General features: G+C 38.2%; 3 pseudogenes; all 3 read left to right on the top strand.

Annotated features, from left to right (window-relative positions):
• Nucleotides 1–20,368: 20,368 nt before the first annotated feature.
• Nucleotides 20,369–21,230, top strand: LOC111165877 (small ribosomal subunit protein uS2 pseudogene; annotated as a pseudogene).
• Nucleotides 21,231–29,198: 7,968 nt separating this feature from the next.
• LOC149747891 (small ribosomal subunit protein eS12 pseudogene) lies at nucleotides 29,199–91,494 on the top strand (annotated as a pseudogene).
• Nucleotides 91,495–91,602: 108 nt separating this feature from the next.
• On the top strand, nucleotides 91,603–100,993 carry LOC111165871 (ADP-ribosylhydrolase ARH3 pseudogene; annotated as a pseudogene).
• The last annotated feature ends 43,186 nt before the right edge of the window (nucleotides 100,994–144,179 follow it).

Raw genomic sequence — 144,179 nt, forward strand, 5'->3', positions numbered from 1 at the left:
TAATTCTGGGCTCTGTGTAAAAAGAAAGTATGTTTCTATAATATCTACATGATTACCTCTCAAACTTAGTTTATTGCTAAATGATACAAAGTTTAGGGAATTAAAACAAATGATTACAGTCTTCTACTTAATAACACAAGTGATATTCTTTAATACTGTCATCTAAAGTAATCATTAATGATTATTGTGGTAAATTACTTTCTAGAGTTAGTAGTATCATTACTGGTTGTGTTATTTTCTAGAAGTAACTGTGACCTGACCAAAATGTGGCCTTGCTACTTTCTTGCTGTGTTTCTGGAGAAGATGCTCTGTCTTACCCAGAGAGAATTGGGCTGGGAGTTTAGGCCTGAAGTGATTGGGTCTCCCATTGCAGACTCTGCTTGCAGTTAGAATCTGAACTTTTCAGTTGGAAGGACCTGAAAAATGATCTCATTTGGTTCCCTCATTTTCCGGCTGAGAAGACAGAGCCTCCACACCCCAGGATATGCTCCAAGCAGACTTGGACATGTGGGTAAACTGATTATAGAATTTGTCATTTTGTTGAAGATTAAAATATCCTATATTTAATATATGTGGAAGGAATATACTTTGTAAATTGATACGGGTGTATTGGTGAAGAATATCAGGGATGAGGACTTAAACGTACTATGAGTCCAGAAGCACTTTTTTTTTTTTTTGCGTTACGCGGGCCTCTCACAGCCGCGGCCCCTCCCGCTGCGGAGCACAGGCTCCGGACGCGCAGGCCCAGCGGCCATGGCTCACGGGCCCAGCCGCTCCGCGGCACGTGGGATCCTCCCGGACCGCACTGGGGCACGAACTCACACCCCCTGCATCGGCAGGCGGACCCCCAACCACTGCGCCACCAGGGAAGCCCCAGAAACACTTTTTAGTGCATGAAAAATAAGCTAACAAGGGCAATTTATTGGCTTCCACAAGAGGTGTGTACAGATGTGGAAGAATGTTTATACAAAGCCAAAATACACAAGCATCATCTCCCACAGGTCATTTGCATTGTGCACTTTGAGTTTGTGCAGTGTTTTCCTGATCTGTACTTGTCCCATTAATTTAGGCCACCAACAGTGATGTAGAGCGATGAAGTCTCCAGAACTAGGGATCTACCACGGAACCCTTGTTGGGCCCCTAATACACAGGTGAACTAGCAGATCCGAGGATGTGTCTTTAAAGAGAAGGGAAGACAAGGGGAGGCATTTGTCCATAAGAGCGTGATTTGAAGAAAACCTGTCTCAAAGTGAATAATGAGTGTATTTTACAAAAGATTGCAGCTAGTTCTTTGCCTTGCCATTAAAGTTAATAAATTAATGTTAATTTTCAGAAGCAGTTATAAATAACTTTAAAGGAGTATCGTTATCTATAGTTGGTTGGTAGGGGAATTGGCCTTAAAAATAATCCTGGATTAGGTATCCATTCTATAGTGTTGGCAGAGAAGAAGAACCTGCTTCTTAAAGATCTCTTTAAGATGAATGAGCATAAGATGCAGATTCTCTTCCTAGACTACAGTGCAGTTCCTGTCCACAAAAATCTGGGGAGACAATTGCATTAACACGCCAATGTTGCTGATTTATAGTTGATTCCGAGAGCAGAAGAAAAACTACTTTTTGGAGATACGGAATTCTGGTGGATATGTTTTCAGATTCTGAAATTTAGAGATGAAAAGAACCTTTTGAAAACTTCCTTTATTTTCTTGTATGTGTGCTTCGGTAAAATTCCAAAGGAAGACTAATTTCTGTTGTTAGCTTTTGTCTTCCACTTGCTTTTTAAAAAAAAAAATTAACCAAATTTATTTTTGGCTGTGTTGGGTCTTCGTTGGTGTGTGCGGGCTTTCTCTAGTTGCTGTGAGCGGGGGCTACTCTTAATTGTTGTGCCCAGGCTTCTCATTGTGGTGGCTTCTCGTTGCAGAGCACAGGCTCTAGGGCTCGCGGGCTTCAGTAGTTCTGGCTCGCGGGCTCTAGAGCGTGGGCTCAGTAGTTGTGCACGGGCTTAGTTGCTCTGCGGCATGTGGGATCTTCCCGGACCAGGGCTCGAATCCATGTCCCCTGCATTGGCAGGCGGATTCTTAACCACTGCGCCAACAGGGAAGCCCTTACTTGCTTCTTTTTGAGTGTTTCTAAATTTGGACTCATTGGAGAGAAATCAATTTCCTGAGAATTCTTTAGCTAATATTAAAATTTAACATATATGATTGTTATTTTTAATGTTTTAAAATGTTTCAATGTTTTAAAATATTTTATTGTACAAAATAGATCATTACAATTTAGGTAATATGAAAACTATTCAGAAAAGTCAACTACCACTTTAATGTTTATTATAAAGACTTCAGAACTTCTCTGGAATAGCTTCTATCTAAAACAAACCAAATTTAAAATTACTGTGGCATTGCCATCTTGATTAAAATTGGTTTTAATTTACTGGCTTAAAAAAACCTTTATAATAAAGAGTGAACAATCTCTAGTTGTTAGTTTTATCCAACACCACTTTGCGTTCCTTTTGAGCGTCATTTCAGTACATTCTGTGCAGTGAACAGGAGAGGGCAGCATAACCTCAGCTGTTGGAAAAGCAGTGCAAACCAGTCTTTCTGAACAGAGAAGGCTGGGAGCTGATGAAGAGCAGAGTTATAGCAGCAGGTGCTGCAGTGTGTCTATCAAGCAGGATACACAGGAAACAAATGTGAAGTAAAACTGTTTAATGCCTCTGAATGCTGCGGAGTTGTACGCGTATTTTCCAGAGTAATAGCCCCTTCCCTTGTAAAAATGAAATGGGTCAGATGTTGAGATTTTTATGGGATTTAGAAAGCTGTACATGCCTAACAAAGAAGTTGGCTCTACAGCTGTGGGTTTTCTGATCTCTATTTTTTTTTATGGAGTAGTAATTTTCTAATAATACTAGACACACATCTTATTTCTTCTCAAATTTCTGAACGAATTTTAATAATAATAAGTAACCAGATCTCAGGTCAGTAAAAGTACATATATGCACCTGAACTGCTACTGTCTGTTTTGTTGTAGTATTAGTGCAGGAGAGAAAAGGTTAGATTGGTAAATCCATGGATCTCAAGGTCTTAAGACCTCAGCTTCTGTTTAACATCCAGTTTGGTACCTCTCCTTGAGGAGGCAGCTTCCAGGGAATACAAACCTGCAGTGTGCAACCTGGATATATTTTGCTGGAATATGTGTATATGTGTGTGTGTGTGTGTGTATGTAAATTACGTATGTGTATAAAGAACTTGTATTCTTTCTTAGCTTCCTTCAGGAAATTTAACCAGCTATTGGAAAAGTTCCTGGAGAATCAACATGTATTGGCTTTAAGAAAAAAGGAGAAAATGAAGGCCTAAATATGAAAGTTTTCTTGCTGCTTATGTTAGGTCTTTACCCTGGTGAGAAAAGAAAAGATTCAAAGGATTATTTTAAATTGACGAGTTGCATTCCAGCCTCAACTTTCACTTAAAAATTCTATATTCTTAGAAATCTCATTTAGGAGATAATTTCCAAAAATCTGACCTCTAAAATATGGATCTCTGTTGCTCATTTTCATTAACTTTTGAGCTTTAATTTCCTCATGTCTGTATATAATCTGCTTTGGGCAATGCTTGCTGTTTCTTTCCACACCCCACCAATTTGAGAAAGCAACCCTTTTGTAATGGCATAAATTTGACTTTTGTGCACTGAACAGAACATTTTTAATATGCTCACTTTCCATTAAAATCCTTGGTTAACAAATGCATAATACATCACTTATGGATTCAGCAGAGATCCAAATGTGAACCTGAAATTTCATCTACCGCTTGGTGGCTTATATCCCTGGCAGGGTTACTACATCAGAAATAATGACTTGAGTGTGAATTTGAATGAATGAAAACCATAGATGTTGAATCACAATGCAGTCAGAGGTTTATCCTGGCCTCCATACATAGTAGGGAGGGAATATCTAATTTTAAAACCCATTTCACCTTTTTTCAGTATGCTAGGTCTCATTAAATAATTGTGAACAAAGACACTGGTACTAATTTTCATCCCTTTTGACATACTAAGGACTTCAAAATGGGATTTGACAGGTTTTTGGTGTCTGTAGGGCCAACAGCTGGGCATCAGATTGGTTACTATAGGTTGTTATAGTGTCTATACCAATCCCCTTGAAAAGGGGATGGCAGTGGTGCACACATGTGCACACACACACACACACATACACATGTTGTAGTGGTTGTTCAGCCCACACTGGCTTTATAGTTGGGTAAGTGGGTGGGATCCTTGGGTGTGAATCCTGGCTTTGCCAGTTAGTGATTATGAGACCCTAGAAAAGTCATTTAGCTTATTTATTTATTTTTGAACTTATTTATTTATTTTTGGCTGTGTTGGGTCTTCGTTGCTGTGTGCGGGCTTTCTCTAGTTGCGGTGAGTGGGGGCTACTCTTTGTTGAGGTGCACAGGCTTCTCATTGCGTTTGGCTTCTTGTTGCGGAGCACAGGCTCTAGGCACACAGGCTTCAGTAGCTGTGGCACGTGGGTTCAGTAGTAGTGGCTTGTGGGCTCTAGAGCACAGGCTCAGTAGTCGTGGTGCACGGGCTTAGTTGCTCCGTGGCATATGGGCTCTTCCTGGACCAGGGCTTGAACCCGTGTCGCCTGCATTGGAAGGCGGATTCTTAACCACTGCGCCACCAGGGAAGCCCTATTTAGCTTATTTAAATCCCAATTCTTTTTCTCTAAAATAGGAATACTACTACCGTCTTAGCGTTTTCTTGTTTTTGTGAAGATTAACTGAGATAATGTGTAAAGTGCTTAGCCCACTGTCCAGAACGTAAACGATGGTGGTTATTATGGTGATAGAATTAGCACAGCAGATTTAAATACATATAGCAAGTATAATCAGACTACTTTTTCCTTCCAAATCCCTAACCTACATAAAGATAGTTTAAGATCTGTTAAAAACTCAGGTATCCCCTAAGGAATAGGTTATAACTTTTTGTTACACAGTGCTTGAGACAATATATTTGTGTAACCTCAGAAAAGTTTTATAAGTAGCTTTTATAGGCCATGGACTTTATTAGGGTCCCAATCCTACGGGATTCGTCGAAGCTGGTCTAAAGATTATTTAGAAAGATTATAGAAAACTGTTCTGCCCAGTGGGAGTTTATGTCTGTTCAGACCCCTGTTCTTGGCTTCAGCTCTCAACTGTGGCTTTGTGCCTCCATAGATAGCATGTTCATTTAAGAGCATTGGTTGTGGCCATTTGGAGCTTTTATCCTGAACAGTATTTCCCAAACAGGAAACTTTTGCACTATGCTAACATACTCTATGTTTAACACAATGTGTTCATTTTAATTCTATTAGAAGAATCTCTTTGTTGTTGTATTTACCTAAGAAACAAAATGAGTTTAAGTATTTTGAAAATCCAGGTCTTTTTACTTGAAAGCTCTTTGATTTTGGGTCCTTTGTGCTTTCTTTCAATTACAATTTAGGTCTTTGAGCAATGAGGTCAGATAATCATTCTTTCCCTGCCCTTCATTCTGGTTGCCCATTTGCACTGCCCATGTTAGCTTATAGATTGCATACTTGAGTTTCTTGAAGGTAGGAAACACTCTTCTTATGTGCTTTCCCTAATGCCTAATAAGATGTTTTGTTCAAATGGTGCTTAAAAAATGAGGATGTGAATATGAACTGTATATTTTGTGTATTAGGAATGTGAGCACCGCCAAGGATCCTGGAAAGATGACAACTGAATACTATGATAGGGAATATGTATGGTACAGATTAACAAACACAGTCTTTAATTTCAGCTAATTTAGAAAAGAAATTAAACAGCTACTTTACATATTGAGTAGATAACATGTTACTCCAAGAGGTGATATGGGCTGAAAAGAGTAAGTTTGGTTAAGTGTAGAGGCAAGATGTAGAAGGAATAGTTGAGGGAAGCTGTGGGTTTTAAGAAATCTGAACTTTAAAGCTAATGTGAGCTGCTGCCATCTTATGGCATTTCTGCCAAGATTGAGTCATTCTATTAAACTGGCAGGACCCTGGCTTTGACAGTAGGACAGTTCTTATATTTTTAGGAATCAAAAAGAAGGTATGTTATAATTGTTTTGTTCTTGTCCCCAGCACCCTTCATTCTCACCTAGCAAAACCCCAACCCTGGATAATACAATACTTCTGGTCCATCCCTGCACCCACATAGCTAAACACCATCACAGAACAGCACACAACCAAACCAACTAGTTTCATGTTGAATATGGATGCAGGTAGGAGGTTAGAAATTGTGGTGGCAACTTGGTGTAATTCTTCCTGATTGTTTCTGTTTTCTCTCATTGAAATAAGAAAGCAAAGTTACCAGCTAGAATCAGCATAAGGGGAGGCGGTGATGAAGATTTGAGGTAAGAGGAGAGTGAATGGGCAAAGCATGTGATCCCACATCCCCTTCAGATACTGTCCCCATTTCTCAATTCCCATTTACAGCGAAACTACCCACAAGAGTTGTCTATGCTCTCCATCTTCAGTACTGCTTCCACAGTTCATCTTAAAACCACTCTAATCAGGTAGTCACTCAAAATTCCCCTGAAACGTCTCTTGTCAAGGTCACTGGTGAATTACATGCTGCTAATTGTCAATTCTCAGTCCTTAACTTTTTCTCAGTAACATTTGACAGTTGACCACTCCCTCCTCTGAAGTACTTTCTGGTCTTCTGTTTTTTGCTACTTCATTGGCTCTTCCTTCTTGGTCTGCATTACTAATTCTTCATTGTGTCTCTGACCCAGTCTTGGAGAACTCAGCTTTCATTCCCTGGATCTCTTCTTATCCACCCACTCTCTTGGTGATCTCATCCATATAGATGTGGAGGGCTTCCAATTTATGTCTCGGTCACAGACCTTTCCCTTGAACTCCAAAAGCATTTACCCAACTGCTCACTTGACATCTCTACTTGGATATGTAACAGGCTTCTTTAACCAAACTTCTGATATTTCCTCAAAAACCTTACTCTGCTCCTGATTCCTCCCCATTGCAGGAAATCACAACTTTATCCTCTTAATTGCTCAGGATAAAAACTTGGGAGTCAAGCTTGCCTCCTCTCTCTCCTGTATATTCCACATTGAGTTCTGTCAGAATATCCTGTTGTTTTTACCTTCAAGATACAGTCAGCATGTGGTCATCTCTTACCCCTTCACATAGAAAATAGAGCAGCCAGATGTCACATGGTCCAAATCCATGCTGATCATCACAAAGGTAGGAACATGAATTAGGATACATTTTGGAGAAGTTGATAGACCGATGTTGCCTTTTTCTCAATATCAAGCTCCAGCCAGTCAAATGTTCACAGAAAGGTGATGATAATAACTCACTTTTTCTATTTCTTTGGCATCTACACTCTCCAACCTTAATATCTCCTTCATTGTTACATTTATTTAGCATGTCCTATGATTGCATGATATTGATTTGTAAATAGGATTAACAAACAGACCACCACCAGTTCACCTGTGTCAAAATAGCTCTAAAGGAGAAGCCATCTGCGGAGGATAAATGAGAGGCACTTACATGGCCAGAGGAACCTAAAATAAACAGAAGGAAAAAAAAAACGTGAGATGCTGCAGAACTTGGGAAGCAATTTTATATCAGTTCTACAAAGAGGGAAATTCAGGAGAAAATCTCATATTCACCTGTGTTGGGGACAGCAGCAGGCTGGGCACTTAGGGGATCAGTAGGTATAGTTTTTCAAGTATGTGTGTATTGGTCTTGTGTTTGTATTTGCGAGTATGCACAGTGCTCATAGACTGGCCATAAAGAACAAATGGTTTTTTATTATGGGACTTTCCTGGTGGTCCAGTGATTTAAGACTCTTGGCTTCCACTGCAGGGGGCACGGGTTCAATCCCTGGTTGGGGAACTGAGATCTCGTATGCCATAAATAAGTACAAAAATATTTTAAAAATTTAAAAGAACAAATTGTTCTTTATTATAATTTTAACTTAGTACAGCACCTAACAAAGGGGTTTGCATATTAAAAATGCAAGCACTAGTTGAATGAATAAAAATCTACTGAAAAATGAGCATAAACTACAGCATGTTAATAAATTAACACTTGTTCTCAGTGTAATGTTTTGCTTATTTGACTGATTGCTGTCTTGATTGAATCTGTTAATTGAAAATAGTCAATTAATAGTCAACAATTTGACCTATCCAAGAGATACATTGAGATACATATCTGTTTTCTTAGCTAAAAGTTAATTGCTGTGATTTCAAACACCTTTTGGATCTATCCCTAAAGAAGTTAAAAATCTATTCATTTGTTAATCATTAATAATACAGCCATTGCGACTTAGGTGTATAAATATACAAACTAGATGCTCATGTTGTCAAGTTACTGCTTATTTATAATTTGGATCCTGAGTTTCCTTGGCCACTTCTAACCTGAGCAAAAGTATAGATGACAGAGCAGTGAAAATCCAATGCCTCTATTGGATGAACGAGTAAAAGATGTGTCTCCAAATGGAGGATCAATAACATCATTTTATGTATTTTTGAATTGGCACGTTAAAGAATTGTTTTAAACTGAATTGTTAGAACTTTATCATTGCCTCTGTGGTTGCTCCAAAAGCTGATTTTGTGCCGTCTGAAGTCACTAGGTAAGAGGAAAATGAAAAAATGTATTTCATGTTAGATTCATACGTAAATTGAGTGCAGTTGTAGGCTTCAGAAGAAACACTTGGCTCCTATAGAATTTTTTACATGGTGTATAATAAAAGTCTGCAGTATGATACCTCACACATCCCCATTAACCTCTGACACGGAATTTGTTCTATTCTGATTGTTTTTTCATTGATACAAGTGTTTGGTGAGGACTTAAGGAGCTTTCCTTCACAAATGTTTTGTTTGATATACAGCATTTTTGGCTGTGATAGTCCTGGTTAGAATACTTTACTGTTGAAATCTTAAAAAAAAAAAAAAAAATTAGTTAAGTTCCCAGAGGATAATGCGCATCAGTTCTATGTTAAGCTCTTTGTTCAGATTTATGATTTCAGCCTCCAGAATGTGTTTTCACTAACATTATAGCGTGATAGATGAAAAAGTGTGTGCACAGCTTAAAACATTCGGAAATGCTTCTATAAGTTACTTTTATGCTGGGCAGTTTACTTTTTCCATAAAGGTATTTATTCCATACTCTACTGTTGCACAGGTTTCTGAAAGGTGAACATGAATTCCGTAGAAATTCTATTTTTGGACTTAGAACCTGGAGTTGTGTGGTAGACAGTTTTTACTCTTGTCTAATTGAATTGTCCAGCTTTTCCCCTTCTTGCTTACACAGGCATCAGTTTTATTTGTTTTTTCTTGAATATTTATGTGTGCTTCCTTCACTTACAGTACAAAAACCTCCCAGTTAAAGGGTTAAGTGTCATATTCATCCTTCATTTTTCATGCTGTTTCATTCTCCTTTTTGACTTTTCTAATCACCTTCTTTCCTCCATCACTTAGTAGTTGTGAACTATCAAAGTATAGTACCATCACCAAGACAGCGTACATCGCTAAGATGAATACCGCTTTACACCCCGGATCTGTTCTTCCCAGTGTGGCTGCCGGTAGCCCTAGGTGGCTGTTGAGCACTTGCAGTGGGGCTGGTCCAAACTGAGATGTGCTGAGTGTAAAACACACACTGGATTTCAAAGACTTAGTACAAATAAAAAGGACGTAAAATATCTTATTAATAATTTTTATGTTGATTACATGTTGAAATATTTTGAGCTTATTGATTTAAATAAAATGTCTTAAGAAGTTTTCTTTTTTAAATGAAGCTACTAGAAAATCCTTTGGAAAATGTAGCTACCAGAAAATGTGGCTTGCATTATATTTAGGTTAGACAGTACTGCTCAACATCAATTTTTCTCAAACCTGGTTACCCATCAGAAGCATCTAGGAAACTTAAAAAAACCCCACAGTTTCCTGGGTCCTACCCCAGACCTACGATTTCCAAATACTGGACATGGGTCTTAGGAATCTGTACTTTTAGAAAGCTCTCCTGACAGTTTTGAGGATGCCAGTTAGTAGAGCAGCGCTTGTAAACTTCTATTCCAAATGCCCCTCTTTGGCTACCTCAGGGCAACACTTCTTGGCCTGGACCTCATGTATTACAGGAAATCCTATTTTATGTGACTGAATATGGTGTGGGTAAATCACAAAAACAAGCCCCTACCTACTTGCTGAAGTAGTTCCCTTTCCCTAATGTATTTAAATTTAGAACTCTGAAAAGCGGCTTAGTGAGTAAGGGTACTTGAATAATGCTATATCTAAGTCAGTTGGGACCAGCAATGGTCATTTACTTTTCGTTTTTCTTTTTTTGTTTTTAAGACTTTTACTTTTTTAAGAGTGGTTTTAGGTACACAGCAAAACTGAGAGGAAGGGACATAAATATCCCATATACTCCCTGCCCGCACACATGCATTGCGTCCCCCGCTTTCAGCATCCCTCACCAGAGTGATGCATTTGTTACAATTAATTGATGAACCTATAGTGACACATCATCATCACCCAAAGTCCATAGTTTACCTTAGAGTTCACTCTTGGTGTTGTATTGTTTGCTTTCAAAAATAGCAACTGGGTAGGAGGGGAATGATATATTCACACACCAAACATTTTAACTTAGAAAATATGTACAGACATTCCATTGTCATCTTTTGATGTAGGGCCAGAGTGTTTTCTTGACATACTGGTCTGCTGATTAGAGCTCTCCAGTATCTTTCATAAGCAACATCCAAAATGCCTTCTTTACAATTTCCACTTGTATTTCTTTAAAATGTAGAATGATCTTAAATATACATATGAGGCAATCTACGTGCAGTACTTTCTAGATTATTGTGATCTTTTCCCCTAACCTTCTGTAGTTTTGTCACTTAATTCGGCAGAAATTGTTTTTCTACTTATCTTTCCAAAGCATTTCACTTAGCTTCCACAGAGATAACAACTCTTTGTTTTTGCTCTTAGGCTTTATAAGTTTACATAATATTTATTAAATTACAAAATTCCAATAACTATTACAATGGTCACAATCAAGTTTGGCAATAAGTTTATGTGGCTTTTGTTAAGCATAAAACTCAGTGTACAGGTTTCCGAGATGTAGGTTGCTGTTGAGAGCATTCAGAGTGCTGTGGGCATCAGTCTGTATGCTTAACAGAAGGAATGGATAGTATGGTGAATTAATCTGGCAAATCAGTTAATGGAAGGTCATTGAGAGAAGTTCTATTATGAAAACAGTGGTATTAATAATAGTAATAGTAACTGATATTTATTGAACATTTACTATGTGCCAGACATAAACACATATATATATTATCATACCTCACTTTAACTCACAAACATCCTTTGAGGCATGATTTATAATTGGCCTCCTTTTACGCTGGAGGGAATTGAGACTTGCAGAGGTTAAGTCACTTAAGGTCATACAACTTTCAGTTTGGAGATAAAATTCAAACCCAAGTCAGCCTGATCCCAGAGTCAGGGACCAACTTTTAGCTTCAAAAGCCTAACCTTGGTGAGAGGGTTCATGCTGTCCCTTTCTGGAGATCTCACTTGGCCTGACATTGATCTATAGGACTGGATCAAGGGCAGAGACTCTGCAAAGCAAGCAGTCACCATAACAAATAACTTGCATGTGTGTCTTAGATCAGAGGACAACTCTATAAACCTTTTTTAGAATATGATGAAGCATCATGTAATTAATATATCTAATGTCTTAAACCAATGAGTAGATTTGGGTATTTTGAAGCAAATTTTGCTGAGAATATTATTTGAGCTAGAGCCCAGGCTTCAAGGAGATAAATTCTTATCCTCATTTCTGGACACTCTATCCTGGGATCCCAAAACCAGGTATTTATCATGCTGTCTCCTTCGTGGTGCTTTTCTTTGGTGTGATAAATGTGGCTTCCTGGAAAGGCTGCTTTATGCCAGCCTTGAGGCAGAACACTTTTAGCTCAAAGAAAAATAAACTGGCTTCAGAAAAAAAAAATCATTGTCAACCTTTTAATCCTTCCTTTTCCATCTTCTTTTTCCTGACTGTGGTACCATGCATAGTTCAGTCTTCAGGGATCCATTGTTCATTTCTGGAAGAGCGTCAGGTGACCCACACGTGCACTTTGAGTGCCTTTTACATGCTTTGTCACACCCATATTTGTACGTGATAATTAATCATACATGGATCAGTCAGCTACAACACTGCCCCAGGTTATCTCTGCCCCCACCACCATTTTCCTCCCCCAGGACAGCAGGGTGGATAGCTTTGCCAAGGTGTCATTTGGTAATAAAAGAGTTTTCCAAGATGTTTTCTAGTGAGCTGTGGAGCACTTACAGCGGTCTGCACCTATTTTCTTGTCTTTGCAAGCGAGTAATAGCGTTTACTTTCTTTGAAGTATAATTATGCCCGAAGAAGTCACTCTATTAATTTGGTGGCTCTAGATTTTCTGAGACTTTACTTTTGAACCTGCCCCACTGGAAATCCGTTTTTCTAATGATAATTTTGATCTGACCAAAAAAAAAAAAAAAAAACCAAGCTGTGTAGCTTCTTTTTTGCACTGGCAAGAGTAATCAGAATTATTCTGTAAAGTTTTCAGTTCATAAAAACTTGCTAGGGAAGTGAGCAACTTTGTGCCTTAAACTCGGTTGGACATAGATTGGCTGTGCCGTGCCATTTGAAGTTAAAAATTTCTGAATGCCAGAAAATAAGCAGCTGCCACAAGTAGGTCCAAAGGGAATAAAAATACTGAAATTTCTCTTCTTTCAAGCCTGTCTCTGGGTGTCTGTGAGACAGTATTAAACATCAGTTTCATTTAATTTCAAAAACGTTAACTTTATGGTTAAATAGCCGTCACGATGAAAAGAAATTCTGTCATTGTTTTTCGCATTTCAGGGCTGCAAATCAAATTGAATATCAAGAGTGGATGGGAAGCTTGCACATAGCTTTGTAGATGGACAAACTCAAACAATTTGCAGAGGGCACCAGAATTTGGATAATGGCTCACATGTGTTTTGTAAAATAAATGCTGCTTGTGTAGTAGACCAGCAGCCCTCAAAACTGTGGTCCCTGAACCAGCGTATTAGCATCACCTTCATCTGAGGAAGGCAAATTCTCAAGCACCACCCAAATCTTCTTATAGCAAAAACCCTGGGGAATTCCCTGGCAGTCCAGTGGTTAGGACTCGGGTGCTTTTGCTGCCGGGGCCTGGTTCAATCCCCGGTGGGGGAACTAAGATCCCACAAGCTGTGCAGCGCAGCCAAAGAAAAAAAAAAACAACAAAAAACCTCTGGGGGTGGAGTCTAGTGATCTGAGTTTAAACAATCCCTCCAAGTGATTCTGTATACTAATGTTTGAGAACCACCGCTGTACACAATTATTTTGTTAGGAAGGAAATTTTGGCATCCTCTCTCCAAACTCGTCATTTAATAGGTAAAGATTTAGGCTCAGAGAAGTTACATAGTTCATCTAAGGTGGTGTTTCAAGTTGCAAGAAACAAAATCAAGCAACGATTTAGTTAATGGACATTTTGTGTGGTGTCACTGATACCAAGCCTTAGAATCTATTGTGTGGACTCTGGCATCTTTTCCACTGTCTCTGTTATTTCTAATACTTCTGACTAAAGAAGGACCTTCTCTCTTTCTACCTCATGGCTTCTGCTTACATCTTTTCTTGCCTAACTGCTTTTGCTTAATGCCTTTCCTTTCCATTGGTAGTTTTGTTTTGTTTTGTCTTGTTTCTCAGGTTCTGCATAGTTCACGGCCTGTATCCCACTCTGTGTATTACTATTTAAAGTCCCTAAGAGAGATGATCTGGTAGACATTATAGAGTTCTTCCATTAGGCAGAGCTCTAGTGCCAGACCATCTCATTCATTCATTCATTCATTCATTCATTCAACAACTGTTTACTGAGATTTTGTGTCTGTCATTATTCTGGACTTTGGAGACACAACAAAGAAGATAAACAAAATATTCAGGTCTCCACAGCTCTTAAATCTTAGTTGGGAGGCTGGACAGAAAATAGACAAAGGATAAATATTTACAAGTCCACAATCTTTTATCTGCAATTCTGAAATTCAAAAAGCTCTTCAAACTGAAAGGTATTTCCTAACTCGGTTGGCAGCAAAACCTGACCTGACTTGAACTCCTCTGGCAGCAGAACGTGACCTGGGGAAAGATGAAGCTATTTGTAGTCTTTGTTTATCCCTCTTGGTATGAATTCCCGTGAACCGCATTGAAGAAATGTTAATGTTTGCTTATGAGGAGCTGTCACGAAACTTGATGGGAGTATGCCATAAAGCCTTCCTAAAAATTCTAAAACAATTAAATTTGGAAGCATAGATGGTCCCAAAGATTTTGGGTAAGGGATACAGATCTGTGGTCAGGGTTGCTAAGCGCTATGAAGAAAAATTACAAGGGAAAAGGATGAGAGACAAACACGGAATGCTATGTAGATCATAAACATTAATGATTGCTGTTGCCCTCAGCATGCATCCAGCTCTGGGAGCGCTCACTAACGTGCAGGGAATGTAATCACCAGTACAAGACAGAGGGGCTTTTGCAAATAAGTTATGCAAAAAGAACATGCTAATTTTGAAACTTCTAATCCATTCCCACCAAGTAATTCCTTAAATACAGTGGAAAATATTATTAAAATTACGGCCTGATGTAGTAGGACATTAATGCTTTTAAAGCATGTAGAGTCCAAGGAGATGGATTTAAATGATGCCCTTCGATAGTGAGGGCATACATATGTTTAGATAAATGATGACTAAGTGGATTAATTAGTGACATGGAGAAGAGATTATAAAGAGCAAGGGAATTTGAATTATCCCTCTTTGTGTGTGGTCCAATCTAAGCAAATTTGTGACCCTTTTTTATATGCAGAAATAGCATATGGAAATCTCCTATGCAATGTTAGCGATAGCATCAGTCTTGCCAACTTCAAATGCTGTGCCACTGTTTAAAATTTTTTCTCATCTTACACTGCATGCAATACAGTCTCCACCTGCTAGGAAGTATTGTTACTAAGCTGTTATCAACATGTTTCAAAATATAAGTGCTGTTGACTCTATTGCCTTTCCTTATTATTTTATCTTAAGTGTATAAGTTGTAACAGTATCTAATGTGCACTGAACTGTATCATAAGCCCAGAATAAACTTAATGAATATTAAAGGATGGATATGCATCTTGTCATAGGCTGGATTTAAACTTTTAAGTGATTTCTGGCTTTTTAATCTCTAAAAATTTTAAATAAAAAGTTATGTTTGGCAAAGGATCATGCATTGAGATCTACAAAATCACAGTGCTGGGTGAAAAGTTAAGAATTTCTTCATCATCCCCCTTGGCACATGATCACACGATCTCTGCTTGGACGCTCGAAGTACTAATACTCAGCCACCTCTATTTATTTTTTACCACTTCGTTTTTGCTCTATGTGGAGTAAAATATATTAACAAAACTGCTCGGTTGTGTTTTCTGAAGTTACAGAGACTGGTCTGCTCTTCCAATTTTTGATATATATCACCATAGTCTATCATCATTTTTCTTTGCCAAGTTGTCACGAAAATTAGCTCGTGTAACATTTCTTCATAGCTCATGGTTTCTAAACTGATTGGTCTCCAGTAGACACTTATTTTGTATTGTCTATTTAAAGATGTAACACCCAGATCCAGGCATTTAGTGTTGTTCTGATCCACATAGAATAGAATGACACTAAAAGTTTCCTACCTCTGGAACCATACTGTTACTTCACAGTCCTGTTATATATTTTCTTATTTATGTTCTTACTCGGAGCTGTTGTCTTTGGCACTTGCCTGGCACCTTGCTTGGGCTGCTCTGTATCTTAGAGTTTTTTACATCCTATCCTACAGATTCATGCTTGTTGGTATAAGTGGTAGGCAGAAATCAGCCAATTTACTAGTACGTTGGTAGGTTGATGTGATGCTACACCCAGGAATAGTTCCAGATTAACTGGAAAAACTCTGATTACATTAATTGGAATTGTAAAAGCAGGATTTTCATTCTGTTTTAGATTTTGAGGCGTAACCCAGTAGTTAACCGTGCTGTTCACAGTATTCTCATTACTGTGTACCCTACATTTATTGATTTCGGAAAGTTGGTGGGGATCCATGTTCAATATATTAAGCCCTGAACTAACAAGTAATACCTTCAAGTAGTGTTGATGCATAAAAAGTTTTCCGAGAAAAAAAAAAAACACCTACCTTATCTTTGTATTTGTTTTCTAGAATTGACCATAAGGATGTTAGAGGGTCTTTTTTTTTTTTTTTAACTTATGTGGTTAGAAGAATGAGTTACAGTGTTGATTACAGATCTTCATTGCAGACCCTCAGTTTATGAGGTGAGAGAGTGATTTATAATGTTGACTATAGGTCAGATTGTCTTTGAGAAAGCTGTGCTTTCAACACCACAGGATTAAAAGGAAGAACCGAAAGGAAAAACAGTATATTAAAAACGACTCTCCTCCCAGCTCCTATTCTCAAACCCCACTCTCCCCAATATCCTGGTTTATAAACCAGTGGAAAATTGATGCTGGTGACTGATGGTCTTTGCCTCCATGTGCTGACTGCCTTCCCTACCGTTTTACTTTTCCCAAGCTTCTCCGTCTGTGCTTATAACTTTCACTCACTCTGGTTCTATCAGGATTATTAAACTGGCTGGGTCCTGCTTTGTGGTCTCTTCGAAAGGAAACTCATAGCTACAGCCAAAGACAATGGAGGAAATGTCACTTTCCCGGTTTTAGCACCACATTGCTAAGGGAGTTACACTGTGTCATGAAAAATGGGTTGGTTACCCGATTTCCAAGACCTCACTCATGGATGTAGCCCTCAGGAAATATCAATAAAGGCAAGAATCCAAGAAAGCCATATTCAACTCCCCGAAGGGAGTTATATTTTTAAGATAGTAAACTTTGAAATGTATTATGTATGATCCTTTTAATCATTATAACTGATTTCCTGATTATAGGGAGTGAAGTGGCCAAAAACGCAAATAAAAATACAGAAGATAATAGTTTGGAAAAACTGCCATTTAAGTATTCATACTGACTGGGTGTGGCAATAATGTGTACTGCATACTTTTTCATAAATTAATTAGACATTTATTTTAGGTTTTAAATGGTCTTACTTTTATTCCAACCTCTTCCCTCATCCTAGAGTTTTCAAATTGACAAAAACTTTCTTAATTGCATCTCTACCTAACGTGGATAATTTAGAAATTAGAAATTCTAATTCATCTGGTATAGAACCAAGTTACCAACATAAATGTGTTATTATTTTTCAGAAAAATTATTCTCCTGGGAAAAACCTATTGACAATGATAAACTGCCCAGATTTTATTCTTATAGTAGGTAATATAATCAGAAGATTTGGGGGAGTCAAGTCCTTAAGAAATGTAAAATATTTCTTTGGAGGAGTCTAATTATTGGCAAATTATAAGGATCTTCAAATGTGCCCCACTGTACAAATAGGCTGTATTTCCACTGAACTTGCCTAATGACCTTGTAAACTAAAAAATCCCCAGTCGAGTGGTTTTTCAGTGTCAGCAACACTAAGTAGATAAAACTTGAGTCACATAAGAACTCCTTAAGTGTGTATATGTTTTTCATTATAATGATTTGCTTTTTAAAAGGCATATCTGTATTAAATGTATATGTGGAACAGAATAGCCTTCTGGAAAGGGCTAACCAAATACTGAAGTGTAGGCCAGAGATGATCTTGAGGTGTGAACTCTGGGTGGTAGAGGACATTGCAGGAAAGGCCAATCACCAGAGGGCTAGAGTGGCGTTTGGAATTATTGTTGATTGTCCCTCCTACCAGTTTTTAGTTTCTCTGATTCATTAGGTAACAGAGTGAAACTTTTTATTTAGATCAGGGGATAAAAGATCTGTGGCAACTCAAACATGGGCTAGATGTCAGTTCATCTTTGCTGTATGAACAAGTAGCTCATTAAAAGCAGTGAACAGGATTATAATAGAAATGTGTGCTTTAGCATCAGACTAAAAATCTTGCAGCTATCGAAATGAATCCTTCCAGGTAGTCACCGTGTTACTTACAAGTCTTCCCTAGTCTTTTCATCCAGCTGGAATTTTCCACTTAGAACTCAACACTTTCTTTCTTCCTACTCCTGAAAGCAATGCAACCCATTCTTAAAACCAAAACCAAAAAAACAAACAAACAAACTTCTATAGTTTTGATACTTGCTTATGCCAGTGTAATGTACGAATTTTGTTTATTCCTAACATTCAAGTTCTCTATTTAGATCAGCTTTGCTCCTTTCCATCATTGCCTTAGATCCCAGTTCTGGGTGGCACAGGCACCAAAGCTTGGTGCAAGCAACAGTGAGGATTAGGGGTGGGCAGCGGTAGTGGGTAAGGGAGGCTCAGAAATGGGCCATTAGCCGGGAGCTAATAGACTCTCAGGTCAAAGTGACATTAAGGAAGTGAATCTTTTAACTCTTATGTCCCCAAATCTCCTCTCTTCCTAGTTGTTTCCCCACCCTGGGAGAGGGCCAGTTATGAGACCAAACCCAAACAGGGACAAGATAATATAGTAGTCCAGGTCCCCTCCAGCCATGGAAAACAATGGAAACTCAGAGGACTAAGATGGGAGCTGTCCAGGATTAAGGTGAGGGGTACTCAGTGTTAGAGGCAGAGCTGGATCCTTCAAGCATTTCTTTTGGAAACTGAGCTTGGAAAAAAAAAAAGAGAACAGGACCTAATCCCAAAGTTTTGTGACTTGGATAACAATGTGGGAACCATGAGGTATTTGGATGGGTAGGAAGGAATGTGGCTTCCCTGGGTAGCTGGAAGAACATACAATAACTTCTGAACATTGTCAAAACTCCTCATTCTGGTCCATGGTTAGTTCCTCTCCTTCCATGTCTCACTGCAACCCCAGAAGTCTACTAGATAATTCTTCTGTACACTGATTTCTGGATTTCTCCCTTGACATGGATGCCAAGATACTGATTTTTATTAAAAGAATTACAGTCAAGAAATACTGCCGTATTTTCCTCAAATACCTGAATAATTTTAAGGTAGCAAGAGGCCACCAAGAGAACGGTTTTAGTCTCATTACACGTTGAATTAGGGAAGGTAAGAAGGGTATGTATGCCCCCTCCCCAATTATTCGTAACTGAGGTCCTGTGTTGAACCTTTCTTTCAAAACTGCTGCAACACAAAAAAAGTGCTACCTCGCTTCATCCTCTTACCCATCTTACCTTCCCTAGGCCTTTGTCACCCTACCTGGATTTCTCCTCAATGGCTTCCCTGACTCCAGTTTTGCTACTCTCCAAGCCAAACTGCATTTCTGCTAGACAGGTAAATTTCCTAAACCTCTGTGATGACCTATATGGGAAAAGAATCTAAAAAAGAGTGGTTATATGTATATGTATAACTGATTCACTTTTCTCTACAGCAGAAACTAACATGACATTGTAAATTAGCTATACTCCAATAAAAATTTAAAAAAAATAATCTGGGTTTTGGGGAGTGACCATCATAGTGCTCCACCCTGGGAGAAGAAACCGACTTTATACATTTGGAGAAAGCAACTCAGTGTCTTGGTTTTGTGTGATGAATCTGCGTGACACAGCTAGTTTCATTACTGAGGCTTTGGGCTCCAGCTGGCTCCACTAACAGGCATTCTGAAAAGGTTTTTCTAAGAAATTAACTCCATGGAATATTGAGGCCTGTCACCTCTCTGTTGGTTCTAATCTTTCTGACATGATTTTACTTGCCAAGGGTATGCATGTCAGTTTTATATTCATCACTTTGGTTGAAAATGTTTGGAGCAGGAAAACCAATTCTATGGCTGGGGCTTTCTAGGTGCATGGATTTCAGTGGCCTCAGATGGTTGCCACACCATAATTCCTGTAAGCTCCCAAGCTTCTTGTCCTTGAAGTTCTTTAAAAGCAAGCCTCAAAACCCTAGGAGATAATGTAAGCAATTGGTCAGGCTTCTACTGTCCCCTCTTCTTGATCCTAAACTAAATTAGCGTGATCTCATTTATTCTCCAACTTTTTATTGACAGCCTATTATGTATCAGGTTTACCCCCATGGAGAACACAGGGTAGTGAGAAAGTCAAATAACCAGACTGACAATAAAATAAAGCCTCATACATACCAATGACAGGTGCAGTGTAGGTTAGGGCTCTGGAGCCAGACTGCATTTGAACTCTAGCTCTGCCACTTACTGGCTGTGTAATGTTGGCCAGGTAACTTAACATCTCTGTGTGTCAGTTTTGCTATTTGTAAATGAAAATAATAATAGCACCGCCTTTCCACACTACCCAGACAGGGGTCCACATGGCTTGTTCTGCATTCTCACTGTAACTTAAAGGGAAGCTCTCACAATGTCCAGAGCCCTTGATGTCCTGAAAATGAAGCAGCAGGATGTCCTCATTCCTTGCAGCAGGAACCTACTTAGGTGGCACCAACCTTGACTCCCGAATGGAACAGTACATCTACAAAAGGAAAAGTGATGGCATCTACATCATAAATCTGAAGAGGACCTGGGAGAAGCTTCTGTTGGCAGCTCGTGCCACTGTTGCCATTGAAAACCCAGCTGATGTCAGTGTCGTATCCTCCAGGAATGCTGGCCAGCGAGCTGGGCTGAAGTTTGCTGCTGTCACTGGAGCCACTCCTATTGCTGGCTGCTTCACTCCTGGAACCTTCACTAACCAGATCCAGGCAGCCTTCCGGGAGCCAAGACTTCTGGTGGTTACTGATCCCAGGGCTGCCCACTAGCCTCTCACAGAGGCCTCTTACGTTAACCTGCCTACCATTGCTCTGTGTAACACAGACTCTCCTCTGTGTTATGTGGACATTGCCGTCCTGTGCAACAACAAGGGAGCTCACTCAGTGGGTCTGATGTGGTGGATGCTTGCCCGGGAAGTTCTGCACGTGAGTGGCACCATCTCCCGTGAACACCCATGGGAGGTCATGCCTGATGTCTACTTCTACAGAGATCCTGAAGAGATTGAAAAGGAAGAGCAGGCGGCAGCTGAGAAGGCTGTGACCAAGGAGGAGTTTCAGGGTGAATGGGCTGCTCCAGCTCCTGAGTTCACTGCTACTCAGCCTGAGGCGGCGGACGGGTCCGAAGGTGTGCAGGTGCCCTCTGGGCCTATTCTGCAGTTCCCCACTGGAGACTGGAGTGCTCATCCCACCACTGGTCAGGCCACTGAATGGGTAGGAACAACCACTGAGTGGTCTTAAGCTGCTCTTCCACAAACTCAAAATGGAAACAGGTTGATGGAAAATAAACAGTTTCTAAAGAAAGAAAATAATAATAGCACCTAATTTATAGGATTATCTTGAAAGTTAATTGAAATGATGTAAGAAAAGTGCTTAGAACAATACCTGGCACAAAGGAAGTACTCAGTAAATATCAGCTAATATATTCCAGCCCAGAGGAAAGGTGGGGTGCAATGAAACAGAGCACGGGCCAGCCGATTATTGTTGCTACAGACTAGTACATATGAGAGTCTGATAGCCAGAGTCCACTTTGACTGGTCATGGCATCTGTCCTGATTGGTCAGTACGTCCATTTTTTTTTTTTGCGGTACGCCAGCCTCTCACTGTTGTGGCCTTTCCCGTTGCGGAGCACAGGCTCCGGACGCGCAGGCCCAGCGGCCATGGCTCATGGGCCCAGCCGCTCCGCGGCATGTGGGATCTTCCCGGACCGGGGCACGAACCCGTGTCCCCTGCATCGGCAGGCAGACTCTCAACCACTGCGCCACCAGGGAAGCCCAGTATGTCCATTTTGATTGGTGGGGAATTAATTGTGCTGTATGGGTTGTTTATTATTATTTATATCATCCCAGAGTCTAAATCATTGGTCCTGAAACATTAATACACACCAGAATAAGTGGAATGCTTGCTAAAAATGTGGTTTCTTGGACCCCAGCCCAGAGAGTTTGATTCAGTTAACATGGAGTGGACCCAGAAATATTTTATACAAGCACTGCAGGTCTGCTGTCTGAGAAACTCTGATTTGGAGGGTCAGGGAAGGTCATCTAGAAGAAGTAACATTTAAACCAAGATGTGAAATTCTAGTTCCTGTAGGCAAGGAGATGGAGAGAGCAGAATGGAGTAGGAGATTCTTCTTCTCAGAGGGAACATTGTGGGCAAAGGCACAGAAGTTAAGGGAGAGAGGTTCAGAACGGCTGCAGTATTGAGTACAAGGGTGGAAGCAATAGGAAAGGCTCTGGTCATAAAGGCGTTGTAAGCCATGGATTTTTATTTTATCTTTGGGATAACGAATAGGAAATCACATATTTTAAGGAAGGGTGACAGGATTGTATTCACACACCGGAAGAGCTCTGGTTTTGTGCAAAGAGGAGAAGTCCAGCAAGTCAGAGGCAGGAGGCCAGCCAGTGGGTTCGCTAGTGAAGACTGTTACCTTGACAGGTGGCCTGTCTTCTGTCCTCACTTTTGCACTTGGCACTCTCCCTGACTCCTTCCTCTCTCGACCCCCTGGACCTCTCTTGACTCGCTTAGCCACTCAGGTCTTATTGGCTTTCTTCACATCAGGTGTGGCCTCCCTGCTCCTGTCTCTGGCAAGAAAGATGCACTGGTCTCAGTGCCTGGTCACATGGGTGCCTGAGTAAGAAGAGAAAGAGGAGGGAGAGGGTGGAGGTGACTCTAATGTAAGATGTGAGAGGGCAGGTCATGTCCATCTCTTTGTGGCTACAGAAGTGGCAATGTGTAGCAATAGCGTCTAGGGGAGTAGTATATAGTAGGTGCTCAGCAAATACTTGCTGAAAGAGGGAGAGCTCTGCCTGCAACAGTGGACCCATCCGTAAATACCCGAGGGTAATTCTAACTGCTACAACCTTGTCATTGTCAATTAGGAGTCATTTTAATTCACCCGTTTGATCATACTTTCTTCTCTTTTTTTCTCCTTATTCTTTGCATATTTCCTAACAGGGAAAGGCGGTTGGACATCATTTTTTCATTAGTTAGTCAACCTCAAAATATTGTTATTTTAGCGATACATGTTATCCTGCTGTTGTATCTTTGGCTTTTTGGAATTACTTTGCCAAAGCAGAGAAAGTACAAATCCTAGAAACCTGTTACTCTCTAAACTCGCTTCATAAACCAATCCAGAGTCATTTTCCACAATGGGATTGAGAAAGAAAGAACAGTCAGCAAAGAAGCCTAGCACTTACTAGCTTACCCTTCAGATCTCATCCTTCAGCTAGCACTTTGGTGCAGGATCCCAGGAGGGCAAGAAGTAGAGAATGGGGGTTAAATAAACTTCAAAACTGCTATAATTTTCCAAGGACCATGCTTTGAAACCCTGGGATTAGTCCCTGGAAAATCATTTATTCAATTATTAAGACAAAGTTATGGATAATGCTTTTTCCTCCACCTGACTGGATATTTGCTAAAGCTGAGTTGTACCCATTGACAATAGGGATTAGGAGGCTTTCGCTATTAAGTGCCAACTGTGTGTTTAATTGTTACTGCAAGAAAAATAGAATTTACTGGTAAACTGTGCAGAATTTGAAACAAAGTACCCTTTTTACTTTTGTAGGAATGTGGATGCTAACCAAGTGTGTCCGCATGGTTTCAATTAAGTGAAGGAATGTTAAATGTAAAGCTAAATTGATGAAAATAACCAAACTTTCTGACAAACCTATAAATTGGAGTCTAGAACTCATTGCCCATACTGTATGGCAGCCAGAGAAACATTGCTAGATCATCAATTTTTACTTAATTTTTTGAGTTAGTTTATACTTGAAAAGAAAAAAGGAGTGCTAGGCAAGTAATTTAAATTCTTCCCAGCTATAAACAGAATATGCACATTGGATGTGGACTTTATTCTTCACTGTATGCAATTGAACTGATTGTTTATTCTTTTAGCAATTTCCTCAGAGAAATTTTCGGAAACCTAAGACAAAGTTTTCAGGGAACTTTCATGTCAACATTTTGGCAAATGATCTGGCAAAATGCTAGTCACTGGACTATTTTTCTAAACTCCTCCGACTGCTCCATAGCAATCCTTAGTCTTTTAAAATAATGTTTTAATTTTCCTTCCCTCAAATTTTTTTACTCCTTCAAGTTGCTGTCATGGTGAGATGACAGTGTTCTCAAAAAATTATGAGTTTGGAGAAAATTCTAAATTTCTTGCTGAAGAACAGGATAAAATTACACAGTCAGAATCTAACTCTGTGCACGTTTCTGCATATGTCAGAAATTTCTACTATAGAAATTTACCTCTGAATACGTCTTTTTATTTTGTGAGAAATGGCAGAAAAGAAACTGTTTAAACAAAAAAAAAATGTGGAGGCTAGGGCCATCATCTTTACTGTTGTGATCTTCGTGTGATGTGAAATGGGCTCTCCTCGCTGAATCATGGCCCGGGAACACTGTCCCCACATCTTGGTCCCCATCACCCTACAGATTCAGAGGCCTCCTGAGATCCTCTTGCTTAGAAAGTAGAACTGCCGCCAAATGTAGGGCGGAGTCTCTTGGTTTTCATGGCCCTGGCTCAGGTTCAGAGATTGCCAGATGGACCCTGTGTTCTAATTTGGTGCATTCCCAGCCAAGGGCCTATTCACAACCTATTTTATGCTGTAATTTTAACAATTTTTGTTTTTAATTAGATGATCATTCAGCACATGTTTTTTGTGACCACTCAATAAGTGTTATTTTTGCCAAATTACTTTTTGGGCACTGTCATGAAATGGCTCCTTTAAATGCTTTCAGATCAAGTTTTCAAACCTTTTTTTCAAACTCACCCAAAATTTTAAATCAGACATAATTAAATATATTACATATTTACATTAGACTCTATTTCAAATTTTCACTACCTATTTAAGTGACCTCCTGAGGGGGAAAATAAAGTAATCTTGTTTGAGAGTAGGTAACACAGTTTTCCCTAAATTTACCTTTGGATCTAGTTGTTTCTAACGGTTCTGACTTTACTCAATTAATATTGCTGCTACCACCCCATTAACTGTTATATTTAATATGTATTAAGATGCTCTATTGATAATAAAGTATTTGAGCATTTTATGTAATGATAACCATCCAAAAGTTGTATCATTTGCACATTTGACTAGCTTAAACCTCTAAGGTATTCATTCACATCACAGATAAAAATGTTGAGCATTTGAGTTCTGTGATGAGCCACTGAGCATCTCCCTCCAAGTTCAGCTGATCTGAAAATACTTATCGTGCATTCTCTGCTCAGCCTTGGGATGCAAAGATAAAGAATATTACATGGTCTCTGCCCTATTTAGAGTTCAATAGGGATGATAGTAATGCGCTGATTGATAAATATATTCCAGCCAGCTATGAATCCATTTAATGTTGTATTCCTTAGGTCACATTCCTGATTCTTTCAATTTATTAAGTGCCTTCTATATATCAGGCAATATGATAGGTCTTGGGAAAAAATAAAACATGGTCTGTGATCATTATTTCATCTATAAATTTATCCTGAAAGACTGTATCAAGGGTTTTGCTATAATCAATATCCACTGTGCCAGTTGATTTAGGATAGTTTCCACCATGTGGCTTTACTAAATTCGGATAGCCATAGCTTGTAGAGAGCAAGCCTAACTCTCAAGTTTAGGATGGTACCTGAAGCTTTCTGATACTCTGTCTCCTTAGACATCCCTTTGACTTCATCAAGCTCTTTTGTAGGTTTTATATTTTTCTTAATACTTTATTTTTAGAAAACTCCAGTGTATATTTGTATTTCTTTTTTTAATATATACATTTATTTATTTATTTAGTTTTGGCTGTGTTGGGTTCGCTGCTGTGCACGGGCTTTCTCTAGTTGCGGCGAGTGGGTCTACTCTTCGTTGTGGTGCGTGGGCTTCTTATTGTGGTGGCTTCTTGTTGCGGAGCACGGGCTCTAGTTACGCTGGCTTCAGTAGTCGTTGGCACGCAGGCTCAGCAGTTGTGGCTTGAGGGCTCTAGAGCACAAGCTCAGCAGTTGTGGCACATGGGCTTATTTGCTCTGCGGCACGTGGGTTCTTCCCGGACCAGGGCTCGAACCCGTGTCCCCTGCATTAGCAGGCGTATTCTTAACGACTGTGCCACCAGGGAAGTCCTGTATATTTGTATTTCTCATTCATCCTTTCTTCTCTAGTCTTTCAAAGCTCCCTGCTCTCCAGTTCTATCCAGGACTTCTCAATTTTCACACTAGTGTTCAACCTTAAGTCAATTTATCACCCATTCCAACATTAGTACTTTCAAGAGATATGTAAGGACATCTAATAAATGTGTTGGGCATGATATTTATCAGTTGTTGTACATTATCACTCTCATTATACATTTGCTTTAAATATACCTGAGATCACTTTTGTCTCTAGCCAAAAGAAGTTGTCATGTGTAATATGGGGTAAGAAACGTAACTCTTTACACCACAGAATCAAGGCCTGATAAATGCAAGATGATTATGAGGATGATGGGGCAGTGTATTTCAAAGAGGGGTTTTCAGGAAGGTCTTAATGTAACATTCTGCACTAAAGAAATACCATTAAGCCCACTTCATCCAATTTGCCCTTCAAGGCCCATTTAGAGTACTTATGAACCTTCCTATCACAGCATAAAATTTAATACAGTTTAGAAGGTTTTCCACTTGAGGGATGGTCAACCTTTTTATAATCCTTTAATTACAATTCTGTGCTGTCATTTTGGTGCAGAAGTGATAACATTCGGATCCAACAATCGTTTATTATTGAGGGCCTATTGAGTATAGGCTCTCTGATAGGCACTTTCATAATAAATTGTTATTCTCTATTTCAACAAGTATATTATCTTGAGAACTTATTATGTGTCAAGTTTGTGTACTATCTGGAAGATTAGATATTTTGTCTAAAATCTTGGGAGAATCCTGTTGAATGTAAAATGTGAAGTTAAAGCCTCTAAGAAAGTTCTTTGTGTTTATTTTACCAAAATAATTGTGTGAAAGTTTCTCATATTCCAGAATCTTAGATACAGAACAACAACAAAACAAAATGAGAAACTTTTATTATAGGAATATTGTTAATATTTTTATTTGATTTTCGCAACAGAATACAGAATAAAGCAAAGATTATGTATGAGAGGAAATATATACATTTTTCCTTTTTACATTTTTTCTTTTATTTTTGTCTTTTTTATGCTTGAAAGTCACAATAATGTACAATGAATATAAACATACAACATACTTAATAATTTTGTATTTTATATGAATTTTAATGTCAATATTCAAATTCAAACAATGGTTTGGATGAATCCAATATATATATGAATGACTCAATTTTGATCACCAGGAAACTTGTGTAACTCACTTTTTGGTGGATTCCCTTATATTCGCCTTTCAAAAGTGCTGACTTGTCAGTGTTGGTTAAATTCTAAAAAGAGATCAGCATGGAACTCAGAATAGGCTCAGAACTCAGATAAAAAACCTTGTTCCTAGTTCTAATTTAGGCTGTAACATTAGCCGTATTCTTTTGCTTCTCCATATTTAGCATTGGTAAATTTCTATTGAATAACAATCTATAGGGATTCACTAAAAATAATTTTAATTTTAAGAAATTTAAAATAATGATAATAAAAAACAACAACAGCAACATCAGTAATATTAGCTAATATTTATAAGGCTAATTGTTTTAAATATACCCTCTTTTTATCCTTAAAGCACTTTATGATTGTAGGTTATCAATATTATCTCCATTTTATAGCTGAAGAAACTGAGGTTTCAAGAGGTTAAATACCTGCCATGTTCTTAATGCATATTTTATTGAGCCTCCTTTGGATTTTTTCTCTCCATTTTATTTGTCTTGTATGAATATTACAGTGATAATAGGTATACCTAAAAATCTAAAACCAGTTCTCAACACCATTGTTTGAAAGGTTTTGTGTAAATATATGTGTGTGTGTGTGTATTCATAGAAATGCTTACCTAAATAGTGTATAAAATCTGATGTAACATATAAAAATACTAAAGAAATGCTAGACTTGAAATTTGAGACTAAAAATAATATTGTTCAATTGTTAGTAGCATCAAAGAAACATTTGAAAATAATATTATAGAAGGTTAAACAAATGGGAGAGGGGTTATAATCTCAGGCAGTTTTTGAGATTTAGTGAGAAACCAATAGGGTCCTTGGGACAACCTTTAGAAAATGCTTTTGCACAGGATGACCTCTTTTTTTTCCTTCAGGCTGTAACAAAGGGCATTTTGTTAATAGAGCAATTTATGTCAAATCCTTTTTTGAGCTCAGGAAGACCAGATTTTTGCTCCCAGGTTGTATTTCTCTCATCCTTCTAAGGCCAAGGTTTGAAAAAAATCTCTAAAAGCAAGATTCAATAAATACACGGGCTTGCTAGAAATATTTAGTCACTTGGTCTTGTGATTGCAGCAAATCATTCACTTGAGCAGAACCCAAAGGGCTTGTATTTCCCGTTATGGGAAATACAATCTGGGTAAGATGGAGAAGGTTCTTTAAGGGGAGAGGTTTGTGGGTCACTTCAAAGTTACGCATGCTTACCTAGGGTTCTCTCCTTGAGGAAACTCTGTTAGCATCAGCATCCATATTTCTGTTTTTAGTTTAGAATGCTCATTTCTCCTCCTCACTCAGCCCTCCCTTCCTGTTTTTTTTGTTGTTGTTGTTGTTTGTTTTTGTTTTTTTTTTTCTGATAGTTTTGCAGACTCAAAATGCCTCTCTCGGGACACAGTGCAGAGGTCTGGGATGTGATGCTGAACCACCAGCGGTGATTTAGAACAATCAAGACCCCCTGGATGTATTTTTATACTTTACCAGCAGTTTGATAACTAAGGACTATAAACTTTGAACGGTGATTCCAAGTCCCCGTAGACTGTCAGGCTTACAAGTCACCTTCCACACTATTTTATAGAGAATGACACTAGCTCCTGCTTTTTTTTAAAAAAGTAACTTCTGGTTCATTAGAAATATTGAAACATGATATGTTATAAATGTTGAAAAACTATGATGGTTGACAGTATTTTTATGTATAAATTCCTTTTTAGGATGGCCTTTCCTTATTTGTTACTTACAGTAGCAAATAATCAGCCCAAATAAGTTATTTGAATGTACATATCCATCACATAAAACCCATTAAAAAACTCATCATAGCTCTTTCCCTGCCGCCGTGGAGTTGCGCGGAGGCAGAGGCGTGGGTGCACTCAAGATTCAGCTCCACCTGTAACCCACCTCCATGGCCGAGGAAAGCATTGCTGCTGGGGGTGTAATGGACGTTAATACTGCTCTGGAAGAGGTGCTGAGCCCCGCTTTCATCCGCGATGGCCTAGCACATGCCCATCTCTGTGTGCTTGCATCCAACTGTGATGAGCCTATGTATGTCGAGTTGGTGGAGGCCCTTTGTGCTGAGCACCAAATCAACCTGATTAAGGTTGATGACAAGAAACTAGGGGAATGGGTAGGCCTCTGTAAAACTGACAGAGAGGGAAAACCCCATAAAGTGGTTGGTTGCAGTTGTGTGGTGGTTAAGGACTATGGCAAAGAGGCTCAGGCCAAGGATGTCACCGAGGAGTATGTCAAATGCAAGAAATGATCAAATAAACAAACTGGGCTCTTGTTCCTCAACAAACAAACACACATAAAAACTCGTCATATCCTTTTGGTATAGAGTGAGAATAGCTTTTCTCATGCAAAAAAAAAATGGATTCTATTTTGATTTTTAAAATTTAACAAACATTCACTGAGAATTGGCTAAATGCCTTGTACTCTGCTAAGTGCTGGAGAGTAAAAAACAACAGCTCCTGTAGTCAAGAAGTTTCCAGGCTAGAATATTTCATTTCCACAAAAGTAGTGCTATGCGATTAAGATTACATTAAATATTATAACCAAAAAAAGACAGTGATTTTCAAGATACGTTCTTAGTGGAACTACTGTTTAAACTGCAGTGTATTAATAGGCAATACTGCAAGGAAGTGTTCTGCAGTCAAGTAAGTTTGGAAAATGCTGATTAGGCAAATTTAAATCGGATTCTTTTTGTGCCCCTCCTCCAGGAGGCAGGGTGGTGATCAGCCTCCCCAATTTACCTGAGCTCAGAATTATTAAACACCTCCAGGAGCAGGGTCTTGTGGAAAACAATTTTTAACAATGAAATATTCATTTTTAATAACTTTAAAACTTTTGTTAAAGGACACTTGCTGAACCAGAAAGTTCCAAGTGACAGTTCTCAGGGGACTGAAAGATCTGCTGCGTGACAGTTTGCTTTCATAGTTGGAGAGCGCCCTGAGCTTGTCAACTTTTTACCTGACATGCTACTCCTCAGAAAATCCCAGCTCCTGCCTTGCCTTGTTTCCTCAGCCATCCCATAGTCCTCCGATGATAAGAGATGGGAAAAATAGAAAGGGAGTAACCAGGAACGTCACAGAGCGGTGGCAGGTGCACTGACACGAGGGCAAATTCCTTGGCTTGATTTGGAGAGCAGCTGGGTCAGGCATCACCCTATGAATCTCCTGGGGTAACTCAGCTCCATGACACTTTCATAAACCTGAGTATTTATTTTACCAAGTGAGATGTTTCTCTGAGGCTTTGTTTATATACAGGGATAGTGGAGGCAGCTGTGAGGGACGTGGCCAAGACATTCCAGGCACCACCCCTGGCCCCTTGGATTTTCCTTGAACACAGACGCCTGTTTTAGGGGAGATTTCTAGTGGTGCTTTATAGCTTTCAAAGTGCTTTTACATAGTTCATTGCATTTGATCCTTTTATCAACCCCCTGAATTAGCGTGGCAGGAATCCTTTCCACTTTAGAGATGAGCAATTTAGGTCTAGAGATGAAAGCACTTGCCTAGAGTTACATGCTAAGGAAATAACCAAATCAGCATTAGGACACAGGTGCACTGCTTCCCAAGAATCACCTTGAGATTTAGTAGGTCGATGATGTGGCCAGAGGTTCTGCCTTCCTAACAGTCTCCTAGGTGATTCTGATATGGCTGGTTCCTGCTAGACCATACTTTGAATAGCAAGGTTCTAACCTAATTGCCTTACATAAATAAAAATTAATTGAAAATGTATGGGCAATTTATTTCCAAAAAGCCATCTTACCAAGATGTCACTTGAGTAACTCTGACTCATGATGGCACTAGATGTGTCTCTGTGGTCACTTAGCTATGTTGCTCATTCTTTCAGCCATATCTGTCATTTCTTTGGCCAGGGATGCTCCTGCCGTATGCTTTGCATTGAACACTCTCTTTTCTATTTCATATTCTTTATTCACATCTGTCCATCTATCTCCCAAGTTTAAATAGTTCATCTCATCTTTCTACTAATTTGGATCCATCTAATTCATCAAAATTCAAAATATATCTTTACCAAGAATTTCCCCCAATTGAATTAAACCATCCAATCCATATCTCAGGGACTCAATTAATAAATCTCTACAAATATGATAGGTATTAAATTTTTTTGGTAGCCTATAATATATTCTATGTAATACACACATTTGTATAGAGTAATATTTACTATAAGGAAAGAATAGATTTTAAAAAATATATTTATTGGAGTATAATTGCTTTACAATGTTGTGTTAGTTTCTGCTGTATAACAAAGTGAATCCGCTGTACATATACATATATCCCCATATCCCCTCCCTCTTGCATCTCCCTCCTACCCTCCCTATCCCACCCCTCTAGAGGGGTCACAAAGCACCGAGCTGATCTCCCTGTGCTATGCGGCTGCTTCCCACTAGCTATCTCTTTTACATTTGGTAGTGTATATATGTCAATGCTACTCTCTCACTGCGTCCCAGCTTACAATTCCCCCTCCTTGTGTCCTCAAGTCCATTCTCTACATCTGCTTCTTTATTCCTGTCCTACCCCTAGGTTCATCAGAACCATTTTTCTTTAGATTCCATATATATGTGTTAGCATACAGTATTTGTTTTTCTTTTTCTGACTTACTTCACTCTGTATGACAGACTCTGTGTCCATCCACCTCACTACAAATAACTCAATTTCGTTTCTTTTTATGGCTAAGTAATTTTCCATTGTATATATGTGCCACATCTTCTTTATCCATTCATCTGTCGATGGACACTTAGGTTGATTCCATGTTCTGGCTGTTGTAAATAGTGCTGCAATGAGTATTGGGGTACATGTGTCTTTTTGAATTATGGTTTTCTCAGGGTATATGCCCAGCGGTGGGATTGCTGGGTCATATGATTGTTCTACTTTTAGTTTCTTAAGGAATTTCCATACTGTTCTCCATAGTGGCTGTATCAATTTACATTCCCATCAATAGCGCAAGAGGGTTCCCTTTTCTCCACACCGTCTCCAGCATTTATTGTTGGTAGATTTTTGGATGATGGCCATTCTGCCCAGTGTGAGGTGACACTTCATTGTGGTTTTGATTTGCATTTCTCTAATGATTAGTGATGTTGAGCATCCTTTCATCTGTTTTTTGGCAATCTGCATGTCTTTGGAGAAATGTCTGCTTAGGTCTTACGCCCATCTTTGGATTGGGTTGTTCGTTTTTTTTGAGTTTTGTTTAGTTTTTTTTTTTTTCAGGAGGATAATGTAGTAATATATTTCATAAGGCAGAAAAAAACACATTCCTTGACCCAAAAATTCCATTATTTTTAAGGAAGTAATCAGACAGTTATACAAATGACTTTTTATTCACACACACACACTGTATTTTATTTTTACAAGAGATGAATAGACTGACACCAAGCATTGTAAATGGAGGACCACAACAGAAGCAACAATGATTGCAATTACCAAACATGAAACACACTCATACTATGTCATAATATTGACATTCAGTCCAGTAATCCTCCACATTACCAGCTCCTTTACTTTGCAGTGAAAATTGATTTGTATATTTTTTGCCTCTGAGTCCTTGTGGGAATTTTTTTTTATTCAAACAGAAAGTCACAAAAATTATAATCATCCTCATCAGTTCACTCAGTGCCATGTAATTAATTTTTTTTTCATCTTGATCTTTTGTTAGCACTTTTATGAGTTCATCAGTTTTCCATTAGCGTTCTGAAAAGGCTTATTCATTCAGTTCAGCAGTGTAGTCAGTTACCAGAAACCTGTACTTGTCAGAGTCTTTTCCATGAATTCCTTGAAGATGAAACCCTTTTATAGGAACATTTTTGCAAAAGCATCAGAGTCCACCCAGAACTGTCTGTAAATGACAAAAGACTTAAAAATGACCACGGTAAAGATTTGATGACAGTTCGTAATAATGCAATTGACAAGGAAATTTAGTTATTTCTGAGATACACATTTTAGAGTAATAACTAGAATTATGACTTATAACATTATACCAAAACATATAAGATTTTTAGAAATTTCATGTAATGTCTGAAACGTTTATATTAACATATTTCCATACAAATAACCCAAAGAAAGTTTGCTATTAGTTGTTTTTTTGTTGTTGTTTGCTTGTTTATACTGCAGGTTCTTATTAGTCATCAATTTTATACACATCAGTGTATACATGTCAATCCCAATCGCCCAATTAAGCACACCACCATCCCCACCCCACCGCGGTTTTACCCCATTGGTGACCATATGCTTGTTCTCTACATCTGTGTCTCAACTTCTGCCCTGCAAACCGGTTCATCTGTACCATTTTTCTAGGTTCCACATACATGCATTAATATACGATATTTGTTTTTCTCTTTCTGACATATTTCGCTCTGTATAACAGTCTCTAGGTCCATCCACGTCTCAACAAATGACTCAATTTCGTTTCTTTTTATGGCTGAGCAATATTCCATTGTATATATGTACCACAACTTCTTTATCCATTCGTCTGTTGATGGGCATTTAGGTTGCTTCCATGACCTGGCTATTGTAAATAGTGCTGCAATGAACATTGGGGTGCATGTGTCTTTTTGAATTATGGTTTTCTCTGGGTATATGCCCAGTAGTGGGATTGCTGGATCATATGGTAATTCTATTTTTAGTTTTTTAAGGAACCTCCATACTGTTCTCCATAGTGACTGTATCAATTTACATTCCCACCAATAGTGCAAGAGGGTTCCCTTTTCTCCACACCCTCTCCAGCATTTGTTGTTTGTAGATTTTCTGATGATGCCCATTCTAACAGGTGTGAGGTGATACCTCATTGTAGTTTTGATTTGCATTTCTCTAATAATTAGTGATGTTGAGCAGCTTTTCATGTGCTTCTTGGCCATCTGTATGTCTTCTTTGGAGAAATGTCTATTTAGGTCTTCTGCCCATTTTTGGATTGGGTTGTTTGTTTCTTTAATATTGAGCTGCATGAGCTGTTTATATATTTTGGAGATTAATCCTTTGTCCATTGATTCATTTGCAAATATTTTCTCCCATTGTGAAGGTTGTCTTCTCGTCTTTTTTATGGTTTCCTTTGCTGTGCAAAAGCTTTTAAGTTGCATTAGGTCCCATTTGTTTATTTTTGTTTTAATTTGTATTTCTCTAGGAGGTGCTTCAAAAAGGATCTTGCTGTGATTTATGTCATAGAGTGTTCTTCCTATGTTTTCCTCTAAGGGCTTTATAGTGTCTGGCTTTATATTTAGGTCTTTAATCCATTTTGAGTTTATTTTTTGTGTATGGTGTTAGGAAGTGTTCTAATTTCATTCTTTTAATGTAGCTGTCCAGCTTTCCCAGCCTCACCTCTTGAAGAGGCTGTCTTTTCTCCATTGTATATTCTTGCCTCCTTTATCAAAGATAAGGTGACCATATGTACATGGGTTTATCTCTGGGCTTTCTATCCTGTTCCATTGATCTATATTTCTGGTTTTGTGCCAGTACCATACTGTCTTGATTACTGTAGTTTTGTAGTATAGTCTGAAGTCCGGGAGCCTGATTCCTCCAGCTCCGTTTTTCTTTCTCAAGATTGTGCTGGCTATTTGGGGTCTTTGGTGTTTCCATACAAACTAAAATTTTTTGTTCTAGTTCTGTGAAAAATGTCATTGGTGGTTTGATAGGGATTAAATTGAATCTGTAGATTGCTTTGGGTAATAGAGTCATTTTCACAATGTTAATTCTTTCAATCCAAGAACATGGTATATCTCTCCATCTGTTTGTACCATCTTTAATTTCTTTAATCAGTGTCTTATAGTTTTCTGCATGCAGGTCTTTTGTCTCCTTAGGTAGGTTTACTCCTAAGTATTTTATTCTTTTTGTTGTAGTGGTAAATGGGAATGTTTCCTTAATTTCTCTTTCAGAATTTTCATCATTAGTGTATAGGAATGCAAGAGATTTCTGTGCATTAATTTTGTATCCTGCTACTTTACCAAATTCATTTATTAGCTCTAGTAGTTTTCTGGTAGCATGTTTAGGATTCTCTATGTATACTATCATGTCATCTGCCAACAGTGACAGTTTTACTTCTTTTCTCATTTGGATTCCTTTTATTTTTTGTTCTTCTCTGATTGCTGTGGCTAAAACTTCCAAAACTATGTTGAATAATAGTGGTGAGAGTGAGCAACCTTGTCTTGTTCGTGATGTTAGAGAAAACGGTTTCAGTTTTTCACCATTGAAAACAATGTTGGCTCTGGGTTTGTCATATATGGCCTTTATTATGTTAAGGTAGGTTCCTTCTATGCCTACTTTCTGCAGGGTTTTTATCATAAATAGTGTTGAATTTTGTCAAAAGCTTTTTTTGCATCTATTGAGATTATCATATGGTTTTTATCCTTAAATTTGTTAATATGGTGTGTCACATTGATTGATTTTCGTATATTGAAGAATCCTTGCATTCCTGGGATAAACCTCACTTGATCATGGTGCATGATCCTTTTAATATGCTGTTGGATTCTGTTTTCTAATATTTTGTTGAGGATTTTTGCATCTATGTTCATCAGTGATATTGGCCTATAGTTTCTTTTATTTGTGACATCTTTGTCTGGTTTTGGTATCAGGGTGATGGTGGCTTCATAGATTGAGTTTGGGAGTGTTCCTCCCTCTGTAATATTTTGGAAGAGTTTGAGAAGGATAGGTGTTAGCTCTTTTCTAAATGTTTGATGGAATTCACATGTTAAGCCATCTGGTCCTGGACTTTTGTTTGTCTGAATATATATATATATATTTGTCAGAATATTTTTAATCACAGTTTCAGGTTCAGTGCTTGTGACTGGTCTGTTCATATTTTCTATTTCTTCCTGGTTCAGTCTTGGAAGCTTGTACCTTTCTCAGAATTTGTCCATTTCTTCTAGGTTGTCCATTTTATTGGCATATAGTTGCTTGTAGTAATCTCTCATGATCCTTTGTATTTCTGCAGTGTCAGTTGTTACTTCTGCTATTTCATTTCTAATTCTGTGGATTTGAATCTTCTCCCTTTTTTTCTTGATGAATCTGGCTAGTGGTTTATCAATTTTGTTAGTCTTGTCAAAGAACCAGATTTAGTTTTATTGATCTTTGCAGTTGTTTCCTTCATTTCTTTTTCATTTATTTCTGATCTGATCTTTATGATTTCTTTCCTTCTGCTAAATTTATTTTGTTGTTGTTGTTCTTCTTTCTCTAATTGCTTGAGGTGTAAGGTTAGGTTGTTTATTTGATATTTTTATTGTTCCTTGACGTAGGATTGTATTGCTATAAACTTCCCTCTTAGAGCTGCTTTTGCTGCATCCCATATGTTTTGGGTTGTCATGTTTTCATTGTCATTTGTTTCTAGGTATTTTTTGATTTCCTCTTTGAATTTTTCAGTGATCTCTTGGTTATTTAGTAGCCTCCATGTATTTCTATTTTTTACAGTTTTTTTTCCTGTAATTGATACCTAGTCTCATAGCATTGTGGTCAGAAAAGATGCTTGATATGATTTCAGTTTTCTTAAACTTACTGAGGCTTGTTTTGTGTCCCAAGATATGATTTATCTGGAGAAAGTTCCATGAGCACTTGAGAAGAAAGTGTATTCTATTGTTTTTGGATGGAATGTCCTATAAACATTAACTAAGTCCATCTTGTTTAATGTGTCATTTAAAGCTTGTGTTCCCTTATTTATTTTCATTTTGAATGATCTGTCCATTGGTGAAAGTGGGGTGTTAAAGTCCCCTACTATTATTGTGTTACTGTCGATTTCCCCTTTTGTGGCTGTGAGCATTTGCCTTATGTTTTGAGGTGTTCCTATGTTGGGTGCATAAATATTTACAATTGTTATATCCTCTGCTTGGATTGATCCCTTGATCACTATTTCTTTGTCTCTTTAATAGTCTTTATTTTAAAGTCTATTTTGTCTGATATGAGAATTGCTACTCTAGCTTTCTTTTGATTTCCATTTGCATGGAATATCTTTTTCCATCCCCTCACTTCCAATCTGTATGTGTCCCTAGGTCTGAAGTGGGTCTCCTGTAGACGGCATATATATGGGTCTTGTTTTTGTATTTATTCAGCCAGTCTATGTCTTTTGGTTGGAGCATTTAATCCATTCACATTTAAGGTAATTATCGATATGTATGTTCCTATTACAATTTTCTTAATTATTTTGGGTTTGTTTTTGTAGGTCCTTTTCATCTCTTGTGTTTCCCACTTAAAGAAGGTCCTTTAGCATTTGTTGTAAAGCTGGTTTGGTGGTGCTGAATTCTCTTAGCTTTTGCTTGTCTGTAAAGCTTTTGATTTCTCTGTCAAATCTGAATGAGATCCTTGCTGGGTAGAGTAATCTTGGTTGTAGGATTTTCCCTTTCATCACATTAAATATGTCCTGCCACTCCCTTCTGGCTTGCAGAGTTTCTGCTGAAAGATCAGCTGTTAACCTTATGGGGATTCCCTTGTATGTTATTTGCTGCTTTTCCCTTGCTGCTTTTAATAATTTTTCTTTGATTTGAATTTTTGATAGTTTGATTAATATGTGTCTTGGCATGTCTCTCCTTGGTTTTATCCTGTATGGGACCCTCTGTGCTTCCTGTATTTGACAGACTCTTTCCTTTCCCATATTAGGGAAGTTTTCAACTATAATCTCTTCAAATATATTCTCAGATACTTCCTTTTTCTCTTCTTCTTCTGTGACCCCCATTATTCAAATGTTGGTGCATTTAGTGTTGTCCCAGAGGTCTCTGAGACTGTCCTCAATTATTTTCATTCTTTTTTCTTTATTGTGCTCTGCGTCAGTTGTTTCCACTATTTTATCTTCCAGGTCACTTATCCTTTCTTCTGCCTCATCTATCCTTTATTCTGCTATTGCTTCCTTCTAGAGAATTTTTAATTTCATTTATTGTGTTGTTCATCATTGTTTGTTTGCTGTTTAGTTCCTCTAGGTCCTTGTTAAACATTTCTTGTATTTTCTGCATTGTATTTCCAGGATTTTGGATCATCTTTACTCTGAATTATTTTTCAGGTAGACTGCCTATTTCCTCTTCATTTGTTTGGTCTGGTAGGTTTTTACCTTCCTCCTTCATCTGCATATTTCTCTGTCTGCTCATTTTGTTTAACTTACTGTGTTTGGGGTCTCCTTTTTGCAGAGACAAAAAGACACCTTTTTGTTTTTGGTGTCTGCTCTCAGTGGGTGAGGTTGGTTCAGTGGCTTGTGTAAGCTTCCTGTTGGAAGGGACTGGTGCCTGTGTTCTGTTGGGTGGGGCTGGATCTTGTCTTTCTGGTGGGCAGGGCTGCATCCTGTGGTGTGTTTTTGGGTGTTTGTGAACTTAGTATGACTTTAGGCAGCCTTTCTGCTAATGGGTGTGGTTGTGCTTCTGTCTTGCAAGTTGTTTGGCATGGGGCATCCAGTAGTGGAGCTTGCTGGCCATTGGGTGGAGCTGGATCTTAGATTTGAGACTGAGATCTCTGGTAGAGCTCTTGCCGATTGATATTATGTGGGGCTGGGAGGTCTCTGGTTGTCCAATGTACTGAACTTGGCTCTCCCTCCTCAGAGGCTCAGGCCTGACACCCAGCCAGAGCACCAAGACCCTGCCAGCAACACAGCTTGGAAGAAAAGGAAGAAAAAAAAACTGAAACAGACAGAACCTGAAACCAAATGGTAAAAGCATAACTAAACAGACAAAACCACACAAAGAAACATATGCACACACACTCATAAAAAGAAGACAAACAAACAGCAACAACAAAAAATGAACCGTCAGAACCCTAGAAAAAATGGTAAAAGCAAACCTAAACAGACGAAATCACACAAAGAAACACATATACACACTCAGAAAAAAAGAAAAAAGAAAAATAAAGAAAGAAAGAAGACAGCAACCAAACCAATAAACAAAGCCACCAATGATAACAAACACTAAAAACGAAACTAAGATAAATATAAAAACCAGAAACAAATCAGACGCAGAAAGCAAATCCCAAGTCTCCAGTTGCTCCCAAAGTCCATTTCCTCAATTTTGGGAACATTTATTGTCTATTCAGGTATTCCACAGATGCGGGGTTCATCAAGTTGACTGTGTGGATTTAATCCGCTCCTCCTAAGGCTGCATGGAGAAGTTTATCTTTCTCTTCTTTATTCACACAGATCCTGGAGTTCATCTTTGGTTTTGGTCCCACCTCTGCTTGTAGGCCACCCTCAGGTGTCTGTTCCCTGCCCAGACAGGAGGGGGTTAAAGCTGCTGCTGATTAGGTTTCTCTTGCTCACTCAGGACTGGGAGAGGGAGGGGTACGTTAGTCATAATTGGAGTGTGGGCCAAGCTTTTGGCAGCTGAGGCTGGCGTGACACTGCAACAGCCTGAGGTGCTCCATGTGTTCTCCTGGGGAAGTTATCCCTGGATCACGGGACCCTGGCAGTGGTGGGCTGCACTGGCTCCCAGGGGGGTGTGGATAGTGACCTGTGCTTGCACACAGGATTCTTAGTGGCAGCGGCAGCAGTGTTAGCGTTTCATGCCTGTCTCTGGGGTCCGAGCTGATAGCCGTGGCTCGTGCCTCTCTCTGGAGCTCGCTTACGCAGTGCTCTGCCTTCTGTGGGTACACAGAGCAGGAATCACCTCTCCTCGGGCACCCAGAATCAATGGTCTCTTCCCTCTTCAGCAGGTCCAGACTTTTTCCCGGACTCCCTCCCAGCTAGCTGTGGCACACTAACCCCTTTCAGGCTGTGTTCACACAGCCAACCCCAGTCCTCTCCCTGGGATCTGACCTCCAAAGCCCGAGCCTCAGCTCCCAGCCCCGCCTGCCCCGGTGGGTGAGCAGACAAGTCTCTCGGGCTGGTGAGTGCTGGTCGGCACCAATTCTCTGTGCGGGAATCTCTCTGCTTTGCCCTCCGCACCCCTGTTGCTGTGCTCTCCTCCATGGCTCTGAGACTTCCCCCCGCCCCGCTGCCCACCCCCCGTCTCCACCACTGAAGGGCCTTCCTAGTGTGTGGAAACTTTTCCTCCTTCACAGCTCCCTCCCAGAGGTGCAGGTCCTGTCCCTATTCTTTTGCCTCTGTTTTTTCTTTTTTCTTTTGCCCTACCCAGGTGCGTGGGGATTTTCTTGCCTTTTGGGAAGTCTGAGGTCTTCTGCCAGCGTTCAGTAGGTGTTCTGTAGGAGTTGTTCCACATGTAGGTGTATTTTTGATGTATTTGTGGGGAGGAAGGTGATCTCCACGTCTTACTCCTCTGCCATCTTGAAGGTCTCTTGGAAAGAATAGATTTTTAACTGTAGTTCTCTTGTGGATACATTTTTTTCTAGGTAGGTGAAGTGTCTCGGAATTGTATCTTGATTTAGCAGATGTGTAAGGGGTACCATGGTACAGATAACAGTGTGAGGTAATGGTTTCTATCTGGCTTCTGGAATCACACAGGCTTGATTTGAATCCCAGAACGTCTATCTATGTGATCTGGGAAGTTTATCTAACTTCTTCTATACAACGAGAGTAAATGATAGTACTTATCTCTTAACATTAGATGTTTAATAAATGTTAGAACAACATTTTCTGTTTTACAGAGAATAATTGATGTATGCATGTTATTGTCATAATATGTTGAATTTCACTTTAATATCAATTTCATAAAATTGTACATGAGGATAAGGTGCTGAGTGAATAGATAAATGATTAATTGACAATTATATACCTTTGAGAGCTACAGTGTATGATCCTGGAGTCTTTGCTTTCTAAAGCTGTAAGATTTATTTTCTAATTTAAATAATTTAAGATTATTATGTATATTTAAAAATCCTCAAATAGAATTCTTGAGTTTTCAAAATAAATGTTTATTATTTTTTTTAATTTGGAAGGTTCTTGTTAAAAAATTCAAAACAAAAATAATCTGTGACCTTTGTAATTATCAAGTTTGTTTTCAGTAAGGTATGAAATATCAAAAGAGGTAACTCATTGTCATAGTAAATTATATAAAGCCTTTCAAAATAATTCCGAAACTTTTTTAGGGGTCAGAAATCTAGAGAGAGTTTGAATGTACACCATATAGTAGAGAAGGCGGGACAGGTTCTAGGGGGAAACCATGTCCTTTTTAACCAACAACATGTCTCTTAACATTCATGCATACATTACTACTTCATGCAACCATAGTGTAAACATGACAATATTTATTATTGAATACATTTCAAAAAATAGTGATGAAAAGTTGAGCAAGATTACTTATTCTTGATAAATTAAATTTATATTGTGTGAGAAAATTGGCAGTCTTCTTAACAAATAAACTTCTAAATTTCAGTAAGAGCAGTGTAGGAATAATTATAAAAATCATGTAATATATTGAGAGATTATAATCATAAAAGCATGTATATGGATGTGGATGAACTTTCCACTCTTCTAAGACCACCTTCTTCACTATATTGCCCTCTTTTTTTTGCAAGAACAAATTTCATCAATTCTTTGCTTTCTAATGAGTCATTCCTATCAACAGACAAACATGTTATTTCTTCAGTCTTAACCTGTTATGAAGAAAATCTTCCTCAGCCTCACTTTCTTTTTCAGGTTTTGCCCATTTTCTCTGCTTATAGAATAATTTCTCAAGAGTTGACTTGTTGCCTTTGATTCCTCTTTCCCCATGCCTCTTGAATCCACACTAATCAGCCTTTCACTCTTATCCTTTCACTCCACCAAAACAGCTCTGTTAAGGTCCCCAATGACCTCTACATTGTTGAATCCAATAGTAAATTCTCAGTCTTTATGTCATTCAGCCTCTCAGTAGCATTTAATGCACATGATCACTCCTGTGAAAAATGCTTTCTCCATGCCCCACACTGAACTCTTGATCTTTAAAACATGCTCCTCCCATAGTAAATGGCAACTCCATCTTTCCCATTACTTGGACCAAAATTCTTGGTGTCATCCTTGACTTCTTTCTTTCTCTTAAACCCCAAATCTGATCTGTTGTCCAATCCTATTGGCTCTATGATCAAAGTATATCCAGAAATCTGGGCACTTCTACTCTTGATGGAAGATACCATCATCTCCCACCTGGATTATTACAAATTTCCCAAATTGTCTCCCTCTTTCCACCCTGTCCTTTCCTATGGTCCATTCTCCATACAACAGCCAGGAATGCTTTCAAGAAGTTAAGACATATAATATCATTTCTTCATTCAAAATTCTCCAATGACTTACCACGTCATTCAGAGTAAAAGCTGATCTCCTCATGACGCCTATGAGTCCTGTATCATCTGGTGCCTGCTACTTCTGTAATCCTGACACCCCGATAGCTTTGATACACACGTGTCAGGGATATTGAACTTGTTGTGTCCTTTGCTTGGATCTCCTTGTGGCTCACTCTCTCAATTTCTTTAAGAGTTTGTTCAAATTTCACCTTTTCAATGAAGCTTTCCTTGACCTGCTTATTTAAAATTGTAAGTCCTAGCCCTTTATACTCCCAGCCCTCTTCCATGCTTTATTTTTCTTTACTGCACTTGCTACCAAATAACGAAATATATATTTTATGTAAATGCCATCAGAGTAGGGATTTTTTTCCATTGCTGTATCCCAGCACCTAGAACTTGTTCTGGCACATTATATGTATAATTTGATCCATTCATATATATGAATGGATCAAATTAAAAATAAATTCAGCCTAATTTGGTTTAATAAAATTACTTGCATTCACCTTACGTTGAACATCTGGAATTTTGTTCATATTGACTGTAGAGTATTTTAGATTCCAATCCAGTGATAATCCAATGATAAATTTCAAAGGTTGTTTAAGGGGCTTCCCTGGTGGTGCAGTGGTTGAGAGTCCGCCTGCCGATGCAGGGGGCATGGGTTCGTGCCCCGGTCCGGGAGGATCCCACGTGCCGCAGAGCAGCTGGACCCGTGAGCCATGGCAGCTGGGCCTGCACGTCCAGAGCCTGTGCTCCACAACGGGAGAGGCCACGACAGTGAGAGGCCCGTGTACCGCTAAAAATAATAATAAATAAATAAATAAAATATACTTGGGAGGTATGGTTGGTAACTTTAAAAAAAAAAAAGGTTGTTTAAGTATTTTAAGAAATATTGGTTTCAATGAGAACATTACTTTATGGGAAGTATTCTACATTTGTAGTAAATGCATCAAGGAACTAGTGTATGTGAGAAGGCCCTGGCATGGATTATCAGTGATTATCAGCTTCTCAACAGTGTTCGCCTGGCTGTAAATATGGTTCTTTCCATAGTCAATGATTTAATGAGAACACTGTAGTCAAATGGAAAGAGCCTGAGATTTTAAGAAGCCTAAGCTACCCCTCATCTGTTGTGTGACCCTGGGTGAATTATTTAACCTCATTGGGTCTAAAAAAATGGTAACAACAGCAGGTTAATTGTGATGATTAAATGAAGTCTAAAAAATTCTTTGAGAGCAGGGACTTTGTTTTGTTCACTGTTATATTCTCAGTAAGTATGACATGTGAACAGTGTGTATCCAGTATATATTCAATAAAATAAATACTTGTTGAATGAATGAATAATGTGTGTAAAATACATAGACCAGTCCATGGCACAGTGTAGGCACTCAATAAATGGTATCTATATGATAGATATTAGCAAATTAACTACATATCTTTAATTACACAGAACACTTGGACATTTAAGGACATATAGTAGATTCTAGCTGACTTTAATTGTTGTTTTTTATTGGATAGAATTGAAGATGTTTGATTGAGTTTATAAATCAGAATTTTAAATGTAGAGTTAGAAAGTATTTTTATTTGCTTTTCCCTTGATGACAAGAACCATTCAACACTGAAACTATAGCTGTGGTTAAAATAGAAGCTGCAATACATTTTTGTTAACAGTAATGTCAAAATACAATTTCCTTTGGTTTTTCTATGAATTTGATGGTAGAACTACAAGTTAATGGTCCTGATGCTTTTAACTGAGTTGATAACCCACGGTCTCCTCACATAGTGCTACCACAGCAGAATCCAGATATAGCAGTTATCCAGTTACAACACCTTGTAGACAGATCTTTGCTCATGTGTTCAATGGTTACCAGCACAGTGTTGGCCATATATACCTCTAGACACAGAAGAGTTAACAGCAGAGGAATTGGAATTGAAATATCTAAATTCTAGTCACAGAGCTACAGTAAGTAAACATATGATGTTAAATTATTTGACTCAGTTCCTGATCTATTAAAGGTGGATAAAAAGTACATGCTTTATCCATATTTTAATGTAATTTAGAAAGGACAAGTACTTATTTACCCAGGGTTGCTTTGGTTTCAAGCAACATCTAAAGCTTGTTTAAATAAAGGGAGAGTTTTAATAAGATAACAGGCATATCTCATGAAACCAAAGATGAGATGTGTCACTAAGGTGTGAATGAGGTTTTGGAACAGAGAACTAGAAAGCCCTCAGAAACCATAGCTCCTTAATCAACTGCCTCTTCTCTGCACCGCTTGTGTTCTTTATGTTGCTTTGTGTTTCTAATTCATTTTCTCGGTTTTCCCCATAGATTGGCTCTATTGTTTGGCTCTTTATCACACCAAGTCTTCAGTTGGTAGTCTTAGCCACTAATCTAGCAACTTGACAAGTAGAGTGCCCTCAGAAAATCAATTCAGTCTCTCTGTGTTTTACAGCAAATTCCCAGAAAAGAGAATCTCAGAGACCTTGCTTGGATTAGGTGTCCTCTCTGGTCCAATCAGCCATGGCTCAGGTTTGGGTTACATTTCTTGCTGCTCATTCAGTGGGTTCTGAGGGAACTATGGGTAGACTGTTTAAAAGAGTGTCAGTGTGCAAACAAAATGATTAGCTTTTCCAGTTCATGTCTAAACTTAATTGGAGATTAAAATTAAATATATGAAAATTTTAAATTGATCATCTGTGTGTTTTTCCCAGTATATTGACACTTGATGTAAAACATTTCTATTGTCAAGAAAATTGACTTGATTATCTATGATCTGAAAAGGTTAATTTACTCAGAGAAGTGTCTAATTTACAAGTATGGAGTGATAAAGTCGGGGGGGGCAGTGTTCAGAGTGCTTCATTTGAGGTTTTAACACCACAACTTCCTTCTCCCAACACCTCAGTGACACCCACTCACTTAACTTTCAACTCGTTTTTTCTGATATTAAAGAGAATATGAAACAGCAAACTAGCAAACAAAAAACTCTGGGAAATATTTAGATCCTTATAAAAACACAGGAAGAAAGAGCTTGCTGGAAATGTTTTCAAAAAGTTATATCTCTGGGGTATATGATCTATCTCAAATAATTTGTTTTTATTTCATTTTATGTAAACATATATATACACACTCACACTGCCAAATTAATATTGACTGGAATCCAGTGTGTTTTTGGTTACCTGAGTACTCTGGAAAGTCTCTTTTCAAAGATTTCTAAATGAACTTTACTCATATCTCACTGCATATGTGGCTATAGAGAAAAGTTTGGGGCATATGGAATAGTATAAAAAATAGAAAAAAGCCAGAGATAATCACACTACTTATAGGCACCAATTGTTCATATTTTATCATACTTCAGTATTTTTTTCAATATTTTTTATGAATTATTTTCAGACTGCTTATATGCCTTGGTACCCTGTTTTTTCCACTTACTATTTTATTATGTGATGCTTCTGTGTCATTAAATGCTTCATAAACATCTTTAATAGTGTCATAATGTTCTGCCAAATGGATGTGCCCTGTACTAAAAAGTTTTGTTTACCTTTACGCTAACAGTGGACATTCAGGTTGTTTTCTATTTTACTTTATTAGAACTGCCATATGTGACAATTTTTTAGCATACAGTTTCCCAATTTTTGTTATTACTATAAGGAAAATTGCCAGAAAAGAATTGATTGATCAAAGTTTATACACTTTTTTCATGCTTCTGAAACCATTTCCGAATTTCTTTCCAGACTCTCTGTACCATTTTACAAATTCATCAAAAATGAAAAGATGTCTTTCCTTGTACCCTTGTAGTATAAAGTATAATCATTAGAAACAAAACAAATAAAAAAACAAAACAACCCTCTGCTACTTTTATAGGGAAAAATAGTATTCTGTTTTCTTTGACAACGGGAGAGGCCACAACAGTGAGAGGCCCGTGTACCACAAAAAAACAAACAAAAAAAACCAACCAAACAAACAAAAAAACCCAAACAAACAAACACAAAGAATAAGGATATTTTTCAGCATAACTAGCTACTAACTACTACTAACATACTACTAATTAAGACAATTAGCAATTCTGTAATATCTAATGTCCATTTCATATTTGAATTTTCCCTCTTATCTCGCCAATAAACCTTTTATATTCTTTTATTTTTTATCCAAAATCCAATCAAATTTCATATATTGTTTCTGTCATATGTCTCTTTAGTTTATTAAATACTTTAAAAAAATTTAAGAAAGTCTTTTCCTAAAAAGAGATTAAACAGGTTTCACCTATATATTCTACTAGTTTTTTAATTCTTTTTTTTTAACAACAAATTTTCATATCCGATTGGAATTTATTTGGGTTACGGTGACTGCTGAATATCTCAGATTATTTTTTCTTTCTAAATAGCTTATTTTCTCCTAGCAAAATTTATAAATATTTCTTGAACTTCTCACTTATTTCTAAAATCGTATTTCTAAGATCTTAGCATTTATTAAGTTCATATACATATTAACTAGAATCTGTTTCAGATAATTTCTCTGCTCCATTGATCTTGTACCAGATCCATATGAATTTAACAATTGTAGATTTGTAACGGATTTTAATATATGATGACTCTAATCATCAGTGTTCTCATTTTCCATTGGCTTTAAAAAGTTATTACGTAAGTTTTGTTTCTTAAATAAGTGTTAGGATCCTTTTTCATTTCTTCCTCCATTGTATAAAGAATACCACATTGATATTTTCATTGAGATTCTAGTAATCCTTTAGAATTATCTTTTATTATTATTATCATTTATTTTATTTTTTTTTTGCGGTACGCGGGCCTCTCACTGCTGCGGCCTCTCCCGTTGCGGAGCACAGGCTCCGGACGCGCAGGCTCAGCGGCCATGGCTCACGGGCCCAGCCGCTCCGCGGCATGTGGGATCCTCCCGGACCGGGGCACGAGCCCGTGTCCCCTGCATCGGCAGGCGGACTCTCAACCACTGCGCCACCAGGGAAGCCCTAGAATTATCTTTTATTAAAGTTATATATTTCTCTTACTTGATAACTCTTGGTACTTATAGGAATGTTCATCTCTATATTAACACCACACAATGGCCCCAAAAGCTTAGGTGAATATGTATGGAATATTGCTTGAAATACATGTTGTTTACCCAGTCATAGATGTTCTAAATTCTAAGCCAAGATTAAGTCACAGAGGGCCACAGTTCTGTACAATATTTATTATTACCTCTCTCTTCTGCACAAATCCAGCCTCACTGTGCTTATGAAATTGTACTTTAGATGAGGCCATTAGCTTTGATTATTAAAAAGATGCCTCTATTAAATTTGTTGCTGTTTCAACATTAAGGATGCTGTTTGTGACATTATGTAGGGTTTTACTTGTGAGAATCTGTGGGAAACTTTTTTCTCTAGCCTCACTATAAGGAATGCTTTTCCCAAATAGATGCTGTGTTTTAATCTTATGGATACTGAATCTTATAGTTTACTATATTTGAATCTGTACTTTTGTTGTTTGAAATCATAGAGCCAAATTTGTGAACCCCATTCCTTCATTTATTCCTTCAGGTCCCCAATCATTAATGAATGATTTTTAAAAATTCCTAATTTCTTGACTTTTCTTCTATGAGTACATACTTGGATCCAAAGGGAGTTTCTGATACCTGTTTAAATTGCTGCTTTAATTGGTTTATTTGTGATTTTTTTGTCTTTCATTTTAACATATTGCACACTTACCTATAAACTGAAGGAATGGTTTCAGGGAGCAGTAAAAGAATGGAGAGAATACCCACTATGGTAATAATGAGCTTGAGTCTCATGTTTTAAAGAGACTGTAAGTTTCAGCTTTGCTCTGCCACTGGAGCAGGAGTGTTGTAAACACTTGAAAACGACTACATCCAGGCCTAAGCTGCCTTTGCTCCATTCATTCTATAAACCTTCGCTCACGCCCTTCAAAATATGAGAGAATTGACCTCATTACTATTGATAGAGATTTTACTTCCACAAAAGCTCAAGGCTCTTCGGGGGCTCTTAGTATTACAGCACAGATTGCAAAGATTTAAATTAGTGCATTGTTATATATTCCAAAATGTTCTTTTAAAGAATGAGTGTACCACAGTCCCTCTTCCCCAATTCAAGGAGGAGAAAGAGTTCTGATCCCATATTTAAACAGCTGCCTGAAAGGAAAAGATATTCTAGTCACACTGGGCAAAGTCTCCTGACATGTCACAGACCATTCTGCCTTCAGACAGAATAAGGTGATGACAAACTACACACATGTATCAGGAGAAAGGGCTGTATGCTCCTTTCCCCTTCCTGCAACTTTCTCTTTTGATGAATGGCTTTCTTTAAAAGCTAATATCCTCATTGTAATATAAGGTGCTATAAATATATGTATGTGAACATATGTACGTGTACCTCTTTTTCTCTTGGTATTTTGTAATAAGTCAAAAGTCATATTTATCGTGACCTCCCTTCATGTAGAACAAAGAACCTAGAAATTTTTTTTTAAACCATTGACTTGTGTACTTTATTTATTTATTTATTTATTGGCCATGTGGCTTGTGGGATTTTAGAGATTGAACCTGGGTCCTCAGCAGTGAGAGTGCGGAGTCCTGACCGCTGGACTGCCAGGGAATTCCCTAGGAAAAAAACATTTTATTTTGTTAATAAGTAGTATTGCTAGAGGAAATAAGATTACCTTTTCACAAGCTGAAGTAATAGGCTGATAAATTCAGGACCAGAGGTCGTGGAGACAAATGTTTGGTTTTATTCCTAAAAGGGCAGAATAGGGTTATCAAACCTCACACCATTGAGTAAGAGGTTAAGCCAATCCCTCTGAAGAGCTGGCAGACATTTTTCTTTTACACCTGGGGGTTAGGCCTCCATCTGGATTTTTTGTTCCTTGTGTGCTTTTTAGATTTTGTGTGTATGTAGCTAAGCTTTGAAGAAGTTCACTCAAAGTAATTATATCTCTGAAATTGTAGAGTGTTTTGGATTAAAGTCATAATTATTCAGTTGCCTAGTTTTTCTTCCAATAAAAATGGCAACCATCAAACTGATAAGACTCAAGAATTTCCAAAAAGCACTTGGCTGAACTATGTACTATTTGCAACTTTTAAATAAGGAAACCAATCATAGAAACATAAGAAGAAAGGTCTTTTTAGCAGACAAACTTTAGATATAGATGTTATTTTACTGTTTTGCTGTCAGTTTTGGGTTCCATAGCTAGGTCCTTGCTTTATTCTGAATAGGAATCGATATTTATTGGTTTAAGGTGATACTGTGTAGAAATTATGGATTCATTTCCTTGAAGAAACACCAAATATGAAGGGGTCAGGGTAGAATTTTCATTATACTTTATTATCAAAGAACTGTATTTTATACTCTTCAATAAAATTAAACTTTAACTTCATCATAGATTTTTCACACTAACAGCCAAGTGTTGTTGCCTTTGGTGATCTCTGTAATGCCTGTTTCTGCCTTGTGATTGTTACCACTGTTAGTGGGAATTCTCCTTTAGCCACATAGGGTACCTTATTGGATGACAACGCCAAATCTGGAAGTGCCTTCTATCCTTCAAAAAAAATGTGATGTGCATTTTGTACTTATTGAATGTTCTTGTAGCCCATATTTTTGAAAATGGGTAATATAAAAATAGTATATGAATCACTGATAGCTTTCTTTTCATTTTGATTGATTATCATATGTACATTTTTGATTTGTTTGATTATCATATGTACATTTGATTATCATATGTACATTTCCCCAAATCTTCTGGGTAGGCATTTGCTGTAATTTTCTGTGAGTCATTTCCACATATGTGTCCATCCTTGACAAAGCAAAAGAAAGAACAGTGGCCAGATTTTTCTGAGCCAGTATCTGACCTGATTTCTTTCTCCCAAGGAATTATCTATCAATCAGGCTTGATTTGTAAGACATGCTTTGTTGTTTGAAGCATAACTATTCACTACTTTTAATAGAAAAATACAGGAGCTGAAAAATGTTTTTTAAATAGAGCCAGACCATGTAACTTATGAACATAATCTTTTTATAAAATATTACAAAAATCCTTCCTTCCAACTTTCACATTCCAATTGAGCCTAATCACTTTGCAGGTTTTGATGATCCAGCAGGTATGAAGCACTATACATTAAATGCAGTGTTGACAAAGGAAATTCACTAGCAAGGGTTTCATTAACTGGGGATTAAGCTAAAACCCTTTCCCAGAATTGCCAATAAATGAGACTCTAATCTAAAATTTCACATTAAGTTTAGTACAACTAAAATGTGTGTGTGCACATATGTGTGTGTGCTTGCTGAATGAGTGTGTATATGAGTAAGGGCAAATCCTAAAATGAGCTTTTTCTTTAAATTTTTTAGTTGGCTGGAAGAGTACAAATTTTTCTGGTTATTTTGTAAGTATAAGGTACTAAGTGAGAAAAAGTTTTACAACTTAAAGCATACTCTGTAAATCTGTCCAGGCAGATGCAGAAATACATAATTGAGAGATTTGAAAGATGAGCTCTTTACTATATTATATGGATGGATTAGATCTGATTTGAAAAAATAGTTTTAATATTAATTTTATAGAATTCACTTTTTAAGAAGGATGTTTGTAAAGTTGATCCTGAAAATGCCATTCTGAAAGAATACTTTGCAATTTTTCTTGTATTTTCTATTATATTTGACTTGGTTGTAATTATTAAACTACCGTAAAGTTAGAATGAAGATGTCTCAGATCTTATTGATTTTTTCAATACTGATTTAAGTAAAGATTTTTGAGACAAAATTGGTTGTAATTGCACATATGAATGGAAACCTAATTTTATGATTAAATTACAATAGTTGGCTATTTATTAACTGTATTTTTTAGTTAAGGGTATGAGCTTTACCAATTGTGGGTCTGAATAATATGAGCTAATACTGAATCCAATGGATAATGGCTTATTGAATTCCAGTTTGTGCTGTTGTGATCTAATTTCAATCATGAAGGCTGTGATAAGTTTGGAGATGTTTATCAATAATCATCCTGAGAGCTTCAAATCAACTCCATGGACAATTTGGTTTAGTTTCCCTACTTTGAGGCTGGTACCTTTTATCCCATCTGTGCAAATGAGTCAAAAAAAACTTTGAGAAGTTAAGTGACTTGCTTTTGGCCTTGCATCTTGTTTATATATTGTAAATGGGGGACTAGAATGCAGGTAGGTTTCCCATCATCCTGTTTAGAGTTTCCCTCATTGCATCACACTGCATTTTAATTAATTTATTAATTTTCACTTAAAAAAGTGAACTAATTCCAAATATATCCAAAATTACAGAATAGTATAGAAACCTTCATATACTCAACATCCAGATTAAATAATTATCAACTCATAACCAGTCTTTTTTCCATCTACACCCCAATTTACTTTCCTTCTCCCATATTATTTTGAAGTAAACCCCAGATATTACATACAACACACACATGCACACATATACAAAAGATGAAATTTAAGTTTATACTGATGTTTCCACAGGACTACAGGATTTTATTCTCTCTGGTAAATGTGTATCTCTTTTCTCTCAGGCTGAAATTCCTGGTTCTCAAGAGTTTGTTAGAAGTAGAATATGATCTAATTTGCTAATGACTAATTTGCTTTTACATATTACCCACATAACAGCCTCAGAATATCAATACCAACAATATCACTGACAATATTATTGCTGAGAATTGTTTAATTTATTGTGTGTTTTTGTGTGTATGGGTCAGTGTGTGATTCTTTTTATCCTTGGGGTATAAATTATTTAATTTAATTCTTCAGTTACTTGGAGATGGCAATAAACCACTACAAAAATAAAATTAGGGCATGTTCAAGCATAGGAGAAAATTCTCTAGAGAGCGTCAGAAGTTTATATGGTTACAAAATTAAGCACAATGTGAGGAACTGTGTAGGTAATGAAAAGTAATTCCTTTATATTTTGCATTGGTCCGTTGTGGTGAAATCATAACCAGAACACCATGCATACTCCCTAGTTCTTTTCTTTTTTTTAATGTAAATTCATTAATATTATTTTTAATTAATGAATTGATGAATTAATTAATTTTTGGCTGCGTTGGGTCTTCGTTGCTGTGCGTGGGCTTTCTCTAGTTGTGGCAAGCGGGGGCTACTCTTTGTTGTGGTGCATGGGCTTCTCATTGCAGTGGCTTCTCTTGTTGTGGAGCACGGACTCTTGGCGCATGGGCTTCGGTAGCTGTGGAACATGGAATCAGTAGTTGTGGCTCGTGGGCTCTAGAGCACAGGCTCAGTAGTGTGGCACATGGGCTTAGGTGCTCTGCGGCATGTGGGATCTTCCTGGACCAGGGATCAAACCCATGTCTCCTGCATTGGCAGGCGGATTCTTAACCACTGCGCCACCAGGGAAGTCCCCTTAGTTCTTTTCTGGTGAGACAAATGAAACCATTACCAAAAATTTAAAAAGTATTCTTAGAGACTAGGAAAATACAAGTAGGCAGGACACTGGGGGCAAAAAAACACTGGAATTACTCAAAATGGAGAAGTGAATCTTAGGGGAATAATTGTGTCACAGTCCTCAAGTATGAAATATTTCCTTCTCCACTAAGAATAGAAAGCTGATGAAAATTAAAATCAACCAACATTTTTGAGTATTTTTATAAACCCCAAACAAGGGTTTCTCTTCTAAGGGAGGCAAGAATATATGAAACCTAGTTTCTGGTTTTAGAGTTAATGCTATAATAGACATTCTTGGGTTATCTTCCCAGTTCCTCTTCTCTGGCACATGGTCTCAAAGCAGGTGTCCCTGGACATAGCTCATTTGTTCAGAGGTGGATATATGGACCTAAGCTGGGGTAGTCATATTGTCTCTTTCAGGAAATATCAACTGAGACTAAAAGAGTTAGGTCTCCATCTGAATAAGTCTCTTAAACACAGGAGGTGTATAAGTCTGGTATGTATGGTGTGGTCATTTTTTGTTAGGTGGATAGAATTGCAACCAAAAGAAAAGAAGAATATAGAAGAAAGTAGGTGTACTGAGAGAAACAGTGAGAAGAGGTGGAAAGAGCAGTCCTCTGACTCCCAAGAGCCTCCCAGTTTCTACTTTGATTCCTTCTGGAGGCTTAGCTATATTTCTGCTATTGGATTCTGTGAGACACTCCTGCACACTCTATTTGTGGTTATCTGTTTATTTTATCCTTTCTTTACTCACAACAATATGTGAAGAACATGTTACAGCTAATATTCTAGGATTCACATGGAATTATGACCAAACTGATTATACTTTGCAATTGTACAGTAACTTGGTAGGACTTCTTGAATTCCCTGTGTTGGTGTTTCACACTTTTCACCCAACAAAGGATAAGAATGGATGCTAAGAAACAAAAGGCATGTTATCGTGCTGGGTATCTTCTGTTTGCTCTTCCAAATCTATTCCCTACCCTTCCTTCTCTCCCATAGTGCTGACCTGTATGGATTCTAAATAGACATCAATGTTCTTAACATTGTACAGTTTTTTTCCTTTCAGATTTCATTATTTTGTAAACTTTTCCTTCCCTCATTCCTTTGGCCCAGGATGGTAAGCTCTGTTTTACTGGACTGTCTTTGTTGGTTCCCCTATAGCGACACACTTGTAAACAGTATCAACTCTCCTTAAATTATGCTATGTCAAGTGTATCAGCAATTTCCTTGGGGACCCTAGCTAATGAAGATGGTGAGTAGTTTGGGATGTGTTGAATTGAGCTCTTGGAGATTTACATTGAGGGAAGTTCCAAAGAGAAGAGATGGGGAAAGGTCTGAACTGGTGACATACTTTTGGAAATCAGTAGCAGATAAGTAGAAGATGAGATCACCCATGTGGAGCACCAGGTGGAAGATAGAATACTGGGAACACAGACATTGATGGGGCAGGCGTAGAATGGGGATCTCACAACGGAGGGGGAAGATCCACAGGTATCACATTATTGAGAGAACCAGGAATGTGCAGCATAAGGGTAATAAATGGGGTGGAGGGTTTTAAAAAGGGCTGTCATTATCAGCATCTATATGTGGCAAACAGAGCTAGTAAGATGATAGTTTAAAAAAGAAAACTCTATTTTATGTGGCAATTGCAAAGTGAAGATTGTGGAAGAAATTGAAAAGTCAGTATAGACCCAGTAGAGTTGTGGAGACAGAAGCTAGATTGAAGATGGTTGAGGAAGGGGTGGGAACTACCCCTTCCTCAAAAATAATAAGGGCTAAATATAAATACTGAGTATAGAATTGGCTAATTTGAAAACCCCAATCAGACATTTAAACAATCACCTGTAGGTGGGGGAAGATACAGTCAAACTTGAACCATTTTACCTAGTTACTAAATTGTTAATATGGAATAACTTGGGCTATACCAGATTAAATATATGAGAGTCATTATTGATCAGATGAAAGAAGGTGAAAATGCATTTGAAGAACATATTACATGGTGACACTTACATACTACTCTTGTACAAAACTTTTGGAAATAAAATGACATTTAAATAAAGAGGAGGGAAATTTCCAAAATGTTTGAGTAGCAGATCCAGTCTGCTGCTGTATATAATTTGAAAAATCACACAATTTACTTGTTTATTGTATCTTCCTAGTTCTCAGTACAAGTTTCTCTTTTTAATGTTTGGTGGGAAAACAGAAGTATCTGAGTTTTTACTTTGACCTTTTTTCGATATAATCAGTGGAATCAAAACTCCTTGGGACCAAAAATACATAAAACAAGTGTACATGAACAGTACTTTAAAATGAACTCACGTTCATTAGAGTCATAGCCACCACTCTTATTTGTGTCAGATAGAAAGGTGAGATGGCTTAAAAAATAATAAACATTTTTTCTCTCAACAAAAACTCCATTTTCTACCTCAGATAAGGGTGGCCTCAAGTCATCAATAGCTGATCTGACAGAGTAAATCTCAAATTGCTGTCACGATAATCCTTCTTTGGTATGACAGACTGATCAGGAAAGAAATCACAAGCGTCTCAGAAATGAGCTTAGTTGGCGAACAATACTTTCATTATCATCTAATGAGGTGAATATAATCTCTTTTTTCTTTATACATTAAAATAAAGTATTTTTTAAGGAACAAGTATGTTTATCTGGATAAAATAAATGATCACCTAATTATCTTTAATAATTTTGAACCTGATAGGAATAATTTAAAATGAATACATTTTGTTTGTTCTTTCATTTATTTAAATTGCTTATGATCTCTGTATGAAATGTCATTAAATAAAATAATAGTCATGTGAAAGTCCAATAAGGCTTAATGTATAAGTCTACCAAACAAAGAAGTGTCATTGTTCAAATGTCTCTTGGGGTGAAAATGGAAAACAATTAAGTTTTAATGCCCAAGTTTGGTTCTCGTCCCTGATTTTGTACCTAATGATCATCCTACCTGCCCTCTAGAACCATGTTTTATATGACATTTCAGGGCTCCCATAATAATACCATGATTATTGACTAAATCACAGGTCTAGTTGTTGAGCTACGTCAAAAGGCTTGATCTGGAGACTAGAACTAAAAGGCTTTTTTTTTTTTTCCAATTACAAAAAGTCTTTATTTTAGTTGCTTATATTTGGACTTAATACTTTATTTAGTACATTTCATTTTGGTTGTCTCAACTCCAGACCTTTGACTAGCTCAAGAAATTATTCCAACTAGAGTTACAGAGGGACTGTTTCAGGTGGATTAAAATATGATACTTGTAATATATGTTAAATAGCTTATGAGACAACAGTATTTGATGCAATAAACAATTTTTAAAAAATATATGAGAAATGATTTAAATATGGATCAGATTTGAAAAGTACTATGTTAAAGCCTCAGAAACAAGTTTTTTTTTTTTAATTCTAGGATTTTAGAAAACTCTTCAATAGCAAGCAATTACAGAATATCAATTTTTCTGAGCAATTGATACAGGTAAAAATCCAAACGTACCAAAAAATGGTACCTAGATTTCCTTGCAGACCAATTCATGTTAAGTTTCAAATCTAGCAAGGAAGACCCAAGTGTGTTTTTTATTAAAGCTTAAACAACCAGCTAGTGTAATGTTCCTGAAGTTTCATCCATCATGCTACCAATTTCTTCATCCTAGAGAAACATTATATTCTCTTGTTATGTCTCAAAGACAAGAAATACATTCAAGAAGTTTTGCAAGTGACGAATAATTGAGAGAACAAAAGTCATAGGCAGCATTGTGCTTGCTAGAAGGTGTTCAGAAGGCAGGGCAGAGATTTCCAAAGCATTTTACTGTAGTATGAACCATGTCCAGTTGCTTTTAAGTGGTGAAATCTATGGACTTGCTTTTGCATTTCTCCTGGTCCTGCAGAATTCAGAGCTCATTTGACAGTTAGCAGTGGAAATATCCCCAGAAATCACCATGTTTTAGGTAAGGAAAACATGTCATTATGGAGAAGGTGTAACACAATCGTAGACAATTAAGACAAAGTTTCTGTGAGAAATGATAGCATCATGTGAGTTTTGTAAGAGAGCTCATTGCCCTCATATTGTTGGCAGATTAAGAGTAGTTGGGTGTTCCTTAAAAATGAGGAAATATTTGAAAATTAAAAATCAGACAAATGAGGTGACTTTTGCTACTGAAGAAATTACTCATTCTTAGTTCAGTGGAAGCAGGCTGCTATTCCAGACACATTCAAGAAAATTCACGTTTCCCACTGTTGCTGGCCCTGCTCTGGGTGTCTCATTATGTGAAGTAGAAAGTTGTGATCTCAATATTTTAAGACTGTACTACTCTGCCATTTTAACTCAGAAAAATAGTCTCGATAAGTAATTAATAAAAAGTAAAATGAAGACCAAGTCTGCACGCAATTCTTTTCCTAACCCAAATTTAGATGTACAAAATGGGATCAAAGGACATTTTTCTTAGAGAAATAACAGTTACAACATAATTTAAAAAAACCAAATACGCACAATGACTTAGGTAAAAATTGATATGGATAAAAATACCATAAATTAGCTAAATCTTCATTTATAATTTATATTGTAAAATTATTTTGAAAATAAGTTCAGTAAACAAAAAAATAACAAAAAATGGAATGGTTAACTGTGCCACTTTGAAAATTATCAGGGGATTAAACAGACAATAAATTTTGTAAAAAAAAATCAGTGTATATAAATATTGATCACTAAAGGTAAAATCCTAATTAGAACGCTTATTTTCATAAACATGGATTTAGATAGCACTCAGATACAATATGGTAGATCCAAATGACCATAAATTGTAATATTCTATATTTAATTTTATGAATTATTATTCACTTACTGATACAATTTAATGCTAGTTTAACAATTACTTGTGAGGATAAGACCAACCAGTTATTTCTGTGTTTCACCCAAAAAAGTTACATTCTGTAAGTCACTCTCATCCAGTTTTGATTTGGTGAAGCATCATGATCGTTTTTCATAATCATGGCATTCTGCCACTGTTTATTTTTAAAGACAAGAATAATTTATGCCTAATCAATAGTCTATTTTGCTAGAGCTCATAATAAATCCAAAGAGAATTTCTGCATTTATTTGAGTGTTTAATTCAGAAAAAAATGGAACTGTAAAATTTAATTCCAGCAGTCCAGGACAAGTCCCATGTTTAATAACTAAATTCTTACTAATAAGTCCGCTCAGTGTATAATATGTTGGACTAGGATTTATTTCAGTTGGCTTTTCACCATTTCCATGGTTATTCAGGCTTGAAAATTTAGTCATCTTTATTTTCTCTCCCTTATTTTTAATATCCTCTCTGTCATCAATCTCTTTATGTATGATTAATAGCTATTTTCCTCCCTTTTCTCACAGCCACAGTCAGCCTGGGTTACTGATTGAAGAACACTTCATGCCTGGATTACTCTGATTTGCCTGCATTTAGCCTTTTCTCACTGCTCACTATCGTTTATATTGATTCCTTTCAGCCTGGATTTCCTTTAAGTAACTAAAAATGACTCCTTTTATATCAGACTCAATCTTCTGGTTCTAGTATACAAAATGTCCAACATCTGGCTCATTTTGCCATCCGATATTCTCTTCTCCACTTAAGCAATCTTCTTTAATCAGATCACTGCTCTCGGAATTCTCATGCAGGTGTCACATCCTCATTTTGTTCACACACTGTCTACCTCTCTCCAACTAGAATTCCTCAATCTTTTAAAATTAATCAATTAAGTTATTTATTTTGGCTGCATTGGGTCTTCGTTGCTGCACGCAGGCTTTCTCTAGTTGCGGTGAGCGGGGGTTACTCTTCGTTGTGGTGCTTGGGCTTCTCATTGCAGTGGCTTCTCTTGTTGTGGAGCACAGGCTCTAGGCAAGCAGGCTTCAGTAGTTGTGATGCATGGGCTTAGTTGCTCCACAGCAAGTGGGATCTTCCCGGACCAGGGTTCGAACCCATGTCCCCTGCATTGGCAGGCAGATTCTTAACCACTCTGCCACCAGGGAAGTCCTAGAATTCCACATTTCTTGTTATTACCACTCTATTATTTCACGTCAACCCAGCTTTGAATACATATTTCAATTTCTACCTCCCCCTTAGAGTATTTTGTGGACAACCCCAACTTATGCTAAAACTCTGCATTCAATTGTCCCTCCACTACAGGATTAACCATGGAATTTTCTTGAATTGCTATTTTAAAATGAAATCTTTCTCCCCAGATTTTAAATTCCAAAAGGAAAGTTAACAATGCATCAGCCTATGCTGAGCAATGGAAATCATTAAGTCAGTGAGTAATAGATGGATTTGAAATGAGATAGTGAGACCTAAAGAATCAAAATGGCTTAAAGCATACTCTATCAGTAATACCAAATATATGCTATGGTCAGGTTTTACAGACCTTAAATTAATAAACAAAAGAAAGGACTTAAAATGGAAACTTAAAGTTCAGAGATTCACATTTTCCTTTGTAATTACATAATATACAACACAAATAATTTAAATTTAACATGGAAAAGTGTTATTCAATAAATATGGCTTTTTCTACAAAGAAATTTATTTTATAAGAAAGTAATTAGAATTTAGATCAAAAAAGGACTCCATAGATTCCATATATATGTGTTAGCATATAGTATTTGTTTTTCTCTTTCTGACTTACTTCACTCTGTATGACAGACTCTAGGTCCATTCACCTCACTACAAATAACTCAATTTCGTTTCTTTTTATGGCTGAGTAATATTTCATTGTATATATATGTGCCACATCTTCTTTATCCATTCATCTGTTGATGGACACTGAGGTTGCTTCCATGTCCTGGCTATTGTAAATAGAGCTGCAATGAACATTTTGGTACATGGCTCTTTTTGAATTAGGTGGGATAGGGAGGGTGGGAGGGAGGGAGATGCAAGAGGGAAGAGATATGGGAACACATGTATATGTATAACTGATTCACTTTGTTATAAAGTAGAAACTAACACACCATTGTAAAGCAATTATACTCCAATAAAGATGTTAAAAAAAAAAAAAAGGACTTCATACTGAGTTTAGGAACGCTACTACTTGATGTAAGTAAGGTTTTTACAAACAACAAACTTTTACAAAATTGTGTCAGTATAAAACTATCTGACAGTACTGTAGCTATTAATTTGCTTGAGAAGGTGAAAGTCATAAATTAGACTTAAAAGTGTTTCAGTTTCTTCATCAATTCTTTGAGAGACTAGGAAGAATAGATAAACTGAGCAAGATTTCTCTTAATTCTTATCTCCAATTGGATTTATTAAGATCAACCACTTATTTTCAGTGTTTCCTACAAAAAAATTTTCATCTCATATGGCAATTAAAGATACATTTATTGACAAGCATGAAGAACTACAATCCTGCAGCCTGTGGCATGAAAACCATATTCACAGAAAGATAGACAAAATGAAAAGGGAGAGGACTATGTACCAGATGAAGGAACAAGATAAAACCCCAGAAAAACAACTAAATGAAGTGGAGATACACAACCTTCCAGAAAAAGAATTCAGAATAATGATAGTGAAGATGATCCAGGACCTCGGAAAAAGAATGCAAGTAAAGATCAAGAAGATGCAAGAAATGTTTAACAAAGACCTAGAAAAATTAAAGAACAAAAAACAGAGATGAGCAATACAATAACTGAAACAAAAAATACACTAGAAGGAATCAATAGCAGAATAACTGAGGCAGAACAGATAAGTGACCTAGAAGACAGAATGATGGAAATCACTGCCATGGAACAGAATAAAGAAAAAAGAATGCAAAGAAAAGAAGACAGCTTAAGAGACCTCTGAGAAAACAATAAACACACCAACATTCACATTATAGGGGTCCCAGAAGGAGAAGAGAGAGAGAAAGGACCCAAGAAAATACTTGAAGAGATTATAGTCAAAAACTTCCCTAACATGGGAAAGGAAATAGCCACCTAAGTCCAGGAAGCACAGAGAGTCCCATACAGGATTAAACCAAGGAGAAACATGCCGAGACACATAGTAAACAAATTGACAAAAATTAAAGACAAATAAAAATTATTAAAAGCAACATGGGAAAAATGACAAATAACATACAAGGGAACTCCCATAAGGTTAACAGCTGCTTTCTCAGCAGAAACTCTACAAGCCAGAAGGGAATGGCACGATATATTTAAGGGGATGAAAGGGAAGAACCTACAGCCAAGATTACTCCACGAGGCAAGGATCGCTTTCAGATTTGACAGAGAAATCAAAAGCTTTACAGACAAGCAAAAGCTAAGAGAATTCAGCACCACAAAACCAAGAACAAACAAAACCCAAAGTTAGTAGAAGGAAAGAAATCGTAAGGATCAGAGCACATATAAATGAAATAGAAACAAAGATCAATAAAACTAAAAGCTGGTTCTTTGAGAAGATAAACAAAACTGATAAACCTTTAGCCAGATTCATCAAGAAAAAGAAGGAGAGGACTCAAATCAATAAAATTAGAAATGAAAAAGGAGAAGTTACAACAGACACCGCAGAAATAAAAAGCATAAGAGACTACTACAAGCAACTCTATGCCAATAAAATGGACAACTTGGAAGAAATGCACAAATTCTTAGAAAGCTATAACATTCCAAGACTGAACCAGGAAGAAATAGAAAATATGAACAGACCAATATGAACAGACCAATCGCAAGTAATGAAATTGAAACTGTAATTGAAAATCTTCAAAGCCTGAGCCTCAGCTCCCATCCCCCACCCACCCTGGTGGGTGAGCAGACAAGCCTCTCAGGCTGGTGAGTGCTGGTCGGCAGTGATCCTCTGTGTGGGAATCTCTCTACTTTGCCCTCTGCACCCCTGTCGCTGCGCTGTCTTCCGTGGCTCCGAAGCTTCCTCCCCACCCACTCCCTGTCTCCAACAGTGAAGGGGCTTCCTAGTGTGTGGAAACTTTTCCTCCTTCACAGCTCCATTCCAGAGGTGCAGGTCCCATCTGTACTCTTTTGTCTCTGTTTTTTCTTTTGCCCTACCTATGTACGTGGGGATTTTCTTGCCTTTCGGGAATTCTGAGATCTTCTGCCAGTGTTCAGTGGGTGTTCTGTAGGAGTTGTTCCACATGTAGATGTATTTTTGATGTATTTGTGGGGAGGAAGGTAATCTCCCCATCTTACTCCTCTGCCATCTTGTAGGTTCCCGCCACTACATACATTTTTGATCTGACCTTCTGCATGTGATGCAGAATGAAGAAAAGGTTCATCTGTGTTCACTAGAGAAAAGAAAAATCAAGAGACAGGAAGTTTGGATGAGTTTACAAACCTTAGCCTGCATGAGATGTCCTTTATCTATCTTTCCAACTTTTTCCATCACTGTTGGCAGCAGTATGTTTGCAGAATTCGTTTATTCAACTGTGTTTATTGGGTGCTTACTATTTGTTAACCCTCCATACACCATTAAGACACTTTCTAATGGTCATGTGATAATATTCAATTATTTCTAAGAAGTGTCAAAATTTTGACCTGTTACTCTCTGATTTAGCACTAATCTATTACCATTAAGTCCACTGAGCACAAATATGAAAAAACATTAGAAACAATAGTAGTATTATTGAACACTTGATAGTTTTAAACAAATATTATCATTGTTCTCTTATATAGCAATCGTAAGAACAAAATGCAGATTAATCTCTACTTATTATTCTTTCCTCAGTGGCGTATCAAAACCAGGGTGGTGGGTGCAGTCTGCTTTGAGGGAAGGCAGACAGGGCTGTGCTGCCCTTAGAAAATTTAAAAATAATAATACAACCAACTTTTAGTCAATCTGGTTTTTATTGTCACCACTTGCTAGCAATCCTAAATAAAGTTAGCTATAAAGTACTCCTCAAAAAAAATCTTTTGTCTAAATTTAAACAATTGATACGGTTACTGTTCAGTTGTAATTACATACATGTGTGAGCTTCAAATTAGCACATTTTAATTACTTATTCTTTGATAAACATAATTTTCTATGTAAAAGTTCATTTGGAAAACTTCCAGTTTTATAGTCCAGTCCCAAGACACAGAGACTCAGCGCTTTGTGACCGCCTGGAGGGGTGGGATAGGGAGGGTGGGAGGGAGGGAGACGCAAGAGGGAAGAGATATAGAAACATATGTATATGTATAACTGATTCACTTTGTTATAAAGCAGGAACTAACACACCATTGTAAAGCAATTATACCCCAATAAAGATGTAAAAAAAAAAAAAACACATTCATTTTTAGAGCAATTTCTTAAGGGTTCCAAATCCTTCTAGCTCAGTTTGGGCACAGTTTGTGTTCACAATTCCTGTGATACTATGTACTCTTGTTTTTAAAGCACTGGATTAGAAATAAATGATGAGAGGATGGTGATGGCTAAGAGGAAGAAATAGAACTTGAATTACTTTAATTCTGTCATTCTGTGTATTCACTTAGAGTTTTTATTTATATTTAAAAATTTCAACCTGTGGAAACATATGAAAGCCTCTAAACCTGATTCCAAAGAAACAAAAGCAGAACTGCAGTTTCTGGAATTTATTGTGAATTGGGATTTTTATGATTCTTTGTCACACTTACCCTTATGGTTAAGAATTTTCCCATTTGTATATTTGTTTCTTTATGTGAAAGACACTTTCCAAAGATAAAATTAATAAAATTGTTCTTTAATCAACTCCAAGCAAAGATAGATTAAAAAATCTAACTATGTTCCTTATGATTACTCAAAGGTCAATTCTGATACAATTATTTACAAGTTTACAGAAGTTAAGCTTCCAAAACAGAAAATGTGCTGTTTATTATTCACTATTGTAATTGACTAATATGCACTATTGTAATTGACTAATATTTTTCTTTTTCAAAAAAATACATTAGTTTATAAATATACAGTTAATGTATAAAAATTTTAATTCATTACATTTTCCCATATTTTGAAATTTAATATTTATTTTATTTTTAATTTTTTAAAATAGCATGAATACATATACAAATTTCAATAAAAGAAAATTTCACTACTTACATTTTTTCTCTGATCATACTTTTGTTTCATTACATGATTACAACTGGGGATAATTTTGTTGATGGGGGAGGTGTTAAAAATGATTTGCTCCAAGCATGTCACTGTCTCTTCATTAGTAGTTTAGATACCTAAAAGCAAATGAGAAAAATAAACGGTATATTTCAACATCACTCCAAAGGATACCAGGGAACTGAGGAAGAAGCCCTACTCTTTTTTAAAAAGAGTTTAAACAAAATACATAGACTATCAAAAGTAGACATTTTTATTTTAAAAATTATTTTCTTGTTGACAGACAAGAAAGAACTAAGCAAAGATTTCCATGTAGAGATAACTACCAACATTTGAATGGCTAATTATCATTAAAATAATTCCAGGAATTGTTAGGTATTATAATTGGTGCCACAAAAAATTTTCCCCGTCTTTAGGAGATGCCAGTAAAATGATTGGCTATGGAAATTTTTAAAGAATATTTCAAAATTGTGTTTAAAAATTTGTTTAACCCAGGTTAAAAAATCCAAAGCAGACACTAATAACATCTATTTTTCTTTAGTAGATTTTATGATCTAAAAAGCAAAACAATCAGAAAACATTTTTTATTGAAGTATAGTTGATTTACAAAGTTGTGTTAATTTCTGCTATACAGCAAAGTGATTCAGTTATACATATATATACATTTTTGTTTATATAAGAAAACTTTTTTTGTCCAAACATGGTTTAGTTCCTTATTTTCGATTCCCCATTCCCTAACCACATCCCCCAATCAGGGAACAAGACTAAACTAGATTAAATCTTTTTTTGGGGGGTGGGGTTCTCTCTAAACCAGATTTTCTCTTTTACTCTAGTGAAGCTATTTGATATATGAGGAACCCAAAGCAACAGAGAAAACTGAGAGCTAATTGCAAGCGTTTGTACTGCAGGTGAGAGCCCAAGGCCAAGGCCTACAGCTTCCAAAGGCAGAGAGACCTGTCTTCTGGTTGATCATATTGTTGTTTCTATTTTTAAGCCTGGACATCTTTCTTAAGTGATTAAATACCCATGTAACATATCCTGTCTCATCAGGACACACAGATTTTTTTTTTTTAAGTTTGAATATCCCAGATAACACAGCCCATGCCACCAAGGTCATGAGGAAGACTTCAAGGTAAGAACAAGCCTAACTCCTTCCAAAATGCTTGGAACTTCTTTAATGAGAAGTAAAAACTTTCACTCTAGAATTAAAAGAAGGCTTAAAAATCAAGGGATAAGTAGTTTGCATCTACTTTCAGATGCTTTTTCTGAGTATAGTTTTTGCTAAGGAAAAAGTTACTAGCTGTACAAAGGGACATTAGATACATGATGGGACACATATGAAGGGGATGGCATGAAGGGAAGCAAATTTTATTTTTAAATAAATTAATTTTATTTATTATTTTTGGGGGGGCTGCGTTGGGTCTTCATTGCTGCATGTGGGCTTTCTCTAGTTGCAGCGAGTGGGGGCTACACTTCATTGCGGTGCATGGGCTTCTCATTGCAGTGTCTTCTCTTGTTGTGGAGCACAGGCTCTAGGCGCACGGGCTTCAGTAGTTGTGGCACATGGGCGCAGTAGTTGTGGCTTGTGAGCTCTAGAGCACAGGCTCAGTAGTTGTGGTGCATGGGCTTAGTTGCTCCGCAGCATGTGAGACCTTCCTGGACCAGGGCTCAAACCCGTGTCCCCTGCACTGGCAGGTGAATTCTTAACCACTAGGCCACGAGGGAAGTCTCTGGATCTGTTTTTCTGGCTCATTTCAAGCCCTAGAACACTCATGTCCTCCTAAAATCAAGTTGACTTCTGCATCTGATTACTCAAAGAAGGTCTTGAGGAATAAGACATGACTAATCTGAGCAATGAAATCTCTGCCACAGTGATGATTTCGGGGTATTACCCCATCCCAGCCATATGAGTCTGTGTATCCTGAAATTCTTAATACAGAGCCATTCCAGTGGGCAAGTAGGAAGAGAGTTTGTTTGGAGTAGGGGCAAATTCCTTAAACAATTCTGAATCAGCAACTTCTTACTCTGCCTATGGATGGGGCTGGCCCTGTGTCTAGATATTCTATAATAGTATGGAGAAATCTACACCAGACTCATGCCTTTTGCGGCCAAGATGAAGACTTTCCCAATAAACAGGAGTCTTTGGTATGGATCTAGTGGTCTAGCATCTCAACAGAGACTTAGAACATTTTATTAGATCCACATGCTTTCATGGTAACTTAAATAAAAATAAATATCTAGGGTATCATAGGCATTGATTTAAGTGTTTTACATGCATTAATTTTGCTAATCCTTACAATAATCTATTGTTATTATTCTATTATCCCTATTTCATAGATAAAGAAGCCATGGCAAGCAGAGGTTTGATGACTTGAACTGGAGTTGCTGGAATTTGAAGCCAGAGAGTAGCTTGTACCAAAATCCATGGTGTCAGCCACCACTCTAAACATCCCTCTGCCCATGACCTAGGGAATGCTTCATTCACTGTTAAAGGAGACGAAACCTCAGGCAGGTATCCCCACAACACCGTTTATCTCTGTTATTACAGTTGCCACATCATTCTGTAAATTTAACATTTCTATCCCAATGGTGTAGGATCTTCTTGAAGACAGCTGTTTTACTGTATTTATCCTTGTTTACTGTTCACATCATTTGTTTTGTGGCAGCCAGCCAGCGGGACAGGTCAGAGTCACCTGAAAGATCTGACCTGTGTCTGAGGAGCCTATACATTGCTGTCACAGGACCCCGGAGCTGTTTTGTAACTGGTTTCATAACCAAGTCTGAGCTGGGCTTTGCTCTCACAGTAATAAGACAAACATATAATGTACCTTTCAAGACCCAAGCATTTGATGTCTTGAAAAAACCTTCAAAGCACCAATCTTTAGCAAAATGAAAAAAACTAACCAGAGTATACCAAGTTCCTGAGTACAACCACCCAAACACAGGGGACAGAGGAACTTCAACCGCCGTAGAGATACAGTCAGCAATATCCAGCATATGAGACACTGGGCAGGACAAGTGACTAGGGCTCTCCCATAAATAAAATAAAGGGAAAAATAAAGCTAGAAGGAGAACGTATAGATTTTTATTTTATTTATTTATTTTTTCACTTTTATTTTTTAAATTTTATTTATTTATTTTTTTATACAGCAGGTACTTATTAGTTATATATTTTATACATATTAGTGTATATATGTCAATCCCATTCTCCCAATTCATCCACCCACCTCCCCCCACCCCCCCCGCCGCACTTTCCCCCTGGGTGTCCATACGCTTGTTCTCTACATCTGTGTCTCAATTTGTGCCTTGCAAACCGGTTCATCTGTACCATTTTTCTAGATTCCACATATATGCGTTAATATACGATATTGGTTTTTCTCTTTCTGACTACTTCACTCTGTATGACAGTCTCTAGGTCCTTCCACGTCTCTATAAATGACCCAGTTTTTTTCCTTTTTATGACTGATTAATATTCCATTGTATATATATGTACCACATCTTCTTTACCCATTCATCTGTCAGTGGGCATTTCGGTTGCTTCCATGACCTGGCTATTGTAAATAGTGCTGCAATGAACATTGGGGTGCATGTGTCTTTTAGAATTATGGTTTTCTCTGGGTATATGCCCAGTAGTGGGATTGCTGGATCATATGGTAGTTCTATTTTTAGTTAGTTTTTTTTTTTTTTTTTGCGGTACGCGGACTTCTCACTGTTGTGGCCTCTCCCGCTGCGGAGCACAGGCTCCGGACGCGCAGAGCCTCAGCGGCCATGGCTCACGGGCCCAGCCACTCCGCGGCATGTGGGATCCTCCCGGACCGGGGCACGACCCCGTGTCCCCTGCATCGGCAGGCGGACTCTCAACCACTGCGCCACCAGGGAAGCCCTATTTTTAGTTTTTTAAGGAACCTCCCTACTGTTCTCCATAGTGGCTGTATCAATTTACATTCCCATCAACAGTGCAAGAGAGTTCCCTTTTCTCCACACCCTCTCCAGCATTTATCTGTAGATTTTCTGATGATGCCCATTCTGACCCATGTGAGGTGAAACCTCATTGTAGTTTTGATTTGCATTTCTCTAACAATTAGTGATGTTGAGCAGCTTTTCATGTGCCTCTTGGCCACCTGTATGTCTTCTTTGGAGAAATGTCTATTTAGGTCTTCTGCCCATTTTTGGATTGGGTTGTTTGTGTTCTAATATTGAGCTGCATGAGCTGTTTATATATTCTGGAGGTTAATCCTTTGTTGATTCATTTGCAAATATTTTCTGCCATTCTGAGAGTTGTCTTCTCGTCTTGTTTATAGTTTCCTTTGCTGTACAAAAGCTTTTAAGTTGCATTAGGTCCCATTTGTTTATTTTTGTTTTTATTTCCATTACTTTAGGAGGTGGGTCAAAAGGATCTTCCTGTGATTTATGTCAAAGAGTGTTCTTCCTATGTTTTCCTCTAAGAGTTTTCTAGTGTCTGGTCTTACATTTAGGTCTTTAATCCATTTTGAGTTTATTTTTGTGTATGGTGTAAGGGAGTGTTCTAATTTCATTATTTTACATGTAGCTGTCTAGTTTTCCCCACACCACTTATTGAAGAGACTATCTTTTCTCCATTGTATATCCTTGCCTCCTTTCTCACAGATTAGTTGACCTTAGGTGCACGGGTTTATCTCTGGGCTTTCTATGCTGTTCCATTGATCTATATGTCTGTTTTTGTGCCAGTACAATATTTTCTTGATTACTGTAGCTTTGTAGTATAATCTGAAATCAGGGAGTCTGATTCCTCCAGCTTTGTTTTTTTCCCTTCAAGATTGCTTTGGCTGTTCGGGGTCGTTTGTGTCTCCAAACAAATTTTAAGCTTTTTTGTTCTAGTTTTGTAAAAAAATGCCATTGGTGACTTCATAAGGATTACATTGAATCTGTAGATTGCTTTGAGTAGAATAGTCATTTTCACAATATTGATTTTTCCAATGCAAGAATATGGTATATTTCTCCACCTGTTTGTGTCATCTTTGATTTCTTTCATCAGTATCTTATAGTTTTCTGAGTAGAGGTCTTTTACCTCCTGAGGTAGGTTTATTCCTAGATATGTTATTCTTTTTGTTGCAGTGGTGAAGGGGATTGCTTCCTTAATTTCTCTTTCTGATCTTTTGTTGTTAGTGTATAGGAATGCAAGAGATTTCTGTGCATTAATTTTGTATCCTGGAAATTTACCAAAATCATGGATTAGCTCTAGTAGTTTTCTGGTGGCATCTTTAGGATTATCTATGTATAGTATCATGTCATCTGCAAACAGTGGCAGTTTTACTTCTTCTTTTCCAATTTGTATTCCTTTTATTTCTTTTTCTTCTCTGATTGTCATGACTAGGACTTCCAAAACTATGTTGAATAATAGTGGTGAGAGTGCACATCCTTGTCTTGATTCTGATCTTAGAGGGAATGCTTTCAGTTTTTCACCATTGAGAATGATGTTTCCTGTGGATATGTCATATATGGTCTTTATTATGCTGAGGTAGGTACCCTCTATGCCCATTCTCTGGAAAGTTTTTATCATAAATCGTTGTCGAATTTTGTCAAAAGCTTTTTCTGCATCTATTGAGTTGATCATATGGTTTTTATCCTTCAAGTTGTTAATATGATTTATCACACTGATTGGTTTGCGTACATGATTTGCATCCTTGGGATAAATCCCACTTGATCATGGTGTATGATCTTTTTTTTTTTTTTTTTTTTTTTTTTTTGCCGTACGCAGGCCTCTCACTGCTGTGACCTCTCCCGCCGCGGAGCACAGGCTCTGGACGCGCAGGCCCAGCGGCCATGGCTCACGGGCCCAGCCGCTCTGTGGCATGTGGGATCCTCTCAGACCGGGGCACGAACCCGTGTCCCTTGCATCGGCAGGTGGACTCTCAACCACTGCGCCACCAGGGAAGCCCATATGACCTTTTTAATGTGTTGTTGGACTCTGTTTGCTAGTATTTTGCTGTGGATTTTTGCATCTATATTCATCAGTGATATATGTCTGTAATTTTCTTTTTTTGTAGTGTCTTTGTCTGGTTTTGGTATCAGGGTGATGGTAGCCTTGTAGAATGAGTTTGAGAGTGTTCCTTCCTCTGCAACTTTTTGGAAGATTTTGAGAAGGATGAGTGTTAGCTCTTCTCTAAATGTTTGATAGAATTCACCTGTGAAGCCATCTGGTCCTGGACCTTTGTTTGTTGAAGATTTTTATCACAGTTCCAATTTTGTTACTTGTGATTGGTCTGTTGGTACTTTCTTTTTGCTCCTGGTTCAGTCTTGAAAGGTTAAAGCTTTCTAAGAAATTGTCCATTTCTTCCAGGTTGTCCATTTTATTGGCATAGAGTTGCTTGTAGTAGTCTCTTATGATGCTTTGTATTTATGTGGTATCCGTTGTAACTACTCCTTTTTCATTTCTAATTTTATTGATTTGAGTCCTCTCCTTTTTCTTGATGAGTCTGGCTAAAAGTTTATCAATTTTATTTATCTTCTCAAAGAACCAGCTTTAGTTTTTTTGATCTTTGCTATTGTTTTCTTTGTTTCTATTTCATTTATTTCTGCTCTGATCTTTATGATTTCTTTCCTTCTACTAACTTTGGGTTTTGTTTGTTCTTTTTTCTCTAGTTCCTTTAGGTGTAAGGTTAGACTGTTTGAGATTTTTCTTGTTTCTTGAGGTAGGCTTGTATTGCTATAAACTTCCCTCTTAGAACTGCTTTTGCTGCATCCCCTAGGTTTTGGATCATCATGTTTTTGTTGTTATTTGTCTATAGGTATTTTTTGATTTCCTTTTTGATTTCTTCAGTGATCTCTTGGTTATCTAGTAATGTATTGTTTAGCCTCCATGTGTTTGTGTTTTTAACGTTTTTTTCCCTCTAATTGATTTCTAATCTTCTAGTGCTGTGGTCGGAAAATATGCTTGATATGATTTCAGTTTTCTTAAATTTACTGAGGTTTGATTTGTGACCCAAGATGTGATCTATCCTGGAGAATGTTTTGTGTACACTTGAGAAGAAAGTGTATCTGCTGTTTTCGGATGGAATGTCCTATAAATATCAATTAAATCTGTCTGGTCTATTGTGTCATTTAAAGCTTGTGTTTCCTTATGAAATTTCTGTCTGGATGATCTGTCCATTGGTGTAAGTGAGGTGTTAAGGTCCCCCACTATTATTGTGTTACTGCCAATTTCCACTTTTATAGCTGTTAACATTTGCCTTATGTATTGAGGTGCTCCTATGATGGGTGCATATCTATTTATAATTGTTATATCTTCTTCTTGTATTGATCCCTTGATCATTATGTAGTGTCCTTCCTTTTCTCTTGTAGAATTCTTTATTTTAAAGTCTATTTTATCTGATATTAGTATTGCTACTCCAGCTTTCTTTTAACTTCCATTTGCATGAATATTTTTTTCCATCCCCTCACTTTCAGTCTGTATGTGTCCCTAGGTCTGAAGTGGATCCCTTGTAGACAACATATATCTGGGTCTTGTTTTTGTATCCACTCAGCAAGTCTGTGTCTTTTAGTTGGAACATTTAATGCATTCACATTTAAGGTAATTATCAATATGTATGTTCCTATTACCATTTTCTTAAGTGTTTTGGGTTTGTTTTTGTAGGTCATTTTCATCTCTTGTATTTTCCACTTAAAAAAGGTCTTTTAGCATTTGTTGTAGAGCTGGTTTGGTGGTGCTGAATTCTCTTAGCTTTTGCTTGTCTGTAAAGCTTTTGATTTCTCTGTCACATCTGAAAGAGGTCCTTGCTGGGTAGAGTAATATTGGTTGTAGGTTCTTCCCTTTCATCACCTTAAATATATTGTGCCACTCCCTTCTGGCTTGTAGAGTTTCTGCTGAGAGAGCAGCTGTTAACCTTATGGGAGTTCCCTTGTATGTTATTTGTCATTTTTCCCATGTTGCTTTTAATAATTTTTATTTGTCTTTAATTTTTGTCAGTTTGTTTACTATGTGTCTCGGCATGTTTCTCCTTGGTTTTATCCTGTATGGGACTCTCTGCGCTTCCTGGACTTAAGTGGCTATTTCCTTTCCCATGTTAGGGAAGTTTTTGACTATAATCTCTTCAAATATTTTCTCAGGTCCTTTCTCTCTCTCTTCTCCTTCTGGGACCCCTATAATGTGAATGTTGGTGTGTTTATTGTTGTCCCAGAGGTCTCTTAAGCTGTCTTCATTTCTTTACATTCTTTTTTCTTATTCTGTTCCATGGCAATGATTTCCACCATTCTGTCTTCTAGGTCACTTATCTGTTCTGCCTCAGTTATTCTGCTATTGATTCCTTCTAGTGTATTTTCCATTTCAGTTATTGTATTGTTCATCTCTGTTTTTTTGTTCTTTAATTTTTCTAGGTCTTTGTTAAACATTTCTTGCATCTTCTTGTTCTTTACTTCCATTCTTTTTTTGAGGTCCTGGATCATCTTCACTATATTAATTATTCTGAATTCTTTTTCTGGAAGGTTGTGTATCTCCACTTCATTTAGTTGATTTTCTGGGGTATCTTGTTCCTTCATCTGGTACATAGTCCTCTGCCTTTTCATTTTGTCTATCTTTCTGTGAATGTGATTTTCGTTCCACAGGCTTGTAGTTCTTCTTGCTTCTGCTGTCTGCCCTCTGGTGGATGAGGCTATCTAAGAGGCGTGTGCAAGCTTCCTGATAGGAGGGACTGGTGGTGTGTAGATCGAGGTGTTGTTCTGGTGGGCAGAGCTCCGTAAAACTTTAATCCACTTGTCTGCTGATGAGTGGGGCTGAGTTCCCTCCCTGTTGGTTGTTTGGCCTGTGGTGACCCAGCACTGAAGCCTACAGGCTCTTTGGTCAGGCTACCGGTGGACTCAGGGAGGGCTTACATCAAGGAGTACTTCCCAGAACTTCTGCTGTCAGTGCCCTTGTCCCCACGGTGAGCAACAGCCACCCCCCGCCTCTGCAGGAGACCTGCCAACACTAGCAGGGAGGTCTGGCTCAGTCTCATATGGGATCACTGCTCCTCCCCACTGGGTCCTTATGTGCACAGTATTTTATGTGTGCCTTCTAAAAGTGGAGTCTCTGTTTCCCCCAGTCCTGTCAAAGTCCTGCAATCAGTTTGATTCTCTGGGAATTCCTCCTCCTGTTGCCAGACTTCCAGGTTGGGAAGCCTTATGTGGGGCTCAGAACCTTCACTCCAGTGGGTGGACTTCTGTGCTATATTTGTTCTCCAGTATGTGAGTCACCCAACCAGTGGTTATGTCTTTTGACTTTATCATGATTGTGCCCCTCCTACCATCTCATTGTGGCTTCTCCTTTGTCTTTGGATGTGGGGTGTCTTTTTTGGTGAGTTCCAGTGTCTTCCTGTTGATGATAGTTCAGCAGTTAGTTGTGATTCTGGTGCTCTCGCAAGAGGAAGTGAGCGCATGTCCTTCCACTCCACCATCTTGAACCAATCTCCAGAACCTATAGATTTTTAAATGACACAAGTGATGAATCGAACTAAATCCTCTGTGTAGATCCTAAGAAACAAACTGAAACAAAAGAAAACACTTAAGTGTTTGAATAGTGATAGTGATAGGGAGGTTTGAATAGTGATAGGATATTTGGTAATATTAAGGAAATGTTAAAGGTTATTGTGAATTTTTCTTTTAGATGTGAAAATGTATTGTCATGACTTAAAAAGAACTGCTGTCTTTTAGAGACACACTCTGAAGTATTTAAAAATGAAATGATATGTCTTGGATTTGCTTTAAAATTCATGGTGGATTTGCCATGAGTTGATAATTATTTAAGCTGGGTCTTGGGTACATGCATGATAGATAGACTCATTTCTCTATTTTTGTATGATTTAGACTTTTCCATAATAAAAAGTAAAAAAAAACCTGTTTTTTGTTTTGTTTTGTTTTTTAGCAAAATACCTAAATAGTCCAGTATGGTTTTCTTATATGAAAGCTTGGTCTGGAATTGAGCACTTGTCATTCATTAGTCAATTATTTGCTCTATCAGTTACATATGCTCTTTCCCAAACCACTCTAAAACTTAGAGGCTTAAAATAACAACAGTCATTTATTTTGGTCCCCAATCTGCAATGTGGGCAAGGCTGGCAGGGACAGCTCTTCTTTGTTCCATGCAACATCTGATGGGGAAGTTAGCTGGGGTCTGAAGGATTTACTTTCAGGATGACTCGTTCATATTGGCTGTGTTAAAGAAAAGACTATTCAGTGACATTTGTTAATGTTGGTAAGGCATAGTTTATTCAGGACTATCACCATAAGGATGGGAACTATTGCAGTGGGCTTTAACACTGGGGGAGAAAGTTTGGGCTCAACTCTGAATACAGCACATGCAAGTGGAAATTTGTAGCCAAGGAAAAGGGTTGAGGGCAGTGGATGGAAATTTACTAAGAGGAAACATCAGTGGTAAGGGGGATACTGGCTAAACTAACCTAACAGGATTCCCACTGAAGACAGGCCAGGGTGATCAGACATCACCTGGGTAATGATGGCAGATGAGAAACCTGATCAGATATCAAGGGTGATCAGATATCAGGGGTAGAGGAGGTTCTGGTTAAACTGACTTAGCAGGGTCCTTCCTAAAACTAGATTTTACAAGGAAGTGCACAGGCAGGCCCAGGAAAAAGTTCAGGAGCCTGACTAAAGTTTGTTCAAGCAAAGAATCTTTGTCAGCTGGCAAGATGGTGCTGGCTGTCAGTTTAGGAGTTCAGCCAGGGCTGTGAGCTGGGGCCTTTAGTTCCTTTCTATATGAGCTACTTGAGCTTCCTAGGGGTATGGTGGCTATGTTCCAAGAGCAAGAGTCCCAAGAGACAGGAATTAGAAATTGCCAGTTTCTTAAGGTCTGAGCACAAAAGCACAGCAGCATTTCCTCTGGCTATGGGTCAGGCAATCACACAGACTAGATTCAAGAGAGAGGAACATAGACCCACCTCTCAACAGGAGAATGTCAAGAATTTTGAGGCCATGTTTTAAAATTGACCTACCAGCCTTCTTTACAGTCCATCACAGAACCTCAGGACAGGTGTCAAACTATGGAACTGTCTTATGGAAATGACTAGAATGAATGTTACTGATGTTTGGGGCTGGAAATATAAGTGGCTCTCCTGACGGTAGGCCCGGCCTACGTGTACAGATGAGTGTAGTCTTCACATAGATAGCATTCAGGTTAAGGTAAGAAAGGGTGAAACGAATCACTGGAATTGTTTGGCATGGCTGGAAGTTAAATATGGAGGCAAGGAAGGTAATCTATTGCTGAAGCCCTGAAAGTAACTGCCCTCCCAATATCCCAGCTGAGTCATAGAAATGTCCTCAACTGGCTGGGCCATCAGGAACTGGCCTCTCATTCCTTTTTTCTACTCTAGTTTTGTGATAGTGCCAAGTAGTCACTGCCACCCACTTTTGCCCATGAATGTGGATAGAAACGGGATTTGGAAGTAGGGTGACAGGTTGACAACGGACACATTTTTGGACCAGATCAAAGACTAAAAAAGTGACTGGGGCAAGTGTGGGTAAAAGGTAAGGGGTAGTTGGTGTACTCCTTGGTTTATACCAGACAATGAAAAACTTATATTTTCCACCACAAGCCTGAACACATTCATCCACCTAAAGTGTTCTCAAGGTTAGAACCACAAGTAAATAATGATTTGAAATATAAATTTTTCTTCTGAGACTTTTTTAGGCTAATTTTTAACTATGTTTTGTGCCAACCATATTTTCTCGGAATCTTTTTCCGTTTAACTGATTTCCATCCACCATTAAGGAATTATTTTAATTGATACATTTGCTTTGTTACCTGCTTCTGATGGAACTGTCATTTTAGACACCTCTAGATTCAGTTGTCCGTTAGACATACATTAAGTATATCCCATGAATTGTACTTGGCCTTAGAGATCCTGGCTATTGAGATTTTAAATGAAAAATATATTTCATGAGAGAGGTCCAACAATGCTGTGGGAACACAGTGAAGAGGAATAAGCTTTGCCTTGGGAAGTTGAGGAAAGCTGCATAGAGCAGGTGACATTTGAGCTGAATCCTGATGGATGGGTAGGAACCCGCTAGTTGGAGAGAAAAGAAATAACATGTTCAAATGTCCAGAGTTGTGAAAAATTCATGGTATGTTGTGTGATAGAGAGAAGTTTGATGAACTGACTCAATGGGGAGCAATGTGATTGGTGAGGTGCTCTTTCTCTTGTCATTTTTTTTTCTGATCTAGAGTGAGAAGAAAAAATTCCGGAGAAGTAAAGCACTCTTCATCACAGACGAAAATCAGCCCCAGTAAGAATCCCCCATGCCTGTCTTGGGTACTGTAAAGAACCACATATGCTGTACCAAGGAGTTTGAACTTCCACTTACAGGCAAAGGAGTGGGTGACTTTAAGCAGGTGGATGAAATGATCGTATGTCTTGGACAAGGCAGTGGCTAGGAGGGGATGGGCTATATAGATGTGACAGAAATGGAGGAGGCAGAGTCAACATAATTTACTGTTTTATTGTTTAAGGAGGAGACTGAAAGAGAGAAAGGGAGGCATTGAGTTTGGACACTTGGTACTATGATGATGTCGTTTGCGGACAAACAAGGGGGAGATTTTTGGAGGAGTGGGCAGTGAAAGAGACGATGGGCTAGTGCTACCTGAAGAGTCTGAAGTATGTCCAGGTATTGTTATGGGTCAGATGCCCAGGAGAGGTCACGTTGAAGTTTGTGTGCATGTAGGGCAGTAACTGTTGAAGTCATGGAAACAGATATCTTTTAACATTCTTTTCTTTCCAAAATACTTTGAACTTAACTCCTTCATTCTATTTAAGATAATGCTTGTGTACTTTACGTATCTTTCTGGACTTTAAATTGAGTTTTAAATAGATTCTGTACAATTTGGTTGATTTGACAATATATCAGTACTTCTCAGAACGTTGCTTCCCGATAACTCTTTTGAAGATGGTTTGGGGAAGTCACGTCCTTTTAATGGTTATATACTCTCCTTTTAATCTCCGGGTTCAATGGTGCTTCACCCGTTCTTACCTCATTCCCTTGACAAACATTTTTTTTTTCTTTCAATTTTCTCTTTCTTTTCATTCTCTTGACTCTTACGAATGATTATCTTTAGTCTAAGGCTTTTCTCACTCTGTTGTATGTCTCAGAAACCAGTCATTCTTAGTCATCTTAAGATTTCTCTTTAAGAAATGCTTCTTTCCTTTTTCCATATTGGTGAGCTGTCCACAGGCCTCTGGTTACTATTACTTGTTTTGGAATTAAATGAGTTTACATTGTTGAAGAATTCTCTGCAACCTATCGCCATTATTCATCTCCTTATAGAAATGCCAGTAGAAGTTATAGGATAGTTGTAGCTATTATATGCTGTGCTCCACTGGGCATGTTGGTTTCAGTAGCAATAGCAGCAGTAAACAAAGACCTGTATATGTTCCAAGTACAACTTTAAGGGTGATATATATATATATATATATATATATATATATATAAAGTCACTTGATACTTACTGCAGTACCATCAGGTAGGTATTATTATTTTTCCCACTTTACAGCTGAGGAAAGTAAGACACATCGAATATGATGTCCAAGGTATCCAAACTAGTGAACAGTCAACAACCAGATTCCTCTCTGTACACCAAACGTGCCTTTTGCTTCATCACCTTGGTACCCATAGGTTGTTCTTGTTCAATCATAGTGTCTTGCAAACATGCAGCACTGTTTTTTAAGTACTGTGGGTGCTTGGCACCTTTTCTAAAATCTAGATAATGTCACAATCACATAAATGCAGTAGGTAGTCTCATTTACCTAGGTCAAACTCACAAATACTATGGATGAATTGTCATAGGAAACAAGTCCTTGAATTTGACCTCTGTGAGCTCCATGTATGCTCATCACCTGTGGCTTTTTCTCCTAAAATCCCATGTGGCTGAGGAACTCTTATTGAAACCTCATTCAATTTAGAGGAAGTCAGTGAACACTTCCTGTTAACTCTGCCTTCCCAGTGTCAAAAATATGCAAAAGCATAGATGAACACCGTGATGTTTGTTGTCTAAGACAATTTTCTGAAAGTATCTACAGAAACTACCCTTCTGAATTATCCTGAGGATTTAATTGGGTGGGTAGTCTATTATTGGTCATTCTGATCACAGCATAAATTACTATGACCACTAAGCCCTGATCAGTATTATGAAGATTATACTTCTTTTTGTTAGGTGGCCAAGGGCAATCTGTTTAAAATATATTCCCTGATGAATATTTCATATTCTATCACCGTGCAGCCAAATGACACTTCTGTGTGAAAATTTGGAAATAGCAAATTTACTATTTTTTGGAGAGTCATGGTAATTAATAAACATGACTTTTTTTTTTGCAATGTGTCTATTATGCTTAACTATTTAAGAAAAATCTTTGCTTTTTAATGTCTTTTTTTAAAAAACATCTACATACAAAAATAAACTTACTGTGCCAATATATTGCACTTGACCAATTTCAGTTACTGGTTATGAGAGAAACCATTTCAAGAGCAGTATCAAAATTCTATACATTCTATGAATTGTATTTCTGATGATGGGAGTTGAAATGTGAATGGTCAGTAAAGATTTCTTCTATTTTCTGATTCTATCAGCTGCGTTAAAGGCAAAAATCATGTGGTCCACTTTCTTATTATTATCGGAAACAAGATCATCTAGAATATTTTTCTCTCTCTTTTTTAAATCTTATGATTCTCCAAAGTATATCAATCACTGCATTACATCTTATTTTTCATTAAAAAAAATTGCCAGGGGTTCTTTTTCAATTTTGGTTAAACAGCTCTGTACTTGATTGCTTTAGGTCAAATCCACATAGAGTTTCTGAAGTGGGCTCCACACTGTCTCCATACCTGAGAGAATACTAGATTTCCTGCTTCCTCATTTACATGAGTTCTCAAAGTCAGCATTTTGCTAATGACTTATAATGAAAACGATCCTTTTAAAAGGAATGTCTTGCTATTGCTATGGGCAGGAGGCATTTTGGGTGACTGAACAGTTTAAGCCATCTTTCTATTTGAGAATAAATGATGAACGGGAATTTGAATGGGTTACCAAGTTGTAAATTAATCTTGAGGTACTCAACTGATTGTAAACCACCTGAGCTTTCCTCTCAGCTTTTAAATCATATGATATCAATCTTTGCTCATTTTCCTCTGGGTAATTTGTTATTATGCTTATGGTAACCAACTCCACGAGACATTAACCGGCAATCCACATTACCAGTAAGTATACATTACAGTGCTAAAATAAAAATAAACTCATTGAAGAAATAGCTGGAGACCTCAACCATGCTTTTCCGTCTGCAAAATGGCATGACAGTTTGGGGATTTGTAACTGAAAATAAATTTAATTATGTCACTACCTTGCTGCTGCTAATTAGTGCCTGAGATGTGTATCAAGAGGGCAGCACAGACCCGAGGTGGAAAAGAGGGCTCATTACAAAGCAGGATGAAGAAGTGGGCTGCCTCTCTCACTCTTACTATCTGAAGGAACATTTATATTAGATCCTGGAAATTCCCTTTTCTGTTTATATTAGCGAGATATTTTTGTCTTTTCTTTAGTGGAATAGGGAAACAGCTTTATAACATTTTGCATCGCCTGCATGAAATGTTTTGCATACCTGTAACCTTTCAATTAATGTTATTTATGTTTCAATAAACCGCCATGCTACTTTTCCAGATGTTCTAATCCTTCATGTAAATGAATTTATTAGATCCAGCCACCAGACTCAATGAAATCTGCCAAATTCGCTGTCTGGGCCACATACCATGGCGTTTAAGCTATATTTGCATAAGCTTGTTCTGTAAGTGTAATCTTATGGATCATCTGCGGAGTTAAAGTTTCACGAATGTAAATCCCTGACAAATCAAATACAGATGTAGCTTTTTGCCCTCAGGGTTGAGCCTGTCAATTCTCTGCTCTCACATCGACCTCCTCCTCTTGGCTTGGGCACCCCATCCTCAACGTTTGTTTTTTTTTTCAAGAAGACTAATCTTTTAAAATTGTTTATGTAAATACATTGCAGGTACTAAACATGGTAGTGAGCAATGGTTGCCCTGATCTTGTTTTCGTCATTCTGCAGACTGAAATAAGTTTGGCAAGTCATTTGAGGGGAGGTGGCTGTACCACCTGGAAAAATTTGCCCTGCCAATCAGTGGATGGCAGACAGATTGTTTCAGTTTGCCTAGAGATGTTTTAGATAAGGAGGAGTCAAGCTCAATAAATGGATTAATGTCAGCCGGCAAATTCCATAACGTGGCCAAGGTAAATTCAATAATGGGCCAATAGGGAAGCGGGGGGGTTGGCTTGAAGAGGCTGGAGTGGGGTTGGGGGAAGGGTCCATCTATTCGTGCCCAGTCTTTTTGGTTATTGTCACAACCTCAGTGAAAGGCAGGCTTCTACTTTAGTTTCAGTGATTAGCTTCACAAACTCTTGACAGGTTTAAGCCCTGTATAAAAAGAGGGAAAATATGACTGCTGAATGTGGAAGGTGTTAGTGTTCTTTGGGTTTGTTTTTGATTATTTTAAAGTCTAAATATGTTTCCTCTGCTGGTGCCCAGTTGCTATTTATTTGGCTTTAGCCTTTGATCCCCCTTATGCTGGCACATCATAAAAAACATATTCCTGCTCAAGTCTTATATTATGTAGTTTGTTTCTGCTCAGGGTGTTCACCAGGCAGGGCTGTACCCACTGAATAAACCTCTCTTTGTTTTTGATAGACTCCAGGTGTTTATCGCTATAAGTTAGTAATGGAGTGAACCGCAAGAAGCTAACTGGAAAAAGAAGGAATTGAGGAAAATTCTGAGTTTGATAACTTAGGAGTCTGCCTTCTGGCAAAACCCTCAAGGGAATAAATAGTCTAAGAAAAGGGGGCCTTGCTTCTGCTTCCTAATCTAGTTGGATGAAATTGGGGTTTTAGTAGGCATAGATGTTCATTCATTTTATTTCTTCTGTGAGTTTCTCTGAAAGTGGCCCACAAGCCTTTTTTCCCCCGTGCATTTTCATCATGGTACTGAAATGAATAATGATGGTGATTCCGGAAGAGATTACTGATATGTGTATTCTTGATCTCAGCTAGAGGGATTAATGCCAGAAGCAATTTTCTACCTGTGGTAACTTTTTCTTTCCTCTTTTGAGGTGGGAGGACAGGGGACAGCAATAATATTGACATGAATGTCTAATAACTAGTGAAAGTAATCAGAACAGTTCCCCTCTTTTCCTTTCACTTTCAATTGGAATTCTTATTTTTGCATTTCTTTTCTGTTCAAACAGGCATGCTTTTAGGGGCTTAGAGGGCAATTTAAGGACATTTTGTGACTGTGAACAAGATTATTGAAAAGTTTGCCCATTTGGAAATGTCTATTTTCCTTTCTCTGTTTATACAAACATATATGGTTCCTTCTGTGTTAAGGATCAAAGCTATATTTTGGACACCTTCAGGACCCAAGAACTAAGGTCAAGTCCTCTTGGAAATGCAAATTTGCTATCAGTAAACTCAGACTCCTGATTTTTCATAAATTATTTTTTCATCTGGTCTAAGTATTACAGTCTTAGGCATAATAAAAATTTGTGGGCAAATAAGAAGATTGTGGGGTTAAAAAAGCATTCAGACAAAGTGTATTAAAAAAAGATACAGAGTCTAAGGAATATACATTCCATAAAGTACTACTATGATGAAATAAGAAAGTACTACTTTAAGAAAATTTTGAGCATGTGCTAGACATTGTTCTAATATCTTTCCATGAGTTAAGACATTTAATTCTCCCACTGACTGATCTATGAGGTAGTCACTAATATTATCTTTATCTATTGAGGAGGAAACTGAGGCATAAAGTACTCAGCTCGTTTGCTCCAACAACAAGAGAATGGCATAGACAGGAATAAATCATAGGCAGTTTGGCTCTAAAGTTTGGGTTTTGTGCCAGGTTTGTGTAAGATGCAAATAAGAATGGGTTAAATTTCCTAACTTCCAGAAATGTATGCTGCTTAAACAGAATTTCTAGTTAACAATATTTTATTTGAAATGTTTAAGAGAAATAAGCTTCATAAAATGGATAATTGGATGCTAAATGTTCTATTATCTTGCTTGATGTTTTTACCACACAATATATAGTGGGACTGACATGATACGTCAACTCAGAAGTTAACATGTTTGACTTTCTCTGCACAGAGTTTTATAATATCATTTAAAAATCCAATTTGGTGTCACTTTCCACGTCTAAATAGTGTGAACAATAAATGTCTATATTTCATCTCAACCAAAAATAGTACTCATAGAAACACAATTTAAAGACACAAAAATCTATTCTTACTTTGATCTTTCCAGAGCAATAAGTTGTTTGCCCTTTCTTCCTTTCTTTCTTTTTCTTTCTCTCTCTCTCTCTTTCTTTTTCTGGACTACAGTGTTAATCCGATTGAAAGTCGTCAACCTCAAATTAGATTTTTTAATTCCCCAGATAAAAAATTAAGAAATTCCTATTTCTTTATTATCTTAGAAAGAAAGGGTAGCTATTAAGTAGAAATTGGAAAGAAAACCAGACCCTAAAGAAACTCTTCAGTTAGCTGTCCCAAAGGAAAAGGAATATTTAAGACACCAGCAATCGGGTTGGGCATTTGAGTCCTCTGTTTATGTGCCAATAAAAGGACTAGGTTGGCATTCTTTTAAATGAAGTTTTATTTTATTATTATTATTTTTCTGGCTGCACCACATGGCATCTTAGTTCCTGGACCAAGGATCGAACCCGTGGCCCCTGCAGTGGAAGCGTGGAGTCCTAACCACTGGACCGCCAGGGAATTCCCTTGGTTGGCATTCTTAATAACCACATACCCCTACTTATTGAAAATACATTTTCCTGTTTGGAGCCATGTGGTTGAGAGGGAAGGATTGAGAAGGTAGCAAAAATTTTGTTTTTAGGATGCACTATTTGGAAGTACTGTGTTCTTGGGCCGTCTTCACAGACATTTCTGGATCCATTTATATTCTATTTACAAAGACACATAGTCCTTTTTGGACATGCTCCCACCTCTCTACTCCACAACACACAAATTGTTTAAGAGTGTACGTGAACAATGGCAGAATATGGCATTTCTTTCTTTCTTCTTTATGTTTCTCAGAATATATATGGTGGTATTTACATGTGTGTGGAGCAGGTCTTCAGGCATCTCTGTAAAGGTCAATACAAAGGGGTTGAAATTGCCCCTGGACAGTCCATGCAAGATGCCCTTTTAGGTACCTTGCCGTTCATGAGTTTTACCTGGCTAAAGCTTTTCCCAGGAGTGGACCTGGGCTTAGCATGTAGGTCAACAGAAAATCTGCCATTTAATCAGCTGGAGCCCTATCCAGCAGGCTTTGAACTTAACAATTCTCCCATGGAGAGTACACACAGCTGGTGCCAAAAGACCAAGGGTGACTCCAAACAAGGCCAGGGTTGCCTGCTCATTTGCACCGTGATGAAGAGTCGAGGAATAAATCACTTCTTCTCTCACTCCAAGCTGCCGCCTACTGCAATGCCTCCCACAACAGTGATAACAACACCCACCACCAGGGCAGCAACACCGGCAGAAAGGTGCACACCCCTAGTCTCTCCTTGCGTTTATCGCTGCCTCCCTTTTTCCTCTCCAGCTGCCCAATTCTTATCATAGATTTTTGTCTCAAGAAACAATATTTGGAGAATAACACCCAAAGGATATGCATTTTATCCATGTCTTCAATTTTTCTAACATTTGCCAGTCTACCAGACAGTTGTATACTTTACCAAACTATTTTGTCACCCAGTGGAATTTACTGAACTGTATTTGCCATCATGCCCTCAGTAAGCACTGAGGCAGGTGAGGAGAAGCATTCATAAGAAATGATTGTAGTCTTTTTTTCTTTTAATTAAAATTTTTTTATTTTATTTTACCTTTGGCCGCATTGAGTCTTTGTTGCTCTGCGTGGGCTTTCTCTGGTTGTGGTGAGTGGGGGCTACTCTTTGTTGCGGTGCACAGGCTTCTCATTGCAGTGGCTTCTCTTGTCATGGAACACGGGCTCTAGGCATGAGGGCTTCAGTAGTTGTGGCACACAGGGTTAGTTGCTCCAAGGCATGTGGGATCTTCTTGGACCAGGGCTCGAACCCGTGTCCCCTGCATTGGCAGACAGTTTCTTATCCATTGTACCACCAGGGAAGTCCCTGTAGTCTTTATTGAATCAATGTTCTTAAGTGTGTTGTTTATCAGTGTCTTCTTTGTGAGTCCCCAAAGAGGTATTTCTGTTAAGCCTAGGCCAGGGAAGGCTGTCCTCCTGAACAACTCGTATATTCCTATCTTACGGACAGGAGGCATCTTATGACTGCTAACTCAACAAATATTCAAGTAAACAAAATCTTCTTAAGATCGTAGCAAGAATATGCAACTTTCATGTTGCTGCCAATTATTTCGTCAAACAAATGAGCTCCAATTCATTTGAAACAAAGCTGTTCTATCACTGATCATGAAACATGCCAAAGTCTTTAAATGCTGTGGGGAAAATTGTCTGGGTTTTGGCATTTCCATTCATGAGAGATATCTATGCTTCCAGGTAGATGAGAATGGTGATGATGATGATTTTTTTTTTTTAGGAGATTTTGTTTTTTTGTTTCTTCCTTTTTTAATCTACTCATATGATTTCAAGGATTTTTGCTTTTGGTTAATTAGTAAGAAATTGGAGGTACTGAGGAGGTAAATGGTAATTTAGAAATTCTGTTGTGCTAAGGCAGAGAAATTTATCAAAGTAAAGAAAGAAAATAAATCCCAGGGACTACCAGGCTCCAGAGATTCTACTGTAGTATTGAAATTTTAATTGGCTGATTTACTTTATATCAATTTCATTTGAATCAAAAAGGCATAGGCTTTAAATTGGGAAAGACTGGACTTTGAAAAATAAAGAACAAAAGACTTGAAAAATTAGGGACAAAAATTAACCTCAGTACCCATGGAATAGTGGTTCTGGATCAGCAGCCTCAGCATCACCATCATCTATGGACTTGTAAGAAATGCAGATTCATCTAAGACAATACAAACTCTGGGGGAGGGGCCAATAATCTTTTTAGTAAGGCCTGCCGGTGATTCTGATGCTGAATATAAAAGTTGGAGAACTGCTGCCCTAGAACAAATCTAAAATTACGCTATGATGATGGTACTGAGTCAAACATTCTCTCACCCAGAATGATTATTCATAGGCCTGATCTTTCAGAAGGAATTGTTCCAGGCTATGGTATAAAAAAATACCATTTAGGGAAGTTTATAGCAATACAATCCTACCTCAAGAAACAAGAAAAATATCAAATAAACAACCTAAACTTACATCTAAGCAATTAGGGAAAGAAGAACAAAAAAAACCCAAAGTTAGCAGAAGGAAAGAAATCATAAAGATCAGATCAGAAACAAATGAAAAAGAAATGAAGGAAACAATAGCAAAGATCAATAAAACTAAAAGTTAGTTCTTTGAGAAGATAAACAAAATTGATAAACCGCTAGCCAGACTCATCAAGAAAAAAAAGGGAGAAGACTCAAATCAACAGAATTAGATATGAAAAAGGAGAAGTAACAACTGACCCTGCAGAAATACAAAGAATCATGAGGGATTACTACAAGCAACTATATGCCAATAAAATGGACAACCTGCAAGAAATGGACAAATTCTTAGAAAAGCACAACCTTCTGAGACTGAACCAGGAGGAAATAGAAAATATGAACAGGCCAATCACAAGTAATGAAATTGAAACTGTGATTAAAAATATTCCAACAAACAAAAGCCCAGGACCAGATGGCTTCACAGGCGAATTCTATCAAACATTTAGAGGAGAGCTAACACCCATCCTTCTCACACTCTTCCAAAATATAGCAGAGGGAGGAACACTCCCAAACTCATTCTACGAGGTCACCATCACTCTGATACCAAAACCAGACAAAGATGTCACAAGAAAAGAGAATGAGAGGCTAATATCACCATTGAATATAGATGCAAAAATCCTCAAAAAATATGAGCAAACAGAATCCTACAGCATATTAAAAGGATCATACACCATGATCAAGTGGGGTTTATCCCAGGAACGCAAGGCTTCTTCAGTATACACAAATCAATCAATGTGATACACCATATTAACAAACTGAAGGATAATAACCATGGGATAATCTCAATAGATGCAGAAAAAGCTTTTGACAAAATTCAACACCCATTTATGATAAAAGCTCTCCAGAAAGTAGACATAGAGGGAACTTACCTCAACATAATGAAGGCCATATATGATAAACCCACAGCCAACATCGTTCTCAATGGTGAAAAATTGAAACCATTTCCTCTAAAATCAGGAACAAGACACAGATGCCCACTCTCACCACCATTATTCAACATAGATTTGGAAGTTTTAGCCACAGCAATCAGAGAAGAAAAAGAAATAAAAGGAATCCAAATCAGAAAAGAAGTAAAACTGTCACTGTTTGCAGATGACATGATACTATACATAGAGAATCCTAAAGATGCTACCAGAAAACTATTAGAGTTAATAAACGAATTTGGTAAAGTAGCAGGATACAAAATTAATGCACAGAAATCTCTTGCATTCCTATACACTAATGATGAAAATTCTGAAAGAGAAATTAAGGAAACATTCCCATTTACCACTACAACAAAAAGAATAAAATACTTAGGAGTAAACCTACCTAAGGAGACAAAAGACCTGCATGCAGAAAACTATAAGACACTGATTAAAGAAATTAAAGATGGTACAAACAGATGGAGAGATATACCATGTTCTTGGATTGAAAGAATTAACATTGTGAAAATGACTCTACTACCCAAAGCAATCTACAGATTCAATGCAATCCCTATCAAACTACCAATGGCATTTTTCACAGAACTAGAACAAAAAATTTCACAATTTGTATGGAAACATAAAAGACCTTGAATAGCCAAAGCAATCTTGAGAAAGAAAAACGGAGCTGGAGGAATCAGGCTCCCTGGCTTCAGACTACACTACAAAGCTACAGTAATCAAGACAGTATTATGCTGGCACAAAAACAGAAATATAGATCAATGGAACAGGATAGAAAGCCCAGAGATAAACCCACACACATATGGTCACATTATCTTTGATAAAGGAGGCAAAAATATACATTGGAGAAAAGACATCCTCTTCAATAAGTGGTGCTGTGAAAACTGGACAGCTACATGTAAAAGAATGAAATTAGAACACTTCCTAACACCATACACAAAAATAAACTCAAAATTGATTAAAGACCTAAATGTAAGGCCAGACAGTATAAAACTCTTAGAGGAAAACATAGGCAGAATGCTCTATGACATAAATCACAGCAAGATCCTTCTTGACCCATCTTCTAGAGAAATGGAAATAAAAACAAAAATAAACAAACGGGACCTAATGAAACTTAAAAGCTTTTGCACAACAAAGGACACCATAAACAAGACAAAAAGACAGCCTTCAGAATGGGAGAAAATATTTGCCAACGAAGCAACTGACAAAGGATTAATCTCCAAAATACACAAGGAGCTCATGCAGCTCAATATCAAAAAAACAAACGACCCAATCCAAAAATGGCAAAAGACCTACACAGACATTTCTCCAAAGAAGATATACAGATTGCCAACAAACACATGAAAGAATGCTCAACATCACTAATCATTAGAGAAATGCAAATCAAAACTACAATGAGGTATCACCTCACACCGGTCAGAATGGCCATCATCAAAAAATCTACAAACAATAAATGCTGGAGAGGGTGTGGAGAAAAGGGAACTGTCTTGCACTCTTGGTGAGAATGTAAATTGATACAGTCACTATGGAGGTTCCTTAAAAAACTAAAAATAGAACTACCATATGACACAGCAATCCCACTATTGGGCATATATCCTGAGAAAACCATAATTCAAAAAGACACATGTACCACAATGTTCATTGCAGCACTCTTTACAATAGCCAGGACATGGAAGCAACCTAAGTGTCCATAGACAGATGAATGGATAAAGAAGATGTGGCACATATATACAATGGAATATTATTCAGCCATAAAAGGAAATGAAATTGAGTTATTTGTAGTGAGGTGGATGGACCTAGAGTCTGTCATACAGAATGAAGTAAGGCAGAAAGAGAAAAACAAATACCGTATGCTAACACATATATATGGAATCTATAAAAAAATGGTTCTGATGAACCTAGCGGCAGGACAGGAATAAAGACGCAGATGTAGAGAATGGACTTGAGGATATGGGGAGGAGGAAGTGTAAGCTGGGATGAAGTGAGAGAGTGGCATAGACATATATACACTACCAAATGTAAAATAGATAGCTAGTGGGAAGTAGCTGCATAGCACAGGGAGATCAGCTTGGTGCTTTTTGACCCCCTAGAAGGGTGGGATAGGGAGGGTGGGAGGGAGTCGCAAGAGGGAGGGGGTATTGGGATATATGTATACATAGAGCTGATTCACTATGTTATACAGCAGAAACTAACACAACATAGTAAAGCAATTATACTCCAATCAGGATGTTAAAAAAAAAATTACCACGGACTTCCCTGGCGGTCCAGTGGTTAAGACTTTGCTTTCCAATGCAGGGGGTGAGGCTCTATCGTTGGTCGGGGAGCTAAGATCCCACATGCCTTATGGCCAAAAAACCAGAACATAAAACAGAAGCTGAATTGTAACAAATTTAATAAAGACTTTAAAAAATGGTCCATATCAAAAAAAAAATCTAAAATAATAAAAATAAACAAACAAAAAAAGCATGAAATCATTGTACAAATCTTCCAGCCTCCCCAGCCCCAGGGAAAATATTTCTCAGAGCATCTTCAGGGCAACTGAGCCCCAGTTTTCTACTGGAGTTATTTGACTATTTGCAAACTTCACTGACTTTTCTCCCATCTCACGTCTCTGATTTTCTCATGTAAGTTTCCTGACCTCACTTTCCCAAATAAACCAGCTGTACCCAAATCTGAGTCACAAGGTCTGCTTTTCAGGAAGTAAGCTGGAAATCAAAAAGACAATGCTGGGCTTCCCTGGTGGCGCAGTGGTTGAGAGTCCGCCTGCCGATGCAGGGGACACGGGTTCATGCCCCGGTCCGGGAGGATCCCACGTGCCACAGAGCGGCTGGGCCCGTGAGTCATGGCTGCTGAGCCTGCGCGTCCGGAGCCTGGGCTCTGCAATGGGAGAGGCCACAACAGTGAGGGGCCCACGTACTGAAAGAATGCTGTAAACAACAAACACATTTAATGAGACGTAAATTAAAAAGAAATGTAAAAAAAAAAAAAGAAATTACCAGATGAAGGAAGTATCACTGATCAATTTATATATTCCCCTGCATTACAAGGTATTGATTCAAACAAACAGAGAAGTTATACAAATTTTATGAATCATCAATACATTTATCTCCATATGGTACTTTTTCTTCAAAGAGGGAACAGTTTGCTATGATCTGGTGAGCTTTTCGGTGTGTATGTATTAGCTGTGGCTGAACTGGCTGAACTGTCACGCCCAGAGGTCTCCTGGGGGAAAGGTCAGACCTTGTGATTTAGAATTGCTGAGCAGCACCTCTAGAAACATGGAGTATTCATAAAAATGGAAGTTAATCATACAATACCTATTAATTCTGTCTTTTGCTAGTTTTGAAATTATGAAAATAATAATGTTCATTCTATAAAATAAAAACATTATAATATTTTTTCAAAGGAATATTAAAGTCTCTTATAGTTCCCATCACTTCTCGCCATCTTGCCAAAGTCCTGTTTACTTATTTATTCTTCAGAGGTAGTTACTGTGAAGTTTGGGGGTCTAGTATCTTTCTAGAATTTTTCCAGCCTATGGAAATGTAAAAATATAATATTTTTTAACACGAATTAAAATATATATCCTATTTTGCTACTTGTTTTTTTTCCATTAAAGTATATTGTGGGACAAGTTTCTGTAGCTAGAATTTTCAGAAAATATAATTATGAAGAATCAATCAGTGTACAAGGTACAGTAGCTCAAGTTGCTATGTTACGAGAGGATCAAATTATTTGCTCTCTGTAGGTCTATAGTGTGGTTAGGAAAAAAGCACTAATGTTAGCGAATCAGAACAATTAAGAGCTGAATTGCCAGGGATGACTTTATGTGTGGTTTGGTAATGAAGACATGTGAGATATATCAGTTAGGCTTGATTGCCAAAAAGTTGTTTATATAAGAAGAGGCAGTTAAAATGCAAAGAATCAGGACAAGTAAAACAGAAGTGGTGGTGGGATGGTCCTAAATGTTGCAGCTTTTCACAAGCAGGAGCAAAGTCATAATAATAAGAATGGCAGAGCTGAGCGAGGCATCTGGAAGGATAAATTAAAAAGACTGGTCTGGGGCTTCCCTGGTGGCGCAGTGGTTGAGAGTCCGCCTGCCGACGCAGGGCACACGGGTTCGTGCCCCGGTCCGGGAAGATCCCACATGCCGCGGAGCGGCTGGGCCCGTGAGCCATGGCCGCTGAGGCTCTGCGCGTCCGGAGCCTGTGCTCTGCAACGGGAGAGGCCACAGCAGTGACAGGCCCGCGTACCGCAAAAAGACTGGTCTGGAGGGAAGGCGATTGTTTGGGATTAGTGGGAAACCCAGTGGATTAGTGGGAGAGTGGTAGTACATTTGACATGAAGGCAGATGAATTTAGAATTGAATTTAAATGTTTAAATAAAATACTTAAATAAAAAGAAAAATGAAGACATTATGTAATATGGCCAAGAAAGAATATCTTTCCTTTTCACACTTATCTAATAGATACCTCAGCTTTTTGAAAAGCAAACACACATACACACACAGAGCCCTTCCTTTTCAAGCAGTTTCATAAGAAGAGTAATTTTTAACAGTATCTAATTTTGTAGGATGCATATTTCGGTAATTAATATTTAAATTTGAACTAGCATGATTTTATTATGTGATAATCAAGAAACTCAGCTATTGATTTGCATAAGAGTTAAACCCAGGGGACTAGATGTATGGATTTAGAAACTATTTCGGGTATGTGTTGAAGTATAATTTGTATTTATATTTTTTCTAATAAGATGGTTCATTCTGAACCACAATCAACTCACCACTTGTCACTCATTAACTACCATTCATGGTAGTAGTTTTATTTTAAAAATATACAAATGGAATAAGGCATATGTTTGGTAATTTTCCAAGACGAAACTTTTTCTGGCAAAATTATATATGTATATATATTTTTCCTTTGGCCCACAGGATTCCTGAACATTATGGCATCAAAGTATAATCATCGTTGTCTAAGATTCCAGCACTGGATAAGCAGTGTTAGCTGGTTTTGAAACTGACCGAACAGTTAGCAAGATTTGTTTACTTCTGCTTCTCAGATGAAGATCAAATGAACAAATTCCAAGCAAATGGTATAATAGAAGGAGACAAGAGAAAATGAGTAACAATATTCTGCTGCTGACCTTTCCCCCTGTATTAAGATGTGATGTTCAAGGATAAATATGATTTTCCCAAGGAAAGCAGCAGAATGTTACGGTGTTACAAATGTGTATTTTTATGCCCTTAAGCCTTGTATAATGTGGTTGATTATCTTCATAAGAGAAGACAGCACCACACTCTTCATAGGAGAAGACAGAACCTCTCCAGGCTTTATATAATAATAAAAGATGTTGGATGTGTTTTGTTTATTCCCTTTCTAAGTACTATACAAATTTAAATACGTGATTTGTTTAAAAAAATTCTGAAAGGATGAATTAAATCATTTTCAATAGGATGGAAACGTCTTAAAGGCAGAAATTTGGAAAAAGCCAAAGATAGCCTCAATCTACACGTACTGCCCAATCTACCTCAGCCTTGTTTTTCAAAATCCAGCTTGTATTTTAGGATTTAAAAGTATTATACCTAAAACTTTCCTCTCTCCCTCTTTCCCATGTTTCTTCCTTTTTTTTTTTTTCAAGCTTTAAGCTGTTGAGAATTTGGTCTACAAATCTGGGGCAGTTTATGGGCACCATTTGTTTTGGTCTACTAATCTTTCCCAGGCTCTCCCTATTTTTAAGACACATTCTAATTTGGAGTCACATGGATCATTTATAAGGAAATGCCTTTTTGTAATCCACTTGCCCCTACATATATTTTTATTCGTAATATTTACACAGCTAATTTGACCAGAGGAGAAACTGCTCTTGGAACATGAGTGATTTCTGCACAGAGAACAAATTTAGTTCCAATCAAGATCTCCGTGATTAGGAACGGGTGTGCAGGGTAATTTGGAATTCAGGGCAGCTACCAATGCAGCACACACATAGATTTTTAGAGGTGGTGGTGAACTGTTGAAAAGAAACTGGCTATAAGATTTGAGCATCATTTGAAGTGGGAAAAAAAAATAGCTTGTTTTGGGGCTTCCTGCCATTTTCTTCCTTTGGTAACTGAAGGTTTTTTTTTTTTTTTCTGTTTTGGAAAAAAAGTGAGGCACTGAGGACTCTAATCATAACAAAAAATTGTTCCTCTATAAGCAAGGGATATCTGTCCAGTACACCTCAGAAAAATCAGATATAGGAAATTATAGATGGACTCATTGCTAGGATTAGAATAAGAGGAATAGAAGATTACAGTGTTCTCTAATCCAAAATGTTTGATACTGGGTTGTTTAGAATTGTTTTGGCTGCAAGTAATACAAACCTGACATAAACTGGTTTCAGATAAAAGAAAATGATACTATTACATCCCAGAAATCCCAGAAGTAAGTGAGACTTCAGGTCTGGCTAGTTTAGTAACTTGGAGACGGCATTGGGACCAGAGTTCTTTGCACTGTCACACTCTGCCTGGGACCATCCAGGCTGTTTCCTCTCCTGGGTGTGAGAGAACAGCCAGGGGTAGTCAGAACTATCCCTTCCTGGGTCACTTCCAGTGGCAGAGAGACAAAAATAATCCTCTCTTTCAAACAGGGTAAGGATCTTTCCCTTCAGTCTGGCTACACTTTTGACTCCATAGGAACAGTCAGGAGAAAGTCACGTGCTCAGGGACTCAGAGTAGTTGAGATCTACCCTAGGAGCCGGGCTGAGTCTCAGCTCCTGTTTTGTTCATTGCAGTATTGAAATACTATCTGTTTGCTGCCATTTGTGGAAAATATTTTTGTGTGCCACAACTTAAATTTTATTCTTATTGGAGAGAATGAAGTTAGTACTGGGAAGTTAGTACTTTTACAGTATAGGATTGGGAACGGGGAACAAAGAATAAAAGTAATAGAACTATATGATATATAAATTGATTTGTGGGGTTCATCTGGGAAGCTAACCTCCTTTAAAAGTACCGCTTCTGTGGAATAATGCATTCTAAATTAAAAAAAAAAAATCAACTTCCAACTGAGTAGGCTGTGTTTATTCCCTATATTTAACACAGAGTCTGGCATGGGAATAGGTGATCAATAAATATATGTTGAAAACAAGTATGACTTTGGGAATACAACCCATTTTTAAATTAAGAATGGCTGTCTGGGGGGCTTCCCTGGTGGTGCAGTGGTTGAGAGTCCGCCTGCCGATGCAGGGGACACGGGTTCGTGCCCCGGTCCGGGAAGATCCCACATGCCGCGGAGCGGCTGGGCCCGTGAGCCATGGCCGCTGAGCCTGCGCGTCCAGAGCCTGTGCTCCGCAACGGGAGAGGCCCGCGTACCGCAAAAAAAAAAAAAAAAAAAAAAAAAGAATGGCTGTCTGCAACTCAACCCCTCTTTCAAGGAACTTTCATTGGGAGGTACGGCATATATAAGAAAGTATTAGTGATCAATAGAAGGAAGAGTATAATTAAACACTAAATCGAATACTACCAAGAACTCCAAGTATACAGTGTAGCCATTAAGATCTAAGAGCAACAAGGGACAAAGATAGAAATTATTGGCAGAATATGTAGTTTTTGGAAGTTAAAGGAATGTTGGACCTGAAAAAAAATAAAAGGGACAATCAATATTTTATAGTATTTTAAAAACTATAACTTAATAAACTGAAATTTCGAAGAATTCTCACCCTATGTTTGGTAGTTAGGTTCTATAGCTACAGGTGTATGCTAAAAGTATCAATAATAATTTCTTAAATCAAACTGGTATTGTTAACATGTGGTCAAATATTTTTTCAGCCATGTGATTGCAATATGTGTTAGAATTTCATCAGCAATAATTTTAAGAAAAATATTTTTCAGTTTGAAGAACTCACATCGTCAAGGACAATGTCCTAGATGTACTTTCTTTCTTTAGAGCATAGCAGGACCTCGTCATGTTGGAGTAGGTCATTGCCGTTGAGTAATGAATTGAGGAACCTAGGAAGCCTCTCTTGCCTCAAAATATCTCTTCTGTTCTACTGTCTCCCTAGCACAATGTCACCACCAAATAGTCATTCCTTTGAGTCAGCCTATGTGCTCTTTTGAAAAGCTAGTCATTCATCCCTTAATATAAAAATAGCCCTAATATATTCTTCCCTCTCTATAATTAAACCTGGTCACTGGGGGGATTCATTAACACATTACAGTTGATTGACACCTGCCATGAACTGGACATTATGTAAATCTCTTGGTTACAAAGATAGATGTAAGCAGTCTCTCTTTGCTTTTGTTTTTAGAAGCCCATCATTTAGTTAAAAGGCAAGCTTAAACACTGTGATGTGATGGGAGGTGTTGCAGGGACGGCAGTGCTGATACACATACTAAGGAGGAAGCAGTGACTGTTTTGTGAGGATTTGGAAGTGTAGCATAAGGCAGATGGCGAAAAGAAGGCTCTGAGTTTTGGTGGGATGAAATTTCTAGGATAAGGAATAGGGACAGATGTGGCAAGATGAAGTAAAGATAGCACAGGTCGTATCTTAATTATTTAAAAATAATTTTATACGTGAAACCTTTTATTAAAATCATCTCTTAAATTGAGACCTTCGTGTAACATTTGTTTTAAATTTAGAATCAAGATTGTAGTCAAACGGGGGCCGGTCCTCGCGGATGGCGGCGGCGGCGGTGATGACGGCGGCGGCCCGCTCCCTCTGCCGCTTCCCAGGCTGCCTGGCGGGAGCGCTGCTCGGGGACTGCGTGGGCGTGGGCGCCGTCGACAAGGCGCGCGACACCGCCGACCTGACTTCAGTCCCGCGTCAGGTCCAGGACCTGGAGCCGGACCCCGGCTCGTCGGGGAGCGCACGGCCAGAAGCACTCTGCTACACCGACGACACGGCCGGCCGTGGCCGGGGCGCTGGTGCAGTCTCTGCTGGCCAAGGGGGCCTTCGACGAGGTGGACACGGCTCACAGGTTTGCTCAGGAGTACGAGAAAGACCCTGACGGGGTTATGGTGCTGGAATGATCACCGTCTTCAGGAAGCTCCTGAGCCCCAAGTGCCGTGATGGCTTTGAGCCGTCCCGGCCCAGTTTAATGGCAAAGGCTCCAACTGCAACGGGGGCGCCATGCGGGGGGCCGGCATCTCCCCGGCCTATAACAGCGTCCAGGATGTGCAGAAGTTTGCCCGGCTCTCGGCCCAGCTGACACACGCCTCCTCCCTGGGTTACAAGGGTGCCATCCTGCAGGCCCTGGCTGTGCACCTGGCTTTGCAGGGTGAGTCGTCCAGTGAGCACTTCCTTGAACAACTCCTGGCCCGTATGGAGGAGCTGGACAGTGACACCCAAGAAGTGTCAGGTGCCAGGGAGTTGGGCATGGAGGAGCGTCGTACTCCAGCCGACTGAAGAAGATTGGGGAGCTTCTAGAGCAGAACGCAGTGACCAGAGAGGAGGTGGTGTCCAAGCTAGGGAATGGCATTGCTGCCTTTGAATCTGTGCCCACCACCATCTATTGCTTCCTGTGCTGCATGGAGCCTGACCCCGAGATCCCCTCTGCCTCCAAAGGACTCTCATCTATTCCATCTCACTTGGTGGGGACACAGACACCATTGCCACCATGGCTGGGGCCATTGCTGGCGCCTACTATGGCATGGAAGAGGTGCCAGAGAGCTGGCAGCAAAGCTGTGAGGGCTATGAGGAGACTGACGTCCTGGCCCAGAGCCTGCACCAGGTCTTCCAGAAGAGTCTGTGAGGGCCACAGTTGCTGGGGCTCCGCCATACCCAGCAGGACTAACTACAGCTCCGATTGGAAACCCTGGGCTCCCTGCCTTGGTCTTCCTGCAGTGTGGCCGGAGTGCACCCTTGGGGCTGGGGACTCCTTTGGGGAGGTCACTGAACAGTGAGGGAGGGACGGGTGCCTTCTGGTGCTGGGTTCCTGGCTTCTGCAGAGCCTCGGTGCTCCTGGCTCCTCTGTCAGACATAAGGGACCGGGGCCGGTTTTATTTTGGAGCAGTACTTGTGGCGTTTTCCTTTATTATCTAGGACATGGGATTTGGGGAGGTGGAAATGATCTGCAGCATCATTTCTCCTTGTTGGGATTTAACCAATTTGCCAGGAAGCCTGCCTTTGACTGCACAGGGCCCCTGAGTGCCAGGTTTATATGGATCAGGAGGTGGACACGTGAATCTAGCTGATCTAGATGCACACCTGGCCCTTGGCTGTCATGGGTCTTGTTAACAGCTTCCAGATGAAGTCACAGAGCAATAAACAGTTTTTTAAATCCCACCCCCCCCAAAAAAAGATTGTAGTCAATTAATAACCCTTGACAACAGAATGTGTTAAGACAAATATTACAAGATATGTCTGAATTTTGTGGTGATGTCACTCTTGTTCTCCTTCATCTCCCAAATACATAACAGATGAAGGTAAAGTGACAGACATGTACACAAATGATGGTAATAACTGTAGGAGTTGAAGTTACTCATGACTGACAAACCGTCAGAACATTCCTTGCTTTTTTTCCAAATAGTCCTCCTCAAGTCAGCAACAATTTCCTGTGCAAAATACCAGAACAATTTCTCCCAAGACTCAGGCTCACAGTCATCACCCAGACATTATTTCTAAATTATTGTAAATATTAATTTAGACCATAAGTTCTGATGGTAAGATACATGAATGTGTATGTTGATTGGTCAATAAACCTGATTCACAGCACTATCATCAATCATAGATTACATTTATGTGATTGTCAACCCATAAGAAACCACCATCCACGTCTGAAGGCTGAGCTGTAAGACTTACATCTCAAAGCACTTGCAGGGTTCCCAGTCCTCCCTTTAAGTATGAATCATGGGATCACAAGGTTTCTCAATCTTGGTACTTATTAACATTTTGAGCCAGATAATTTTTTAGGGGGGTGAAGGGGACTTCCCTTAGCAACATCCCTCGCCACTACCCACTAGATGCCAGAAGACCACCCTCCCCCTGACCCCACCAAGTTGTGGCAACCAAAAATGTCTTCTGACATTGCCAAATATCGTCTGGGGGGCAGAATTGTTTCTGGCTGAGAACCACTGGGTTACATACCATACCAATAGTCACTCTTCAGTAATGTAATTGATATTGTTTATAGATATATTTTATAGGGCCATAATGTGTTGAAAGGAAGTCTACATATGACTCATTGAGAAAGAATGGCAGACTAACCAGATCAACACCCATAGCCAATAATACATCAGAACTCACTTGACCACAGATGACGGTATATAACTCAATCAGGAGGAAGTGAAGTGGGAGGTGAACCACGTGGTGTGATACAACAGATTTCTTTCTGTGTGTGACTTATTTTCTGCTTTTAAAAGTAACACATGAGTCCGTTTTTGAAAAAAAAAAAACATATATAGGAGTATGAAGAAGAAAACAAAAATTAGCCCTATTATCACCACCAGGAGACAATGGTTATTGTGGTAAATTATATATTTTTTCTAACGTTCACTGCTTTCCCATGTGATGTGCAGGGTCTTCTCTGAGAGAGATTATTCCTCTGGCCTCAGTGAAGCCAGTCTTGTCCCTAGGGCTTGCTTTGGCCGATGAAATATGAGCTACTTCTAGGTACAGTCTTTAAAATCATCACATGGTTTCTCCTTGGCCCTTTTCTCTCTGCCACGAGAAAAACAAAGTACTAAAGAAGGGATGTTCTTTAAGAATAAATAGTAGGACAAAGAAGACACATGAAGGAGAGCTATACTGACTCTGCTGGCATGAAATTTAACCTTTACTGTTGTAAAAAAAAAAATTCTTTTTTTTAATGTGGACCTTTCTTTTAGTCTTTATTGAATTTGTTACAATATTGCTTCTGTTTTATGTTTTGGTTTTTTGGCTGTGAGGCATGTGGTATATTAGCTCCCTGACCAGTCATCGAACCTGCACCCCCTGCATTGGAAGGCTAAGTCTTAACCACTGGACCACCAGGGAAGTCCCACCTTTATTGTTACACCACTAAATTTTAGGATTATTTGTTACTGCAGCATAACCTCATAAAATCTAACTTATAGTATATTTTATTCTAGTCTTCTTATATACATATGTGTGAATAATGAATAAAATATAAATATATTATTTAAAATATGTACATTTCTATACAAATATATATTTATAATTGGGGTAATTTTCACTTTACATGTTTCTTTGTGATTTTTTTTTCTTTTTGATAATTTTCAGGTATAATTATCCCTCTGTAACATGAATTTTGATAAATGCCTGGCATTCCATTGTACTAAGTCAACCCCCCCTACGTTATTATACTTTTACTTTATTTTCAATTAACACTCTTACATATAACATCCCCACACAGAGGTCTTTGGTGCATCTCTGATTATTTTCTTAGGATAAGTCAAGGAAGTGACATTGCTGGGTAAAGAGGGTGAACATTGGGAAGGCTTTTAGTAGAGATCAGAGTTCCTTACCATAATTATCACACTCATGGACTCCGTCCAGGGTGGATCAAGGTGTTATTTCTTCACGTCCTCAGCAACACTGAAGATTGACATAAAATTCAAGAAGAAGAACTTTGAAAATGTCCGGGAGTAAAATACTATCTTTTTTTCAGTTTCTTTTCCTGACTTGCTAGTGAAATGATTTTTTTTTTTTGCATGTCATTTTAAATGCTCTGCCCCTTATTTTCAAGATCAATAGGAAATAAGTTTATAAAACATGATTTTCCTACTCAAGTAGGATGACTAACATGGATAGGACCAAGGGTCAAAATCAATAATCCAATAACAAGCTCCAAGTAATTTGGAACAATAAAATACAGTGGAAATGTCAGTATAGAAAAAAATTCATGTAAAGATGAATTTAAGTGAGCTTGAAAGGAATGAAAAGGCTGAGAAGCAATGCTATATGTCACTCATTCATCCATTAATTCATTCAACAAGTAAGTGGCTAGAAAGAGCCAGGGATTATACAGATGTTGAGGACATGGTGTTGTGCAAGATAGACAGGCTTCCTGCCCTTACACAGCTTGCAGCCTAATGGCCAAAGACAAACAATTATACCACCAACAGCCATTCAACTTGATAGCACCCTGATAGGATAAAGTCAGAACCAAGAGATTGGGTGGCAGGAGTTCCAAGAACGCCAGACGCCATCTTCAAAACGTTCCTGCGAGAGAACATGCCTTTTAGCAAATGGCAGATTTAAGATTCGAAACCAAGTCTCCTTGATGCTCCAAGTCTGTATTCAGCCAAAGATTTGTACAGTATAAGTTAGGAGGGCAGTATATAAGATATGTAGAAAGAGCAAATATGTTGACAAAACAATATCACCTTATATTTCAGGTCCATATATGTGTATCTCTAGTCTAGAAAGTAGCATGTGTCTTAGTTCTTTACTGATACTGCTTTGTTAACATTTCTCTCTGATGGTTCTCTGTCATGATCATCACTTCCTCAATGATTTCCCATATGGGACATTGGAAAGTTGAGTTCTTTGACAAAAATTATAATTACCATATGTTTACATGCACAAATATATTTATTTCGTCTTTATGATTAAATGTTAGTTACCAAATCAGAAATGGATTTTTATAACAGGGATGGCTGTTCAGGTTTGTAAAGCAAGTTAAACCTGACAGTAAGGCATGTGCTTTAAATTTCCTTGGTTTGAGGCACTGTTTACTCTGGTGGCAGCGCTGTATGTAAGTCAAGCTGTCTTGCTTTCCCCCATAAACTGTTACATGGTAGAATGATTTCGACCAACCCTGAAGGAAATATCTGAAAACAGCACATTTATTTTTGATTTAATACTGATGAATCATGCCTCAAAGTTCCTCATTAGACTGTGTGGAAAAGCTTTCAAAATCTGGGAGAACATCGTAACCTGGGTCGCCAAAATTTAAACATTTTCTAGAGAGGATACCATCATAATTTAAGTGTTACTTTGCAAAGTTGGCTCTTGTTTACCTAGCTCAGGGTCTCAATGTCTTCATTAGCTTATTTCAACTGTATCCGAAAGCAATCGTTCTCCAGATAATAAAAAATATATATTTTTATCATTTGTCACATTTTACATTTTAATTGATGGTGTTGATTAGTCTTGATGTTTGAGTCTTGGCTAAGCAGAAAAGGCATGTTTTATATGTATATATTTGTTTTCTTTATTTGTGTGTGGCTGTATGAGATAGCTCCTCAGTTAAACACAAACTTAGACAAGAAGGATCCTTTGAAAGGTCAGATAACTTCTTGAACAAAATGAAGCCTTAATAGTTTTTCAAGCTCTTAGATAATTTTGGTGGGAGATGGGATTCTGCATGTCATTATGGGAGGAATGATTTTCTTTTTATTGAAGTATACTTGATTTATAATGTTGTGTTCGTTTCTGGTATACAGTAAAGTGATCCATATATATATATATATATATATATATATATATATATGAACATATATATATTTTTTTCCAGGAATGACTTTTCTGCTTATATTTTCTAGACCCTGTTCTGTCCTTTAGTACCACTCTAGCTGGGTGCTTCCACTCATTTCCAGCCAGAGTCTCCACCAAACCAAGCATTTTCAGTTATTCATTTGTTCATGCATTTATTTGTTCAACAAATGACTGTGGGCAATCTACTATATTCTAGTTCTTTGAGTTTCACTAAGGCTAGATAAAAACTACCAAAAGCCATGCCTTTGATTCATAGCCTAGAAAATCATACTTACGTGTGTGATGCATTGTGGCTTACAGAAATATTCACTTGCGTTATGTCATTTGATTCACAACAACCCTGTGAGGTAGGGAAGACAGATATTGTTTGCATTTCACAAATGTGTTTTTAAGTAGAATTTTATCTACTTAATATTAATCTAGCATCATGAATTGAAATTGTATCTATATGGTACCTACAAATGTTGACCTGGACAATAGCTGTCTCAGTGGAGTGGTGGGGAGGAAAGGATCATTGGCTGAGGAGACAGGAAAGTGAGTAAGTGGAGACAAAGACTATTTAGAGACCTCTTTTGAGGAAGTGGGGGAATAGGGAGACAACTGAAGGAGGACATGAAGTCCAGGGAGGTTTTTCTTAAGGGTTTTTGAAGAATGTTTCACATGCTGATAAGAATAAGCCAATAACAGTAAGTGTATTCATGGTATAGGATAGAGAAAGGGGAAAATTGCAAGAAAAAAAATCTCTGAAGAAGCTGGAAGAGGAAAAATCCGGGGTGAAAAATAGTCTTAGAAGAAAAAAAGGAGTTAATTCAGTTTAACAGGAGGGAAGACAAAGAGGATGGGCATGGGTAAGTAGGTTGGTAAATTTGGTGGCTGTAAGTGAGATAATTTTCTTTTCATTGGTTCTACTTTCTCTGTGAAATAAGAGAATAGTTAGCTAAGACTGAGGAGCAAGCAAATGATATTTGAATTATATGGAAAAAGGAAAGGTATAAGACAGTCATTACATATTCTGTTTTACTTTTTTTTTTTTTTTTTTTTTGCGGTACGCGGGTCTCTCACTGTTGTGGCCTCTCCTGTTGCGGAGCACAGGCTCCGGACGCGCAGGCTCAGCAGCCATAGCTCACGGGCCCAGCTGCTCCGCGGCACGTGGGACCTTCCCGGACCGGGGCACGAACCCGTGTCCCCTGCATCGGCAGGCGGGCTCTCAACCACTGCGCCACCAGGGAAGCCCTGTTTTACATTTTTAATGTAATAGTTTTTCCCTTCAATTTCCTGTATAAAGATAAAAAAAACACTGACTCCTAGAAATTTATATAATTGTAAAATCTTCACTATTGTCATTATTATTTATTTACTTTATATCCATCCATAGGAATGCTTTACCTTGATGTAGGATCATATAAACTACTTGAACATCTTGCCTCATGGAACAAATTTACATTGCGGCACATGCAAAACAGTGCTTAACATGTCAAACATTTTATTGCTGATAATGACTACTTGCTGGTTTTGAGGTCAAAATATTTGTTGAATTAATAGTGGTTGTGTTCGTTGCTGAACTCTGCAATATGTTTTATAGAGTTGAGTGATAGTCCTTAAATATGTTTATATTTTTAAAGACTACATCAAGGGATGGATATTGTTCAGGTCAACTCTCCATGGCATTTCTACAAGTCTTGTGACAGCTTTTGTTCTATACTATCTTTTCAAGGCAATTTGCCATGAACAAAGAGAGATCCTTTTGGAATAGAGGGCAGATTTGTTTTCTAACTAGGATAATAAAGATAAGAGCTCCCTCTAGAAAAGGTTGGGTAGATTTTTTAGCAACTCCTTATAAGACTGGGGTTTTCCTAAGCTTAGAATTCCTCAGTTGTGATACACGCTCACTATGCATGCAGCACCCACCTAGACCCATCTACATCACTCCCATGGGACTTAGGGCAAAAGGTGAACTAACATGAACATGAGATTCATGCTACCTGCTGTGCTCTGAGTAATGAAGTCTTTTGTCTTTGACCCAGGAGTCTCATGTCTTCTGACAGCATATATGAAACTGTGACCCGCTAACCCGTTAACTTACAAGTAAACATCTCAGACTTTTCACAATTCCTGACATTTCAAAAGGTGACATCAGCACAGCCATTTAATATCGTTTAAGATACAAAGCACTCTTCATTTATTTTTTGGAATTCCACTTTTAACCCTAATCTTTTCCTTTTCCTATTTTCTCTTCTTTTTCTTTTTATTTCTTTCATCATTTTTAGTTTGCAGGATGGAATTTAAGCACTTAATTATCTCATTCAACATTTAAGACATATAATATGTTTTAAAGTCCTTCAGTAATAATGTTTAAATGTTTCGCTTTTAAAAATAACAACTTTTCCTAAATTTGTTTTGTTTTTTTTAAAGGATAGTTATTTCAGAAGAGTTTTCTTTTGGGTGGGAATAGTAATTGCTTCTGAGTCACAGTAAACAATGGATTGAATTTTAAACTCTGAAGATCACACTCCAGCCAAGATATTTCCCAAGGAATAGAAGCCCATGTACCTCCCTAAATATTAAGCCAATGACAGCAATAACTAATAGGGGATTGCTCTGAATCGATGATGGAGAGCAGCTCACTGTGGTTTACCAAATTTCGACTTGGGAAAATGAAACCTAGTAGGTACAGGTACAATGGACACCAGGATCAGTCAATGTGGCTGGTCAGGGAGGGCCCAGATGTATTCTTTCAAAGGACACAACCAAAGAGAGGGTCTTGGAAGCCATCAAAGAGTGAGAGACATGAGCAGAATAAAATGCTCTGAGACGGCAAGATAAAACTACATCCTGTGTTTTTAGACAGCAGGATGTGGGTTGACAGAGTCAAGCATGGAACTTTCCAACTCAAAATGAGTCAGGAGATAAGAGTGGTGATCAAAGGCAGGAAGTAAATAAAGGTCCCAATGCAGCTCGGACCCATGATGCACAGTGAAACCCAACTAATTGTTTCCCAACTGGTAAGAAAACATTGATGAAACAAGTGAGAGTGTGCCTAATTCTGGAAAACTTGGTGGGTCTTGGTTGGGCCCCCTGAATTGCCCAGGTTAACACTTTACTAAGTATAATTAACTAATTATTTGAATAGGAAAATATTCATCTGTTTTAAAGAGTTTAATATAAATTTGAGGAATTAAAGTTATAGACCATTAAAACACTCTTATTGTAAGATGTACTAATTTAGTATTCATTGTGTTACATTTCTTCCTGAACTCATTAAAGTAAAAAAATATTCACAGAAAAGATAAGCTTTCATAAGTATTATTTTTGGGTGGTAAATAAAATGTCAAATAAAGCTATTTTATTGTGCTATTTCTACCTGTTTATAAAAGCACTTGGACTTGGACATCTATTTTGCATAATTCTAGATGCTAAGCCTCTTTAATTGAAAAAGAAGTCAGAATGGATCACTAGTGTTTAAGTGGCTTTCCTTCATGCCAAATGAAAGGAAGCACAAGGAGAATCTTTATTAAATTTTTTAATACTCATTTTTATAGGATGTTGGCTGCTCCACCAAAAGAGGTTCTTGAAGAAAAGGCAACCAAATAAATGCATGAGTCTGAAAGTGAGAAGTTGTATGAAGTTTGCTCCATCTGCTATTTATTTAATGAATGTTTAAGGCAAGACAGGAACCTATCTGTCTGTCCTTACGGAACTTACATTATGGCAGGGGGAGACTGACAACCCACAAATCAAATAATATGTCAGGCGGTGATAAGCGCCATGGAGGACAAAGGAATAGGAATGCTGGGAGTGAGATGGGGATGTTTTCAGTCAGATATTTTGAAAACACATCTGATTTTTTTTTTAATTTATTTTTGGCTGCGTTGGGTCTTGGTTGCTGCACGCGGGCTTTCTCTAGTTGCGGCGAGCGGGGGCTTCTCCTCATTGCGGTGCGCGGGCTTCTCACTGCGGTGGCTTCTCTTGTTGCGGAGCACGAGCTCTAGGCGCGCGGGCTTTAGTAGTTGTGGCTCGCGGGCTCTAGAGCACAGGCTCAGTAGTTGTGGCGCACGGGCTTAGTTGCTCCGCGGCATGTGGGATCTTCCCGGACCAGGGCGCGAACCCGTGTCCCCTGCATTGGCAGGTGGATTCTTACCACTGCGCCACGAGGGAAGCCCCAACACATCTGATTTTGATGTTGCTTTGTTCAAACCCTTCAAAGCCACGCCATTACCTTCAGCACCAAGATCGCACTTCCAAGCCTCATATACCACACCCTGTAAGGTTTGACCCTTGACAAACTCTTCATTCTCAACTCCTTCAATGCCACCAGAAACACTCTTCATTTTGGCCATATTTAATTACACAAATTCCCAGATTAGGTCGTGCTATCTCATGCTTCCATGTATCTCCTTTATGCGCCTGAAAATACCTATCCCTTCCTCCCCAATTCTGTCTACCTAGTTAACTGCTTCTTATCCTTTGACTCAGATCTAGCATCATATCTTCTTAGAAGTGCTTTCTGATCCATTTTGTCTGCTATCACAAGTCAGTTTCAAGCCCCTCCTTTTTTCAGGGCCCTGTACAAAGACGCCCCCCAGCTATACAACCTGCTCACAATTCCACAACAGTATACTCTGTGCTTCTCTCTGTTCTAGAACCTTTCACATTGTGTTGTTATATACAGAAGTTTGGAACTAGGGAACTAGGTGGGCATCAACAAATGATGTCCTCACTCACTTTTAATCGGATCTTCTCACCACAGTGTGAATTACTTGAGGAAAGGTGTGCATATATTTGCATTTATACTCCCTGCGTGATCACAGTCCCTGGTACACGGTGTACATCTCACAATGTTTGTTTCATCAATGAGTTTTATACATCAGCTTTCTAATCAAGCTCTAGGTCTTGATTGATTTAGTGACAAAGATCCTTTATAGTATTTTTCTACACACTAGTATTAAGATATGGTTACATGGATATTTCTACCCCAATTTCTTTTTTTTTTTCTCTTTTGCTATTGTAGATGCCATGTCATATTCTGAGGACATAATAATATCTAACATTCATTGAATTCATACTATGGCCAAACACTGTTCTAAGGAGTTTACATCTAACAACTTATTTATTCCTCGTGACAACCCTAGAGATGGGTATTATCAATTTTCCCATCTTGCGTGGACACAAAAATGCTTAAATAATTTGTCCAAAGTCAGTCACATAACTAGGTTTCCAACCCCCAGTAGCCTGACTCTAATTTTTGTGTTTTCAAGCACTACGATACCATATTATCTAATTTTCATTAAGCTTCAGAAAGTTATGTTATTCATTTCCTAAGAGAGGGAAAAAGAAGCAGCTGAGAAATACTGGCAGAGAATTTGAACTACTGAAATTTTTAAGGGTTGTTGGGTTTGGTGTGGAGGGTGCAGAGTACCTTAGGAATTGTGCCAAAGCTTTGAACTTAAACCTCTAGGTACAGTAAATTAGACACATGATATTCTTGTCATCTGCTGTCTTCAATAATAATTCACTTAATCCAGTGAAGGATAGTAAATGCTTTGGAATAAATACAAGATGCTGTGGTTTCCATGGGTTGAGGTAAGAAGATATAAAACAAATACCCAACTCTTTGTGGCCTGCAAGTAGTTTTTCCACTATATACTATATGTCCTGTTGGTCTAGTAACAACAAACATTTGAAGAGCATACTCACATGCACTATTTCATTTGATTCCTTCCACAACTCTGGAAGGTAAGTAGCGCATAGATGATCCATGTCTTACAGATGCAGATTTAAAATGTACAAAGCATGAGTGAAGCATGTGAATTACATTACTTCTTTTTTTCCTCATCTTGATTTTTATAACTACATCAGATAAGAGTGTTTAATTGCAATGACTGCTATTTATCCAATATAAAATGAGATCAAAATTGGTAGAGTTTTTCACCATGATAAGAAAATGATTCATTGAGAAACCACTCCTGAAGTGGTAAAAATTAATATACAGACCATCTCTTAACTTTTAGGAGCTTTTAATTGCTGGTCTTACCTACCAGCGTTCCAGCTCTTCTATGCCCGTCCTTGGAGTCTCCTGTCTCCTACATTCCTATCTGGGGAGAGAATGGAAAAACCAAGAATGGTGATTCTTAGAAATCTGTGTGAAGTTCTTAATGATGTTTTAGTGATAGTGATCCACAGTTTTCTGGAGAAAATAAAAACCTTCATATCTTTTAACACGTTGGATCATTATCACAACCCTCTGAGGTATGTATGTGTGGTAGATGTTAGTGTTCCAGGTTTACAGATGAAGAATTGGAACATAGCTGGGTAAGTGATTCCATGTTCTTTTCAAAGATTTCCCATTGGCCTCTCCGTATATGCTCTGTGAATTTAGGTCTGCTCTGAAGCGTGAGAAAAGGTTTTTCTTCATAAACCTGCTCCTTCTCACTTTCCCCATCTAAATAAACAGCACCATCATCTACCAGTTGCTTGAGGAACAAACCTGGAAGGATTTCTCTCCTTTTCTTTTCCCCACATCAAATTCATTGGCAAGTCCTGATGACTTTATTTCTAAAACAACCGGAACCTGTCAACTTCTTTACGGTGTAAACGTTTTGGTGATTTCATTTAGGGCTACATTCCTAGGGCCTAGGAGATTCTATGTTATTTCATAGGTGCTCAACAAATACTTATAAAATGAGTGTTTCCATTCCTACACAAGCAGTTATATTCAAAATATTTAACAATATATATGGCAGGAGTTTGGACCGTTAGCAGGAATACTGAAGTCTGTAAGTTCTCTGCTATGCCAGATCTTCATTCCTCCATTACTCCATCATGAGGCAATTTGGAGGTCCTGAGAGAGAGGATAGAAAGTTTGCGACAGGAAGGTGGCAGCATTCAGGGGACACAGGACAAAGGCTACTTATCAACCCGTAGGGAAATATTCCATATCTTAACAACCGCACATTGTATCATGACTTTATCTGTGTGTGATGGCCAAATACCAGCTGTCACTTAGTCTAAGCTGCCATCACCGCTCCCAGGGCCTCTTGGTTTCCACTATCTTCCTAATTTCTAGAGTGATGATTTAAACACAATAATCAGATCATGTTATTCCGTCATTTGGAATGCCCCAAAGGATTTCCCATTACCCTTATAATAAACCCCAAAGCTTTTCAGCCTTCCAGATCTTTTTGGATTCCTCGACTCGAAGTCTTTGAACTAGCTATTTCTTCTCGAATCCTTATGTGGCTGCTTTATCCTTATCTTGGGGAAGAACTGAGCTGTAATCGCACTCCGTTGTAGAGGGCAACTCTTTTGACCGCTCAGCATTAAGGAGCTTTGCCAGCCATTCTCTCTCTCACCTCCCTGTTTTAATTCTCTGCCTGGAACTCCTTGCTACAAATTGTGTTTGTATTTTTAGCTTCTGTCTCACTCTTCCCACTTACATTAAGAAGAACACTGGGGATTTATCTCCCTCATTCATGACAGTATTCCCAGGACCCTCTAGAACAGTGCCCAGCACACAGTAGGCTTTTAACAAATATTTGTCTCTTGATTGAATGAATAAACCAGATAAGCATCATAAGTCAGGGTGTTACGATTCTTCACTTTGGTATCACCATTTCTCAAGTGTTAGGAGATATTTAATTTCTCTCACTATTTTTTTTTTTTTTGGGCACGTCACATAGCATGTGGGATCTTTGTTCCCTGACCAGGGATTGAACCCACACCTCTTGCATTAGAAGCACAGAGTCTTAACAACTGGACCACCAGGGAAGTCTAGGAGGTATTTAATTTCTATCATTGTACTTATGAATATCACAACAGAAGTAGTATATGTACCTAGATTTGGGAGATGATCCCTTCAATAATTCACTAAAATTGAAGTATTTAAAAAACTATAAAGATATTAGAGAAGAATGTAAAATACTTCTCTTATAACAGAAACAATTTTTTACCTGAATTATGCAGTTTGGGAAATGCTGCTGAAAATGTATCCTTTCTCCAAGAAAAGGAACTTGAGTTACTTATCTCATTTTATAGAAAACAGTCTAGTAGCCAATATAATCACCTTGCAGCAATAACAAATGTATTGACCTAAATTATTCAATCATCATGAATACTCCCTAGATTACAAAAAGATATTTAGGGACAAAGATTAGGAATATAAAGTACTTTATTAAAATAAAGCAGAAAGAAGAAATATGGTAAACTTTTTATTTTATTTTAATTTTTACTTTGTTTTGTAAATTCTAAGTAGTATCAGACAAGAGTGCATTATTGCTTCATAATCCAGCAGCTCTGTGATTTGTAGACTATTTATTTACTACATCAATAAAAGACTGGACAAGCAAAAAACCCTGTGAATCCTGAATTCATATATGAATGTGAAAATATTACTACTTTGCTAGACTTAACGTGTCCTCAATTTCTCGGGAATAATCAGTTTGAGAGGGTCCACGGAGAGCTTTTTCTGTTGCGGACTTTCTTTGTCTGTTTCCGTCAGCTGTATCAGATAGGAGTTAGGTTAGAAGTGAAACATGACATTCTGACAGTGAACCCAGCAGACAGATTCTTGGCTGCATTCTCAGCTACACTTGAACTTCTGCTAAGTATGTGATGAAAGAGTGTTTTCAACTGCACCAGCTGTGGAGAGGTTAGTAAAACAAAAGAGGAGAAACAAAAGTGCTCACAGCAGAAGGCTTCTGGCTTTGCTGATTTTTCTGGTTACAAACAATATGTCAGAGAGCTGTAACTGCTGTATTGTTTTAGTCTTAAAATCGTTTGAAACGAGTTGAGCTTCTGAATTAAAAGTTGCAGAAAAATAAAGAAGTTCTACATCAGATGCCATTTCCATACTTTGGTCCTAGAAATGGAAAATTCTTACTTTGCTGTAGACAACTGGAAAGTAGAAAAATTGTATTTATTTTACTGGTAAACTTGAGAGCTCCTCCCATCAATAAAAAACAATGCAGGCTTTCTGATTCTCAAGATATGCGGAAGTCACGATGGTCTTAATGACCTGGAACCAGTGACTTGAGTTTTCTGTCCCTCTCCCTATGTCCCACTGCTCCAGGACAGGACCATGGATATGGAGCCTTGCCCAGTCTGCGTCTCAGAAGGTGATTTCTCAATCCTGTTTTGTGTAGAGTAGGTCAATTGCTGACCCATGAACAATTGAAACTGGGAAGAGAAATTAAGCAATGCCCTAGGAGACCGACTGCAAAGGCCTTTCCCTAAAAGTTAGAGTGTAGACTGTGGGACAGGAGAGCCATTCACTACCTTTCCTGTCTCCTCTCCCAGCCCTCTACTTCCCCACAGCTAACTTGCAGTGGTCAGTGTGCTGAAGTCAGCTCTGCTATACTTGCATTCCTGGAAGCTGAGGAGGGTGGGATAAGGAGTCTTATCACCTCACACAGGCTTTTGCATCAGGAGCAGAGAAATAAAGCCAACCTTTTACTGTCAACCTCACTACTGGCTGTCAAACTGGAGACCTGTTATATATAAATGTTTGGGGGCATCATGAATGTGATTTACATAAGTCATCTGGGAGACTCGGTGTTTATTGAGTTGAACAGGGGCAGAAAAAAATTATGGATATCTAAAATTTGCAAAAATGGAAAACAACTTTATTATTTATTTATTTAGTTTAACATCTTTATTGGAGTATAATTGCTTTACAATGGTATGTTAGTTTCTGCTTTATAACAAAGTGAATCAGCTATACATATACATATGTTCCCATATCTCCTCCCTCTTGCGTCTCCCTCCCACCCTCCCTATCCCACCCCTCTAGGTGGTCACAAAGCACCCAGCTGATCTCCCTGTGCTATGCGGCTGCTTCCCACTAGCTATCTATCTTACGTTTGGTAGTGTATATATGGCCATGCCACTCTCTCACTTCGTCCCAGCTTACCCTTCCCCCTCCCCATGTCCTCAAGTCCATTCTCTACATCTGCATCTTTACTCCTGTCCTGCCCCTAGGTTGAAAGAAACTTTAAAGGTTATTTCTCACCCTAGTTTGTCTACTATCTATCTTCATTTCATCCACCGGTGACTTAGGAAACTCAGAGATTCAGAAATTTCGACTGAGATAAAATGGATGTGTTGGAGACTGTTTCTGAATAGCAGCAGGACTCTATCCAAGTCCTAACCCTGACTCCTTCCCCTTCTCCTCCTGACCCCCAGGCCTTCAGCTGCTCAAGCACTCCATCCTCTCTCTCTGCCTGTCTTCTCTTCACTTGGGCAGCTCCTCCAGGAGCCTTCTCAGTGGCTCCTGGTCTTTTCTTAATCTCTCAAGCACTGGAGCACGATGGAAGCAAACACATGTGCTCTGCACCAGAAGACAATCAATTGTACCAGCATCTTGATTTATTAGGTTTGTAAATTAGAGAATGCTTTATCAGAGTGCTGAGGAATCTGTCCTTTTAAGCTGTGTTTGCTGCAGGATAATAAATGTGATTTGTTTCATACAAATGTAATCTGCAGGGAGGTCTGTCTCAGACTACTCTAAGTCAGGGGTCCCCAACTCCTGGGCCGTGGACCGATCAGGTCCACAGCCTGTTAGGAACCTGGCTGCACAGCAGGAGGTGAACAGTGGGCTAGCGAGCGAAGCTTCATCTGATGCCCTGCATCGCTCCCCATTGCTTGCATTGCCGCCTGAACAATCCTCCCCGTCTGAGGAAAAATTTTCTTCCATGAAACCAGTCCCTCGTGCCAAAAATATTGGGGACCGCTGCTCTGAGTCACAGAGTGAAGTATACCTTGCATAAAGATAACTAGAAGAGAATATGGAAATAAATTTATATAGTAATAATTTTATAAAAAATTTGTAAATGACATAAAGAGAGCAGTTGAACAAAGGTGGGGAAGATACTGAGTTGGTGGGAACACTACTTGAGATGCTCAGTTTCCTCTGAATTCCGTACGGTGGAACCATGAAACTATCAAATACTGATCTTCATACCAAGGTAATGGTAATTTTCACTTCTCCTTTTTCACTCTGCAGCTAGCCTACGAAGAAGAAAGCAACACAGTAGTTTTCCGTTCCCCACCTTTCCCTCAAGAACTCAGTTATCCAAATAACATGACCTTTACCTGTGTATCACTTATGAGAAGTCACTGGCAATTGAAGAAAGAGAACAAAAAAAGCAGTTTCAGGGTGAGACATCATCAAAGATCACATTTAAAGCATCATTCTTAGCATCCAAGCAAAACTGTATTTTTAACATGAGTAACATTTTTCTGGACTTCCATTTTCATCTCTAAAATAAGACTAAGAGTGTCTGGCTAAATGTAAAGAAGAGAATTCAATATATGTGTAAAACCAAGATACCTAGCAGAGAATATGCAAATAAATTTAAGGTTCTGCATCTGTCCATATAAGAAATATAACACCTACTGAATTTGATAGCAGAGGTGAGTAAAATTAATTCCCATAATACAGTCTTTACAAACACGTGTAACATAACAACCCAATAAAATTAGCTTTGAGACTCTATGACATAAATCACAGCAAGATCCTTTTTGACCCACCTCCTAGAGAAATGGAAATAAAAACAAAAATAAACAAATGGGACCTAATGAAACTTAAAAGCTTTTGCACAGCAAAACATAACAAGATGAAAAGACAGCCTCAGAATGGGAGAAAATATTTGCAAACAAAGCAACTGACAAAGGATTAATCTCCAAAATATACAAGCAGCTCATGCAGCTCAATATCAAAAAGACAAACGACCCAATCCAAAAATGGGCAGAAGACCTAAATAGACATTTCTCCAAAGAAGATATACAGATTGCCAACAAACACATGAAAGAATGCTCAACATCACTAATCATTAGAGAAATGCAAATCAAAACCACAATGAGGTATCACCTCACATCTGTCAGAATGGCCATCATCAAAAAATCTACAAACAATAAATGCTGGAGAGGGTGTGGAGAAAAGGGAGCACTCTTGGTGGGAATGTAAATTGATACAGTCACTATGGAGAACAGTATGGAGGTTCCTTAAAAAACTAAAAATAGAACTACCATATGACCCAGCAATCCCACTACTGGGCATATACCCTGAGAAAACCATAATTCAAAAAGAGTCATGTACTACAATGTTCATGGCAGCACTATTTACAACAGCCAGGACACAGAAGCAACCTAAGTGTCTATCAACAGATGAATGGATAAAGAAGATGTGGCACATATATACAATGGAATATTACTCAGCCATAAAAAGAAATGAAATTGAGTTATTTGTAGTGAGGTGGCTAGACCTAGAGTCTGTCACACAGACTGAAGTAAGTCAGAAAGAGAAAAACAAATACCGTATGCTAAGACATATATATGGAATCTAAAAAAAATGGTTCTGAAGAAACTAGGGGCAGGACAGGAATAAATATGCAGACATAGAGAATGGACTTGAGGACACGGGGAGGGGGAAGGGTAAGCTGGGACAAAGTGAGAGAGTGGCATGGACATATATACACTACCAAACGTAAAATAGATAGCTAGTGGGAAGCAGCCACATAGCACAGGGAGAGCAGCTCGGTGCTTTGTGACCACCTAGAGGGGTGGGATAGGGAGGGTGGGAGGGAGATGCAACAGGGAGTGGATATGGGGATATATGTATACACATAGCTGATTCACTTTGTTATACAGCAGAAACTAACACAACATTGTAAAAGCAATTATACTCCAATAAAGATGTTAAAAAAAATTAGCTTTGAGGAGACATTTGACTTTTAATTCAGAGAAGACTTCATCTTTGCATTTTCTTCAGAATTTCTGAATGTGTTCAGTGGGCAATAAGCAAATGGAAATTTCACATCATCTTCATCTTGGTTTGGAAGAGGTAGAAATAGCACAACCCTTGGCCACAGAGGCTCTGTGGCTTTCCCAAGAGATGAGATGTGCTGGGCGTGGAGCCTTAGATGTGAAGGAGAAAGATTACAGGGCTTGGAACAAAATATTATTCTACATGGCCCGACAAGGCATGTTATCAGATACTTAGTACTGGCTGCCTACCTGGGCAGCGCACCAAGAGAGAGAAGCGCGTGGGGTAGAGGAAATAATTATTTGGAGGCTGTTATTCAACACTTAAGGCCCATGTGAAGGAGCTAGAGTACAATGTCTCTACTGCAGTTTGTATTAAAATGTCCCCTACTTCCGGTTTTAGGGACATGTCGTTTGATTCGAATAATTATTTTAAAATTTTAAAATGAAAAATATAGGATAATAGGAATAACAGCTTTAGGTTTAGCAGACAGAAGGTGTCATCTATTGTCCTTTTTAGTGTCGACCTCGGGGAGAGACATTCTGAGTTGAATCAGTGAGGGGCACAAAAGGGTCCCCATTTCCCAGCTGTGATTCCCTGGTCCCCGGGCCCTTCTCCCCTGGAAAGCGAGTAAAGCGTTGAACACATAGAGAGACGACTGGCTGCTGGCAAGGTTACCTTTGGCTTAGGACTAAACAAAATAAACAAAACAAGGCACCCATTGCAACAATGGAGAACTTTGCTTCATAACCAAAAATCTAAAAAAGGTTTTCCGTTTGCTCTCCCACAAGAGCTTGCTATCCTGCTTGCCTTAGTCTGATTTTTTGCTTATTCTAAAATTGTCTCTGAGGATAAGCATTTCTATGTATGGACCATAACACACAGAATATGCGCGTGTCTTTTCTTACCAGCGCTCAGATTCTCCCTGGAGTACCTGCTGTTTAAAATCATGAAACAAATACAACATGGTAGAATGAAACTTGACAAATAACTTTCTGGAAAGTACATTGTGCAGTAAATTTCAAATGCTTCAAACTCTCTGCTTTATTTCCATTTACTTCAAATGGTGAACTATTAAAAAAGAGATTTTATGTTTTTTTAATCATGTAGTGCAAAATGAAAGACTTTGGGGAAAACATTTTAACAGACTAATAAATCCCTGTAAAATTCCATAAATTGCTTTTTAAAATTACTTATTACATCAAGGCTGAATATACATATTTATAGATTTATCAGATTAGTGTCTATGGGTCTTGTTTTAAGAGTAAAGTTTTTCTTTTCCCTTAGAAAACTTATTTAATGAAACACCAATCTCATTTCTAAATTGCTGTTACCCTTTACAATTTTCACAAACGTTATTTTGTATTAGTTTTATCTGCTATTAAGATTTACCCCAAAGTTTGGTTTTCTCCTCTTCCTCCTTTAATCAATGAGAGATCTCAGTAACGTCATCATCGTCATTGTCATCGTCATCATCAATCCTCATATCACTCACTGGGAACCCATTATGGGCCAGGCACTTTGTGTATATTATTTTGTCAAAACAACCCTGCAGTGTTTACAGATGAGGCTCAGAAAGTTAAATGAAGCTTGAAGGACACAAGGCTAGTAAGTGATGACTCTAGTAGAATTTGAACTCAGCTTCGTCTCTTTCAAAATTCTTCACTTTCCCTAAGTCTAAAATAGGTAAAATTATCAAAATCTAAAACACTGGCTAACTTTGCATGGTAATAGTATATTTATAAGCATAATATATCCAGTGGAGCAAATCCTTTGCCTTTTAAGTGCCCTGTGTTTGTGTCAGAATCTCTGAGGATCTGAGACACCACCACACCATAAACACTACTGGTTTTTGTTCTGTTCTCAAAGCACTTAATTCTCTGCCAGAGAATAGTTCAAACATGTTGGAAGAATCAAGCTTCCAGAATTAGGAAACACACAGTTTGGCTTAAAACTGATATAACAATTGGAAATTCTACTTATCCACTGAATCCTATTGATTACACACTAGAGGCTTGTTTTTATCCTAACCACACTCATCCCATTTTTTTTTTTTTTTTTTTTTTTTTTTTTGGTACGCGTGCCTCTCACTGTTGTGGCCTCTCCCATTGCGGAGCACAGGCTCCGGACGCGCAGGCTCAGAGGCCACGGCTCACGGGCCCAGCCGCTCCACGGCATGTGGGATCTTCCCGGACCGGGGCACGAACCCGCATCCCCTGCATTGGCAGGCAGATTCCCAACCACTGCGCCACCAGGGAAGCCCTTTTTTTTTAATCTACTGGATTCTCATAGTCTACAAAGCAAATTTCAAAACAGATATTCAAAAGGATGAAAGGGCTTAGGTAACTTGATAAAAATTATAAAGAGGAAATCAAATTCAAAGATAACTATAAGTATCTGGAATATATAAGAAGCATCCAAGTTCTTGATAATGAAGTCATGTTACTTTATATTTTCAGAAAATCAAAAGAGAAAAAAAAACTTAGAATAAAACAAAAGTAGAGATAGGTCTAAAAGTGGAAAGCAGTTATGGAGATAGAGTGAAAGACACACAGGAATGCTTAGAAAAATCAGAAAACAATGATCTGAAAGAGACAACCCTTGGGACAGAGAAACATACAAAGATAAACACTGATGGAAAATAATCAGAGCACAAAGTTATAATTCAAAGTAAATTTCCCAAATTGCATATCCTGTTTGTAATGTGTGTCTTGGAGTTTTACATGAGCCTGCTGCAGTGGGAAAGCACACTGGATTTAGAATCAGAAGTCCTCAGTTTAGGTCTGGCTCAGACCTTTGTTATCTATGTTTTCTTGGATGAGCCACTCAAGGCCATGTTTTCTTATGTACAGATCAAAGAGATGCTATTGAATGCCTGCTATTGCTAAAGAACTCCTTTTAGCAATGAGTAGAATTTAGAATGACACCTTATTACATGGCAAGATATCGTTTTCTTACCATTTACTGATACTCTACAGATGACAAGCTGCATTAAGGCCCAATAGCATTCAGAGAACCTATTCTTTTAAATAGTTGCTTTACCCTGTCACTGTCATAACTATATTTTGCCAACATTATGCCAACATCTTCTCAGATTTTATTGTATACAGTGCATATTTGATCTTCCTTACTATGCAAATAAAAGGTTGATATTTTAAGGTCTGGTGCTGTTCCTGAGGTCTAGATTAAATCAATGTACAACCGGTCACTACTATAATTTGGGTCCTCTGTAGAATATACTTTAGTTTTTTGCTTAAATTCTCCCTATAATTGCCAAAGCAGTAAACCCTTTAATTACAAATACACAATAATGCATAAAAGTATAGTGCTATAGTTAGAATAAATTTTAAGATGGCCTAATGGAATGCATGTTAGAAAAAGGGCAGGGTGAGTTTGACATTGTAATGTTCATACAGGCTTTAAGGTAACATGGATGGGTTTTTATTCTTCTGGCAATAAAGAAAAAGAGATCTTTTTTTTTTTTTCCCCATCTCTTTTGGTGCTTTTTAAATGCAAATAACCATCCCTGCCTGTACACTTGAAAAGTATAAAAATAAGTTCCCTCTCCCTCTGTCTCTCTGTCTCTGTCACACACACACACACACACACACACACACACACACACACACACACCACACCCCTGAGTACATCAGTGGAAAGTACAGGCATGTCTCCTATGGGGGATGATCACTGAGGGTTGTGACTGTTGAATTGGACTTCTTTATGCACTAAGGAAGGCTGGTGTTAAATATGGGTTCATGCTGGAGTTTGAAAGGCTGGTTTGAGGTAAGGAAACATAGAAGGGAATCAGTATTACTCTAAACAGCACTATACTTTGTCTTCTAGTACCATAAGTTTTAGCTATACAATCTTACAAAAGCACAGTATCCTATTCTGTAATGGGAATATAAACATAGTAACTTTGTTACAGGAATATCAGTAATAAATGAAAATATGCACTTTCGTGCTCTGTAAGCTCTCAAAAAAGTAACCTGTTTATTCTGCTTTTGGAGGTGGGTGGGTCGACTGTTTTTTATCAAATGAAAATAAGGGAATATTCAAATGAATAAAAGTTAAAAAGGCAAATGGGAAACATTTATAAGGATTATAGGAGAGATTTTTGAATTCTAGATTAACAGATGTTTAGAATACAGGAATTAGTAAAAATCAAGTCATGAGCAAATCAGATCCTTTCATCCTCATAAAGAAAAACGTATATAATTAATTCTCCAGGAAGTATTTACACAGAAGTCAGAAAAAAATAACTTACCAATGAGGCTGAAGCACATTTACAGAAGTGGGGCTAACAAAGGCTGGTCCCTTTGTTCCCTCAGAGAGTTTGCAAAATCAAAACTGTCCCCTAGAGCAGTGATATCTAGTTAAAACTATTCTTTTTTTGTCAGCTATCTTAACTGGGAAGAATTTCTTTCTTATTGGTTTACTCAGCCATCATTGCATGGGCAGATATTAAAAGTTCTCATGTCAGCTCATGTTAAAAGGCTCAATAACCAGTCACAAAACCATCAGTAGGAGAAGGCAGAAGACAGTGAAGTAGAGGGACCCCATGTGCTTTATCTCCAAGGTGGGAGTCGTCATGGAGGGGAAGAACCTAGGTCAATGAAGACTCTTGTTTTCCACTCACTGCCATTACTCAAGCTTTAGCAATTTCAGGACCCAGGGTGGGTGAACAAGGCAGTGGTTCAGGATTAACGAACTTCCAGTGACAACGGGGAGTCTGGTCAGTCTCCAACTACAGAGGTACACAGAGAACAGGTACATGGCTTGCTTAAGGTGATTGAAAAAGTGGAGATTCCACCATGACATAGATGACATGGGGCCATGATATAATAAAGAGCCTTTTCTACCATATCTCTCAGCTGTGGGATTCTTGAAAAATATCACGGCCCTGTATTTTTACTAATCTTTAATATTATTCTATTATACCTGAGGGTGTGAATTCATGTCCATTTATGTTTCTCATAAACTAAGCAGCCACTTTGATTAATTCAAATGTTGCATAATTAGAACCTTGTTTTATATAAAGGTTATTTTTATATGGAAAATATGGTTATGGGCAGAAAATCAGACAGTCTCTTAGAAATCAGGCTCTCGAGTATCTTACAACAGTGGAAAAATACAAGAAATTGATAGAAGTGTAAGTTTTATATTTATTTTTGGATACTTAAATATCATCTACCCTTTCAGTTTGCTTCTAGGGTGCTGATTAAATTAGTTTTGCTATATAATTTGAGACTTTTAAAAAGAGGTCTAAAGCTTATAAATATAAAATCTATATTCCTTCTATATTATGAATTGTAATTTCCACAAAATGAATATTATCCTTGCCTCTCTCTACAACATATATAGGCAATTAGGGAACACAGACAAGAAAAGATGGTACATTGGTTTATAAAACCCTCCTTTATTTGGACTTATTTAATGCATACCCGAAGCACACATTATAAAGGCAATTTATACACGCTGTGTATAAATAAAAAATAAAAGCAGACATATTGAAGGAACAAATAATAAAAAAGTTACAGCATGTACCAGATTTCAGAACTGTTGTTTGCATTTGTTTTGATAATATTTTAAAATATTTTCCAAAATGTACAGTATAAAATGTTTGACATTGTACTGAAGGGAATTTGCTTCAACTAAATGCTTAAGACGCAAATGCTTAAGAAGCAGGAAACATCCTGTAGTTTGTTGTCACACCACAATAAAAATACCGTTATTTACCTAAAGCATAAATAAATACAGGTTTCCCCACTATTTGAAACTGTATCGTTGATTTGAAACCTTCCCGAAGCCGAAATGGTATAAAGCAAAGAAGCAACTGCTGCTACCAGGAACTTGCCGTGGGAACATCGATGTGGCTTTTCCCAAGGTAAGTGAACTGGGTGCATCTTTATTTTCATACTATGGTCTCTCTCTTTCCTCTATAATACTTCTGTTTTTCTGTTTTCTGTGTGTGTTTCTTTCTTTCTTCCTTTTTTTTTTTTTTTTTTTAACAAGGCTTCATTAGTTACAGTCATGAGAGAGGGAATTGATACCCACCAGAGGAAGGACTCTGAAGAGTTTTCAGGATAATAACTAACATTTTTTGAATGTTAGGTATCAAGTACTTCATTGAATCCTTCATCTGTAAAGGCACTCATTCTTTTCTCTATTGTTCAATGCCTTGGACACAGAAGGAAGTTTTATCAAAATTCACAAGTGACACAAAATTAGAAAGATTAGCTGAAGAGTTGGAAAACAAAAAGAACGAACCAAACGTATTTTATGAGGTAGAAAGATTGGTTGGAACGAAGAAATTGAAATGTAACGGTACAAACAAAATAACCCCTTACATTTAGATTCAAATCATCAATTTCTTGTGTGGACAATGGTACAAATCATTTGCTAGTAAGTGTAAAAATATTTTAGGTTTTAATGAAAGTTCATGTAACCCAAGAGTGTGGCTTTGTGCTAAACACCTAACTCAGTCGTATCCTCTATTCATTGCAACATAGCATCCACGTCAAGGTGATTATTAGTCTAACCTCCTTTGCTGCCAGTCGCACAGGAAGTGCTGTATGGAGTCCTGGACACCACATTTTAGGGGAGAAGTTGACAGCAAACTGGACTGTGTTCAAAGGAGGGATGGTGAAGGGCCTGGAAACTATATCACATAAGGAATAACTGGAGGAATGTGTTCATTTAACCCGAGAAAATGACAAGTTGTGTTAAAAATGTCAAAGGCTGTTCTACAGAAGATGAGGTCGATTTTTCTGCAGCGTTCCAGAACTAAAAATGAATGGGGGTAGTCACAGGGTGGTAAGTTTGAGCTCACAGAAGAAATTACTTTCCTGACAATTCAAATGATCATCCACAGGCTGTGACAATAACAACCAGTTGCTGGCTGCTGGGAGTGTGGGCAGGGTCAGTGTGCCCACCTGTCAGAGCAGTAAAAATGACAGTCAGGTCTGCCAAGGCCTTTGGAGCAGAGGTAGAATCTAGGACAGTACTTTTGTTTACTTCCTCTAAGAAGCGTAGTCAGGGTCTCCCGCACAATTTTCTCCTTTAGTAATGAAGGCCCGTTTTCTTTTCAGTGATAACCCACTCAGGATACTTTTAGTGGTTCCCTAAAGCCGAGGCTCCTTCCGACACACACGGACACAGAGACACACACCCACAAACACACTGCCACTCTACACTTATACTTTACATCTATCCTCCTTTGCCGTCTCTTAGGTTTTACAAAGGGGGACAAAGTCGGTAGATGAGTAACAGTAGGATACATTTACATCAAAGTCATGTTCAGCAACTGTAGCAGAAATATGTTCCCCAGGTGTATTTCTGGTTCTAACTGCAATGGTTCACGATCCAGCGTGGCGCACATCAGGCAGGCTGTTGCCTCGTCCTTTGTGTAGGAAAAGGGGTCCCGGAGACAGAGTAAGATGTAAACATTAACGTTTGTTCTATAACGAAGTCATGAAGGTGTGACATTAAATTACAAAAAATAAAGTTGCAGATGTGTATCTTCTTGGGGATTGTAGGGTGGGAACAACATATGAAAAGACTAAAATGTACTTTTGTCAGCATCTGTCTTCACCCAGTTCTCTAAGGCTCTGGGGCCATGTGTAATAGTGCCTATTGTATTCTTAGTGTAAATCCTTCATTGATGCTTAATGGGAAGAGCAGGTCATGTATTGATGAATTGAGAAATAGACACGGTGGAGGTGAGATTTTCTCTTGGGTCGGCTCTCCATCCCTCCCTCCCTCTCTCCTCCTCTTCCTCCAGCTCCTTCTCTTCTTTCTCTTCTTCTAACAAAGGGGCACAATTGTTTTTTGAGCGTCTGCCCCTTTCCCCCACTGGTCTTCGGTCTAGAGATTAAGAACACTTTTTGGGGGTTTAGGTCTGGCCTTTTAACTTTTTCCTGTGCCTGGCTGTTTGCTGACTCCACAACTTTACGGTGTGTATTATTTTTTTCTTTTTATAAAGCAAACAGGACAGCGTAAACTATGGAGAAATTATTAATAAATTTCAAGAAGTCGGCTCAGCACGTGTTGAATAATGAATGCGGAATGTTTTTCCTATTGTTGTGTGGTTCCGCTGGGCAGCCCTGGCCAGAGTGGCTCAGCCCAGCTTGCACTGTGCGGTTTGGGGCCTTTAACCACGGGGCAAGTCATTTACCGGCAGGTGAAGCAGCAGCACATTTTTCTGTTATTTTCAAACCACAGCAGCCTCTGTGGAATGCAAGAGCCATAAAGACATAGGTCTGATGCTGCCTGACACAGGCATAATTCATGAACTCTGTACTTTAAAGGGATTTCAAGGCAATTGTAAAACGAATAAAAAATGAAATGTTTTGGGGGAACACTGGTAGTTTTTTTAATCATTTGATGCTACGCATTTAAAAATACCATCAGCCTGGTAGCTCTGTGTGTGTGTGTGTGTGTGTGTGTGTGTGTGTGTGAAGATAAGTCAGATTAAATCTGATGCCAATAGTTTCAAGTAAGTTCATAACATGGCTGTCGGACCCAAGAGGAAAAAAAAAAAAGAGAAAGAAAATCCCAGAACAATTTATGGCCTGTAGCCAGTAACAAAGTGTTTCTCCCTGTACCTTTTTATCATTTCCCCCTCAAATGTTGATTATGCCCAAGTTAAAAAAAAATTGGAGGGGGGGTAACTTTCTATAAGGTTTAAATTTCAGTCTGGATTGTTAAAAAAAGCCTCAAATGAAAGAGTCTCTTTAATCAGATAATTGACTAGTCAGTAATTTTAGCCCGTCTGTGACACACCAGTTGGCAGGTACAGAGGTATGCAGTCCTGAGCCTTCGCCTCCTTTCCCCCTTCCCTGCCCCCTGGGATGGTCACAGAGCTTCCCTGTCTTACTGCCGTGTCCCCAGAGACTGTCCCCAAACATTTTGATGTTCAGAAAAGGAGAGCCAGCTGTCAGAGGTGACCAGGCAGATGGCACAAAAGGGACTCCATTCCTCCATTACCCACCTGGGGAGAATGTAGGGCCCCGCCGGACAGCTGTCTTAGATCCACAGCACCCACATTTCCAATTGATCCCTGGTTTCCTGAAATCCTGGTTCTGAAGTTGTTTGGGAGGCTTTGGTGGGCCTTTAAATACAAGCACATTACCTGCTCTATTTTAACTCCCCGCCATGAGTAATGGCAGCTCAAATATGCCCTCTATAATGTCACATCACAAAAGGTTCAGAAAATTATCCTTTACCCCTATTGTCTGCCTGTTTTCTTTTATTCCTCCTCTACTCATCACGTTCCCTGGCAGCCATGAATGAAATGTAACATGCTAAATGACTGACATCCATTAAAGCTCCTCGACAAACCCTGGACTGGGTTTTGAAAGGCCCTTGGAAGAAAAAGGATTGTGTGCTCTTTGAATCTTGGTCTGCTGAATGGCTGCCAAGTGAGGTCTGTTCCATTCAAAGGGCCGAGTGAATAAATGAGAATAACATCCTTGGGGACGCGCAGGATCGACTTACTCTGAAAATGCTCAGCTTCACAAAGGGTGAGAGTCACAAGGTAAATGAAAATGGCTAGGAGGGGGCTTTGATGGCCGAAACATGGTAACAGTAGAGGACTTGAAAGAAAACTTTATTTAAAAAAATAAAAAAGAAGAAAAAGCAAGAACGGGGGTGGGGGAACTGCAGAACTGTGAAGTCAATTGATAAGAGCAAACACTTTGACAACGACATCCAGGCATATTGGTTTGTAAGTTACACACAGGAGGTATACAAACAAGTATATATGCTTACAAAATTGTATAAACTCCCCATCTGTCCACGTTTGCAAACATCATGAATTAATTTTATTTTACACATGAATAAAAACTGGGTCAAAGCCTGTTAGCTCAATTTCTTGGTGGGCTGTGACCTGAGGACTTGAATTTTCCTCTTGGCTACAAGTGATAAAATCTAGTGAGCCACCAAACGTGCCATTTCTTTGGATCACTCCTTGTTTTTTTCTCTATACGCTATTCTCAACTGGAATGATTTCTATTAGAGCACTTTAATGAAGGTGCATTAGAAGCAGTTTCTAGGCAAGGATGTTAGAAGAACCACGGGAATTCTTGACACGTTTCCACAGAGACCCTCCCTGGTACCTGTCATGGGGTTACTCCTAGGCTCTTTGGCCCCTGACTTGTTCAGATCATTTTTAGACAAGTAGGCTGTGGTGGCATAAAGAAATCTTACAGAATGAGTTACATCAGATGGTCTGTAGTGAAGGTGCAAACGGAGTTCTCTTCTCTCCTTTTATTCAGCAAATGACAATTTATGATGTAGGCTGAAGAGGATGAAGACTTGTGGAGACTGGCTGCCTTTCCAGTAGAGCTGAGATGTTATCCTACAAATTCAAGTTCAGGGGGTGCAGTGGATTGAATGGGCCTCCCACTGCCCAAGAAAGATATATCCACCCAGTATCTGTGAATCTGAGCTTATTTGGGAAAAGGGTCTTTGCAGAAGTAATTAAGTGAAGGAATTCAAGATAAGATCATCGTGGATTAGGGCATGCTCTAAAATCCAATGGCAGGTGTCCTTATAAGAGAAGAGGGGGGAGAAGGAAATTGAAAGGCAGAGCCAGAGATTGGAGCAATGTGTGTAAACCAAGGGATGCTGAGAGTTGCTGGCAGCCACCAGCAGCTAGGACAGAGGCATAGAACAGATTTGCTGCAGAGTCTCAGAAGGACTCAACTCGCTGACACCTTGATTTTAAACTCCTAGCCTCCAGAACTGTGAGAAAATAACGTTTTGTTGTTTTAAGCCACCAAGTTTGTGGTAATTTGTTATGGCAGCTCCAGGAAACTAAGACAGATGGCAATGGCCATGTGCTATCACAATCACAGAGTCGTCCATCTTGGGTTTGCTGCTTTCCAGTAAGAGGGAAATTACAATAGTGCCTGGTGAGGCAGCCCATTGAGTTATTGGGTCACTCTGCCCACGTTCTCCCATTAGCATTTTCCCAGAATGCTTCCTGGTTTTCAATAACAAAACATGCATATATCCTCGATACAACAGTATTTAGACGACGTTTGTAAAGGAAAAAAAAACGTTCCCCCAAACTCATAAATGTGTGGGAGACGACTCATGTAATATTCCAAATATAATTGGTGTATAAAAGCTGCTGGGGTTAAGGAAGGCCATGGTACTCCACAAAGCAACTGTGTGTTAACAGCAAAATTAACTGCTCAGTAATGAAGAAGTGATGTTTTCAGCATATTATATTCTAACGTACTCGTTTGTTATTTATATATAGGGGTCAATGCATTTTGATAATTTGGTTGGTGTTTGGGGGGTTATTATGTAGCATGTTTTAATTTTTTCCATTTAAAATAATGGGAAATTGGCTTTTAGTTACTATTTTCTTTCAGAATGTCTGATTCTCAAGAATGGACAATGCATGTTATACAAGAGAGATTGGTACTTCCTTTTATTTGTACACGTACACATTTTAAAGGAGCATGACTGTACCCTTGGAGAAAATCTTTTGTTAAAAGATGTGAGTTACTATATTTACCTAAGTTTTGGATTCACAGCTTTAGAGAGTGACCAATTTAATTTAGATTTAGGATCCTTCAGTATTTTCAGATTCTGGTAAATTATTCTTTGGTTTTCATTTATGATACTGGCTAAAAGAAACTTTTGCATAAAGGTTAATTTATTTAAATAGACAGTTTTTAGGGCATAAAAAATGATAAAAGAACACATTAATTAAGCTTGAGTTTTTGGGAATTAGATTGATAGCCCCAAATGCTCTCTATTTATTATAAAAATTTCAAGGAATACAATATTTGAGAAAGAGTTTCAAGGATGACTAATTATCAGCAAAAAGTTTTTAGGTTTCAGTGGCCTGAAAAAGTTAATCTGTTTTCCTACTTTAATAATTCCCAAGGAGTAAGATATTGGAAAAAGTGGCCAAAAGTGTAATTTATAAAGCAGGAATTATAACCAACAGTAAATATGTAAATGCTTGGTTGTTTAAAATTTGTATGTGGAAGGAATCCTAGTTAAAAAAAAGAAAAAAAAACCACATAAATTATCCAGAGTGGATTTATCACAATTATGTGTTCTAAAAATCCTATCTTTTAAAAAAATGCCAAAGAAGACGGACACATGGAATTCATTACAGTCTAGCTAATGGTTTCAATCAAATTTATAACAGAGCTGAGTAGGTAGCAAGCATTTCTGGACCTGTGTCTCCAATCACAGGGTACCCAGAGACACAGGCATTCACACACAGAGGAAGTTCAGTGCCCAGACTACTGAAGGCCTCTGACACCCACACTTTTTACTCCAGGGATAAAATAAGTTTTTATTTTTAAATTTGGGCTCTATGAAAGGCCAAAATAAAGAGTTGGTAGGATAATTTTTTTTTTTTAGCATGATAAGTTCATAGTAGAGTTGGTTAGAATGGAGGGAGAATATTACATTTCTTTTTTTGTGGCATGGCATGGTACGTTTTCAAAACTTGGTAGTTTATACATGGAGGAAATAACAAAGATTTATTGACACTGGCGGTGCAAATGTGTGTTCATTCTTTTTTTTTATGCATTCAAATGTGATTTAACATTGACATTTATCTAGATAGACTTTGAATTCTAATTTTTATTCCGAGTATTTGGTGAATTCTTCATGTACTATTTAATATACTTTGTTAACTTGGACAGATGAACTATCCCTTTTACTTCCTTTGGGCTGTAAGGGTTGGCGAAGAGGAGAACTCTATGTGAGTGTTTTATTTTGTGTATTAATTTCTTTTCACAAGGTTACTTTGAAAGGAATCAGCGTTTGAAACTTACAGTCAGCTATGGATTTTGTTGGTGGGATGGGGGAATTCTTTGCCTGTGTGTACAGTTTTGGCCTTCAGGGGGCAGCCAAGCGCAGAGAAGCTAACTGAAGTGGCATGCACTGCCCCGTTTTCATGCTACCTGAGTAACCCTAGTTCAAAAAAAAAAAAAAAAAAGCGCAGCAAAAGCCAAAGTAAGCACTCCTTCTCCATCTGTCACTGCGTGGAAGAGAGCTGAGGCAGCCATATTTAATCAACGCTGAAGCGTCCCCCTGGGTGATGTTCGTGCCCTTCTGTAATATTTTATTCTAAGCCATTTCCCAGACAGCATTATTGATTCTTGTCATTATTCTCCCCCAAGCTCCGGGAGCTTGTGCAATGGGATACCAACTGCAGTTCTCCTCGTGAACATAACCTCAGACCAAAAAGTGAGGTGACTGCTTCCAACATTCAGGCTCACCCAGATGGCATATTATGCAGTGTATCATAGACATTCTAAACTCTTACACTCTGACATCAACTGTTTATAATGCCTTTGCAAAAATCGAAAATTACCAAAAAAAAAAAAAAAAGGGAGTTTGGCATTTGTTTCTTATTTCTGCTTTTTTACTTCTTTGACTTATGCTCATCGTGAGAAGATACTGTACTTTAGGTATTTTGCATGGGTGGTTAGGATGAGAAACTCCCCTCCCCTGGAAGACTCATTAAAAATAATAATACATCTGATATTTATCTTGACTAGAGTTCTGAAATTCTCTCCTCTCTCTTCTGTCAGAGGCAAAGGAGGACGGTGAACATTTTCTTTTTTCTTAATAACAGATACTGGGTTGTAAGAGGAGGACCTGCTAGTTAAATGAATAAGTGAGGGAAGGAAGGCAGAAAGCAAGATAGGAAGGGAGGAAACAAGGAAAATCCAGTCACTTTCATTATTCCCCAGATCTCTTCTTGCTCTCAGGAAATGGCTTATTGATCAATTTTCTCAAAGCCATTTCAATTTTGAGTCCATCAGCATCCTTCAAGGTGTCCATTTTTTTTTTTTTTTTTGCGGTACGCGGGCCTGTCAGTGTTGTGGCCTCTCCCGTTGCGGAGCACAGGCTCCGGACGCACAGGCTCTGGATGCACAGGCTCAGCGGCCATGGCTCACGGGCCCAGCCGCTCCACGGCATGTGGGATCTTCCGGGACCGGGGCACGAACCCGTGTCCCCTGCATCGGCAGGCGGACTCTCAACCACTGCACCACCAGGGAAGCCCCGGTGTGCATACTTTTATTTGCCTTTTAGATGTGGTGTCCTAAAGAGTAACAAACCTCCGCAGCATCTCTTACCTGTACCCCTACTCACGTATCCTGGCGTACAAGGTCTGTAAAGCACTACCTAGAGATTTGCAATGCATCACCAAGTTTTGATTTTGTCTTGGGCCCAAGGGAGTAATGGAAGTTGAAATGCCCATTCTTTTCTTCCTCCACCAGCAATATTTTTCTAATTATTGTATAAAAAAACAGCCCCTGTAGTACTAGCTCTGCATTTCTGGTTGTATGCACTTCAGGAATCTTTCGGTCTAGTTCAGTTTAAGTTTACTATTGGAATTTATTTCTGTACAATAGTCATTGTCAATCTAGCATTCTGCTTGCCACTTTCTAAAACATAAAGTTCTTATGGTAATAATTTGCCTGAATTCCATGATAGAGAATAAGTCAAGATTACAGTAATCACAATACTACCAAATATAGAACATCTTCTCCGCTTCAGACACTGTATTAGGCAATTAATTTACATTAACACCCAACCCTCACAAAAACTATAAGAAGTAGTTATTACACCCAATTTGTATATGTTTAAACAAAAGCTCGGAGAGATTAAGTCATTACTATTGTTTTAACTATACCACTCAAGTTACTTCAAGGAAGGTAATTATTTTCTAAAGAATAATTATATAATAAAGGCAGGATGCTTCTAAGAAAAAAGTAGTGCAAGACACTTGCCTTAATAGGTATGAAACTATATGATAAAGACATAATCATTAAAAGTAAGTTTTTGGCACAGGAATAAGCAGATTGATAGGACTGAAAAGAAAATTCAGTAGTAAACCCAAGAACAGCTAGTAACTATTTTTACTGAAACTTCCTTAATGACAGATGCCTGGATAAGTGTTCTGTATACTTTTTAATCACTTAATCTTCATGTGATCCTAGAAGGAATTATTATCTCCACATTTTAGAAAAGGAAACTGAAACTTGGACAGATAGATTTAGTAACTTGTCCAGAGTTATACAGTTAGTCAGTGTGAACATAAGTCTTTATAATTCTAGCACCAAACGGCTTTACCCTTATGTGCACAGTTTCTCCAGTGCTTCATGGAATTTAGTACACTATAAAAAGTAGCATTTTAAGTCAGCCAGAGGAAAAACAAAACATTATTCAATAAGTGGTGCTAGGATAACTCTATCAGTTGAGCATTTAGTTTAATCACACCAAAATAAATTCCAGATGGATCAAATATATAAATAATGAATCCATAAATGTCCTAAATGAAAATTAAAATGAATATTTTTATATTCTTGTGAAGAGTATTTTAACTATGACAAGAGAACCGGGAATCGCAAAAGAACATGTTGATAAACTTGACTGTAAAATGTTTTAAACTTTTGACTGTAAATAATTTAAAAGGCAAACAACTTACTAGGAAAATATTTGCAACATATATGCTAAGTGAAGTATTAATGATCTTAATATGTAAAGGATTGTTCAAATCAATTTTAAAAATCAATAATTTAATAGCAAAGTGGGAAAAGTTTAAGAACAAATATCTCTCAAGAGGAGAAATACAAACAGCAAAAAATGTCAGTAATAATCAAGGAAAAGCAAATTAAAACAGGAATGAGATAGGAAAAGATCAGTGCTTTCTGTTAACAATGGTTTGGGAAAATTTGGTATCTTACGAAATGTAATTTGTTAATACTACTACTGAATCAAAAATAAAAATATATACCATTGGTTCTAATGATTCCACTTTAAAAATCTTAAGCTAAAAAAATACTTATATAATTAAATAATAATATGTTACAAGATATTTAGAATGTTCAAGTAGATTTATTGCCATATTACTTATTATAGAGTATAATTGGAAACAATATAAATGTCTATCATGAAGGCATTTCTGTTAGAGTTTATGTTATATGGATACAGTGGAAAACTATGAGCCATTAGAAGTAATATTACAAAGTTATATTTATGAGCATGGAAATGTGTTCATGACATTTAAGTTGAAAAAATGCAAGCTACAAACCAGCCGTGAAAAATCATATGTGAATGCTTTTCATATGTGTAAAGAGAGGTCTAATAGCTATTCAACAAAACATTATTAATATTACTATAACTGTTTTTTTTAATCTTTATCGTATTTAAATATTTTGTTTGCTTTACGACATCTTATTTTTACTGCTAGGAAAGCAGCAAAACTATTTTCCTTTTGGGAAACTTGGGAGGATGTACATGGACTGGAGCTGAATGAAGTGGGATGGAAAGAAAGTGATTCTGAGACTCCTCAGGCTTCCCACAGGCTTTACAGCCTTATTGGAGCATCTCTGCTTCTGCTGGGCAACCACTCTGTTCTCCCTTTTAATGCTAATGTGCTGTGCTCTGCCATTACTTTGGTTTGCCCATGGCTTTGGTTAGTCATGACGCATGCCGTCATGGTGCCATTTCTGCATTTATGGTAACTGGTCTTACTGCTCTCTGGGTATTTTCTTCTTAAGATCATGGAGAAAAGGAATCATTGACCCAAGTTATCTGTTCTTCGACCTAAATTCTGTCAAAATGTCATTGACAGGCTTGTGGCTTGGTTATCCTTGGATCAGGTGCTCACTCAATACAATTACTGGGGCTGATTAGGGTATTTCAAGACACCCAGGCCACCCAGGCCAGTCCCTCAAATAGCTTGGAAGCAAGGCCATATCCTTTACAAGGGCATTCTGGTGGGCAGGCAGGGATCAGCCATTTGGCAATTAAAACTATAGTATACTGACTCTTATTTACTTCCTATGACTATTCATTTAACAATTTGGGGAAGAACATATCAGAATTTCCCTTATATAACTGGGTAACCTTGGAAATCTGGAAAGAAGAGGCAACAGAACCATATTCATCAGGGAAACTGGTTTTGCTTAGTTTAGGAAAGTTTGGCATTGAAATAATCAGATGTCATTAGCAAATTTGACCTCAGGTGCAAAATACGCAGATTATTTAACACTCTGGTATATATTTTTGAGAACCAGAAATTCTTCACAGGGTGTGTAATATGATAAGTTTTTGCTTCAAGAAATGTAATAGGTAACTCTTTACAAAATTAAAAAGCAAAAAAGATGGAAAAATAGCATTTAAGATGACAATTTAAATAGTGTTGTCTAAATCTCTTTAATAAAAATTTATAGCAACATTAATTTGTCCACGTATCAATTAAAAATTTGAATTTCTTATAAATTCTAAATGACAACGATCTGTGTTGGCCAATTACTATGATTTATTGTCTCTAAATATCTTATTGCAAGTCACAAATCTTACTGATTCATAAACTGAGATAAGAAATTTAAATAATGACTTTGTTCAATTCACATATTTAATTATTTGATTGAATAAAACAAAATTGAATCTTGTGCGATTATCCAGAGGGCTAATTTGCATGGCCAATGTCAATAACACTGTGAAAATTCCCTAAGCAAATAGAATACATGTTGATATTACCTCATAAGGCCAGTGTTTCAGCCCAAATCTGAGGATTAGATTCCATAATAATACTTTTTCAGATTATATTTATGAAAGGTTTTAACGCAAGTAAACATAATCCTTTTATTTTCTCATTCCATTATTTCAAAACCATGATTAAAATTCCCAATGTGTCTTGGAGTATGCTAGCACTAGGGCTAGAAATTTTTAAAGATACAACCCCTAATATAAAGGAACTTAAAGTTTAGTAGAGGAGAGAGACAAATAAAGAGATTACAGCATGTACTTTCCAAGAAAGTGCTCAGGATGTTACGGGAAGCCTAGACATTATTCCCTTCCTCATTTTGGTTGGGAGTCATTTATATGTTAATATTCTCATGAACATTCAAATGTTGCAATATCCTGATGTTGAGTGTCTTTTCAGGGTAGAACCATAACACGGTTTTGGAGTTAATACATAGTCTACACGTATGCACACAAGCCCTTAGGCATAATTTCTACTGATATGAAACATGACTTTAGATTTCTTGCCAAACAATACTTCTGTAGTGTTTTTTTACTCGATGAGAACTGTTGTGTTGAGTTCTGACAGCAGTAAAGGTGTTTCATCAATCCATCTCATGAGGTAGTGGTACCCATCTAATGCAACCAACCAAACACTTTATAAAGTTTAATATTCTCATTTCATTTCCAAACACTCACTAAATATATGGTAGATTTTTCTTTTAACACACACATTGTTGATTTTCTATGTAGGGTAAAATGTAGGTGCCTTACTCAGGAATTGGTATTCAGTCTCCTACATTTACCTTGTTTAAAATTCCTTTTTTTTCTTACTCTCTGTTATCAACTTACAAGTCATTTTGTAGTGCCCTAGGTCATCTTATTTTGTAGATAAAAATCACTTAATTCAAAAAGGAGAGAAAAGAAGGAAAAGATGAATTGGTACATGAGCTAAACATTTCCTTGATGAGTAGTGCAAAAAACCTAAGGAGTTTCCTATATGATCTATTTCATTTCCTAGTTATACAACTTAGAAAAAGATAACCTTCCAAAAGATCCACTGACAAAGTGCTCTTCTAACCTAACTTCTTCAATTAAAATAGGACTTTTCTCCACACAGTCTGAAATGAAGAATGAGACTGGGATCTCTCTTTCTCAGATAAGGCTGTGAGCCAGCAAGACGGCCATGAAGGATAGAAAAATGGATAGACTAAAAATGCTGAATCTTCAGAAAATGTGTTACTACTCGTTGAGATAAATATCATGTAGGAGAAGAAAGATATGTTTTTCAAATATATAAAACTCAATTTACAGCCACTTGCTTCAGCCCAGCTAATAGAAACATAGACTATGGAAAATAAATATATGTTTTTTTCAGAGATCAAAATGCTAAAAGATATGTGAATTGTTAGAGAACTGAAAGCTAAATGGTCATGTTATATCCATATTTTGACTTGTGTAGTACTTAAAATTCTCCTGATTTGAATCATTTTTCTTTCTCCCTCCCTCCCTCCCTTCCTCCCTCCCTCCCTCCTTCCCTCCCTCCCTCCTCCCTCCCTCCCTCTCTCCCTCTCTTCCTCCCTCCCTCCCTTCCTTCCTTCCTCTCTTTTTTCCTCTTGTTCCTCTTTCAATCTGTTGAGAGAGAAGAGAGTGGAGGCATGTTTTCACTTGTGCCCCATGTCTGCCTGTATTTATTTCATTTTTAAGCCTGGGACAATACCCACTTACCCACCTGGAGGTTCCTGTCTGAATTAAAATAGTATCATTGCTGAAGCTTCCTTTTAAAGAATTAGAGTAGTCCCTGTTATCTTTAATTAATTCTTATGTATGCTGATTGGAGACCTACTAAGGTAGAATAAAACTATCTTTGACCTACGTGTTCCTTTGAAACACTTTCAATTGAATTGAGAGAAAATGTGACAATAAATGGAATGAGTAAAGAAATTTTCTTACAAGGAGTTTAAAAAGGTTTACCAAAGCTCCTGAGAGGATCCGTGGCCTGTTCCTAGACCCACAGCTCGCTTTTGCAGGAGTCTGCCCTTGATCTTGACACTTGCAGGCTACGTTTCCCAGGTGTTGGTTTTGGCCAGGTTCTGGCAGGGATTGACCAGTGGGAGGCTCGGTGGGAGACTAGAGGGCAAGAGAAGAGAGAAGCCAGGGTACTTCTCAGCCCATCTATCTGCCTCTGGTGGCATCTCCAGCAGTGACTGCTTCTCCTCCACATTCCAGCTCCTACCAGACGTACCTGCCACCGCAGCAGCTTCTTCTGAGTAATTTTGTCCCCTGGCTTTTACAATAGGATCTTCTCCCTTTGTCTAACCAGCCTAGCGGTGGCAATGCATTCCTTTGATTACTAATCTCTGGGTTTCCTTACTGTCACCTATGTAACCAATTCCCTGCATTAAAATCACCTGAACTAATTTCTTTCTTCCTGGTTAGACCTTCCTTGATCGAACTTATTTTTGTAAGTCACTGTTGAATAGATTTTCGAACAGTTACAAATTTCAGGGGGAAAAAAGTCTAGGTTATGCCGATAATATTGGCTAAATATTGCAAAAGTTACAAAATAAGTCAATAGCTATTTTTTCTACATGAGACCGAAGAGCTAGTTGAATAGATTTATTTTCTTCCATAATTGAGTACTCTTTTGGATTTCTGTTGGTGTAATTTTATCCCATAGTTGCTGTCTCCCCTGTGGTTACTTAGAGTAAAGCTACTCAAAGCATAAAATTTGGAATTGAATGTCCAATTGGCTGTCTACAGCTTCCTGGGGTCATTTTGGTCTCGCTCATTCCAATGGATATGTTGCAGACAAAATGGGTATTGGCTGTTGGAAAAATTTGAAATGGTCATATTTGCCGTGAGTTTAGTTAAGAAAAGGAAGGAGAGAAGGTGAGAGGAGAATAAAGGAAGAGAAGAAAGACCTAACCCGAAATGCATGGGTGTTGTGAAGCCTGGCTCTGTCACAAACTGCTACTTCGGGCACATGATTTACCTCCTTTGAGCCTCAATTCAACAGAAGGGGCTTTGCGTGAGTTCAGATGCCACTCCGTGAATAATAGAACAGTAAACTCATACAGTTTAAATTTTAAGGACTATTTGTTATTGCAAATGACGAAAGTCCCCAGGTGGGGGCTTCCCTGGTGGCGCAGTGGTTGAGAGTCCGCCTGCCGATGCAGGGGACACGGGTTCGTGCCCCGATCCGGGAAGATCCCACATACCACGGAGCGGCTGGGCCCGTGAGCCATGGCCACTGGGCCTGCGCGTCCAGAGCCTGTGCTCTGCAACGGGAGAGGCCACAACAGTGAGAGGCCCGCGTACCGCAAAAAAAAAAAAAAGGCCCCAGGTGGAGCTGCTCCAAGTCATCCAGGTCTGGTAACTCGGGAGTTCACGGCATCCCCCCAGGGTGGGTTCCTTCCTTTCTTCTCTCTGCCACCCTGGATTGCCCTGCGGTCACAAAGTTCAAGGCGGCACCTGCACAGGAGACAAAATCGAGCAGAAGAGATGCCTTCTCTTCTTTGAGTCTCTTTTTTAAGAATGAAAGACCCTTTCCCAGAAGGACCCCAGGTAACTTTTGAAGCTGGAACAAATCACTCTGAAATTTGGACACATTTTAGAAATAATTTTAACTGCTGTATTTTCTTATAAGTCTTAGGAAACAAGAATCGTATAAAAGTTTCTGATAAAAATCAGAATTTTTAGATGATGTAGCAAGAAAAACATATCTCTTATTTCTTATTTGCAAACATTTTTTAGAGTTGATACACAGAGAATGGTTTGGAATTTTCCTCTCTAGGAAAGAGTGATAATTACTAAAGTTTATCGAGCATTTACTATATGCCAGGAGATGGAGTACGCACTTTAATCTCATTGCTCCTCACAAACACTCAGTGAAGTAGGTGCTATTAATATCACCCCATTTTACAGATAAGACATTGAGGTACAGAGAATTTAAATAATTTTCCCCCTGTTCCTCTACTGGCAAATCTGGTAGAAAGCTAGGATTTGAACTCAAAGCTTTTAACAGCAGAATTCCTGCCTCCCAAAGCTATAGGGACGCCAACACACATTTTATCCAGAATTAACCAAACAGAAATCTTGGGGCATTATGGATTTTGCAGCAGTTGTTTGCGGCTGCCTTGAAACATCATAATCATTGGAGGTTTTATCTAAAATGCTTTTGATTTTACCCTTTTAAAAAGTGAGTGTGGGGCTTCCCTGGTGGCGCAGTGGTTGAGAATCTGCCTGCTAATGCAGGGGACACAGGTTTGAGCCCTGGTCTGGGAGGATCCCATATGCCGCGGAGCAACTAGGCCCGTGAGCCACAACTACTGAGCCTGAGTGTCTGGAGCCTGTGCTCCGCAACAAGAGAGGCCGCGATAGTCAGAGGCCCGCGCACCGCAATGAAGAGTGGTCCCCGCTTGCCACAACTGGAGAAAGCCCTCGCACAGAAATGAAGACCCAACACAGCAAAAATAAATAAATAAATTACTAAACTCCTACCCCCAACATCTAAGAAAAAAAAAAAAGTGAGTGTGTATATACATATTTTCCCCCTCCATTACATAATTTAGCATCCTCTCAAGTCATTCATTAGCTCAGTGCTTCTCAAACTTTAATATGCCCAAGAGCCACCTGGGGATCTTGTTAAATGCAGATTCTGACTCAGGAGGAGGGGTGGGGTGGCGGCTACCTAGCTGATTGATGCAGATGCCGCTGGACAGAAGACCACAGTCAGAGTGGAAAAGTATTAAATGGCCAATCACAGGTGCTGGTGGACCGCAGTGTGCTGGAGCCAGCCTCTACCGGATCGTGAGAGCCAATTGTTAAGTTTTCAGAAATATTCAGAGTGGGTCATTAAGCACAGTCATTATCAACAAATTATAGAAATGTCCAATTAAATAAATTGTAAACAGAGGCAATAAATACTCATAACTCACATCTCACTAATCATTGAACGACCTTTCTCAATTACTGATGTTCTTGACATTTTTATGTCGATTGTGGAATTATTCTACAATGGTATGACACCACTCATCTCTTCCCATCTCTGCATTCAGTGATGTCATGTGGAAAGCTTGAAATCAATCACGGTGAGGAAATTTACATCACAGAAACTGGAAAATACTACAAGTCAGGGCTTTTTCCCTCCAGAGAGCCTATTGTTAAAACATTTACCAGCAAACCAACTCTGGTAAATCTATGTTGCGTTTACACTTATGTTTATTGATTTAAAAAAAAAAATCTGGTTGTCATTTCAAACCTTAAACTAGTTTACATGGAGCTATATTTGCTTGAGTTTACAGGTTGGGTGAGGGTTTGAGGGAGGGTCTTTTAGGTTCAAGCTGTAACTTAGCTGGACCATCGTTCCTGAGAGCACATATCTGTGTTCTTACTTTGGGGAGGGGTGGGCTCGGAGCTCACGCTGTACCTGCCCTTCAGGTGAGTTATTTATGAGAGGGAAGAGGGTACAAAAGGAGTGACATTGGACGTGTCCCGTCTATGATCACACGGAAGCTGCTACATATGTGAAATGTCAGCTCTCTGGATCGTTAGTAATAAGCATCCCGTCTTCACAGCCATTTGCTCCGCATGGTCCGGGCACAGATCCATACGTTTCCTTTGGCAGCTGAGAGTTATGATTGGGCCCTACAACATCTGTTTCAACAACAGCAGGTTCCTGGTCAGAAAAACTAATTAAAAGAGAAGTCCGAAACAAAACGTCATGACTTATATGTAGTACATCTACGGTAAACATGGTTACCGGTAAAAGAAAGAAGATCCTTTCATATGGCTGGAGTTATTTACAAAACTATGACACGTGATGAAAGGCCTGAAAAGCCGTTTTTAAGTTGGAGGCTGCAGGAGAGGATGCTAACAAGCAGGCTTTCCTGATCCCGGATGCTTTGCAAAGGCTGTGCTAGTCGGCAAGATCCTTCTCCAACGTGATCAACTGCATGAATGACAAAATGTGATGGGTCCCCAAACATTCGCTCAGTCCTCCTGGTTCCTTCTTCGATCAAATTTTCACTCATCAAGAGCACAACGTGCTGGTGATTTCCTGGAAGGCTAACTCGTTTTTCCTAACCTGGCAGCAGCAAGAGCAGTGATGTTTACAGTGAGCTGATGAAATGCAAGTACTAGACAAAACACAGAGAGACGTGGAACCAGGAACCTGTAAAAATTCCATCATTTTTTCTTTGTTTGCTGCCTAAGAAATGATGGGAAAAACTCAAAATCTTTCCTTTTTCCTTTCACATCTATAGGAACATGCTTCTTACTCTCTTATTATGAACAGAGCCTCAGTGATGTTGAGAATGCTGTGTGTGTGTGTCCAGTTTTGAGAAGTACAAATTTCTTAAGATTTTGAGCATTTAGAAGCAAACCAATGACTAATGCTAAAGGGAGAGTTTTTAAAAACCAATCAATAAATGTCTCTTCTATAAACATTTTCTTTCCTACAGGGGCTGAGGCAGGGTTGGGTCATGCTTGCAATTGTGCTCAGTTGTATTTTAAGCCTCCTTAGACCCACAGAACAGCTGCACGAGTGTCGGGACCCCTGGGGAATACAACCCACCTGGTTCTGTTCTTTTCCTCCCACCCAGATGAAATTTTTAGTTTTTTGTAGTTGCTAACAGGGCAACTACCCATTTCCATGGTGCACTGCCTTTAGCCTAGATAGTTTTGAAACTGGTGATGCTTTAACTTAGTGGTTGCTTCTTGCACTCATTTTGTGTTTAATGGTCTGTATCAGCATGACTCCAAGGCAGTGGTGCATGCAAGGGTGTCGACTACAGGTACAGCTAAACTAGTGGGTTAGAATCCCTGTTCTGTCACTTACTAGCTGTGTGATTTTGGATAAAACATTGATTTTTGTTTGTTTGTTTCTAAACAATCGCTTATATGGAACGTCCTATATGTCAGCACTATTGAAGAAGTTTACAGATGTAAACTCATTTAAGTTTTACAACCTGGGGTGAGTACTTTCATTATTCTCTATTTTCCAGATGGGAACACTGAGGTAGGAAAAGCTAGTAGGCTCTGGAGTGGACTTGCCTGAGTTAGGGTTCCAGATTTGCTGCTCTTTGGCTGTGTGTGACCTCAGGCAAAAAACCAATACATCTTACCTATCCCATCACCATAATTCTAGAGATTTTTTTTTAATACCAAGAGAATGACACATATCAGAATAAATAACAGACTTGTAAGTAGAATAAATTTAGTTTTTTAAACAAACTACTACGCTCTCCTAGCTTTTCTTACTTTGTAATGAACCAGTAACAATTCTAGCTTGATCTTGCACCAGTATGAACTGGTGTTTGGGAACCTATCTCACTAGGATATCTCTAGAGTATCACTGTTACTGTAATTATTACTATAGTATGTAGAGAAATAATCATTGCATTGCTATCATTATTGGCCCAATCTGCTAAAAAATGAAAAAAGAAAAGGCAATATCATTCAGACAAAGAAGCACAAAACCCACCTACTCTTACTTGGAAAGTAATAGTACATATTCCATAACTTCCCTAATATATATGGAAAATTCTAAATTTAGTCATTCCAGAAAGTACATATTCACACCATAAATTCCACCTCCCTTAATTTCTGGATACCACAGAGCACGTCTTTGAGCAAACACAGTGTATCTGGGATTTGACGAGGTTCTGCTCTGCAGGTGTGTGCCAATCTGTAATGATCCGTGGCTGCATACACTGTGCCGTAAGAGCCCAGCTGTCAGCCAACCAGAAAGCCCCAGAGACTTCTCTGGACATCTGAAAACACTGCTGTGAGGGGAGGCTCTGCCTGGCTGTTTGACTTTCTTCCTGGGAAATATGGCCAATTTATCGCTGTCTTGTTCTGAGGCCGCAGAAATGTGGTCATCTATTCTTCTTCTAATGGACGCTCCATAAAGTTTTTCACCAAGAATTACTAAATACTCTTCACCTTCATCAAAGAGTGGTCTTTTCCCTCAGACATCTTTCACCATATGAAAACATGTCAAGATAGGATGGAGACTGTAGAGCTTTCGTTTTTCTTTTAGGAATTGACTGGGATGCGGTACTTATCTCCTGGGCAAACATTCTTAGCAGTGGAACTGATTTGATAGATGTTGCATATTAAGTAAGTGGTATTTTTATTGTCTTGTTTAGAGATTGTGAAAAACAGCAGGTCGTTTATTGTTGTCATTCCCCTATGTTTTTTAGTTTTTCTTAATTCACCCTTTTTGGAATTTCTTGGATTGTACATTTATTCGTAGAGCCCTTTTAACATATACATTGAAAGGAAATATGTGGGCGTACGTGGCTCTTAAATTCCCACTGTGGACATCAACGGACATTAAAAAGAATCCATTCATGCCTTGAGATTAATGGCAAAATCAGTGCTTTTCAAAACGATTTTATTTCCAAGATGTTTTCCTGCCAAAAACTGAATATGATTTAGTGTAGGTAATTCAGAGTTATGTGTAGAGGGAGTTGGGGTGAAAGGCTTATCAGACTCACACTCCTGTAGTCTGAAACCTTTGGTTTGTGTGCTGTGAAAATGGGTGGGCAAGCATCGTGGTCAGAAACCGTTATGGGCTTCTCCATGCACTGGTACAGGCCACAGTTCATATCTTCCGTTTCTGTGGTGAGCGTAGATAGTTGAGAGTCCAAGAGTCTTTTTAGTTTTTACTTTTCCTACTATTCATGAACACTTTTGTTTCATTTCTTTATAAAACTCAATAAAGTGTATTCACACAGGAAGACATTCTGGATCTTCCTTTAGGATCTTAGGCCACGTTGGTACCAGTGACAGCCCATGTTGTGTGGCGTTGTTACTAGGGCTTTAGTTTTCTAAAATTCTAACAATTTAACTTCTATTATTCTCAGCAGAGGGGCAAATTGGAAAAAGAGAAATAACTTTGATGGAATAATCTGAACCAAACACAAGGTAGTAAATCGACGTATGTTCATAATTCCCTTCATAATTTTTGGCACCAGGCACGTTTCAAGTTTAGAATTATATGACATCATGGGGGAACTTAGAAACCAAACATTTCTGCAGCAGGACACACATTCATAAAAAGTGAGATCAATAAAAACGAATGCATTGATATTTCTGCAGCAAAACATGAATCTATACAAACTGGGATAAAGACCAAGACATCATGTTAGTTAAGATCCAGTTTGCTGCCCATGCTTATGAAAAATTTTCTCTTCTCAGACTTTTTTTTTTTGGTTTTTGGATTTCAGAATTATAGATAAGGGATTATGGGCCTATCTTAGAAAAGTAATTGGGGTACAGAGAGTGGAGATCAGCATTAGTCTTATTTACAGGTTTTTATTGGTATTTTCACCAGGACATAAAATGGGAAATTAGGCATGATATGTATCCACTTGATTTTATAAAACATCCTAAACCTTCAGATGAATTAAATATGGATGGCATCCACTGACTGCCTCCCCAAGTAGAATTGAGTACTCTCTCATCTCTTCTCCCATTATGCTAAACAAATTCTTTCACTCAGTAGGTATCTATTGAACTTGTACTGGGTGCCAAGTGCCTGAATTAGGTAATTAAGTAAATGGGGATATAAGAGTAAATATGCCACTTACTTATCACTGTCCTTATTGAACTCATCAGTGAAGTAAGGAAAAGGGGCGTTATGCAAGTGTTTGCAAATTAGCAGAGAGATTTAACCTAGTCTTGTGGTTCAAGGAAGAACTTCCTGAGAATAGACATTTAGGCTGAAATCTGAAGGCTGATGTGGTGCCAGCCACATGAGGAGGGTAGGGGAGAGGCAGTGTTCCAGGACGTGAACATATGTAATGGACACAGATGGGAGGAATCTCCACAGTAAGCTCCCCAAATCTAGTAAGTTTGGAGCATAGAGAGAAAGATGGACAGTAGCTAGAGAGGTGGGTTAGGGGTCAGAGAGGAGAGGATCATAAGCCATATTAAAGAGTTTGGACTTGTTGGCTACCATGTTGATCTTCTCTACAGATGAGCTGCTCTTTGGGCCATATTCTATTCTCTGTATCCCGGAGCTCATCACAAAGACTAGCATGTGGTAAAAGAATATTTATTGAAGGAAGGAAGAAAGGAGAGAAGGAAGGAAGGAAGGAGAGAGAGAAGAAAGGAAGAAAGAAAGGAAAGGAGAAAAGGACAGGAATGAATTTAAGAATGGATGACTAAATATAAACATTGAAAAATACTTGAGGATGAGACATGGTGTTAACCATTTTTAAGAGTAGGGTTGGTGGTCTCTAGGCTAAGGGTTCAGAATCTGGATTTTTAAATAAAGCTTTGACCTGTTCTATAGCTTCAGGCAAATATCTTTGCTCTCAGGATCTATTCCCTCTTATGCAAATTGAGGTATTTCATGTATCATTTCTAGCTTGCAAATTCAATAATTCTATAAAAAGAGATTTCAAATGAGTGTGGAGGCAGATTTCTGTCATTCAGGGCACAATTGGTTGCAAATTGCAGTGTGATTCTTGTGGATGCCACATCATGAGGACAGGATCATGGGAAGAGTCTGTTTTCAGGAAGGTATATGCCCACATACATAATCTAAACTTTCTGATTCATCTTTGACTGAATATTCATCCTACTTCTAACAATATAGTAGGAAGAGTTATTTTTCTTCAAATTTATATTCAGTAACGCCCTCAACATTTCTTAAATTACTAGTGTCAGTTGAGACAAGAACAAAACAAGAATGTTAAAAATACATTGTGTCTCTATGCCATTGCCACAAAAACTGAACAGCCAACTTGCCAGCAACAGCTTTCTTTTCAGGGAAGATAATTTGCATGTGGGGCTTCATTCAAGTACTTTGAAAATGTGTCCAAGGAAACGTAGCAATTGAAATGATTATCAGAAACTGGTTGTATTTCATCCTAAATCACTTATTTCCAAGACACTTTTGGGAAGCTAGAGGACAATCAAGGGAGACTACTTGGAACCTACTCTTCTCCTCAAACATACACAAAACTTTTGATTATTCCATAGTTTGGTCTATGGTAACTTGATCTATTTCCCCATTTTGCTCCTCCAGTGATCGCAGGTAAAATTCACATTATTAGGCTTAGAACTGAGAAGAACCTTTGTGGGTGTCTACATGTAAGGCAATGTTGGTATTCAGTAGACATTGTAGCTGATACTTTGGAGAACAAGTTTGGAAGTCTGTGGAGCCAGTGTGCTTGAACATAATTTATTTGAACTGGTTTTTCCACAAGGGAGATGCAAGAAAAGAGGCCAGATCAGTGTCACTACAGGTGCAGACAAATCTCAGTATCTTAGCATTTATGATATGGTTGAAATAGTGAGCTGCTGAGGCAAGAATGGAGAGGTTGAAGTCCAATGTCATCTGCAAGGTCTTGATTGAAGTTGCATGACCCTGGGGAGTTTACTCCAGCTCTCTGGGCCTAATTGTCCTCTTCTGTATGATGAATGAGTCAGACCACAGGAAGCCCAGGAAGCCTCAGTTCTAAGATTCTCAAGTCTTATTTCCTACAAACTCAGAAAGACGAATTTATTTACATACAAAATTTTTACAGTAGCCTATTCTGCTTCTGAGGTAAAAATCTCAGAGAGTCAAGCTTATTCTAATAAAAAAAAATATTTACACCTTTTATTTAAGGAAAGACTGTCAATTTCAGTCAAAAGAGGTATAATAGCTTCTAGATCATTAATTATCTTCTTACCTTGGGAGAAACTTTGTTCACTTTCCCCAGTGAGTGTGCTTTTAATCCCAAAGCCCAAATGTGATGAATCAAACACTGTAATTACAAACATATTTGACTATTTTCTTCACACACACACAATATGTATATATATGTATATACATATAGTGTGTATATATATATATGTAATTATATTTACATATTTATATTTGGTTCACTATTTGAAATATATTTTTACTATTAAGAGCTTACAGCTAATTCATGGTTTAAGGAATAATGTTTTCAGGCACAAGCATGCACAACAATGTTATTAGTTTGTGAGAAATGAAAGAGAGACACTGGTACAATCTGGAGTTTCTAGGAAATTTCCTCCAGAAGGTCAGCATTCCCTAGAGTAAACTTCCATCTGTCCACGTTAACACTTCACCAGAGACACATCATCCAAGTCTGCTAGACTCAACTCTAGAGGCTTCAACATATCGTGACATGATTAGTAGCAATGAATTATTGTTCGGAGTTTGTTTGTTTGCTAGTTTCTATGCTGTACTCCTGGTATGACCTTTTGCTTCACATTGTACTACTCCAGAGTAGGTGTCTCGATTCCTCTTCTATAAAATGAGAGGAAAACGGGATTCCGCTCACAAAAGAAAGAGGCTGTAAGGAAAACATTTCCAAAGTATTCTTAATTCTCAGGGGAAGGCAATACAAAATATAACTTGTAATTAAAAAAACTGAATCTCCACTGATGATCAGAAAAGTTGATGTGGCTTATAGTAAAATACATAAGGGCAATAAAATGGAAGAAGTATTAATACAAGAGCGAAAAGAACCCATCTGTAGGAGAGAAAAGAGCAGGAGTCTTTTGTTTGTTTTCGAAGTTGTTCTGTTCATTTTTTTCAAAGGACTGAAGATCAAACATTGAATTATTACTCTCAGGAATTTTTACGTACTGACAAAATTTGTGTCCCTGTGGGCCAGTGCTGTTCGGTGGCATTACTACAGGATGTGAGAGTCTCTGTCTTGGAGGCTGCCGAGCCTGGCAAGTAGCGACTATCAGCAGTTACCATCTGACAGTTATTCTGTGGCTTAAGAAAAAATGGCTTGTGGTCACAGTCCAGTTGCTGCTGGACAGGTATCCACATCATAAGAAACCACCACTAAATGTGGCACCGAGACGAACTATTATTGGCAGCAAAGAGAGAAGGGCCTGAATCAGCGTTCAGACTTGAGAGCCATGACCATCTAACCTGGTCACTCCAGGTCAGGGCTGAGGGAAGCAGGTTTGTGGGGTAAAATGGGAACAGGAAAGAGCTCATTGCCCGAGAGCCTTTGACGGTCTGCGGATAAAAAGATCATTCTGATTTCCAGGCTTTCTTATCTGACACATTTCATGTGCTTAGTTGCATAAAGAAAAGGAAATCCCCTCTTCCTTTATAATGAATATGATTTTTAGCAGCCAATTTAAAACTACGAGCAGACCCTACAGGCACTGTTACTATAGAGCAGTGTATCTAAGCACTCAGGGTTGTTTTCAGCACAGTCACTGCTGAGAGAGCTCACGTTTTTATAGAATAGCAAAGTGATGATGAAGAAAAGCAAAGAAATCTATGCCCAAAGTTCCCTCGGCCATGAAAGCGTGCCTCTCAGTGAGCTGGCAAGTTCATGGGCATTTCC

This window comes from Delphinapterus leucas, chromosome 12 (genome assembly GCF_059928025.1).
Source record: "Delphinapterus leucas isolate spDelLeu-1000000601 "Yukka" chromosome 12, BTC_Dleu_Yukka2, whole genome shotgun sequence".
Classification (NCBI taxonomy): Eukaryota; Metazoa; Chordata; class Mammalia; order Artiodactyla; family Monodontidae; genus Delphinapterus; species Delphinapterus leucas.